We start from the raw sequence: 144,179 nt of genomic DNA on the forward strand, positions 1-144,179 counted from the left end.
CTGACAGGGAGGGAATGGTGAAAGTTTACCCTAGAAGACTGAAGTAGAACCAGAAGCTATCTTACATCTCGGTTTTAAGGAATGTTATGTGCTTTTTCCCTAATGTCTGATGGCTATTCACACTCAGAGTAATGAACACCAAACATAGCATGCTGCCAGGTTTTCAGGGTACAATCCAGCCCATTGTTAAAAATTGTCTTACTAATAATACAGATATAATACAAATATAAATAAATATAAGAAGGTAGGTAAGCAAAATAAGAGCTGTCTAAAGAGTCCCCAGTGCTCCTCAAGAGGGGAGGTTGTAGAGATGCTGTGAGGCTTTCTGGGTTTTCCCTCAGTGCAGGGCTGCTTCAATGCTTTGTGTAAATTCCAGCAATCTGAAGAATTTAGGCCCAAATATTCTCCATTAGAAAGTAGAAGTGGAGTCAGCACTATCAAGTCATGCCACTATGTCTAGTGTTTCCTAACCAGAGGAAGGAGGAGCTGGGTATCTTTAGACAGATGGGTATTGCTGTGAAGGCTGAAATCTTAAGCCAATGGCAAAACACCTACAGAATTCCTTAAGAGTAGGATTTCTCCCATGGGAGAACAGGAATCATCAACTGTCTCTGAGTCTGTATAGGATTTGGACCCATGCCAATAACCCAGCAACAGAACAGTATTACAGCTCCCCCTCACTACCCTTTTCTTTGAGCAGTAAGATACAGCATTAAAAAGTCTTTACAACTTATTCAACATCAGAAGAAAGATTTATATTTCTGTGAACTTCTCTTATTATTGGATATTCTTCTGAAAGCAAGCCACTAGAGCAGTGATTATCAACAAGAGTGAAATGGCAACCTGAGGTGCCATTAAATCCTTTTAAAGGTACCACAGGGTGCTGCTGTTAGTTGTGCAAACACCTGCATGATTCACAAAATAAATCCAGAGATTTCAAATAGAAATTCATAGTGTTGAATAGTGGTCTTTCTGAGTTCTTTGCAACAGAAGACTTGCTCTATCATTTTTCCATAGACAAAAATTAGTAAAAGCAGAGAGCTGGCATTTTCCAAAGGGTACTTGGAGTCTAGCAAGGTTGAGAAACACTGCACTACAGGAAGAAGGACTTCAGTGCAATCTATATGTATCCTGGACTAAATTGCAAAAGCACTTTTCTTTCCTCTCCTCTTTTGTTCATCAAATATTTTCCCATCTTCCCAGAACCACATTTCCAAAGGAACTAAATTTAGAGTAAAAAATAAATCCTTCATCTCCACAAAGGCAGTTAAAGGTAAAGAATGAGTCTTCAGTTCATTGTATTGTTGTACCAGGGAGAAGGAATGAATGGCCTAAGATGATGAATGGAATAGATGTTTGAGCACCACTTCCAGCCCAACTTTTCTATTATTCTAAATCCCAGGTTACAAAAACATCAGAAAAAGAATATTACATTATATTGCATTGTATTGTATCCATCACTATCACACCTCCGTTTAAAAGAAATATGTTCTGTAAATGTTATTAGTGTCACAGGTCTTCCAGAGTCTACCACTTTCAAAATAGTATCCTGAAACTACGCTGATGGCTACATTAAAAGAAAAGGGTTGGATAAAAAATACAGAGAATTATACATAAGTGCATATACATTAGAGATGCTTGGTTTTATTTTTAGAAGCATCTGTTTTATATCCATAACTTCTTCTGATCCTACAGTAGAAAATTTGGTCTGAAAAAAATCACAACTTGAAACATATCCATCTTTCACATATAGTTTCTCATGTGACTGAAATTATTTCATAATTTGAACAAGGAGCAAAATATGGGAATAATACACATTTAGTTTTTACATTTCAATCACAAAACCTGAAAATGCATATGTGGGGAAATAAAGAAAATTATGTAGATAGCTTTTAAACCTTATATTTATGTGTATATTGTGTTTTGGCCTGTGGTGAGTCATTTCTGATGTTATCAAAATGTTATTGAACAACTCCATCAACAATGTTTTGATCACTGAAATTATTAAATGAAAAATGAAGTTTAAATGATGTATTGATGAATGCTAAACACTGGATGGCAGCATTACACTGCATATACAGTCCTTTAGCCCAGTGGTTCTCAACTTTTTTCCTATCGGGAACCATTTGCAAAGATTGATGGCTTGTCCTGACCCCATGGAATGCTGCCAGCCTGCGAAGGGAAACCCACACTTTCGTACATTTTTCTGAGACTTAAGACCCTTTGAAATACTCTTGTGACCCACTTCTGGGTCGTGACATGCAGGTTATGATACGCTGCTCTAGCCTGTTAGTCTATCCTTTCTACCCTTACATGTTACATGTAAGAATTACATATAGGACTTCTTATCCTTAGCTAATTCCCATAATGTCGCCCAATACATTAAACTGATGAAATGTGGATTAGCAAATCCTCGTTCTGATTCTGTTCAGTTTCCCATAGATCTGATTGGATCCAAAATATCTTTTGGGTGCTTAGACTTGCAGCTAAACCCAGAACTTGATGACTTAGATTAAGGAAAGGACAAAATACATTTCAGGAGTGCTTCATTGGAAAAAGAGTATTTTAAAGAAAAAAAATACTTACATCTTCTCTTACAAATAGTGATGTTCAAGACAATAAAAACACATCCCCCTCTCCCACCACTTATAAAAGGCAATTCTGCCTCTCTAGATTAGTATCCAGTACTGGCAATTTAGATAGAAAATGTGAGAAAGCTCTGTAGTAAGTATTAAATTATAATTTCCTTCCTGTAGTTTTCATAGATTTTATCAAAACATAATCATGACCATTTTCAAATTTTATTTGCTCTGTTCCTTACCAAAATGGATCAGCAGCCAAATTGATATATTAGAAGATTAAGATATGTTAGACTCTTCACACTGATTTAAACTTCCTAATGTTAAAGTAGACTCATTCCTTTTGAGCTATTTACGCCTACTCTATCAATAACCAAGGGAGTCTATGTTGGTGTAATTTAATGCCTAGAGCTAGAAGTAGGGAAAATCAAAGCAGTGGCAGGGCTATTTTAATTTATGCTCCCTTTTTAGATCTTTGATGTACAAATACACCAACCTCGCATACATTAGGCAGCAATAGTGGAGGCATAATATGTTCTAAGAAAACCTTTAAATTTTTTAATCAATTAACTCTGACTCAAGGGTAATCTGAATAAGTAGTTTTGGACAATTCTATGCACTATATTGCAACATATATCTTGTTGCTGACAGCATGAACCGCTTCTCTGGCAATTACATTTTTGGGGCCAGATCCTCAACTGGTCTAAATTGGTTGCAGCTCCATCAGAAGTTTCAGTTGGAATTAAATGCAAGCGAATCATCTGAGGAGACTGCTCCCTGGCTGCCTATATGTAATCAACTGTGAGAATGCCATAACAGTTATTGGGGGGGGGCGTTACTGAGTCCCCCTCCCCCCACACTTCTCCACTCTCCTTGGTCATCACTGTCATACATTTTGACATGCATTTTACATTTTTCTATTATATTGATTGTACTAGGAAGTGTTAATAATATGTCAAACTGTGTAATTCATCTAATATGTTTTACCAAAATGTACTAGTCATTTATATCAATGTTCAGTACTGCTAGAGCTTTGGATTTAAATCTATTTTGTTACTATGATATACCTTCCTTTTAAAACTATAAACTAGATTACTCTAGTTTTCATCTAGAGTAATTTCATGGACTTTGTGGAGTTATTTTGATCAATCTGAATACAGGAAATATAAATCTGTCAAGTATTTGTACTTGAATTGTAAATTTAGCATATCAGGTTTTAATCTGGATGCTAATGTTTTTGTTTAAAAAGATATACCTAGGTAATGTTTTATAAACCTCATTCTGGAGTGATCCCCATATTAATAGTGGGGCAGAAATGAGCTACACAATAATTAAGGAGTCAGTACTGCACTTCTGAGAATCCTTATGAAAATTTACTGGTATTGAATTCATTTATGCTTGCAAGAGTAGAACCTAAGATGACATGAATTTACATGGTTTTGCATGTCATTGCCATTTACCTTTTCAAGGTTCTGCATAAAGTTAGGAGTCAAAAGTTTTGAGTCACCAGTTTAAGACATTTAACAGAAATCTGATGCTCAAAAGCCATCAGCATCACTGAGACCCAGGTCCCGTTAAGGGTGTGATCCAAAACACATTTGGGTAACTAAAATTGATATTTCTGAAAATTCAAAAAATATTAAAAATTCAAATTTGATTTGTTTATCTCTATGTATATACCTGACACACAGAGACACACATATGTGTGTACATTTTTAATTGAATGTGTGTGTGTCTGTGTGTGTGTATTATCTTTAATTTTCCCTGAGCCTGAGGAAGGGTGTGTGCACCTGAAAGCTTGCAGAGAAAAATATTTTGGGGTGATTTCTTAGTTGCATCTACTAAAACCTAATAAAAGGTATAATCTCTGAACCAAGCATTCTAGAGTTCTGCATTTCTTTTTGTCTGTACCTATTTCACACTATGTGGATTTGATAGTTTTGCTTGAACTCTCCATTCTATTGCTCATTGTGACCACAATGGGGGAAGAAATGAGATAAGGAAAAGAAGTGGCAGATTTTACTTCAGGTCTATTTTTTCTTTGAAGGCTTGAGTCAGCTCCCTATCTGAGTGATGAATAAACCTAGTTCTGCACTTACATCTTTTCAACACTCCCAGGAAATGCATAGAGCAACATACGGTGCCGACATCTGTAGAAGAGCCTGCCAGAGATGGGTCAAGTCACGGAGCTATTAAGGAGAAATGCGGCTCTTGTCCTACGTCCTTTGTTTCCAAGACAGACAAGATGTTTCATTTATCTGGTTGCAAGCTGGGCACCTCCCATCCAGTTGATAGGTGACAAAGACAGGCCACTCGTCCTCGCTTGTCACACATGGCAGAGTCAGTCTTTGCATGTTTTGCAACTATTTCAGCCGGGCTAATACAAGATCCCGGATTTCCCCCAACAACCTAGCTGCCCGCGTCCTCCGCGGCGACATCTCCTACCCAGTTCAGGGCACTGCTCCCCGCACATGGCCAGCGGCAGCAGCTCTCCGCCCGGGGCTCGAGGCAGCACGGGGGGAGCTGTCAGGCTGGGAATCGTCGGGGAGAGTTGCCTTGCTAGGGTGAGCTATTTGAGAAAGAAAGTAACTCAAGCCGGACGGCAGGCGGGGTCGGGTGATGTAACAGGAAGCGCTGATGTTTCCCTTCTGCCGCCGATCGCTTTCAATCTGCCCCCGCTTCCAAGCGCGCGCAGAGCAGCTCCTCTTCCCAGGCAGCCCAGGTCCTGGGCTTCCCATACCCGGATTATACCCGGCTCGTCTCACCCCCTCCTCCAGGGAGGGCGGTTTCTCTCTGGCTCCCGACCTGCGGAGGGGAAGACCAAGCGGAGACGCGGGAGCCAGGTTTCCCCCGGCGCCGCGGGCGGTGAGTGCAGTTTGGCAGCAGCCTCCTGAGCGCGGCGGGCTCTGAACGCCGCCGTCCCTCGCCACACGGGAGGGAGCGACCGCTTGGGTGTCGCTTTGGTTTCTCGCCACCTCCTCCTGCCTTAGGCAGAGAGAAAGGGAGAGCTGGGGAAAGGAGGGCGCTCGCGCAGTGAATGGGCTCCTCATGCCGCCGGACTCGGCTCTCCAGCGCGGGGATGTGAGCGGCGTGAGCCACTCGCCGCTGCCATCCCGAAACCCAGAGCTTGGCTCCTCGAGCTTCAGCCTCTGCATCTGGAGAGAATTAGAGCTGCTGTTGGGAAAGTCCTTAAGACTTAATTCAGTGCAACTGGGGCTCTGGCGAGAGAGGAAGGATTAAGTGATAAAAGCAGCGCGGCTGGCCTCGCTGGTCTCTCCCTCCCAGACCCCGTGAGGCGAGGCGGGAGAGTTGAGTCCGACCAGCAGGAGCGGCGTGCTTGTTGCTCTGGAGCAGAGCTCAGGGTTTTGCCCCTTCCCTCTTTCTCTCCGTCTACCTGGAAAAGCCAGTTCTGAGATCGCCGCTTGCTGACCAGCTCATCGGAGCAATTGTTTCCTCCTACCGCCGCTCCTGAAACGAGCACGGTGTGGAGAAAATGGGAGTGTGCCTGATTCTGTTGGAAAGAGCCAGGCTGGCCCTGAAATGTTACCTGCTTGCCCTCCCTCAAGGAGAATTGGTCTCTTTAATAAAGATGTCGCGTTGCCTACCTTTACATGTGGCGGCATTGCCAGAAGTTACCTTGTTAGTCAATTTGTGCATAATGTGTGCAAGCAAATGTAATATGAGGGGCTAATGCAGTGGGCTTTTAGAGGCTGAACCTTGTTTCTCAAAATCTTGGTAGTAAATCGCTGAGAAGCAGCATCTCCTCTGATTTAAGTGGAGGGATTGCTCTGCAATAATTCATGTAGTCCTGCAACTATAGTATGGGTTGTGATACTGAAAAATCTTAGGAATGTCTGTGTTGTTTTTATTCTTTGCCTTAATAGACTCATGTTAAATACCTGGGGCTGGATTTGGTTCTTATTACAGCAGAGTAAATGGGGAATACCTTCACTTACATGAACCCTCAATTTTATAACAGTAGGGTATTCAACAATTCAGTGCGTTTAGAATAATGGTGATTTGGAAACTATAGCATTGCTCCAAATCTGGACTAATTCCATTAACATTCAATAAATCATACTAGACCTAGAGTGATAAAAATCTGAGAGAATTTGTGCCTTGTATGATTTTTTTAAAGGAAACCACACTCGGAGGTAGGGTACAGTTGTGATAAGCTGTGGATTTGTTGCTGATGTAAAAATACAGACATGGTTTTAGAAACGATATTTTAGCCAGTTACTGTATTTATGTAAGATCCTCCTTCCACTATAATCCGCGGTCAGCCCCTGTAGAAGCTTGAGCAGTCCTACATCTATTATTGTGCTTTGAATATTTGTGGAACAAAAGCCAGTTAGCACTGATAAAATCAAAACAGGATAAAACATGCAAGTGCTAATGCTCTTTTAATGAACTGCAAGATAGGATGCAGTAAATGCCTCAGTGAAATATTTAATTTTACTGAAGTGAGTAGTATTGGAGACTCCAGTGCAATTACTCAAATGTGCAACATTAAGCATGTGTGCTACGTTTGCAGAATTGGAACTATAATCTACACAAGTATGGATTTTAGGTAGCAAGTAACCAAATAGCAACTAAGCAGTTTGTCCAAATTGCTTTGAAATACAAAAGAAAAACTTGGAAGTCAACATAAACATGTCCATGTGGTGACGTATGTGACCAAATTCTGCTAGGTTTATTGATATTGGGTGGTACCTTATTTCACTCGCACCCTGGCCTTGGGAAAGCAAGAGCCTGCTTGACGTTAGGGGGAAATCTGTTTTGCATTACAAAATATAGGATTTGTTTCATAGGAACATCTTTCTTTCCCGATTTAGTGTAGCAGATTAAACCCTGGCACAGAAAAGTCAATGGAGGTTTTTTCCACTGGCTTCCATGGCACCAGGGTATTGCCTGATGTACTACCAAGTTAGTATGTTATGCTGAAGGAGATCATTTGATCACAGATCATAGTGTGCGTGTGGTTTTATTGATTAATCCTATTTGTTTGCTGATATACTGGCTAATCTTCAGTACTATACAACAATCCCAAATCCTATCTATTCATTTTAAGTTAGAAGGTTCTGAATAAATATGATTTAGTCAAAATGTATTAGAGGAACAAGATCCTTCCATGCATATTTCTGCTGAGTAGTAACTTAAATTTTTGAGCAGTCCCATTGAAAGCTATGGAATTACTCATTGAGTAAAGTAATACTCCAGTAATACTGAAAGTAAAGCTGTCAAATCAGTTTTATAATTACATAATATAAAAAGTAATCCTGAGATTTAAAAGCATTTTGGTGTAGGCCCCATCCTGCAATACTTGATCACAGATTTAGTCCTCATATTGTAAGATTTTTGTGAGATTGGATCCACAGAGTTTAGTAAACCACAAAACTGCAAAATGATTAAAATCCCCTGCAGCTGCTTTTAAGAAATTGCCAATGTCACCATGATCCCAATAATACACTGTATGTCACAGTGTTAAAAATATGTTTTCTGATGCACCGTGTAGTAAATGCTGAAGATGCCTTATTATTTCACAAGGGATTTTGACCTTTCATTGAAAACCATTCAAGTTTCTAAATCTGCAAGGCAAAATTTAAGGTTTTCTTTAAGTTATTGTTTTCTCTGTGATTATTATATACATATAATAAAATAGTCTTTTCTGTTTGCTAGTCGAATTGTTTCTACGTATACCGATGAGTTGCCATTTCTGTAGGGTGTATACACGGAACTGGAATAAACTTGGACTCAAACTCATCTCTGCTGTAAAATCATGTGCAATACATATGTCCTTGGCATCTCATCAATATCAGATGTAAAACTGTCTCAGATACACTTACTTCAGAATGGAACGGTTTCCAAATAAGTAACTGAAGGGCATTTCAAAGACTTTTTGATTTATCAACTTTTTCAGAACTATTATGCCAATGAATGGGCAAACAGTCTAGTTATTATTGAACTAGACTTTATTTTTTGTCAAAAGATACATAAGCAATGAGAGGGCAAATCTGATAAGATTTTGCTGCAGATGTCCATATCATACCAATTTTCAGAATTTCTAAATAAAACAAACATAGAGATAAATTCAGCTCTTTGGTCATGCAGTTTAGATCTAATTATTCTCCATTTTGTCTATTAGATTTCTGCATTGTTTGAAGAACATGGGTATAGTTTTATTTTGATGGCATTGGCTGAAATTCTGTCCAATATTTTATCTTCTATCCAGATAATTTTCAACATAATATAGGTACACTGCAAAGAGAGAATAAGGATCAAGCCATTCCTTATCTAGTTTCTGTGTAGAAAACTAAATGCTCTGGTATTACAACTATAAACTCTTCCATTAAACAAACTTTAATCAAATATTTTTGTTATACTTTGGAATCAGGAGTAAGCTTGGAAGACTTACATTTTCCATTTGCAATCCAAATCTTTTTTCCATGGATATCTTTCATGTGTATCTGTTTTTTGGTCTTTCTGGTTTGTTTATGGTGTTTACATTTTCCCAACACAGTAATTCTTTTTTTGCCCTATCTCAATGCAAACTCTTTCAATCACCGATACAGTATATACCATTCAGGAGGACTACAGTGATTCATTTAGAGTCCATTTCCCAGGATAAGATGAATTTTAAAATTCACTTTATCTAAATGTACACATTAAAAAAACCAAACAAACAACCTTGATTTAAAATCTCAGTTGTAAAATAGAAAGAAAACGTTCCTATCTTAAATACCTGTAATCTCCCTTTATGCTTCGGGAATTGGGATCATGTTTTACAGAGAGAGAAAGACGTTGGGCAAGCTATTACGATTAAACAACTAGATCTATTTTTAAATATTACCATTTGTACACTTCTTTAAAATATATTCTAGCAATGTTTCTTGCAACTCCAAATTCAACTTGAATTTCTGTAGCACAAGTAATTCATTTTCATTTACTATTAAGAGTTTGGTGCACAGCAACCTGTGTTGGACTGTCACTAATATGTGTATTAAGCATGTGCCTATTACGCCTGTCTTCCTGAGCTTGTCTGTCAGTCTGTCTAGCTATTATTTCTATTTGGATTATACAACCTATCGTGCCAACTTTAGCTAGTTACAGATGGCTTCATTGTAAAAATATTCTGAGTAGATGAACATTTTCCACCCATTTGTTAGAATAAGAAAGGCAGCTATATACTTTTGTAAGCAAAAGAGTTATTGCTGGGATAGTTTGATAAGGGATAGTTATAATACGATTGGTATGTTCTGATGTACTATTATTTGGATGTATAGAGCCATATTGTAATGATGGAAGTAGAGTTGTTCTGAATCGGCAAACTATCAGAAAGAACTCCATTTCCTAAATAGCTGCTATATAAATATATCCTGACTATTTCAATTTCTTCTTTATTTAACCGTAAGGGAAAAGTTTACTTTGTGGCTGATCTTCACAGTTCACTTCATAGCTCTTTTTGCTCCCTTGAGTGAACACAGTAAAGATAATATTTTTATAATATGTGAACACTGATACACAATCGGATAAATTATATACTTGTGTGTGTAAGGGACATGTTGAGTAGAATGCCTCATTAGTGCCATTAGCAATCAACCAATCAATCAAACTCTGATATCATGTCCTACCTGTGAGATAAGAGCACACTTGGTATTAATAAATGGAAATGCTGTTGGGTCTCCAAGTTACACTGTTAGTTGAGAGTCCTATGAGCAAATGGTGATACAAGTCAAAGTGTCTATCTGGAAGGAGATCTAGAAGTTATATATAATTCATCTTGCATAGTTACAAAATGTGTAACCTCAGGCCGCATTAAACAATCCTGTTTCCTTTCTCTCACTTCTTTCTCCCCTTTAAGCTCCCATCCTGTTCCGGTTTTATTCTATCCCATTTCCTTCCCTGTCATGACTCTACGTGAGTTTTATTGCCAGGCAAAAAAAGTACAGTTTCACAACATTTCCAAAAGCATATCTATGCTGGTTCATGTATATAAAATTAACCCTTGCATTATCTTTCCTTTCAATAAATTATTAGTGTCTGTCTTAATATGTATCTAGCTTCTAAGAGGTAGGCAAGGGAATTTTTCCAAGAAGGACAGTGAAGGGAAAAATATAGTCATCCAGTTTCCCCTGTAAAGCTATTCTTGAGAAAACCATGCCTATATTTTGTAACTGGACACCAAGATTTTTAATTATTTAATATTACATAGAGAAAAAACACAGTGAAGTGTGTTTGCTAATAGATTCATATTTTGAAATGAATAAGATCAGGAGATCCCAAAATAAAATCGCTTTGGTATTGTTGTTCAGGCACAATCCATACATCTGCTATTCTCAATTCTAGTTTTTGTCTCATAAATGTGGTATTTATTACACCATCCTGTTCTTTGTGACTACAAATTGAGCATTGTGTCTTAACACATAGCTAAACCAAAGGATTGGCATAATTAGTGCTTAACACTAAGCATATGGTCAAATGCTGTACTGAATTTGAGTTTGTGTCTATAATTTACATGCCAAGAATCAAGGTGGCATTTTCATTTTTTATTTGTATTCTATTTTGAAATGGGCAAAGGATCCCACTTCCCATGTTCAATGTTAAAAAAAAATACTACACAAATGTCCAACATAAATTACATTATGTCTGAGACTGACCAAGAAAACAAACAACCCAAGAGCACTTCGGATTCTGGAGTTTTAACCAAATATATGTTCTAATTTGATATGGGGGAGCAGGGCAAGGGGGACGGAATGCCCCAATTTACCCTTGTAGCTACAGAAATTTATACATCAGTTGCTGCTAATGAAGATCTGATAGTCTTATCAGTTACAAACATGTTACCCATAAGTCAAGTTTGATTAATATGGGCATTCATTATATGTCACTACACAAAATAGATGTGCTGAAAAAAATCCTTGATCATCCTAATCTGATTTAGAAAAACGGAGAAACGGCTGTGGTTGGAACGCCAAAGGATTTTGAGAGCAGATTCTCCTCTCGTGTTCTTTTTATTCCTTTAATGGTCCATGTTCCAAGATTCTCTTTGGATTTGGACATTTGTTCTTCCCACTAGAGCAGGTTAATTATCAGCCAAAAGTGGATGGGGCCATATTAAAAGCTCATCAGTTTTATTACTCCACCAGATGCCAGAGAGAGAGGGGAAATAACCCCCCTCCCTGCCCCCTTGCCTAAGGGGGCCATGCCAGCCGGCCTCTGGCTGTGGCCCTGCAGCTGGAGTGGCAAGTGGGGAGCAACCCTGATGGGGCAACTTCCCCTCTTATGGTTTCCCAGGAGCTCAAGCCTCTTTCCAGGAAGGGGCTGCATTGTGGGCAGGAGCAGAGCAGTGGGGGTGGGTACAGCTGCCACAGACTGTGCGGGGCGAATGGCAGCAGTACTAATGGAGACTTGGGGGGCTATGGCCACTTGTCTGAGCCCCATTGCTGCTGCTTGCCCTGCACAATCTGTGGCAACTCTGACCTCCCTGCCCCACTCCTGCCTGCAGCACAGAGCCCTCACTGGGAAGAGGTTTCCAGGACACCATGAGAGGAGCTGCTGCCCCTATCAGAGTCCCTGCCCCCTTGCCACTCCATCTGCAGGGGCAGGGGTGCAGCTAGAACCCCTTTAGGCAAGCAGTAATGGAGAGGAATTATTCCTCCCTCCCTCTGGCATCTGGTGAAGGGGCAGGGAAAGAGCTTATTCTGCCACTTGCCCCACATAAGGAGTGATTGGAGGCAGCGGTCAGGGTGAGCAGACCCTGGCTGTTGACCCCCAGAGGCAGAAGGCGTAGGGGGAGAATAAACCCCCTCTCTGCCCCCCTCTGCCTCTGGGGATTATGCTGGCCAGCATCTGGCTGTGCCCATACCCCTGCCCCTACTGCAGCAAGCGGGGAGTGCCAGGCAGACCCTGGTTTAGGTCCATGCCAGTGGAACAGGGAGGGGGCAAATTAAACCCCACTCCCTGGCCACTTCACTCCAGGCTACTGCTACACCCATACTGGTGGAGTAGCAAGCAGAGAAATGCCTGGCAGGTCCATGCTGGTGGGACAGGGGAGGGATGGGGGGAATAAATCTCTTCCCTGCCTGCTTTTCCTTAGGGGGGCTGGCATCTGGCGGGGATCTGGAACAGAATGTCAATAAATTGATTTAACCTAAGTCAGTTAAGTCTGGTGGTGAAGCCCTTTAGGTTTATCTTAAACTGGATTCAACCATTTTGAAAGCAGTTTATGTCCCTTGAACTTCTGTTGTGTTAGATTTGAACTGGTTTCCAATTACTTATATCGATTTATGTGTAATTTCTGTCCCTAGCCCTAAGATGGGGGAGATCTAGCAATAGGTAAATGCATTCTGGTGTATTATGTGGGGAGTCAATACCCTCAGAGCCCAGATTCAAAACAGATTTTAAGCCATATTTGCCACTGGTGTTCCCAGTCTTCTGGGAAAAAATTGTTGTCATTTCAGAGCACATTAACTAGAAAGATAGGTTAGTGCAAAGGGCAGCTGCTGGAGTGAAAAACTCTGTCATAACTTCCTCAGGACAAGATACAGTATTGCTAAACCATGTGTTAAAATCCTCAGTCTGGTTCTGCCTCTCTTACCCCACGCCAATCAGAAAAATCATGAGCGTTAGGGGTGGCCCCCCCTTCCCCGTGCCCCCTGGATGAGCTATGGCTCCGTCCCGTGCCCTGGCTGGGCAGTGCCTGCCCTGGCCCTTGCCCCAGCCCTACTCACTCCCTCACCATAGGGGCCTTGATTTGTGCCCCCCATGCACTTTCTGCCTCCCTTTCCTTCCACCACAACAGACTTACCTGCTGCATGCAACTCTCCAAGCTGCCGGGCTGTGCTCCTCACCACCTACATGTTGCACTGTGGCTGTGCGCATGCACGGACCATTTATTGGCCACATTATTGGCCACATCAAATCAATTTCCGATACAGTCTATTTTCTTTATATTGGTGCCAATCTGATATCAGAAGGATGTATCAATGCACACTATCTTAATCCAGCAACAAACCAGTTGGGGTGAGATCTAAAGTAGAACATAGATCTAAACTATGGAACACAATAACCTTCTGTCCTCTGTTGGCCCGAAGCGTCTCCCAACAAAGGGAATATAAAGCATTGTGTCAACTTACAACCTGGTATAACAACATTTTGTTCTTGTTATGCTGACTTGTAAATGAATATATATAAAATTAAATATGGTAAGAAGAGCTAATTGGTTTTTTTTACCAAAAGGTATAGAACAGTATAATGTAGGGATGGAAGCTTATCCATTCCAGAACTATGCCAGTGGAGGTCCTTCTTCTATCCATGTGATCAGGCTGTTTTAAATGTGCCAAATAATAAAGCTTCTTTATGTCTGTTAGGTGTATAATGGATTTAATTACTGCGACTTTTCGTCAGATTCAGACAGTTATTTCTTTCTCACTTCCATCCTTTCTAGTCCTATACTGCCTGTTATATGCAAATAACACCTCTCCATCCAGGGTATTTGCACCCTTCAAACTTTTGCAGATTGTTATCATATTTCCCTTTCATCTTCTCAGCCAAGTTTAGCTTATTTATCTTTCCTTGTCACTTCAGACCTTACACCAGTTTAAATGATCTTCTTGGAACTCATTCATCAGTATCTTCTTGGTAAGAACAGTCCTAAAATGAACACACGAGGTGATTGCACTGCAGTCTTATCCAAAGGGATTACTATTGTTTCCCCTGGGAACAATAGAATTTAGCTGTTCACTAAGCCTTGACTGGAAAGGTGATGTGTATGCACTCCAATCTAGGGATAGTCCTGTTCTGGGACAAACACAGCGACAACTTGTCTTTGGACAAAGGCAACATCTGTTTCAGGCTCCCTTTTCTGATGGATATTCATAATATATTGCTGCCAGACGATAGTAGAATAGGGGGAAAACTCCCATTTCAGTATAATCTTATTCTGCAGTTCTGCTGTAAACAACCAGTATATTTGCTGCTTCCTTCAGTTAGCATTACTCTTTTATTAGTGTTCTAGAGCTACTTCACAAATGCCCACTTCCTGTGGCAAGTTTAAACCAAATTATGAAAACCAACAATTTATCCAAGTATTCTAGAGAAAATGGCTCTTCAGTTTTGTTTTACTTATCTTTGCTGGTAATTAGTGCTACTGTTATGAGGGAAAAGGTAAGGAAATACTTTGCTAACAAAATACAAATTCAGTCTTGTGCAATTAACTCCATGAAATGAAATATGGTTATCAGCTGATTAGCTCAGTTGGTTACAGTATGGTACTAATAACACCAAGATCTCAGGTTTGGCCCCTGTGTGCGAGACAAGATTTTTCCTGTCCCAGGCAAGTGAGTTGGACTAAATGACCTCTTGGGCTAGAGAGAAGTTACACATAAACTGGTTTAAGTGATCAAAAACTGGTTTAAACGTGTAACAGAACAAAATGGCTGAAACCGGTTTGAGATAAACCTAGATAAATGTAGTACCAGACTTAACTGATTGAGCTCAAACCAGTTTATTCAACTTCTGTCCCAGACCACTTCCTTGTTTAAGTTAAACAAGAGTCCCCCAGCATCCCAGCATGCTCTCTGGACTGGGATGTGTTCTCTGCTCCAATGGAGCAGGGCTGGCCCCAACCCTCTCCTCCCTAGCCTAGAGCAGGGACAGGCAAGGGCAGAGCCTGGCCAGATGTTGGGCCTGGAAGGGAGCACGGAAGAGGTCTATAGCCCCAACTCCCCGCATCGCACCAGCATTTTTCCACTAGCTGCTTCAGCTGTGGGGGCATGGCCAGCCCTGCAGTAGCCTGGAATGAACTGGCCAGGGAGTGGGTTTAATTTTGCCATCCCTGACCACTGCTGCCAATTGCTCCCTGCATGGGACAAGCAGTGGAATAAGCCCCCTCCTGCCCCATCCTCCAGATGCCAGAGGGAGGGGGGAATAACCCCTCTTTTCCCCCTACCTAAGGGGCCATGCTGGCTGGCTTCTAGGCATGTCCCCACCCTGCTACTAGAGCAGTGAGGGGGTAGGGCCCTTGATGGGGTCAGCTCCCCCTCTCATGGTGTCCAGGCAGCGTGAACCTCTTCCCAGTTGGGGGGGGTGGGCATGAGTGGGGATCAGAGCTGTGGCAGACTGCATGACCGAGGGGTGGCCATAGCCCCCCCAAACCTCCCCCAGTGCTGCCACCACATACTCCACACAGTGCAGCAGCTCTGATCACCCCACAGCACATCCCCCACCTCTGCTGGGTAGAGGCTTATGCTCTAGAACACCATGAGAAGGGCTGCTTCCTCTGTCACCATCATTCCCCCCTGACTGCTCCATTAGTAGGGGTGAGGGCATGGCCAGAGGCTGACCAGCATGGCCCCTTAGGCAAGGGGGCTGGGAGGGGGGTTATTCCCTTCCGCCTCTGGCATCCCTGGCCAGACTCAGGAGTGGTGGTTCATATATTTCATAGACATTCAGGCTGGAAGGGACCCGAAGGATCGTCGAGTCCAGCCCCCTGCCCCAGGGGCAGGAAATCAGCAGGGATCATAGGATCCCAGCAAGATAAACATCCAAATGTGTCTTGAAGGCATTCAAAGTGGATGCTTGAACTGCCTCTGCTGGCAGTCTATTCCAAACCTTGGGGGCTCGGACAGTGAAGAAGTTCTTTCTTATGTCCAGCCTGAATCGGTCGTGGCGAAGTTTGTGACCATTCTATCTTGTCATCCCTTGGGGCACTCTGGTGAATAGACATTCCCCCAGATCCTGATGAACACCCCTGGTAAACTTATAGGTGGCCACCAGATCGTCCCTCAGCCTGTGCTTTTCCAGGCTGAAGAGTCCCATGGCTCTCAGCCTCTCATCATAAACTGTGTTTTCCTGACCTCTGATCATGCACGTGGCTCTCCTCTGCACTCTCTCAAGCTTCTTCACATCCTTTCTGAATTGTGGAGCCCAAAGCTGGATGCAGTACTCCAGTTACGGCCTCACCAAGGCCGAGTACAACAGGAGAATGACGTCCTGAGGTTTGCTTGAGAAGCATCTATGGATGGAAGCCACCATTTTGCTCATTTTGCTAGCCGCAGCATCACATTGAAGGCTTATGTTCATTTTGTGGTCAATCATGACCATCAAGTCCTTTTCATCTGTAGTGCTAACCAGCATAGCACTGCTGAGCCTATAAGCATGCTGCAGGTTTTTCCTCCCAAGAAGGAGTACCTGGCATTTTTCAGTGTTAAACACCATCAGGTTCCCATCTGCCCATTTCATAAGCCTGTCAAGATCTGCCTGGTTGATGGAAGTGAATCATCATGGACACTTACCTTGCTGGGATCCTTTGACCCTAGCTGACTTCCTGCCCTTGGAGGAAGGGGCTGGACTCAATGATCTCCCGAGGTCCCTTCCAGCCCTAATGTGTATGAGAGGGGGGAGGGGGGAATGGACAGGGAGGGGGCTTATCTCACCACTCGCTCTGTGCAGGGAGTGAGCGGTGGTGGTGGTTGGGGTGGGCAGACCTCACTGCAGTCCCCTTGGGACAGATGGGGGAATAACTCCCCTCCATGCTCCCTCTGCCTCAGGGGGCCATGCCAGCTGGTGCATGGCTACACCTGTGCCACTGCAGCAGCAAGAGGGGAGCACCAGGTTGACCCTGGCTCAGTTCCGTGCCAGTGGGACAGGGAGGTGGGACAGGGAATTCAACCCCCTCCCTCCAGTTCAGTTCAGGCTACTGCCGGAACTGGCCACTCCCCTCCCCCTAGCATAGCTTCCCTGCAGCTGAGTGTGTGCTCTAGCACCCCGGCTCCTGGCCTGAGTGGCTGCAAGCATGTGCCTGCATTTCCTCAGTCCAGAGGGAATGCCTCCTTATTTGCAAGTTGGTTCAGTGTAGGCAGGTTAGATTAACCTGCAAAGATTGCATCAAGTCAGTCTCCAGCTTTTTGAATGTCTGTCCCTAGCTTTGAGGTCCCTTCCAGCCCTACTAATCTATGAAAGGTTGGCATAGGCCAAAGGTGTCAAACATAGAGCACACAGACTGGATTTGACCCATGGATCATCATTGTCTTTTCCCCACTTTCCTTGCAGCTGGTGTTGACCCTGGGTCTGAATTGACTCAGACCACCTCAGGTGAATATTCTTGCTTCTCTGGGAACCATACTGCATGTAGAACCTCCATAGCTATTCCAGGACATTTGCTACACATGGTACCTGCTCTAGCCAGTCTGGGTTCTATGGCTCCCAGATCCTGGACTGGCTAGAATAAATGACCAGACGAGTTTTATATCCTCACCATAGGCTATTACTTTTAGGATTCTGAGCACATGTGTGGAATGGATAAAGTTGTAAATTGCTTGTTTCTGTGTTTTAGACATGCACAAATTTTTGGCCATTGTTAGTGTTTTCCGTGTAGACATTATATTTGGCCTTGTAATCCAATTTGCGGCCATTTCCCATGTCCATATGTTTTAGTAAGAATGTGTGCAGTTTTTAGAAGTGTATGTAGAGCTTTGTAAAATTCATAACAGTATATGAAAAGCATCTGAATTTTGTGTTTGTCCTGAAGATTTCATGTTCAGTTATTTTAAAATTTACGATTTGATTTCTTTCCTAAGTTCTTGGAATAAGTATTAATACTTTTTTTTTCTGTTGGTTTAATTACAGTCAATTAAATTTCATGTCCTATCAATGTTCTTCATACGCTTGGTTCAGATTCAAGCTGATGGACATTCCACAACTTTGAAATAAAGACTGGCATAGAAATTAAAGTTTTATAAAAAAGTTCTTGTGTTATTCTCAGCTTTTGTGATTGGAGATTTCCCCTGTGCATTGATCCAGGCTGGGATAGGGACTCAGAGAGAAGGAAAACCATCTTTGGTTCAGTGTTGTCTTGACTATACATCTCTGAAGTGTGTAGGAGTAAGACTGGGATCTAAAGGAGGAAGAGAGAGGTCAAGAATAGCATGTCATAAGAGATAATGGCAATCCAATTGCCAGTACTATAGAACTTGTAGAAACCATATGCCATTCTCCCATCTAATATTTGGAGAGCCTAGTGGAGGAGAATAAAAATGGTTTGGGGGCTGGGGCACATGACTTATGAGGAGACACTGAGAGAACTGCACTTATTTAGTCTGGAGAAGAGGAGACTGAGAGGAGATTTAATAGCTGCCTTCAACTACCTGAAAGGTGGTTCCAGAGAGGATGGAGCTAAACCATTCTCAGTGTTAGCAGACAACAGAACAAGGAGCAACAGTCTCAAGTTGCAGCAAGGGAAGTTTACTTTAGATATTAGGAAAAAAAAAATCTCACTAAGAGTGTAGTAAGGGTACCCAGAGAGGTTGTGGACTCTACATCCTTGGAGTTTTTAAAGACCCAGCTAGACAAGCCTTGCCTGGGATGATATAGATTCATAGATGTTAGGGTCAGAAGGGACCTCAGTAGGTCATCAAGTTGGACCCCCTCCCCTGGGCAGGAAAGAGGCCGGGGGTTAGATGACCCCAGCTAGGTGCTTGTCTGGTCTCCTCTTGAAGACCCCCAAGGTAGGGGAGAGCACCACCTCTCTTGGAAGCCCATTCCAGATTCTGGCAACCCTTATTTTGAAGAAGTTCTTTCTAATGTCCAACCTAAATCTGCTCTCCATCAATTTGTGGTCATTGTTCCTAGTTACTTCAGGGGGTGCCCTAGTAAATAGAACATCTTCTATTCCCTGCTGCCCTTCTCTGATGAATTTAGAGGCAGCCACAAAACCACCTCTCAGACTTCCCTTGCGAAGGCCTAAGAGACCTAGGTTCCTCAGTCTCTCCTCATAGGGCCTTGCCTGCAGGCCTCTGACCATATGAATGGCCCTCCTTTGAACCTTCTCAAGATTCTCCACATCACTCTTGAAGTGCAGTGCCCAAAACTGGACACTGCTTCAGCTGTGATCTGACCAGCACCTCCCTGGACCAGTTCGTCATGCATTTGCTAATGCATAATAAACTGCAGTTAACCTTGTTGATCACTTCGTCACATTGACGACTCATGTTCATCTTGGAGACAACTATGACTCCATGATCCCTTTCCGCTGTTGTCATCCCCCAGCATGTAAATGTGTTGGGCTTGGCCCTGACTTGAGCAAGAGGTTGCAGTAGATGAACTCCTGAGGTCCCTTCCAATTCTAATTTTCTACAATTCTATGAAATGTGGGCTCTGTGCTGTGGATTATTCCCCTGTACTGGACAGAGATCCAAGGACTGTGCTAGCTGGGTCAACGTGACCCTTTTAAGAATTGTTTGACTATGGGCTAATAGGATATGAAAAAGCCAGGAAAAAGTGTGGAGGCAAGAGGACTCTAGCAGTTTTTGGAGTTAGAATTTTCAGGCATTTCCACTGGGAGGAAGTTTCAGAACTTGCCATGTCAGGGAGTATTTGAATCCTGATAACAACTGATGTTTCCCAATGAACAAAAAAAAAAATGATCCGAGGTACAACACGCAGCAGTGACAGCCAGGTAGCAATGATGACTGAGTTGGCAGTCATGGTTGCCACCACCATTTTTGCGCCTCTCAAAATTGTAACCCTGGGTTATGTCTGCAAACGCCCCCACTGCTGCTTATATTGCTGCTTAAGAATAGTCATTTTCATGTATGTCCTGAGAAGAATGAATGTGATGGTCCTGTTCTGGTCCTTGGAGAGTAACAAAAAATTAATTTGGAAGTTGTGGAAATCTATGTGATACATTCAAAGAACTAGAAAGTAAATGGTGTTGCAGCTCAAAACTCATATAAGAAGAATTGTGAATGGAAGCTTGTCCAGTACGTACATATTGTACTGTGCCCCCACTATTAGTATTCTACATATAGAAAAATAAATTGGCCTTACGTAATTTAAACAAGCAAGATTCATTTAGATTCAATTTTTGGCAAATCTCATAGGGCAAAAGAACTAAATTTTAAACAGATGGTAAGTGCCAAGGGAAAAGATTTAAATTAAATCTATATGCTGAAAGCTTATCCAGTTTTTGTAGCTATTGTCAAGCATGGCCTCTTATTGGAAATGGCTGAGATACTCCCTCTGTTCTTTCACATCTTTTACATTGTTGCTCACTTTAGTAAGCACTGCATATGCAGGAGTAAGGGTTAGGAAAATCAGCAATGATTCAGAGGAGCTTGTAGATGTAAAAAAGAGCTAGTGGTGACATGAGGGAGAAAACAAGCCAACTCCAGAGAAAATATGTATATGGAATGCAAAGTCTGTCCACCTGCCAGCAGAGCTAGAACACTTCTCATTTCAAGTGACAAGTCATGTTGTAGCTTCATTTTTATTTACGAAGCATAATGTTATTCAGTAGCTACTTAACAAAGAATATGGACATACTATATGGTATAGGAAAGGAGTGGGAACGTTACTTAATTTAAAAATAAAGCAGCTAATTTATAGTTGTCAGCAACATTTCTGTCACTGTATGAGAGTTATGTGTTCCTTCTAGAATAGCCATGCCAGTCTTAGAATGCATCCAGGCAAGCAATGATTTTCCAAAATTAAAAAGAAAAACTCAAGAAATATGTATGAATGAAAAAACCCAAGATTTTGGTTAGCATGTTTCAGTGAATATCAGAGTATTTAGAGAATAACTGAAAAAATATGATAAACATGGTACATTAAAGAGATGTTGTAGCTGTAATGGTTCAGGAAATATGCGAGAGGGAACTACATGGTTGGGCTAGACTTACCATGGAGTTGATAAAAGATATCACCACCAAAAATTCTTGCCTCTCTCGTATGATTAATATGGACATACGTACAGGTATGTGAAGATTTTTAAGATCAGCTATGTTTCCTTGGAAAGTAACTAGCTGAAGCTGAATTTTGAACTGGGAACAGGATAAAGATAATAAATAGCGGGAAACATGTAAAATAAATAGCAGGAAACATCACAGTAGGCTATGAAGTAACTAGTAACTATGAAGTAACTAGTAACTATGAAGTAACTAGCTGAAGCTGAATTTTGAACTGGGAACAGGATAAAGATAATAAATAGCGGGAAACATGATAATAAATAGTGGGAAACATCATAGTAGGCTATGATGTAGCCTACTGTGCATTCTGTGTACATTGAGTTACATGTCCCAGTTCGGAAAGGTTATTATTTTTATAACTCCCAACCATGGGGCCATGGCCCTCTACAACAAGTAGTAGCAGCCTATGCTCTGGAGTTCCAGATTCAGCCTGCAATGAGTCAACCAAGATGTCAGGCATCGCAATGGGGCAAATCAGTGTGCCGCTATTGTTTTCAGTGAAGTACACAGTTTACATCCACAGAAAATGAAGCCTCAAAAACTCTTAAAGCTGAAATTTCTGGATGCAAGAATATAGAAGAACATTTGCAAGATTGTCTGGAACTTCATTTTTGTAATTCAGTTCTAAATTTTGGAGTTGATTTAAACAAGGAAACAGGCTTGCATATGAAACAATTAATTTAGAATTACATACGCTAGGACAGTGACATCTATTTTTAAGTTATCACTGAATTCCAGCAGCCATGGGGGAGGATACATTCAGCTTGTCACAGGCAGACAGTTGTTTCCTGACTTTGGGCAGTTGGTCAACAACTTCCAGTGTTGAAGATGTCATAGGTCATAGGGATTCTGTGTGTGTTTGCAGCCCTCAGGCTTAAGAGGAAGGTCATAAAGTTATTGCGTAACTGCCATGTGTTGTTTGAAAAGAGTCAACTATCTTCCTGCCTCATTGTTAGATGCTCACAAGTTCAAAACAAAAAAAGTGTGTGTATATGTGGGGGGGGGGCACAGGGGGAATGGGATAAGATGGTATAGCTTAGATGTTTTTGCAAGCACCTAAACCTTTTCTTTATTTTTCAACTCAAAACTGGGTTAGCGTTCTTCCATTCTCTCATCCTTGACGTCCTGCTGAAGTCCTCACTATAATATCCATGGTACAACCTGATATGCATTCATGTATAATCTAGCTCTCTCCAACCACTCTCATAATGAAATTGCTTCTGTGATCAGCTTCAGGAGTAAAACCTTCCTTTACATCCTCAGCTTTTGGAGAAGCAAATGAAAATGGGAGTTTCTTCAAAACAAAACATGTCTCAGTCCACCTTCTTATGATCATCATAGGTAAAAGTTTTCTTTTCCTGTTTTAATGTTGTTTTTATTGTTTACTGCTCATCTTAGTAAGTTAGGGTTTAAACAGATGTTGCCTTCATGCCACCATAAAAATGGTATGGTGGCACCAAGGCCAAGTGAAAAGACAGCCATACCCCTTGTCATACCAAAATTGCCAAACCTTTTGTGGCTGCAACATAAGTAGTATGGATTTTTACTACAGTTGTGCAGCACATGTCTATTTCTTATAAGACAAGAGCACCTACCTGGGAGCCCAAGAGTGTCTACCCAGGTTCCTCAGTTTGGGATTTCCTAGGCAGCTGTCTCTGCAAATGGGGAAACCCTGGTTTTCCCTGCCAGCAGAGAAGAGCCCAGAGAATCCCTAGACATGTGTCCCTTTGAACAAGGAATGTGGGGTATCCCTGCTTGTTGAGAGACAAAGCTCGAAAACTGGGGTTCCCTGACTGTTGCAGAGAGGCATCCTGAGTGTTGTCCCACAGGATCAGGCAACATTTGCTTCACCCAGTGAAGTGGATCAGCTGTGCTGGGACACATCCCAACACAGCTGACCCGCTTCATTTGGCAACATCTGTTTATAGCAGTAAATGTTTTTTTTTTCCTACTGTATATTTTGTCATGATCCAATATGTGGGGGAGCATGTGAAAAGTGGACTGTATTGTTAAAAAAGCTTTTGGTAACCATCCGAATGAAACTATAATGCTCTTGCCAAGTTTTCTTTTAACACAGCAGAAATTAAGAGCTTTAATTTTAAGTTGGGTGTAATGATTAGAATAAAATCAAGACTGGCTCTCACCTGCCAAATGAAACCTACAGAACATTGTAGGTTTCATTTCTCTGCTTTTAAATCTTCTCTTAGGCATTTCGTAGTTGGACTGGAACTGAAGACCAAAGTACAAAAATATCATACAAAAAGGCAGTTCTTGTAGTTTATAACCTGGAAGTATCTGAAAAATCATGAGAGAGCCTGTTCTCATCAGATTCCCATGCAAATTTTCTGACCAGAGAAGGATGGAACAGCTTCAGAAAAACACAGATGCTTATCCAAGCTAGCCAGAAACTACGAACAATGTTGCAGATCATCCTTCAGTACTTTTGGACATATGGCATGTGCATAATTTCCAATCTTCCATGTTCCTTTCCTTTGTTTTTTTATTTTGCAGCAGCACAGCTGTGAGAATGAACTTGCCTCACCTTTACCCCCCCCACCCCGAAATTAATTATTTAGGCTGACTGACCTACCTTCAATCTGGTAGAAATAACAACAAAATCTGTTTGAAAATGTAAGAGGCTCTAAACTCCGTCTACTGAGATCATTACAGCAGTAGTAGTCTTTTGGCTGTAAATTGAATTACATAAGTTGTACACACCCTACGTTAGGATTTTCTTTATTCAAGAAAATATTTCTTCTTAGGTAATTTCAGGACAACCCCTCTGCTCTAGGACAATTACTTCTATCCTAGGACAGTTAATGGAAAATATACCATTTTGCTCTATCAACATCCTGATCAACCTGTTAATTACTAATGACTAGTTCTGAACTGTGAAATTAATAAATACCTACAAATGGAAAATATATTAAAATGTATCCTAGAAATACACAGTTTATAACATATTTTAAAAAGAAGACGACAGGGTGTATTGGTGGCCATTTACAGCAGTGATAAATGTAGTATGAGTAGCAAGACAGCTGGCTACCATGATTAGTAAACCTAAAAATGTGATTTCCAGTATATCATCTTCTTGGGGCCAACTTCAATACCTCGAGTGAAGTGGTCAGAGGGCTTGATCTTACTTAAACAGAGAACCTGTCTGATGGGTAATATGATTGTTGCCTTTAATTTCACAGGGCTTGAATCTCAACGCAGCCTTATAAAATCATTAACTTCATTTGGCTTACTTTCTCATTTACACTTGTGTAAATTGATCAGGCTCTAGCCTTAAATATAATATGTAACAGTCTTTCTTTTACACGTTTGGGCAACTCTAAATGGTTGGTTTTAATGAGTAACTTCATCTCTGTCATTAACCATAAAGTATGATTAGATTATGTCAAAATGCATAAAATAAGCCTTCTGTTTTTAGGGAAATAGGTAACATATATCTATGTATATATTAATAGAGGTAGAGGCAGAAAAAGCTAACGATATTATATGGAATGTTGTATTAGATGAACTTTTATATTTTATCATAATTTGATCACATCATTCTTCCAGGAATTTTTTCCTCTCTAACTCTTAAGTTCTATTTCTGCTAGCAAAGGAGGAAAAAAAACCCTTCTAGTTGTAAGAGTTAGAGTACAGTTTGCAAAATCCTTATTGAAAAACTAAAATTTGGGTATAAATGAATTTATCTTCATAAGTACAGCTGTTGTGTTATATTCTTGCACTCTGTACAATGATAATATGGAGAACATATGCACTGTTGATTATAAAGAACAAATGCGAGTCTACCAAATTTTTATATACTATATAATCCTCCCACATTAGTATAAAAGGGTAAAAAATATACATCAAAGCTACCATTGAGAATATACAATCTGCTTCAAATTCAGTCTGAATTTATTAGTTCTTTATGGATAACATCTTGTAGACATAACAACTTTAGCTAAACGATCTGCAGCTTTTGGTGTAGCTCCATCAACATCTTCTTTTTCTGTAGTATTAGAGTTACTGGTACTAGAAACAGACATGGGACACAAATACAATTGCAAGCTATCGTCTGCAGCTCTAATAGAAACGTAGAAGCCGCATTCAGATGAGTGCAGATGTTTGGTTCCCCAGGAACAAGTAGCAGCAGCACACCTGGCTTCAGTCTTATCTGGGGTTCTGGGGGCCTCTTGGGGCTGCAGCCGCAGCAATTGTGGTAGGCATCACCCGGCTGGCAGCCACAGCTTGGCTCTGGGTGGCCCAGCTCCACTTTTCAGCAACACACACTGCCCATGCATGCACTGCTATGGTTCTTTTTTCCATAGGTTTTTTGGACCCCTGGATATCCATCAGCTGATGGGGCTCCCAGCTGCAATGGTGCACTACACATTACTACAACTGCAAGACTCACACCTGAAGATTGTAGCCACAACAGTCATTTTGCCGTGACTGCAAGTCCTGTTTGTGAGCCCCGCGGCTGTGATCCCAGGCTCCTCCTGTACCAAGAAATAAGGCATGATTGGCTCTTGTGGCATGGCAGGATGTATGATTGTGTGGATTGTGCATCAAATCCTACCCACCTGAATATCTAGAGGGGCGTTTAGTAAATGTTTTAATGTGAGTGTCACTATGGTTATTGAATGATATTATTTCTTATAAATACGCTTTTGTAGATTGAGATTTAAAAAGTCTAGGCAAGAACTCCAGTTATGTCCCATAAATGCCATCTGCGCTGTCTGATTTGTAGTCACAGGGCATTTGTACACATGTGGACAACTCAGTGAACACATGCTGTGGCACATATATTTGTATAAACGGTGAAATGCACATGAGCACTGAGAAAATGGCAGCATCATGCTTTTGAACTAAAACACATTGAAGGTATTTTAGTTCAAAAGCACACCACCACCATTTTCTGCGCACTGACAAGCATTTCACCATTTATGCAGATACACACAACACAGCGCTGGGCACGTCAGGTCATGTGCAAAGCAGAATTGATTAATCAAGTCTGCTCCAATGTGTTGGATCTCCGGTGCATCAGAGCAGACAAATGTATGTATAAATGCCTACACTGACTGCAGTTCCATATAAGCCAATAGAAAATGTCTGATCCTTTTGTATTATAAATGATCTTTAGCTTTATTAGGGCCTAGATTGCTTGCTTGAATGTTTTAATAATACTTATCTGTGATCTACTTGCGGCGAAATTATGATGCGTTTGAAACCGTTTATTTTGATAAATATCAAAAATCAAAAAATATTCATGGAGTTCCAGAATCTGTTTCTGGAACTCCTGTCCATGGGAACAAGAGTCTTAACACTTCCAACATCTGGGCTAAGGTAGATGAAATCGTACTGAATACTTCTGGCCTTTAAATTGAGTTTCTATTGCAATGAAAAACATATGGTACATAAATAATCCAGCATACCCTATGTGAATAAACTACTGTAGGGTAGTAGATGCAGTTAATTTTATCCATATATTACATTTGCTGACATCCTCTATTTGTGGAACAATTCCTTGATCTCACATAGAACTCCTAGTTAGTATTTGGAATACATAGGCCTGAGCTTTGTAGGACTAAACATTGTTGTGCCACACATTAGGTAGCCTTGACACATGCCCAGTTTTTTAACTGTTCATTTTAGAGCATGCTGAGTTGGAAACAGGCTTTTGTGAATACGATTCCATCCATTCATTATAAAAGTAATGTCACTGCATCATTTTTAGTTTTGTCCGGTATCGTGAACATGGGCTTTATCAAGAGCAAGGGTTTAATTTGTACTTTGTGGAATATCCATTCCTACATAGAATTCCACTTTATGGTTGACCATTTCTGATTACGTGTCAGTATCCTCATCTTCCAGTTCCAATGGCAAATGTATAAGCAATTAAGGCAACTCATATGCAAATATATTCACAAACATTCTGTCACTATATTGTTGCCCTCTCTTTGGGTTACAAAGTGATAATAGCTGTTGATTTGTAACCAAAGTAAATTAATTGCCATACAGATACTGCTACAATTGTTATCCCCACAAAATATACTCAGAGTTTCTCTATCAGTTTGACCATAAATTTCTTCTGCAGAGGTAAGAGATTTAGAAGCAAAAACATTGTACAATCTTCCATTCCATATGAAGTTACTAGGCCTATTCCATATGGATAAGTGTCACAAGCTGATTTTAATGGGTCAGGATGCACTGTAGTCTGCTGAGAGACCCCTTTCAGATTATATAAGTCTCTTGACTTCATCAAAAGCCATGTGCATGGGCAGCATTTCCATCCATTGTTTAACAGTTCATTCAATAAGGCTGTCACTATGCTAGTTAACACCCAACATTAATAACAGATCATCGGTAGAAAGGAGTTGAATTTTGTGGTTTGGCACCTTAAGGGCAACATTGTTTTTCTCTTATAATTTATACAATACTTACTGGACAGTTGGGGCTTTTGGTCTTCTGCAGTGCTTGTTGCATTAGTCATTTTTCTGTGCATCACTGTTATTTGCACTATCCAGGAGAATAGGGAAGTTTTTAAAAATACATTGATGGAAAAATGGTCTGGTTGCTAAAGAATAAAAAGAGAAAGTGGCAACATTCTTTGTCATCAAATACATTGGAATTTTATTCTTATTTTATATATATAAAAGTTTTGGAGGGAAAAGCTTTTTACTTTTCAATAATATAATATAATTTATCCTTTTTTTTCCTTTTTAAAATCTGTGTTCTCTGTGGATGTTGTCTAATGCAATTTTAAGATACTCCTAGATACTGCTAGGATATATACAGCTGTGTTAATAAAATAGTCATGTAGCCAAACTGGGAAATGTTCTGAAACTGCCAAGCTCACCAAGCCTCCGAAGAATCAAAAAAAACCTGGGAGTCTGTTTGACGCACATTGAGGTCGAGCCCACTCCCATTCTCACCTTTTCCCCCAATCCTGATGATTTTTATATTATTTACGGGTTTGGCTCCAAAACCAATTTCTACATGAAACCAATTACGGCCATCCAAGGAAACAGATGTTTCTGATTTGGTAGTAGCGACTTGATGTTTTCAGACATCAGAATAACTTGTACTTATTATATGTAATGCAATTCATGCCTTTAAGTATTTAAGGTTTTACCCCGTAGTTACAATTACAACTGAACAGCGCCTTTGCACTCACAAATACAGGATTCACCATCCTGAATCTGATCATAGGTCAGTCAAGTGTAGCATAGTTTCATAGTTTCTAGGGTTGGAAGGAACCTGAGCAGATCATCTAGTCCGACCCCCTGCCATGGCAGGAAAGAATACTGGGGTCAAACGACCCAGCAAGATGTTCATCAAAACCTCCTCTTAAAAACCCCCAGGGTAGGAGCCTGCACCACCTCTCCTGGAAGTTGGTTCCAAACCCTAGCTGCCCTGACTGTGAAGTAGCGCCTCCTGTTATCTAACCTAAACCTACCCTCTGCCAGCTTGTGACTATTATTCCTGGTCACTCCTGGCAGTGCTCGGGGGAGCAGTGACTCCCCCAGTGCCTGCTGATCCCCCCTGACTAGTTTATAACAGGCCACAAGATCCCCCCTCAGCCTTCTCTTTTGGAGGCTGAACAGGTTCAGGTCCCGTAGCCTTTCCTCATAGGGCCTGCCCTGTTTTGTCCTGATCATACGAGTGGCCCTCCTCTGGACCCTCTCCATGCTGTCGACATCCCTCTTGAAGTGCGGCGCCCAGAACTGGACGCAATACTCCAACTGCGGCCTGACCAGTGCCGCATAGAGGGGGAGGATCACCTCTTTGGACTTGCTCGAGATGCATCTGTGGATGCATAACAAGATGCGGTTGGCCTTCCTAACTGCCTCCCCACACTGCCGGCCCATGTTCATCCTGGAGTCAATGATGACCCCAAGATCCTTTTCCGCCTCCGTGCTGACGAGAGGAGTTCCCTAACCTGTAGGTATGGTGCCGGTTGTTCCTCCTGAGGTGCATCACCTTGCACTTGTCTGTGTTGAAACCCATCCTATTCTCGCCCGCCCACCCTTATAATCTGTCTAGGTCTGATTGTAGCCTGTTGCATCCTTCCAATGTGCCCACGTCGCCCCACATCTTAGTGTCATCAGCAAATTTGAACAGGGTGCTTTTTACCCCCTCATCCAAATCGCTGATGGAAAATGTTGAACAGTGCAGGCCTGAGGACCGAGCCCTGCAGAACCCCACTGCCCACGTCCTTCCAGGTTGAGAAGGACCCATCCACTACCACCCTCTGGGTGCGGCCCTCCAGCCAGTTGGCGACCCATTTGACTGTGTGGGTGTCTACGCCACAGCCCCCCAATTTCTTAGTGAGGACAGGGTGAAAGACAGTGTCAAAAGCCTTCCGGAAGTCCAGGAAGACTATATCCAGTGCTACCCCTGCGTCTAATGATCTGGTGATCTGATCGTAAAAGGCCACCAGGTTGGTCTGACAGGACCTGCCACTGATGAATCTGTGTTGGTTGCCCCTAAGCATGCAGTCCCCTGCTGGCCCCTCCTGGATGTGTGCCAGCATAATTTTCTCGAACAGCTTGCCTAGGATCGAGGTAAGACTGACTGGCCTATAGTTTCCCGGGTCCTCCTTCCTGCCTTTTTTGAAGATGGGGACCACGTTGGCCCTCTTCCAGTCCTCCGGTACCTCACCAGAGCACCACAAGTGCTCATAAAGCCGTGCCAGGGGACTTGCAATGACCTCGGCCAGTTCCTTTAGAACTCTAGGGTGGAGATCATCCGGACCGGCTGACTTGAATACGTCCAACCCCTCCAGAAGCACCCTAACTAAATCCTCGCTAACCTGTGGCCCAGGTGTGCCTCCCCTGGGGCCCGAGGGAGGCCCAGCAGGGGGGTGGCTGTTGTGGTCCCTACTTAGGAAGATGGAGGCAAAGAAATCATTAAACATGTTAGCTTTGCCATCTGGTGTGACAACCAAGTTTCCCAATGCGTCCTGCAAGGGCTTCACATTACCCAGGACCTTCTTTTTACCCCCTATGTATTTAAAAAAGGACTTCTCATTGTCCTTAATCTGGGAAGCTAGTCCCAGTTCCAGCATGCTCCTTCTCTCCTTCTCTCTTCTGCTTTGTGTCTTGTGCCTGATGCTTTTCAAAAGGGCGTGTTTTAAAAAGAAATCCCATAAATATACTTATTTGTGCAAAATGTTATATGAGAGAGAAGAATTTTGTACCTGACACTTTTAGGCATTTACTTTATGCCCAGATCCCTGATATTTGAGTACCTTTATCTTAACTTGCCAAACTATGAACATGATTACTGATGATATTATTATGCAGACCTTTAAAAAGCCAGCTACATTATTTAACTGAAAGACCTGTGGTAGTGTATTAAAGAGGCAGACTATATTCTAGGCATGGGGGTTTTAACCAGGGGTATGTGTACCCCTGGGGGTACTTGAGACAGCCCTAGGGGATATGTGTGGGCAGGCGGGGATGAAGCGCTGCCAAACAGCATCCCACACTGCTGGGCAGATGCGGGGGATGGTGGATACTCATACATGGTGGCTGCTGCTGCTCTGCATCCAGCTACTCACCACACTCCCCATCTCCCCCTACTTGGTGTCCAGCAGCACACCACCTCCTCCCAATCAGCATCTAACCACATGCCACTCCCCTTCTTCCCCCCCTCCCCCAGCTCAGTGGCAGGGGTACACTGTTTTACACCCGGCCGCCAGGAGGTACAATGGTGCAAAAAGGTTGAGAACCCCTATAAAAGTAATGCAGTACATTTACAATTATCAGCCATTCATTTGGTTGACTTCTGTCTTGTTCTGGGTTTAGCAGAGAAAGGAAAGCATGCTCATAAATTATATATAAACATTAGCCAAGGCCTTCCAAAAGGGTTATGTTTCCTTTCCTTTCCTTTCCTATAGTTCAGGCATCCTTGTTTTTTGAATCTTTTCACTGTAAGGTAACTAGACTCAGAAACATCTTTCAGGATGATGTGATAAAAACTATATGCAAAAAACTTTCCATGCCTGACACTGATTCTCTACTTGCCATCTATCACTATTGTCAGCCCACTAATTTCAGCTTGCTTTGTACCACACCAGTATAAGTGAGAAGAGAATTGAGGTCATAACACCTTTTTATTGTATTGTACATTTTATCATTTTTAATGCTCCCAATAAGATGCATTATGATTACCCTGACACATGGTGACCAGATTGCAGCTGGCCCTTCCTTGAGTGCACAAAAGCACCAGAGGCATAATCACATTTTCTCTGTTAAGGCAGGAACTCCTTCATTGTAGCATAACTTTGGAATGCAGGGAGAGCATGGAGCCACGGCCACACCTGTTCTCACTGGCCAGGAGTGCTGATTAGTTGCACAAGGCCTTAAGGGGGTAGTATTTTAGTGCGCTGTAAGGTTTTGAGAGATAGTGTGCTTCTGTCTTTGTGCCTGCTGAAAGCTGCCAAAAGGGTCACATTTTGAAGTGGCACTGGTTTTGGTCGACATGTGACCGACTTAACCACTCTGAATTTATTTGCATCATGCTAGCCAGTTCCTCTGTGTATTTAATCCCCCTGCAGTGTCTCATAATCTACCTGTTGTGTTTATTAATGAAAATAACATAGCGTCCTCATCAAACACACTAATTCACTTTTCATTTTCTCCTTCAAATTCCTAATAAACTACAACTGTTAACCTCTGAGGGATCCAACTGTTAAATGCTCTGCACTGTTAGGGAGACATGTGCAAGGAGTCTGAGTTTTACATCTAACTAGCTGATTTGTCAAAAAGCTTTGTCTTTTTGCAAGTGGAATTTATTTTAAATAACTTCCTGCAAACCTGCTAATTTTCATTGTTGATAATCTCACTTCCTTTGAGTCAAATAGAGCTTTCATGCTGTTTTATAAAATTGTAACTGTTATCTTTCCATACTAACATCACATAAACTAGAAGTTCTAAGCCGTAAGTGTTCTTAACGATAAGACTTTCAGACTATTATAGAATGGAACGTAGATAACCATTGACGTAGGAACTACAGAAAAAGCTCAAATGTAATTATTTCTTTGAAAAAATAGAGGCTTTGAAAAAAAAAGATTAAAACAAGGTTTTTAATAGCGCTACTTTAAAATTCAGGCTGTTTCGATCATCCTTTACACAACTACACCTATAATTTTCTGTTTGAAAAATATGAGAATCCCAGCATATTCACCATATAATGAGGTGGACGATGATGATAACATTAAACAGATGCCAAAGCAAAATCCCTAAAGTAAATTAAAGTAGAAGATCTGACTATTTTAGTTTTTAGTCTCACGATATCCACTCAAACTGCAAAGAGAATAATGAAGACCCAGGATTTCACCTGTGTCCTTTTCCTTGACAGGCACCTTTAGTTAAATCATAAGAATACACCATGAAATAATTCCTGAGATTTTCAAAGATGCTATAAAATGGCCTCCATTTATATGCCCTAATTTTTGCAATAGCAATCACTGATATGTAAAATTTTGAGGTGCTAAGATTTGCCTGTGCTAGTGCTAGAATTTATAATGTAAATAATAGGTTTGCTAGTTATTTGCGTTTATTTTGATGGAAGTAGTGATCAGTGCTTATATTTCAAAATAATGTGGTCCATAGCAGGAATCTGAAGAACAGAAGACTGTAATCCATAGCACTGAGAGAAGCCATTCAGCAAGAATTCTGTAACTGGTGTCTTAGGACAGGGGTAGGCAATGTTTTTTGGCCAGAGTGCCGAAAAAACCACAATGTATACCTTGGAAGGTGCTGAAGTGCCAACATGCTGGAGCCTGGAGCAGCTGTTTGCAGCTTCCTGGCTGTAGCTGGCCTATGGAAGCACAGCTTGCAGCCTCCCAGCCGCCTTCTGGGACCAGCCTGAGCTCCGTGGCTGGCAGCAGCTGCTTAGAGCCCGGGCTGGCAGTGGTGTGCTGAGCAACATGGCCTTGCATGCTATGCGTAGTGCACGTGCTGGGGGTCGCTGACCCCTGATTTAGGAACTGGAACTCCATCTTGGAAAATGAGGAATGATAACAAATGTTAAGATGTAGCAGAATCTACATTGTAAAAATATGCTCTTTCTCCAGGGTACTAATACAAAGCCCCAGTCAGCAGCTCCTCTTTTGTCACAGTTTGGAAGAAAAGGAAGAACATGGCTTGTAGTAATACATTCAACCTACTTAAAGTTGAAAAAGAGTGAAGAAACTTGGCTTCATATAGAGAGATAAATCAAAGGTTGTCCTATGTTTTAAAGGTTATATGCACAGAAGGATTATCGGAGAGAACGCTTCATATCATACCTGTCAGATCTGAAATGCGAATGGTTATTCCTGTGAAATGCAACAGAGACCTTTTTGCAATGAAAATCTGTTAAGAGTATATAAGAATTATGCAGTGGATCATCGAAAGCTTCCAAGTATGTTGCAAAATAAAGAGCCATATGAACTCATCCTTTATAATAATCAAGTTGTGAGCCTATTATTTCTAGGTTTTATAATGAAAAGTACCCCAAAATTATGTACCCCTTTTATAATGAAAGTACCCCAAAATTATGTGTAAAGTAACACATTAAATGCAAGTAATGCAGACATTGCTGAAGCAAATTGAGCAGCCATTATGTTACTCTTCAGTAATAGAATTCACACAGTCTTGGCCATTTGAAGCTGTATTGTTCAAATGTTGGCCAGAGTCCTGAGGCTATCCCTTACCTCTTCCAAAAAAAATCTCACAGGAACTCTAGTTTTCAGCTGAACAGGCAGCAGAGGTACACTGAAGAGACTCTGGGACAAATTTGAAGCTAATTGTAAAGTGTAGATTACACTTACATCGTGTCTCTGATTGGCCCTTTGGCTTTATATTCCCGAAGAACACTCCATTTTAAAGATTTCCTTTTTGTACTCAGAAACGTATAAAGCCAAGTCTGGAATTTCAGAGTGACTCTTCTGCTTGTTTCAGCTAAATACAGTGGTGTTTCTTTTGGTCTATTTTTAATAGCAATTTTATGTGCAAGTTTTTAATGTGCAGTTTTATATCTGTGAAGGCATATTTCTTATACGATTCTGTGAAGTATGGCAGAGAGTGTGGGTGGGCTGTTTTTATAAGATTATGCTTTTGGAGCTGCTATTTTTAGGTTTATCTGGCAAAGCTAAGCAGCGTCAGTTGCAATCCTAGAGGCAAGCTTGCAAGCTCAAGAGGTGAGAAGCTTGATGAGGCAACTTTACAAGCTCATTTCACTTTAGTAAAACCAGTATATGTTGCATAAGGGTGTTGCCCTTTTCTCCCTTGCTAGTTAATAACCCTTTGGATAGATTGGCTATATGCATATTACCCAGGTGGTACGTACATACGTACTTACTTATAGCAATAAATACATATTTTTGCAGCTGTTAATAAAAAATAAAATAAAAAATTACATAAGTAGAATGAATTACATGCAGTGTTCAGTATTAGTTTACCCTAACAATTGTTTTAATGCATTACAGTTGCTGGAAAACTACAGGACTTATGTTTCCAATGCTCTCCAGCTGTCTTTTGAGCTCTATCCAGTGATGATGTTTCAGCTCTTTTGCTGGGCTCAAGCCCAGGTTTTTCATAATGTTTTTCTGGCCCTCATTGGTGCTTCCCTCCAAAAATAATGCTGCTTTGCCCCTTCTCTGTTCTTCAATTCCCATTTTTTAAGACTTTATTTGGCACAATCTTTATTTGAACTCCTTTTGATTCCTCTTATTCCACTTTAATTTCCATGCGTAGAGTTCCATGTACGTAAGTGCTGGTAGACTGAGACATCTATCCTCTGCTACTATTTATTTTGTAGATATTTAGGATCAAAATCAAAATTAGACCCAGAATTATTTTTTCAAGTGCTTGCACTCTTGTTAGAACATCTATACGTCATAGTGACAGTTTGTTATTATAGCAAATCCTCTCAATGAAAAACATTAGCATAGACCAGGTAGGTCCATTTTTACTGCACTAACACATTTGATGGATGCATCTGGAGTTTTATTTGTCAGTAAAACTATTAATGGCATTGGCATTTAGAAAGCTATCCTTAGGCTCAGCAGTTAACACCCCTTTCCCTTCTATTGTTTTATTTTTAGCTGTGTAAATTTGACAAATCTTTGGTGCCTTGAGACATTCTAGATATTTTCCTCCAATCAGAAAGTCTAAAGGAACTTTCTCCCCAAAAGGATAGTTTTGTAGAACACTTTAAAATCTGAAGAAGGACCTCAGATCTGCAATTTATGGGTACCTGTAAACATGCAGGATGCATGTAATTACAGCACATTTGAACAGACTTAATCAAGTCTTGTGGATCATGCTAATTAGCATTCTCTAGCAGCCTCAGTGTCTCATATATTCAGCTGAAGGGACACTTTAACTAAAGTTTGTTGAATGAGCTTTAATTAAAGCACCCTGCCACCATTTTGAACTGTGGGATACTAAAGATGAGATGCTGTGGGTGCTTTAATTTAGGGTTACCATATTTCCAGTTTCAAAAAAGAGGACACCTGTTGTGGGGGGTGGGACTGTGAGAGTCTGGAAGGTACTCACCTAGAGTACGTCCCTGGCCAGGGGCATGGACCGCACCTTGTCACAATGTCCATGCTACAATGGGAGCTCCTCATCTGCACCTGCCCGGCTTTACCTCCTCAACAGGTGAAGCGAATTGGTGCTAATCTGCAGCGGGGTCAATATCTGGGGGATGGGAACAGAGCCCAGGGAGGAGAGGAGGAGGACAGTGGGAAAAGAGAAGGAAGGAGCCTGGGAGCTGGAGACGCGGGGCAAAGATGTTAAAAGTTGGGTAAGCTCCTGGTTGGACCCCAAAAAGGTGGTGACACCCTCACTGCGGAAGTGAAGGGGAGGGTGGAAGAAGGAAGGCAGTGGACGGTGAATTAGGGAGAGGCCCTAGAAACGGTGGAGGCAGTGGATCTGCCCAAGCCGTCTGCCGTGGGGGGATTCACTTTTTTTTTCCTTTGATGTTCCATTGCCAGCTCAATAGCTGCCGGATGCCATTGAGCTACAGGCAGTCCCGGCAAGAAGAGAGCCCAGATCGGGGCCAGGCATTCTTCCACAGTGAAAGGGGATCGTGTGCCCTGAGGGGCCCCACGACCGTATCGGAAGCAGAGCAGAAAGCAGATGGACTGTGAAGACCGCGCCTCCTTACCTGCTGAACACACAAGAGGGTGTTCCCCTCCTCATTAAGTGGTGTGCACCACCAATTAAGCCCGTCATGGTCCTAACTAAAAGTATCCAGGAGGAGTCTGGGGCAGAGAGAGTAAGTCACCGACAGGCTCAAGCGACCGGGACCAGGCATCAACAATGTCCAAAAGAATAAAAGGATAAAAGCAATAAGATTTCAGTTAACCCAAAAAAATAAAATGAGAAGGGAGCACAGAAATTGGTTTCAAGTTGGTCCTTTCATCACTTTCATTTTTGGACTTCAGGCACTGGGGCAGCCTGGCAATCGATTCGGGTGTGGTACAGGTAGTCACCACCTCCCTTTCATAAACATCTTATCATCAAAGTCGTGGCAGGTGGGAAGAAAGGGCACCAGACCTCACCCAAATCGATCATAAGGGGTGCAGCCACCCTGAGAAGACCAGTGAATGTCAGCAGGATGCAGGGGTATACGCCTGTACCTGGTGACTAACCAACAGGGGGGTGCTAATATGATTGTGGGGGGACAGTGATATGTCCATGCCCTACCCTTGCCCCTCACTCCCAAGCCATAGCCCCCACAGCTCTGCTTCTGCCCCTCACTCCTAAGTTCAGTACCCTGCTCCCCACCATGCTGATGCCCCTCACTCCCAACTCACAGCCCCCTATCCCTGCTAATAGCCCTTACTCCCAACTTGCAGCCCCCCCAGCCCTGTCAGTGCCCCTCACTCCTGACCCACAGCCTCCTGCCCTCCCCCAGTCCTTCTGCCCACACAGCTTCCTGATGCCTCCAAAGAACCACTCCATCCCCTTCCCCACTGGAGGTGCAGGCACCTCCACCCCTCCCCACCCTGCAACAGCCCCAGCAGGCAGCCTCCCCGCTCACACACCCATCCCATCACACACCCCATACACACACATATCCCCTAACTGTACCCAACCCTGGCCTTCCTACCCTTGCCCACCACCGACTTATCTGCCTGCAGCTGCTGGGACCTTGTGCAGATGCACATGATGCCTCAGTCTCCAATTGCCCTCCCCAACTCCCCCCAGCCCCAAGGAACTACGGCAAGTCAAGAAGTGCCAGGAAAAAGTTTGGTGCTGAGCAGAGGCAGAGCTAAATCCAACCTATTTGTTGATATTTAAAAAAACCTGCTTGGACAGAGATGAGATGACCCAAAAAGATGACATGTCTGGGAAAACCCGGATATATGGTAACTCTATTTAATTAGAGTGGTTCCTGCGATCTACTCCTATTGAAGTGCTCTCAGGCCCACTGCCAGAGCATGTGTAAAAATGCCTTGTGTGGCTTTGTTGGATGGGTAAATTTGAAAAGTTGAGGAGAGAATAACCTCTTGATCTTCCTTGGAGTAACATGGACATTAAGCTGTTAACATGTATTGTAGATGTGTTCATTTAGATTACAACTCCAATTCTGTTTGATATACTACTACCTACCCGAAATATTTTGAACTTTGAAATAAAGGTTGAATCCTTTTCTTAAAGAGGTACTCTGGTTTCAACATGAATTAATTCAAGGAAATCCTATAGCCTATGTTGTATAGGAGGAAAATTAGAGATTGAAAACAGTCATTTCTGGCTTTGCTGATCTGTGAGTTACGAAAAGTGAAGACTAAGAGCCCAAATATTTTGAGATAGCTAAAGGGCAGGAGGGAAGGCAGGAGAGAGAAAGAGGAACGATGCTTTCAAGTTTTTTCTGATTTTCTTGTGATTGAACCTTTAGGGAACATTTATATTTACATTTTTTTCTTCCCAAGCTCAGTTACTCTCCACTCTTTTTTTTAAAGCTAAGATTCCAGCACAATCTTATCCTTGAACAGGTGCTTTTAATAAATCATCAAATATTGTGAGGCTCCTAATAAAATCACATAAATTGGCAACATTGTTTATAGCTGATATTATAGTTAAATCATTTTGACAGACTGTAGAATGTATTATACATCACTTCAAGGAGAATCACAGCACATATGTTTTATCTGCAGTAAAACTAGCCTTGAAAACCAATTGAAAACAGTTTTACAGGCTCTGCTTGTTCTATCTATGACAGTATATTCAGGCAAAAAGGGAAAATTTCTTACTTGCAAATAAAAAGTCCTATTTATTTAGAGGGGCTGATTAACTTGGTTGAAAAAAATTGACTTTAATCTCTTCCAGGTGCAAATCAGAATGCTGCTAATAGCCACTGGGGTTCTGTATAGCATGGTTCCCAGCAACTTAAGGGCATTACATTTAAATCAACCTAACCGTGGCTGGGTGTGAAGGTGTTTACAGGGTTTAAATTACCCTAATAGTGGCATGCCCAATCTAAGTTGGTTTATCTCAGGAGGTGAACTAACTTTACATCAACCTGGCTTAACCAGATTTTAAATGGGTTAACCAGGTGTAGTGAATGCCTTTATTCATTTGCAGAACAACCCCTGGGCTTGGAAAACCCAGCTATTTGGCTCAGCTCTGGGGCTGAGCTGTTTGTAAAGCAAGCCACCTAGATCTAAACTGGGTCCTGGAAATACTCACTCAACAAAAATATCTTTTGCCCAGTGGTAATAGATGAGATCAATTTACTGTATCTGAAAATCTGGGGACTGGTGGCAGGGTACTCCCTTCAGAAGAAGAGCCTTTGGTTTTTTAAGTTCACTTCTCTGATTTGGATGAGTAACTTTTGTAGCAAGGGATCCTGGTTATATAAAGAGAATCCTGGTTAGTCTCAGGAGTTTTCCATTACTGTTTCACCAGTGTCAAAATCATGAAACAAAGGAACATAAAATTAAAGCGCTTAATATCCTGCTGCTGATGGTACGCTGCCAACAAGAGACAGATGTATTCATTGCACATTTCACTAATGCATGCGAATAGTTACTGGGTAGAACAGGCTAACTGTTCAAGTCTTTGGTTTTACTGTCCACCCCCACCCCCCCATGCACTAACAGATAAAGTAAGCAACAGACTTTATCTTCCAAACCTACTTTTATGAGCCTTTACCAGAGGAAATGGCCTAATCCCCTACACCTTTACTTTTTTACCATATTGACTTTTGTTTAAATGTAGGTGGCTTGCTGTAGCTTTGCTGAAAAATCCAGGCTAGCAAACATGTAGAGGCCGATCAGCCTGTCATAAAATTCTGGACTAATGTGAGCTGAGCCCAGAAGATCTTGATTGATATTGCTCTGCAGCTGGATTTAATGGAATCAGGTTATGTTATGAGTATTCTCCTGGCAACTTTTCCTCAAATCAAATCCACTACATTTCAGATTTCCTTTAGGTTTACATGTCATCTGTTGTCTTACTCCTAGCATACCAGTACGTTATTAAAAAAATGAACATGAACTCGTATGTGCTATATAGTATCCTTGAGTACATGCAGGTGTTACATTTTGATCAAGGTCCATCTAAACGCCAAATTGTGCAAATGTTATGGGAGGTTAAATAAGTCAAAAAATGGTGGGCCCTATGTCAGTTAGTTCACCTGAGGAGGTGTAATTACTTCTACTGGGAATGGGTTATTCCAAACCAATGAGTGTCTGCACACATTCAGAGTGTAGCCCTGGCTGTGTTCTTCCTACATCTCTTCCCCCCTCCCCCTGCTTCCCCGCCCACCTGCCTCCAGCCTGGCTATTATTTAGCACCCCCATCTCCTCCAGATGGACAGCCCACTCCTGCAGGCCCACCAGCTCTCCATCCTGACAAATCTCCCCCCACACCCCGAGCCCCACCAAACTGCTCTGTGGATCCATTATCCCCTTGCCCAATTCTCCTTGCCTCTCTCCCCTTTACCACTCCCCAAGTTACTCTAGGTTGCCAGCACAGCTCCTGGCACCAGTGAATATCTGCATACACTGGTCCTGATCTACAATCACATGGCTTAAAGCCATGTGACGTAGACCAGGTATGATACATGGAAGTTTAGGATGGAAGGGACTTCATGGGATAATCTCAAGTCCGGCCCCCCTGCCTAATGTCTATAAGCACCCTTGGTCCTTTGTAATTAAGTACGTCTTTCCCTTTTTGTATGACTAGTCAGAGCCACAGACATAATAGGCATGATGCAGTCATGTCACTTTATACTATTCTATTGATTTACAGAACATTGAAGCCACTCAATGTACTCGTTGTTTATGCTTTGGATTCAGTGACAGACTTTAGGCGCAAACTTTAAAAAATGTTGGCCAGTGTATTCTGAGTGTGTGAAAACATGATGGTAGTATGTTTGTTACATTAGATTTAATTATAGATTATTTTGTTTAATACCTTAAATATGTACTTAAGAATGTTCTGTATTTCCACTATGGCCAATATACAACCTCTTAGAACTTCAACTGCTGATCCATTTTGTTTAAAAATGATAGTGCCCTTTACAGTTACTTCAAAAAGTATAATTTTGGGGAGGGGGAGTAGTTTGTTTATTTTTTAACTAGAGATATAACTGTTATAATTGCTTTACACTGAATGATCCTTACTTCAAAGCATTTATTTCATCCTAATCTTCAAGTCTTCATAGCGAATTTTCATTCTCTTAAAAATTCCTGAAATACACATGACTTAGTAGATAAGGTCATTTCTGAATAGAGACTTCGCATCTGGCCACTCACTACACCCCTCTCTCTGCTGGGTTGAGGATGTGGGGCCCAGGGCAAATCAGTTCATGCGGGGACCTGCCCCCACCCCAATCCTGCGTGCCCTGGATGTAAAGAAGCCACCAGCACCGCCAGTGGTGGGGGACAGTAGCGAGCAGCGGGGGTGCAGAGTCACTGTGGCCACTCTGTCCAGCTCCTTGGGGCCCCCTAAAGTGTGGAGCCCAGTAGGCTTGCCCCAATTTGCTTTCCCTCCAGGGATGGCCCTGGCTGCCCCTGGCCCCAGGCAGCAGCATCCAGCTCCTGTCAGCTGACAGGCAGATTGGGAGCCTGCTGGCACCCCTGGAAGGGCTGTAGGGGCTGTGCTGGAGTCCTAGCAGTGGTGCATGCCCCTGATCTGCCTGCTGGGTGACAGGAGCCAGGTGCTGCTGCCTGGGGCCAGCAGCAGCACCTGTCTTCCCTGAGCTGGGTACAGGCTGTGCAAAGTGCCCGTCTGTTATCTGGCAGGCAGATCAGGGGCCCACACCCCCAGGAGATCTCTGGCACAGCCCCATAGCCTTCCTGGGGGTGCAGGCAAGCCCCTGATTTGCCTGCCAGATGAGAGGAGTGGGTGCTGCCAGCTGGGACTGGTGCTGAAGCCAGTAAGCCTAACTGTAACTCGAAATGTTTTGAAACTTTCTAAGTGTTTCGAGTTCCTTTGTTTCATTTGAAAGCTGTTTTGAAGGCTTTTGTTTCATTTCAACTTTGCTCTTTTGAGCTCGTAAGGCATCAAAACAGCTTCAAAATGAAATACAGGGTGAAATTTCACACAGCCATCCTAGTTACTATCACCTTTCCTAGCCATATTTGGGAATTAAGATAATTAGCTATTGAACAACTGTATCTGCAGGTGTTTCTGGGAGCTACCCTATACTGTCTCACTAGTATCTTGATAGTTTTATATAAAATATACATGCCAGTGTACCTATCTACTCTTCTAGGCTGCAATGCCAGAACTACAGTTGCAGATATGAGATTAGTGCAGAATAGCAATGGCAAGTGATTTAATAGAGAAATATGTATGTAGGGTATTACATTTTCCTTAGTTTTCATTTATGTAATTTTTGCTTCTGAGCAGTACTGTTACCCTCTTTTCTTTTTTGCTTACTTTAGGTAAAATTCTTATATAAATAGGATAGCGTAGGATATTATTCTTGCAATTATGAACTTTGTATTTTAATTTTGGATCTGTCACTGGTTGACTCTATAGGCGCATCAAGACGAGCACGGTCATGTGGTATGTGGTGCTGCAAACACGTCTGCAATGCTACATACCTCACAGTGCAGTGTTGTCCACACTGCAAGGGTGCACTGCCTAAGTGTGTGCTGCACCAGATTTTTTTTTCTGTGGGTTGTTTTGATCCCTGGATATCCAGTGGTAAAAAAAAAAAAACCCACAGAAAAAACAATGGAGCAATGTACATGTGATCAGCACACACTGCTGGAAAGCGGAGCCGGGCCACCCAGAGCCACACTTCACTGCTATCCAGGCTCCACATGGCAGAATTGCCATGACTACAGTCCTGGGAGGCTCCCAGGACCCCAGGTAAGGCTGCTGGGCCCAGCCCAGTGTTGGCCCCAGCCTTCCCTACCCCACCCAGAACAACTTGCCAGGCGGCAAAGAGTGCGTCACAGGCATTCCCTGGGGACAAGTAGCAGCAGTGCAAGGTGTGCCATCACTGCTTGATCTTGGGGAAACAAATGTCCACACATGTCTATGATATTAGGCAAGTCACTTAAATGTTCTATGCCTCAGGTTCCCACCCTACTCTCATCACTCAATGGAGAATGTAATGCTTCCCTCCCCACAAAGGTTTTGGAATTACCAAGTGATGCACATCACTCAGAATCTGTACAGTACTGCACAACTGGTCATTTTTTTGAAGAAAGATTTTAATTTTTTCTTTCTCACCCTTTTATATTTGTTCAGTCCACTAAGGTTTCTTTTTTGTAAAAAGTAAATTCTATATATAACCAGTATCAGCTGAAAGAACATTGCTTTTTCAGAACTCTCTCCCTTTCTTTTCTTTTTAACTTTAAGCCTTTAACTTGAATGTGTCTGTCATTAGATTATAAAGTGCAACTAACTACCACCCTCAGACTCTTTATATGAAATTTCTGTTGATGTGAGAAATGTTTCTGAATAAGTATTTTGCCAAGCTCTTTCTCTGGTGCTCCATCTACGCTCCCTCCTGTGTGCCTCTCTGTGACCTAAAATGAAGAAATATTTTGGAGCGTTTATTTAGGATTGATACCATTTTTGCTAGCTCTTGGGATGCTAATCCATCTGCATACCGTAGTACCTTGTGGTTTCAGTAGCTTATTTGGCTCCTGTATCTGGAACAGATTTAATTTGCCAACAGCTTAGTAGCAGGATTTCAACAGATGTTTCAGGGTCACTCTCTTCCTTGATTTCCGACCCTAACAAATGAGCAGCCAGTTGGAGGCTCTGAGTTCAGATTTGTAGCTAAAGACTACTTTAGCTGTAGTGTAAAGTGTGCTTAAAAATAAACCCCTTTCTTTTTAATGGTCCAAAGCATGACCCAGCTTTACAGAGTTAAAAATCAGGATTCAGGTCTAGGGTGACCATCTATCCAGGTTTGGCCAGGGCAGTCCTCGATTCCATAGGCCAGTCTTGGCACGTTGGTTGAAAGTCTCTGACTAGAGCCTGGCAGGAATGCTGCGCCAGGTAAGTGGTCGGACAGTCACCGCTGCTGCTGTGAGGGAGCAAGGAATGTAGGGACCTGCAATATGACATCTTAGATAGGGTGACCACCTTGATCTCACATAGCAGCAGTGGTACCCCCACACCCTTGCCTGTCTGGTACACCATGCTGCTCTGCCTCCCCACTGGACTCCAGTTTGGGACTTTTGACCAACCGTCCAGGACCAGCCTACAGAATCTGGGACTGTATTGACCAAGCCGGGATGTACAGTCACCCTATCCAGGTCAGAAAATTATGTCTTGGAACAGTTTTGAATACTTATTATGCCTTCACAGTGTGAGGGCCTCTACATATGAGTCTGCAAAATGTTACTTTAGGGTATTGAGGAATACTTTCAACCATTGTTAAAATGCAGCTGCCTACAAGGTAACTCATAGAAAATGCTTAACAGTGTGCAGAAAGCACTATATGGTTGTTTGGGATTGGCTGAAGGAACAGCAGAGGACAGACAAATTTTTATGACCTAGACTAGCTCATGAAAATAAAGATAGGGCTGTTAAATAAATTCATGGTAATTCATTATCACTAAAAAAAATCTTTTAAAATAAATCTGAGTATCATGTAATATTACATTCATCATTGTGATATCTAAATACAGAGCATGTAGCTTATTACTTTTATATAAAAACATCTTGGGAGAAAAATATGTTCCTGTTGAAAAAGAATATCAGTTTGAAGAAGTATCAGAGTTTTGGGGCAGGGGAGAGCTGTTTGTGTGTTTTTCCTAGTTAAAGCTAAAATCTGAAAGCAAACAGTCCAATGAAAAGTTCCTACACTGTTTCTGGGACTGAGACCTGGAGTAACACCCAGTCATTTGCATTTATGTATTAGTCATTTCTTTTGTACAAGAGTTGCCTGAAAAATCATTTGAAATAGAAAAGTTGTTTTTAGGGAAGAAAATAAACAATGGATGATCAAACCAAGTATTTCCTAAAGAGCACTTTACTCAATTAGTGCAAAAAAGGAAATCCTAAGAAAACCCATTTTCCTTGTCCTTTTACAAGATCAGTCCAGGAGATTTAAAAAAAAAGTATGTACACACAATAACGTTGTGTAATGTATTTGCCTTTAAGATTTACTTCTCTGCAAAAGGGGAATTGGATCCAGTGAATTTTGTGTCTGTTACGTACACTACCAATAAGAGTACTTGATAGTTCCAGAGGAAAAACAGAACTGAGTGAACTTTCTCCATAGCTAGTCTTGGCATTTCTGCAGAGGGCAATATTATCCTATCATCTAGAGGATTTATATGTTGTTTAATCCAGAATCATCATATTCAGTACTTGCTGCACTTCAACAAATATCCTCTTCTATCAACAGTATGAGGAAGTCAAAGCAAGACAAATCTGCACTTCACCAAAAGAAGCTTGGCATCAGCTACTCTGATGGAAATAAATAAAGAAGATTTTTTGAATGGTTTGTTCACAATGAATAAAAGTTGGGTGATATTGTTTCCGGTGGCTCTTGTAATGTCAAGGCCACTGATGATGAAAGAGCTGTAATGTTTCCCCCATTGCTTGGAAAAATGTCTTATTTTTCAAAAAAAATAGCTTTTAAAAAATATTAGCAGCTGTGAACAAATTTGCCAGCAAAAGGAATCTGAAGTTTCACACGCTCCATGAGATAACAGGATACACAAATACAGCTATTAGCTGAGTAACTGTGGAGGGGCACAGATCCAGACCCTCAGAACAATATACAGCCATATATAATAACTGTTATCCTGGTAAGTTTTTGCAAACAGCCAAGTAAGCTCTAATGTGTAGAGGGGAAATGGGAACAAAATGGGCCAAGTTCTTTTTAAAGTGCCTGATCTTTTGCTGCTGCATTTGAGACATCTTCAAGTGGTAGTTCAAAGTATGGATATTCAGCATTTTCTGAAATTCAGAAAGTACTGTATCTTAAGTTAGGCACCCAAAAGTTGAGATACCCAAACTCATATCTGGGAAACCTTGGCCATTGTTCTCTTCTTTCAAAATTGACTTCAGTACATACGTTTTCTCCATAGGAAAGTTTTTGAGCATCTAGATTCTTGTATGGGTTTTTTTGACATTTTAAAAGACCATCTCCCAAAAGAATAAAAAATACATAAACCCTCATTTAGTACTCTATTTTACAGTCTTCAGGAAATTGACTTCTGTATCTGGGTACATGAACCAGTGAAATAATTAGTTTTGCTAATACTGCATCATGCTCTTTATTTGACCTCTGGGCTAGGGACAGAAATTACACATAAGTGATTGGAAACCAGTTCAAATCTGTAACACTATATAAATTCAGTGCACATAAACCCCTTTCAAAGGCTAGGTACAGACATTCAAAAAACGTGAGGCTGAATCAATTCAGTCTTTGCAGGTTAGTCTAAGGTGCACAGATTAGATTGAAACAGAAGTGAACAGCCATTTACCTTTGATTCAGGAAGTGTAGCCACATGCCTGCAGTGGCATGAATAAGGGGGTGGAGGTGCTAGTGCATGGCTCTCTGGTTGTATGTTTAATTCCTCTTCCTTCTAGGTCTCTTGGATTTGCAGTGCAGAATTACAGTAGCAGGACTCTGCGGGGTTGCTCGTCACTTCCTCTTCCTGCTTCCAGTTGCCTCTGAGATTTGTAGTCTACAGTTGCAGCCAGCAGTAAGTTTGAGCAGAGCAAGCAGTGTTTAATTCTCTCCCTGGCCCCAGACCCCAGCTAGAGTTTGCGTGGGGGGGGAGCAGTCCCCCCCACCCCAGAGTGGGCTGCATCCTGAGCCAGGCTTGCCGCCGCCTCCAGCCCTTTGTCAGCCAGCCATTACTACTCCAGCTAGAGAGCAGAGGAGCGGGGCCAGCCCTGCTCTCTGGACCAGACAGCACAGCTCAGCCCAGGACTGGAAAGTATTGTGGGATGCTGGGGGACTGTGATTTAACTTGAACCAGGAAGGGGTCTGGGACAGAAGTTTCATAAACCAGTTTGACCCAAATCAGTTAAGTCTGATACACCATTCAACCAGGTTTGTCTTAAACCAGTTTTAACTATCTTGAAACTGGTTTATATGCATTGAGCTTCTGTTCTGTTACAGGTTTAAACCAGTTTCTGATCATTTAAAACAGTTTATATGTAACTTCTGTCCCTATCCAAAATGGCCAAAACCAGTTTAAGATAAACCTGGATGAGTGTAGTAATAGACTTAACTGATTTAGGTTAAATCAGTTTATTGAACTTCTCCCCTCCAGATTTAAGTTAACTCACAGTCCCCCAGCATCCCTGAATGCTTTGCACCTCCCCCACAAACCCTGCCCTCACAGGGTGGGTGGGCTAAACTTGTCCCAAGCTGCCTGGTCCAACCAAGCAAGGAGGTGTGCTCTAGTGTCACCTGGCGTCTGGCCTGGGCCACTGCAGACATGTGGCTGTGTTTCTGGAAAACAAAATGAATGGCTGTTCACTTGCTTATCAGTTTAAGCTATGATGCTTAGACTAACCTGCGAAGATTGAATTGATTCAGCCTTGGGGTTTCTGACTGTCTGTACTTAGCCATTATGGGTAGACATTGTTTCAGAATTTACCATGGCTTTCCAGTAAGTTTAGACATGTTAAAGGCAGTCAAACAAAGGAATATATCAAGAAAATCTTGTAGAATAACCAGCAAAAGGAGAAACACAGGACATGTTCCCGTGTGTTGTGTGTATGTGTATTTATACACATATGTATTAAAATTATATCATGTTTATTATATAATGTTTTCCATTAATGTTTTCAATGGCTTGTAACTTACTGAACTTTAACCATTCTGTGTGGAAAGTTTCCTTGCCTTGCCTCTGCTTCTGTTTCTTTGTTTTTTTAAGTTTTAGGAGGAAATTATATATGAAAATGGAAGTATAAGCTGTATTTATCCATAATATTCTGGACGTGTATCTGGATCCTGAAATCTACCATTGATCTGCACTGTGGTTCCTATAATGGCCTTCATGTCTTCATATTATCCTTTTAGCTTTGTTTCATATTTCCATTTACAGTATCTCTTATCCAAGTGACAGCATGCATTTTCAAGGCTTTAGAGTTCTCATATTTGTGTCTGAAGCATTAATGAAGTGGGTGTGTTAATATTTGTAGTTTGTTTTACATTCAGGTGAAATAGGGTGGACTTGTGCAGAAGGATATGGAAAAGTCTGCTTGTAGTTAAAGGAGTGCTAATTGGGCTTTAGGGAACATGTGTTAAATACACTAGTCTTTCCCACGGCCACACCCTAAGCATATGATCTTTAATTGAATTCATGGAAACTTTCAGACTGTTTCATACAGATTACAGCTGGCATAGTCTATAAAATATGTGCTTTTTGGAGAGAATTATTTTTGTGACAGTGTGCCATGAAATGCTTCCTAAGTGTTACTATAAAATGAAGTGGGCAAAATGCAATGGAAAACTGAAACATGCAATGTTGCAAGTCATGCAAAAAAGTGTTGTAATTCAATTATGATCATGACCTTGTAGTATTAACCCTTCATGCTCTTGAAACAATTCAGTCCTGTAGCTCCAAATGTGCTGTACCTGAGACAGCCTGCAAAATGTTATAGATATCCACCTAGTATTTTTGCTGTCTCAGGAGTGCAGTCTCTGGAAATGGCATTTATCAGAATGACAGGGCAGGTCCATTCTTTTAACATTGTCTGGAATAGTAGTAACATAATCCTAAGTACAACACATGAATGTAAAATATAAGGTCATAGGTATTTCCATATCACACGTCAAGATTAGAGCCCATCTATTTCTGTTTCTATACAGAAACCGTATGTGGTTTTTCAAAGGAAGGTGCAAGAAATCATGCAGGAGACAATTATGGACTAATTTACCCCATAGTAACTCTTCCCACCTAACCTCCAAATCAATGTAAGCGTTGCTTTATGCTCAGAAACATTTTTTAAGGAAATCTTACGTCAATGTTATGTCCAAAAAGATGTAAAATGTGATTCCAATTAATTGATAAAATAACTACTATAAAATACTGTACATTTTTTACTTCCTGTTTGTTTTGTACCCTATGTTCAAAAGATCTCAGTAACATTTAATGAAGATAATATTAACGGTGTTTCTTGTCTTGTACCCTTTCTAAGGAACACATAAAAACCTTCTTATATATTTAAATGATGTTTAATTTTATAATGTGAACATACCGTGATTGGATTAACAAAATAAAGACAAATGGAAATTTATATTAATACCTGTCTTTTGCATTGCAACTGTCAACATTTTCCAGTGCAGTTCTCACAGTTGCCTAGGAAATTATAGCTATACCTATAGCATTCAGGAGACAATGCTTTGGTACAATATACATATCATATAGGAATCTCTGTGCTGATCAAAAGTTAAAAGCCAAGAACTGTTAAAATTGGTCTCAGTGACCCAGAAAAAATATCTCTAAATTAATTTAATTTATACATATAAAGCATGTAATAGATGCATATAAATTATATAAATCATTATATATGCAAATTATTGTTAAATATAATTTAATTTATGCCTTTCTGAATCCATAGCTTTGTATAATGGTCCTTGCTATAGGTGAGAGAATAAAAGGATAAAAAGGAAAAGTTTATTAAGGAGGCCATCCTTGATGGACTGGCCCAGGCTAACATTCTAAGGGATAGCCAGCATGGGTTTGTTGCGTGTAGGTCTTGTTTGACCAATCTCATTTCCTTCTACGACCAGGTGACCTATCACCTGGACAAGGGAGAAGAAATTGATGTCATATATCTTGACTTCAAATATACCATATATTTACAAAGTGAAATATAGTTAGACTCTAACAACTTTATGAGCATCATCAAAAGTAACTGCTTAGATTTTCACAGATACACTACCTTTATGCTTCCATATTTATTGAACTTGGCAGACTTCTGAACTTATGGCCAATATGTTTTAGACTTATCTGACTGCTTCTTATGGTTACCTAGTAGCTGGTATTGCTGTGGGTTAGAGATGCCCTGGCTAACTCAATTTGTCTCTTAGAGTAGACATACTTCTTGTACCAAGAGGAATGATGGGTGAGCAAAGTAGAAGCCATATTATTATCATATGAAGGTGGTGTGAATCCAGTAGCTATGCTACTAAACAGAGTACCAGGAATGATTTTTTGTTATCTTGATTGTCCAGGCTTTTCCCCATTTATTTGATTTATGTGCCTGTATTCGGGTGTTCCTCCAGTGACAACCAGACACCTCCTGGTAGGGATGTGGTACCTGGCTATCTACCCTGGTCCTCAAGTCTGGCTCCCTTTTTCTTTCTCTCTCTTTCTTTCCTGCCATGTGTTGGTGTTAACTGAGATATTTTTTGGGAGGCTGTCTGTAAAGACCCTTAGCTTAGGCAGTAAGTGCCTTGTCTCCCTATCCTGTCTCCAGCTTAGGGTTGGGGTTGTGGAGGGCTTGTCTCCCTCTCTTTCTCCTGCCCCTCTTTCTGCCAGTGGGTGGATGCCCAGCCCTGCTGAGCTTCTGTCTTAGTCTCTGTCCAGGCTCTGACCACTCTGAGATCGGGGCCTCCTTCCAGGTCTCACCCCCAAAAACCATCAAGCTAAGCCTGGGAAAAAAGACACAAAAAAATAAAATCTCAGTGTACTGGGCCCAGCCTCCTTGCCTCCCCTCACAGCCACTCTGGTCCACCGGGAGTTATTACTGTCATGAGCAAGAAAAAAGAAAAAAAAAACCAAGCAGGCTTGCATTGGGCTCTCACAACAGTCAATGGTCCTTGGGGTACCCCACTTCTCCAGGCCCCTCTGTTGTCACTACAATCAGTTCTTAGTCTGTTTGGGCATACTCAGCTACCAGGGGAGCCTCCCTGAAAGAGCACCAAAGCGGGGGGAGGGGGAGAGACCTTTGGTGCTCCAGAGATGAAACCACCATCCAAGTTTAGTATTTCCTTCCCAGGGCATTTCAAGGTGCACATGTGCACACGCGTGTGTACATGCACGCACACACACACGCACGCACGCGCACACACACACACACACACACAAAAGGGGAAAAAAAGGAAAAGAAAAATAAAGTATACTCAGTAATTTCCACACACTTGATCCTTCATTCCCGGTCAATGGAAGCTCCTCTTTCAGGCATCAGCCCTCCTGACCAGAGGGGTTTCCTCCCTTGCCTCCCTGCAAAGCTCTGTTTCCCTCTGCTGCTGCTCTGGCCTCAGGAGAGTTAATGTCTCATTCAGCCATGCCCACCTGGTCAGCTGACCAGGTTTCCTGTTCCCTGAGTGCAGGTGTGCTCAGTCTTTTGGTCTCCTCTCCCTGCTGGGTCCTGCAGCCAACTGACTGCAAGCTGAACTTTGCAAGTGTGAGCCCCTGACCCAAGGCTTGGCCCCCTCCTTTCTCTGGATGCTTGCTCTCCCTCTCTACTGACAGCTTGCTTGCTGCTCCCTTCTGTCCAGCTGGGGCCTCCTTGACAGTTTGGGTCTTCTCCGCACCTGTCCCCCCTATGCTGGCTGGGTCCCATGTTACAGCAAGTAATAATCCACTTTTCTGGGCTACAAAGGTTGTGGCCTTAAAGGGGCCCTACCCTCTCCTCCATAACAGGGCCACTGAGCAAAAAAATGTTGATTTGTATTCAAGTCTCACTACACAGAAAATTTAGACATAAGATATCATAAAACCCCCTACAATATTTTGTTTTGCTACAGTAAATCTTGCAAATCCATCATATCGCCAACTTCACTTTGCATCCACAGAATCTGAGAACTATCTATTTCTTCCTGTGGAGTGACTGTTTTAGAGAGGTCAGGCATTGAATGGTCTGTATTCAGCATATTTTTGGTCCTATTATGTAAGTTTCAGTTACATCAGATATGGTACTGTAGGAAAGGAAATGTAGATTAAGATTTCAGAGCTGTTTTATCATCAATCTAAACTACATCATTTGAATTTGTATGGTAAGGCTTGTATCAGGAAAAAAGATATTAGAATATGTATGATAAGAGAGGAAGAATTTGCATGGCAAAGGAAGAATTTACAACCCTGGAGCTAGAGAGGTGTCTATGATCATTATATGATCATTTTAAGAGTGATTTAGTGATGTAGGTACCACAAACTCACTGAAAATGTGTATTTTAATAATAAAATCATCAACTCCTTCAATTTCATTGTGTAGGCAGTAGAGGAAAAAATACAAAACAAACTGCCAAGCATTATGAAGGGAAGTGTATTGGGAGCTCCTGTTTATAACATAAGTCTGCTGCTCTGGAGATATTTTAAGGGCTTGTTATACGGTAATTTTGGGCAGCTCCTGGAGCTCTTAATACCCGGATTATCCATGCATTAACACCTGAAACTAGTTTTAAACATTTATTATGTAGTTCTGCCCTCCCCCCACCCTCCAAAGCACCCTAGATGCCTGCTTACATCTCACCCCTATCCCCTGCTTACTCATGAATGCCCATGCTGCCTGTCCTCAGGGAGCAGGCAAGGAAGGGTTAACTTGCCTGCCTAGCTGCCACTGCCTCTGCTGTATCTGAGCTGGGCTCAGCCCAGAGAAAAGCAGCATCCTGGAAGCAGTGGCCCCAGATAGTGGGCAGGCAAGTAAGTTAACCCTTCCCTGCTTGTTCCCCTGGGATAGACAGTGCTGGCAGCCATAAGTGAATAGGAAGGGAATCTGAGGGTCAGGGGGGAAGTGGGAGAGCCCGGGGGAGTGGGGCATGGGGGAAGCCCTACTAGTCTGAAGTGTGGCTGCTTCAGACACAAGCTAGTACTAAAACCAATCAACATTTGTGAGGCTCACAGTGTCAGGTATAACAAGACCCTTAGGTTATATCTGGATTTTATGTAACATTTTATGGAACCAGTAGGGGCAGCTAAAAACCTGGCTGTAGCCATGCAAGAGGCAAGGATTTTGGGGGTGGTAATATCTTTTATTCAACCAACTTCATGGTTGGGATAAAATTAGACAAGCTATGAAATAATGCCTTTCAAAAGTTGTTCTAAATTTATCCCAACCATGTGGTTGGTCAAATAAAAGGTGATACCCCTGCAAAATTCCTTGAATCTTGCGTATTTCTTGGATTATCATGGCTACAGCATCACTATAACATTACTGCAGCTTTTCCATAAAATTTAGGCCTCAGGTTGTAGTATATTTCCAGTGCAAAAAAAGGCTGTTTGTGTTTATACTATTCATATTAAGTATGGGTAGATGTATTGCCTGCAAAACAAACTTCAGGACATCATAAGATTTTTTTTTCTTTGCACTTCCAGTCATACCAATGGGGAAGCTTCACAGTAGAGGTCATTTCAGCTCAAGTTAATTACTGGTATCCCATGATCACCTCGTGGCCAAACTGGCCAGTTGTGGCCTTGGCTCCACCACGATCCGCTGGCTGGGAAACTGTCTCTGTGGTCGGACCCAGAGGGTTGTAATTGATGGCAGTCACTCATCGTGGTGCCCTGTGACCAGTGGGGTCCCTCAAGGCTCTGTCCTGGGACCCAGCCTATTCAACATCTTCATTAATGATGTGGACATTGGAATCAGGAGTGGACTGGCCAAGTTCGCTGATGACACCAAACTTTGGGGCAAAGCATCCATGCCAGAAGATAGGTGGGTGATCCAGGCTGACCTGGACAAGCTCAGCAAATGGGCGGATGAGAACCTGATGGTGTTTAACACCAAAAAATGCAAGGTTCTCCACCTTGGGAAGAAAAACCTGCAGCATCCTTATAGGCTCGGCAGTGCTACGTTGGATAGCACTACAGAAGAAAGACACTTGGGGGTCATCATTGACCACAAGATGAACATGAGCCTCCAATGCGATGCTGCGGCTAGTGAAGCGACCAAAATGCTGGCTTGCATCCATAGATGCTTCTCGAGCAAATCCCGGGACGTCATTCTCCCCTTGTACTCGGCCTTGGTGAGGCCGCAGCTGGAGTACTGCATCCAGTTTTGGGCTCCACAATTCAAAAAGGATGTGGAGAAGCTTGAGAGGGTCCAGAGGAGAGCCACGCGCATGATCAGAGGTCAGGAAAACAGATCTTATGATGATAGGCTGAGAGCCATGGGACTCTTTAGCCTGGAAAAGCATAGGCTCAGGGGTGATCTGATGGCCACCTATAAGTTTATCAGGGGTGACCGCCAGGATCTGGGGGAACGTTTGTTCACCAGAGCACCCCAAGGGATGACGAGGTCGAACGGTCACAAACTCCTGCAAGACCGTTTCAGGCTGGACATAAGGAAGAATTTCCTTACTGTCCGAGCCCCCAAGGTCTGGAACAGTCTGCCAGCGGAGGTGGTTCAAGCACCTACATTGAACACCTTCAGGAGTAAATTGGATGCTTATCTTGCTGGGATCCTATGACCCCAGCTGACTTCCTGCCCTTTGGGCAGGGGGCTGGACTCGATGATCTCCCGAGGTCCCTTCCAGCCCTAATGTCTATGAAATCTATGAAATCTATGAGTGTGGCAAACTTAAAATGAAAGCAAGGGGACTTCTAACCCAGCATCTTATTGTATGTTACATAGTTTCTGTGCAGTTTTCATGCATTTTTTAAAAATGTTACTAGGAAAGTAAATAAGAGATCTCACCATTCTGCCACGTTTAAGTTATGACGTTCAAAAGTCCAGGGATTCCAAACTGCTGATTTTTGTCTGTTAAAAAACACAATTTAGTTAAAAATTCATATGTAAGGAACATCTACTGGATCTTGCCTTTTCAGGTTACTAGATAACGTTCATGAGATGTGACATTTTAAAATTATTAAGGAAATATTTAGAATTATGGCTTCTTAGGCTAAACTGGGAAAGCCTTTGAAGTAGTTGGAGGTTCATTTTAGTTCAAGTAAGCTACAGAATTGCTCCTATTTAAAGCTTCTCTGAACTCATTTGAACTTCTTTGAAATAGTAAGTCAGTCAGAAATCTCTTGTGAGAACAGACGTCATTGCCAAAATTTCTGGAAGTTCATTTCCAGCCAGTCCAGAACTTCTCTGTGGGTATTTTGGTTCTTACACTTCTTATATGAATGCAGGAAGTTCAGGAGCCTGTGTAAATTTAGAAAAGAAGCAAAAGAAAAAGTATGATGCTGTGGGTATTTGCACATGTACTTACCTTTGCTTGTTTGCTTGTTGCTTTGAAGCCAAAGGACAAAAATTGAACAAGACTAAGGTCTTGATTCAAATGTATACAAAGGTGCATTATAGCAATCTGAGAATGGCTGGTGTTTATATAATTTATAACAAATATTAAGGTTCTTTTCCCAAAGTGGTGCAACGTAGCCTTCCTGTAAATAAGAATGAAATCCTAAGATTGTAGGGGATTGGGACCTTAGCTTATTGCAGAGGTATAATATACTTCTGGTCAGTGACTGGGGAAGTGGCACCTGTATGGCCACTCTGTCTGTGCCCAGTCAAAGTTAGCTCCCAAGGCTGGTTTCCCAGTTACCCAACCTAGCTACACTAGGTTCATTGTTTGCTGAGGTTTTAATTTTTGTTAAACATCTAAATGTTTCTGAAACACAGTGGTGATTTAGGGGGAACTCTGATCCAAATCCTTTGGGTTTCCTAGTAAAAGATTTCTAGCCAAATGGGAAGAAAACCCATCTCATTAAGAGTCTTGGAGAAAGGCAGACAAACCTAAAACAACAAAGGGGCTAATGCATTTTGGTTAACAAAGACTTCCATTTCCAGTGCCTTGCTTTTGACCTTGAGAAAAAACCTTGCACTATGGTAATATTGTTCATGTAACGTTAGCATGTGTGAATGGAGCAGAAACAAAACTTTTTAAACGAGGCCAGTTGAGAAAATGACTTCCTGCTGTAAACATCTTCTCAAAAAACCTTTGGATCTTTTTTCAGTCATCATTTAGTAAACAGCATTGAATAGAGTCATTCAAATAAAGAACACCAACTGAGAAGGTACAGAAAGAGAGCACAATTTTCTCCCTGCAGCCCTGGGAGCACAATGTACTCCCTGGGCTTGAAGCCTCTGGAAGAAATCAAACAGTTGACCAAAGGTATCTTTGAGAGTGTTGTTTAATTTTGTTTATGAACATGTTGGTGTATACCAATTGTTTTAATTCAGAACAATAAAGATTGAAAGGGAAAGCACTCTTCATTTATTTTCTATGTTTAAATGTGCTAGTATATAACAGGATATTTTTCCTGTTTTGTGGTTTAAGCCATAAAGTTCAAGTCTTTGGGTGAGTTTCTGTGCCTTTCTTGAAAACCATGTTTTCCAGAACTTGCAAGTGAAGGAATAGGGTTTAAAGTAGCCTTAAGCCACGTTTGCATCCTCTTAGTTCTGTGGTCTTCCATGGCCCATAAGCTAATGCTTATGTGCATTATAGCACCAATCATGGGAAGACAGTACCACCCACTGCAGATTGTCAGTGCACAAGACAAATTATTTTTAAAATAGAAATTTTATAAGATATTGAGAGACTGGAAACATTTCAGAAACAGATTCTAACATCCTTCAGATGTTCACTGTCCTGAATATGCAGCTGAGATGAAGCATTCACAGCTAGATACTGGCAAGAGGATTCAGTAACTCCAGTAACTTGCTCACATCTGCAGTTGTTTCTGCTTCAGTATGAAATTGGTCTAGACTGAGGTCACATTAGTAATACATCCCTCTGAAGTCTAGTGTTTGGCAGCATCTCAGTAGCACTAAGATTTTCTATGGATGTTTATGTACTGTTGTGCTCTAATTTCAATTGTAATCTTATTTTTTTTGAACACGTGGTGGACTAACAAGGATGGAAGAGGCAATGATGCATTAACTATTCCTAATGGGGAAACAGTAAGGAAACTCATTTTTTTCATGGCTTGGATTACATGTCATTGATTTTTATAGATAATCCCTTCAATTCAAAACAATGCGAACCCATTCCCATCCCAAAACATCCATGTGGCAACTACAGCAGCTGCTTCCAAGAAACAGCCAAATTAGGTTATTCATCATTTCAGTGTTCTCAGGGGGCACATCTACACATTCATTAATGAGCTTCTCCTAATGGGCATTAAATTTAGTACCTCCAATATGAGGTACTAAATAAATGCACATTAGGCTATCCTAATTCACAGTAGTGAAAGTACATACTTTTTAAAATGATGCTTAATGTGCAATAGCCTGTTTTTACTGTGCATAGCATATTAGCCTGGGCTTTACTCAACGCTTCAGTGCACAGTAACATAGCCTACTTGCTTTAAAGTGCATGTGGAGATGTGCCTAGTGTTATTTAAAAGCTAAGAACAAGGAGGCAAACCAACCACTGTGATCAGGGTCCACTGACAAAGCATAAAAAATCTGTACTGTAAAAGGATAGGCTCCCACTGTTAAAGTTTTAAATAATGAATTGTTTTAATTCATTCCATAGCTTAGGTTAAACAGCTGCCTGGTAGAAAAAGCTGCTGAAGCACTGTGATAGTCTGCAGATAGCACCTGTTCATTTTAAAAAAAAAAAATTAACAGAATGGTTTAGTAAGGATAGTGAACTGTATTGCTGTATTGTAAGGATTAGGATTTTAGCTTTCTAGGCATGGTAAATGCTGGCTTGGATACAGTGATGGAGCAGTGAAATAAACCTCTGGGACCAATTCTAGGGATATGTTGATAGTGCATACCACTGGCTGTTATGCATAGTGTTTTCAAGAAAGTGACTTCCCCTTCTGCAAAACAAGAATATTACTATTAGCCTATCATATTTTGAAGTGGCTTTCATTAATACCTTGAAAGATCTTTCAGATCTCAGATACAGCATTTTGTAGAAATGCAAGGTATAATTTACAATTAATTTTAAATGTGTTATTAAAATATAAATAATAATTATTCTCACTTGTTGAAAACAATAAAATCTTTTCTTTTTACTGATGCCTCAGTTAAGTAACTTGGTTCATTTTTAAGAGAGCACTTCAAGTGTGTTCTTGTTTGGAACAAATATCTTTCATTGACAGACCTTTTTAATATGATGGCCTAATATCAAAATGGTGACCATTTGGAAAGCTGCCACTTGTGTTATTCAGGATATTCTGACTGCTAAAGCTGACTCATTTTCATTGGGGAGGAAGTGGGTGCAAGATTACTTGGAAATTTTACTTTAATGCTACTTAAAACAGTAAGTGTAACAGTGCATTTCTTTTTTTAACAAATTTTTGTTTTAGGTGGTGTGCAGAACCAGAAATAAAGCTCTTGGCACAAAGGTTTCACAGGAAAGAAAGTTATTTTCAATGTCTATTGAGAACATGTTTTTAAAACAGGAAAAAACATACATTCGGGTTGATAATAGATCCCTGCAAAGGTTAGCACCATTAAATGGCTTTGCCATCTTTTAAAGAGAGAACTTCATGTCCTGCAGTAGCAGTCCTCTCTAAATCACCTTTCAAAACAGTCAGGAACATCTTCCCATGCAATTTCTTTGCAATGGATAATGTATTTTTAATGCCTAATGTAACATTTATTAGTGTCAATAAATAATTAATAATGAGTTTTGCTTCATAAAGTACAGTATGAAAATACCTTTTAAGTAGAGAGTAGTTGGTTGAAAAAGTTACAAGCAAAATGATAAACAAAGAGTGCTCAATTAGAAATGCAAAAACATAATTTAAAATCTATTGTTTTTACACTAGGATTCCCAGAAATAAAGAAATCTAGCCACACACATTTTTAGACCTAGGTCAAGTGATTAAGTTGGACCCTGTCTTTATCTGATGTACACATACTTCTTAACAGCTATTGAATTCAGGATCATGGCTGTTTTTAGTTATGCTTTTTTTTAAACCAGAGTAAATAGTAATAGAGTTATGTCATAACTGTAACATAGAACAAAAAATAGTGTGTTTTATATAAAAGCCATTTGTGACTCATTAAAATGACCCATCCAGGCCACCCAGAGATGTTGTTTTAAAATGTAATTAGTGCTTAGAGTCCTAACAGCATTTTCTTGCATTTTGTCACAGTCCACAAGGATTTGGTACCAGCTCTCCCCATAAAGATTATTTTATAAATTCTACCAGTTTGTGCCATGGCATTTAAGATAGAAATGAGTGTGCACTGGTATAAAGCCATGCTGTTGTGACTGCTTCTCTCAAGGAGGAAAAATAGCTAGAGCTCTGAATAGGAAACACATTACAATTGACAATATGTTGTGAAGTGGTTCTGGAAGAGTGTAACTTTTCAGTTTGTTCTGAGTAACTTTGTTTCTAAAATAAAGAACTAAACATTATTCCCAGCTATTTTTTCTTGTACCAGTAGCTGTTCTACCAACAATACAATTGGATGGTCCCCATGCCTAAGTACAGACAGTCAAAAAGCCCAAGGCTGAATTGATTCAGTCTTGGCAGGTTAGATTAAGCTGCAAAAATTGAACCAATAAGCAAATGAACAGCTAGTCACTTTTGATTCAGGAAGTGCATCCACATGCCTGCAGTGGCTTAAGTCAGAAGTTAGGGGACACAAGAGCATGGCTCTGTAGCATGTAACCAGCCATGGGCTGTGTATCCACTTCCTCTTCCTGCTGTCCTTGAGCTCTCAGGGATTTGCAGTCCACAATCCACAGCAGGTCTCTGCAGAGTTTCTCATCACTTCTTCTTCCTGCTTCCAGGTGCCTCTGAGATTTGTAGTTCACAGTTGCAGCCAGCACTAAGCGAGCAGGGCAGGGCAGCTCCATACTCAGGAGAAGAGAAGTTTAACCACCCTCCCTGGCCTCAGACTCCAGAAGGGTTTACCTGGGGGGGCAGTGAGCCAGTGGTGTCTGCTCCAGCTAGGGAGCTGAGGGGCAGGACCAGCTCTACTCTCTGGAGCCAACAGCCCAGCCCAGGGCTGCAAAATGCTGGGATGCTGGAGGGACTCTGATTTAACTTGAACCAGGAAGGGGTCTGGGACAGAAGTTTCATAAACTGGTTTGACCTACACCAGTTAAGTCTGATGCTACATTCACCCAGCTTTATCTTAAACCAGTTTCAGCCATTTTGCAACTGGTTTATGTATACTAAACTTCTGTTCTGCTACAGGCTTATACCAGTTTCTGATCACTTAAACTGGTTTATGTGTAACTTCTGTTCCTAGCCTATGTGTAGGTGATCCTGAGTATCCTGTCCCCTTCTATCTGTAACCCCTGGTTCTCTCAAATTAAATGGAAAACTTAACACATATGTGGGGCTCATTCTAATGAAAGGCACTGGATAGACAGAGAGGCACGGAGAGGATGGAGCAGAAGCGAAAACACATTATCCTTTTATCACAAGTTCCTTTCCATCCTTAGTACCACCACCAGTCATGCCTCAGACATCTACTCTTCTTCTTTACTTTTGGCTCCAACATATGCACTAGATGTCTGGCCTCTATGGAAGCCCTGTCAGTGTAGTGTCATTAGAGACAGATATGTTTTAGTGGACTAGAGCCATGAGGACATGTTACCCCTGACCTCCCACTGATGTTGAAGGATCCACAGATTTGTGGGTAAGCATTATAGTCTAGTGTGCATGAAGGCAACAATACTGTCCCTATTACTTCCATGTCTGAAGTTGCCTTGTATGTTTTTAGACTGGAGGAGGCAGTCAGGCCTGTGGCTTCTCCTCAGAATGACTTGCAGAGCTTTTGAGATGAATACAAAGGATACATTTGTAGAGAGAGAAAGTGACTGTATACAACCCAGAAAAAAAGTAGTACTATCAACTATCCTGTGATAGCTCTTCAGGATTTTTAGGTTAAAGACAGATGGCTGAAAAGCCCAAGGGTGAATTGATTCAATCTTTGCAGGTTAGTCCAAGCTACATAGGTTGGACCAATAAGCAAGTAAACAGAAATTCACTTTTGATTTCAGAAATGCAGCCACATGCCTACAGTGGCCCAAGCCAGAAGCTCTGGGGTACTAAAATACACCTCCCTGCTTGGCTGAAGTAGACAGGTTGGGCCAAAGCTAGCCCACCCACACAGCAAGGTGGGACTTGTGGGGGGAGGTGCAAAGCATCCTGGGATGTTAATTAACTTGAGTCTGTAGAGGATCTCAGAGAGAAGTTCCATAAACCCATTAAACCTAAATCAGTTAAGTCTGATACTACATCCATCCAAGTTTATCTTACAGTGGTTTCAGCCATTTTGAAAGTGGTTTATGTGCTGAACTTCTGTTGTGTTACAGTTTTGAGCTGGTTTCTGATCACTCATATTTATGTATAATGTCCCCTAGCCTCAATCTTATTGTGAACAGCAAAAGGCATTATTGATTACCTCTTGCATTATCTGTTGGGTATGGGAAACTAAATTTAACTGGGTGGTAGCCAAAAGTTTTTAACAGGGAAAAGTGCATGGGAGTAATTCAGTGTATTACAATATTATCCATCAGCTATCTTGTAATCAATACAAGTCTTCTGGAAAACCATTTTATTTTTAAATGGTAAAAAATGTTTCAGTGCAGAGAGTATAAATCAGTGGTTCTCAACATTTTCAGTCTGGGCACCATTCCACAACTTTTTTTGAATGTGGTGGCATCCTTAGTTGAGAAACACACTGTGCTTAATTTATCTTAGAGCTTCTCAATAGGTGATGCTGCATCCAGATAAAAGTGCTCCACATGCTTGCTGCATAGCAAGACCAGGAAAGACAACAGCATATGCACAGGCAGGAGACCAGGCTTGTGCTCCAGCCCTTTCCAGTCTCACTCTGTACAGCATCTTCCAGAAACAGAGGTGCACATGACAGGTAGAACTGTCCCACCTGCCTCTATTTCTAGAAGGAAAGGAGAGGGGGCTGGACCAGAAACAGCTACAGCCAAGTGTTGCTCTCCAGCCTGCTTTTGACTGCAGAGCAGCAGCATTGCCAAGTCCACTTATAAGGTGGAATTGGGCTTGTTTTTTTTAAAATTGCTTTAATTTTTTGAGAGTTGTAGGTTGAAAAGCACCCCTACACCATTCTCTTGAAATGATTTGGGCATGTTTTGGACTTGTTTTTAAAGGTAGTCCCACTATTTTTTTCTTGCAAGATTTGGTAACGCTGCTTACCAGAGAGCCCTAATGCAGGAGGAGTACTTGGGGCAGTTTTACCTGACCTCCACCACAGCCATGTCTTGCGTTGCATCACCCCTGAGAGGGTCTCATTGCACCCTTGTTGTGAACCACTAACTGAGTTCTTTGAACTATACCACTTTAGTTCTCTTGAATATGTCTTCAACCACCTCTTTCCTTTCAAGATCACTCAGAAAAACTGGCAGAAGGTACCATTTCATGCTGGGCTAAAAGTCCAGTTGGTGTATTAAAAAGTTGTTGTAAATTTTAGCAACAATAAATGTGAGTTACCGTGATGTCATATTTCTCCCCATTTTCTCTCTAATACCTCTGATTAGCCTTCAGGCTGCAGCTGTTCCATGAATACTTAGAACACCTGGGGAAAGTTGTAGGGGTTCAGTGGGTGAAACAGCAACAGAAATGCAGGTAGCTTTGAATATTTCCTATACTTGTTCTGCAGCCATTGAATAGATGTTGCATGCATTTCCCCAGCACTGTCACTGTTTTATCAAATTGAACTTGATCTAATAGGAAAAATCCTTACTTGTAATCCAGGGTCCAGGATTTGATTCTGTCCCCTTTGTAATCCATAACACATTCTGCACAGTTGTCTCCTTTGTAATATGTTGGGAGTTGCTTTTTGATCACACTTGCCACCAATAACATTTGTTCTAATAGCAGGAGCTGCCTTAATTATACCTAATGACTTCCTAAACACTAATATTTCACAAAGATGCTCTATGTGGTTTAATTAGTCCTTTTTCTACTACGCATAAATTTAAGAGATTATATTTATTGTGTGTTAAAAAAGGCAACTACAGTGAGTGAGCCAAATACTCCTTACATGAAACAGTGCTGTCAGAGTCATCATTGACACACCAGTGACAATTTGGCCTAGTATGGGAAGTTAAGCTATGTCTACTAGTTGTTTTACCTGAATTATCTAAAACAATATATGGCTCTAATTAATTCAAGCAAAACATTAATTCAACACATAGAAATATTCAACATGCCACATAAAATAATTAACCCACCTTTATCCAATGGAAAGCATCCTGGAAAACAGCCTTTGCTATAACATGGTTGATGAGGAGTTAGCACTGTTTCTTTCATAGCTCAAGTGCTGGAAAAATATTTTGTAGTTTGCAAATATGTCTGTACAATGCTGCTGGTAAAACATTTCTAAATGTCTCCCTCACCTGTGTGGGGATTCTTAAAGTGCTCTTGACTGTGATTTATTCAATGGCATTGCTGCAAAGTGAATTCTGGTGGTCTGAAATTATGCTTCTCATATCTAACACGTTAATTATTAACTAGCTCCAACTGGTTGTAAGAGGTCTGACTGTGAGAGGTCTGAATAAAAGCTAACGGTTGGGTAATCCCATTTAGTTGAACAGTTAGTTCTATTAAAATTGGTTGAAATCCTACGAGACCATTCCTCACAAACCGAAAAGAAATGTATCAGATTATGAGCATTTTCAAATTATACTACATGGGCCTTCAGCAGAGTTGGATACTTTGCAATCTACTTTCAGTTTTGCAAATTAATCTCTAAAATATGCAGTACCATATTAATCAAGCTGGTTAATTAAGAGTTAAAATGGATCTGCTCCTGTAAGATGCAGAGTTCTCCTTCAAAAGTCAATGGGGCTTGCAGGTGGTCAGCGTGGCACAGGAAGAGGCTCTCTTTGCTGTTCCATTTGTACCATTATTTCAGTCTGAGAGTTCCTCTTACTTTGCCAACATGCTTGCAGGGGATTCAAGTTAATGAGAAGTCTGGATAACTTCCAGCTTGTCCGCATGTTGGGCTGAACCAAACAAAATCTTTCCCTGGTGTTTTAAAAGTTTTGAGTCCTATACTCCTAACTCTTTGGAAGACTGCAACTTTGTCTCTCTAATTTGCTATGAGTAAGTCTGTCTCCAAAAATAAAAAGTAAACATTATTGTGATTTATTTTTGATTTTCCCCAGTATAGTCTGTAGATAATACAGCTAGACAGTGCATCTAGGATCCCCACATGTAGATTACCCTGAGCATTCTGGTTCAAAAGTAACACGAAATATAAATGTCTTGTAAAAACAGTAATTTGGGGGGTTATTTCAACTGATTTAAAATCAAGAAAGATAATTGAGAGAGACTGTATTGACATAAAATAGTTACTCCAATTTTTCAACCAGTGAGGTTTAGGTAGATATTTGTTCCTAAAACTGTAAGTCCACTATTGCACATTTTTAAATGACTTGGAAAGCAAATTGAAGCTTGTAATTTTTTTCTGGAAAATCTCTTGTACAATCTAATCAAATATTGCTACATGGTATATACCCACTGCAGGAATTCTGTGACTGTGTTAAGTATGCCTACACAAATAAGGCTTTGCCCCAAAATATACAATGGGCACGTCTACACATGCATTAATGCACCAGACTTATGGCATATTAAGTTTAGTACCTATTATAACAGCTACTAAACTTAATGTGCCATAATCACTGCTACTGCACAGTAGCTCTGGCATGCCTTTTATGTGACGCTAATACATAGTAGACTAATTCTACTGAGCATTAGTGCGTTAGTATGGCTTTTGCTGTGACATGCTAATATGCAGTAGAATTAGCCTGCTGTGCGCCTCCATTGTTACATACATAAAGGCTTAAGCCTTAAATAATATCTTATAGAGAAAAGCTTATATATATATATTTTGTACCAAGTAGGGCAAAAGGATAGATGTTCAAGTCCAGAGGGGTTTTTTTTAAAATATAAAGTAAGTTTTATCTTTTTTGGCATTAAAATGATTAGTTTCTAGAGTTCAACCAGGATTAAATTTATTCTCTGGAGGAAGGGAAAAAAGTAAAAGCAGAAGCAGCTCATGGTGAAGGCAAGATGTCTGTACAGAGAAAACTAGGGAGAGAGAAATGGAAGCATCTGTTAAAGCTATATGAACATGTTTTTTTGGCCACATTTAGCCTACAGTTGCCACACAACTTCCTGCAATAGATGCCTCTGCTATCAATGAGGCACACAGTAAAGAGAAAAACAGGCAGTTCATGTGATTTGTAAGGTATCTGATATTCAGTAAAAATAAGATACAAGTGTATCTTATTAACTGATTAAGTGTACCAGATTAACTGATCTACTGTTGAAATTTCATTACATCATTGCATGGGGGCAGTAATGGGGCAGGCAATGGAGGGGTGGTGGGGAACAGGCAAGGTGGAGGCAGTGGGGCAGGCAGTGAGAGAGGCTGTCAGCTTGCCACTTGCCCCCACACACACTTGTCCCCCATTGCACCTCCCCCTACCCCTGCAGCCTCATTTTGCCTTGATTCCCCCTTTGCCTGTTCCCCCATCAAGTCCTCTCCATGCTGCTTCTGTCTTTTGCAGCCTCAGGTCCCTGCCTCACCTTCCCCCTGCCTGCCCCCCCCCTTACCTTTGCTCTGTATCACCTGGCTCCATCCCTACTGTAGCCTGGGGCATGGAGCACAGCTCCAGGCTGGCCCCATAGCAGCAGCATGGAGCTGGTACCCAACACTGCTGCTATGAGGCTGGGCTAGAGCACATGATCCAGGGTGCAGTGAGGACACAGCTTGCTGGCACGGAGCAAAGGTAAGAAGTGCAGCAGAGCGGGAGAAATGGAGAAGGGCAGGGGGAGGTGTGTGTATAGAGGCAGAGGGAGCAAGGGGGGACAGGAAGCAGCTGTGGTTGTGGCTGCAGCTCCAGCTCCACCTCTAGCTCCAACCCCAGGTTTGGGCCAGAGCCACCGCAGCTGCTTGCCCTCCTGCTCTCCCCCCCCACATTTCCTCATGTTTGATTGTAAGACAAGGGTCTTTTTTCCCATGTTAAATGAGCAGAAAAAACTTTGTAATAACCAAGTGAATACAATATTCCATCTCTAATGTGTAAGTCAATAATCAGTGGCTAACTTACTGAATCTCCCTCCAGCATGGGATAGCCTGAAAGGGCTCATAGTGCGAGCATATACTATCTTCTATAAAGCTGCATTTTTACTGGGCTTATTTTTAATATACTGAAGTTAATTTCAACTCCCAAATGATACCTGGTCTCTCTCATTATACAATTGTCAGTTACAGCCAACACACAGCTTGATAGCATCAGTATAAGTATGTTTTCTCCATATTATTTTTTTGGGTTGCTAACCAGAATTGGTGATAAATGGAGTTTATTTTAATAGTAAAAATGTTTTTTGACAAACATCAAAATCAGTGTTTTTGTCAGAAACAGTATTTTAGTCAAAAAGGAAGTTCTTAAATTCTGAAATACCTCTGCAGTACTTCCTAGGAATTGCTCTTTGGGTTCCTCATGCTCCCATTATTTTCTATATAGCCTTCCTGGTTGGAATTCACTTTCTGCAATACATCTAGTCTTCACTCTTGGGGAAAAGTAGTACGTCAAGACAGTCACAAGTTTACAATAGATCTCCAGCTGGAAGGGCCTGGCCGTTAGGATAAAAGCAGGTATGAGTATGGGACAGCCAATTCTGACTCCCATGCACCAATATTGCAGCATTTCAGTTTCAAAATACTGGTTTCTGGGCAACATGTATACATGCACAACATGCATTTTTTTGTTTCTAAACATTCACTTTTAATTTTTACTGAAAATCAACATTTTTGACAACATGATACTTTTGAGAGAAAGTATTTGTTTGAAAACTCATATATTGTTGAAAAAATATATATTTGATGGGAAATCAAAAAGTATTTGATTTGTCAGCTTTCCAGCCTTACAATCTATGAATCTTACATTATCTTCAGGGCCTCATTGGCTAGGGGCAGACCTTACACACAAACCAGTTTAAGTCATCAGAAACTGGTTTAAGCCTGTAACAGAATATAAATTCACTGCACATGTACCAGTTTAAAAAGGGCTGAGACTAGTTTAAGATAAATCTGGTTGAATATAGTATCAGACTTAACTGATTTGGGTCAAACTGGTTTATGAAACTTCTGTCCCAGACCACTTCCTCGTTTAAGTTAAATCAGAGTCCTCCAGCATCCCAGAATGCTCTATAGGCCTGGGCTGGGTTGGGCTGTCTGTTCCAGCCAAGCAGGGTTGACCCCACCCCTCTCTTCCCTAGCCAGAGCACTAACACTGCTCTGGCTGGCTGAGAAGAAGCTGGGGATGGAAAACCCTTCTCTGGAGTGCTGCTGGATCTGCCCGGCAAGGGGGCAGCAGCCCTTGCCAGGTGTTCCTGTCCCATAACCCCCTCACTGCTCCAGTGGCAGAAGCAGTGGCAAGGGCAGACTCCAGTAGCCTGAGGAGAAGTGGAGGTTTAAGCCTGGCATTGCGGGCAGGGCAGCACAGGCACCGATAGGCACTGATAGGGTCCATTGCCTCACTGTCCACACTCCTGGCCTGTGGAAGTTTGTCCCACAGCCCAGGAGTGCAGCTCAGTCCAGCCTGGCCCTGAGTCTCAGGAGAGCAGGCAGTGACTGGGCCATGGCAGCACACCCTTTCCTTTCCTGGTAATGGAGGGGACCATCGCAGCAGGCAGAGGTGAGGCATCTGTCACCCACTGCCTGCTTATGGTACTCGAGGTGGGCTGCCACAAGCCAGTCACTGCCTAAGCCCCTGGGCTACGGAGCCAGGCCAAACCAACCTGCACTCCTGGCCCACAGGGTCAGCCTGGACTGGGGTGTGACAGTCCATTGGCTCTCCCAGCCACTGCCCAAGACCCTGGCCCACAGCAACCTACCCTGAGTGCCTGGTGCCACCACGAGCAGGTGGCAGGTGACAGATGATTCACCTGTGCTCGCTGCAATAGTTTAGGGAGGGGATGGGGAGTCACTGCAACCCGCTTGTAAACCATGGCGCCCATGAACCCCTCCCCCTGGGGCTGCCCCAGCCTAGGAGGCACCAGTGAGTGGGCTCCCCCCCTCCCTGCAACCAGGTCACATCCCTCCTCCCCACAGCCAGCTGGCCACTCCTTGAAGGGACTCAGCCTAGGACACTGTGCTGGTGCCCCCTCATCACTGCTACCTGCAGTGGGGGGATTAAACCCCACCCCTTCCTGCAGGCTACTAGCATCTGGCTGCTGCAGGCCCAGGTGCATGAGTTAAGCCTGTCAATGCTCACACCGCCCACCTCCCTGCAATGACGGGATTAAACCCCCCCTTTCCCTCAGGCTACTGGGGTCTGGCCCCACCCCTGCTCCCAGCCAGGGAGTGAGCAAGGATGGGAGCGGGGCTGTGGATCCCTGACAGAGGCTGTTTCCTGCTGCCCCTCCAGGCAGACCCCATTTGGGGTCTCTGTAGGCCAGGGTAGGGGGTTTAAACACCTCCCCAGTCACACGTAGGCTTGTCCAAGTGTGGCCATGTCCCCCCCAGCTTAGTTTCCCTCCAGCCAAGGGCTCACTCTACCATCCCCCAGCTTCTGACCTGAGCCACTGCAGGCATGTGGCTACATATCCAGAGTCAAAAGTGAATGCCTGTTCACTTCCTTATTGGTTCAGTCTATGCAGGTTAGACTAACACTAAAAAAAATTGATATCGTTCATGTTTTGGGGGTATAGGTTGTAACCATGTTGGTAAGAACATAAGCAGACAAGGGCGTTTTTGGGTAAATCCAATATCTTTTATTAGACTAACTAAAGTTACTTATATTTCATTATGCCAGAGGTATCAACATATGTAATTAATGCAACTGAATACACTCCAGCACAATGTCAGTCTGAGTAAATTAATTCCAATGTTACTATCTATGTGTGCATTTAAGTTTAGGAAATTACTGTGCTTCCGGATACCACTTGTATCTGATAGGACTATCCAGCGGTGCAGTAAATTAGTCTATTGCACCTAATTGCTACACGCATGTAGACAGTGATACTTTACTGTGCAGCAAATTAGTCTACTGCATAGTAAGGCATTTTGTGTAGACAGAGAATCATAGAATCATAGAATCAATGAGTCGGAAGGGACCTAGACAGATCATCTAGCCCGATCCCCTGCCTAGGGCAGGAAGGAGCACTGGGGGTGGCAGGGGTCATAAGATTCCAGCCAGGTGCCTATCCAGTCTCCTCCTGAAGATGCCCAGCAAGAACTCAAGTTCCTTAGGCTTCTTTCAACAATAAGGTTGAAATAGCCTCTGCTATTAACTGCTGCTTTCTATTATAGTCTTCAAATGTCTCAACCTTCATATTTTCCAAGTTAAATATTTATTTTGCATTATTTGCTCTTGCAACACTTCCTCAGTGTCATCTGTGGCTTCCATTTATATTTTTCAGATCATTAATAGGACCTCATTCTATCAACAGTTCCCCCAATCCAGTACATCAAGCTATTTTTCAGTCTTCCTAACAATGTTAAGAATTCATTTTGAGTGAGCAAATCCCAGGACATGCTGTAAGAAATATTTACTGAAGTCCAACAGACTAATGAATGGCCCTTACTCCAGGCCACGTTGGAGTAGAGGACTCTGAGTTTTCTGGCTATACAGCTTAAAGTTTTGGAGATATTGCTGAGGGAAGCATTCAGAGCATTATGGACTTGATCTTACCTCTTATCTACAAAGAATAATTGGAAACATAGCATTAGACATTGGAAGACTTGATATGAGAAGCCTACAAACCACTAGCTGCAAAAAATATTTGGGTTATTTAAGGTTCTGGGCTAGTGGGCAATCAATATCTTTTCCTATGTTGATTCTTTCTTATGAAATGTCTAACGCTGTTTACATACACTGTTATGTAAATGGTCTTAGACCCTGAATCAAAACAGCCAAACTCTGCTTTCTTTGTACCATACAAGAATTTAAAGGTAAATGGAAGAACACAATTTGAACTCAGGGCATTATTTGATTTTCATGCTAACTCTGTCATCTAGCCTATGTTTTAGGGAAAGGATTTAGGGATTCTTGTAAGGAAAATGTTTCAAACTCTTAGCTCAGTTTGGTTACATAGACCAGCAAAATCCTTATTGCATTCTCCATGCCATGCCCCTTGTGGCCATTTCACCATCCTTATGCACACAATGGAGCAGTCCTAGCCACCCTGCTGCATTTTTTGGGTAGAAGACCACAGACATCTGTTATCCCTTTTTACCAGGGGCAATGATTACGGGGTGCATGTGGGCATGGAGGTGCACCCCTTGCAATAAGGCACTGCCGACACTGCTGCTTGCCAACCCCTGGTTGGCACTCGCCACCCGCCTGCTGCCAACAGTGCCAGTGGCATCTGCAGGAGCTCCCCCGCTTACTGCCGCCGAGCTCCCACCACCGCACTCCCACTGCCGCCAGTGCAGCTGTGCCCCCCCAGCAGCTGGGGACACGTGCTTTTTACCCAAGTAGTTCACTACTACTTTCTCTGGCTTCTGTAAAAGTTGAGCAGGTTTTTGATCTGTCTGAATGGAACAGTCTATACTGTCAAAAATCTGTTAGCAGTTAGAATCATATGCATTTTAGATGTTACATTTACAAACACAGTAGCTAATAACAGATGCAACAGTGCTCCTTCCTTGTCTCTCTCTCAGAGGATGATCACTTCAAGGACCTACTTTCAACAGTCCTTTTCACATACTGCTTCATTCCAAAGAATTCTTGTGATTCACCTCAGAAGGATTGCCTGCATATTAGTCAACCCATTTTAAGTCTTCAAAACAACACAGTGGAAGTCATGTTTTAGCAGGCAGCGCTAAAGTACTACATATATTGGTAGTAAAAAGGAGACAGAGAAAATGTTGGGCCAAATTTATCTTTTGTATAAACAGACGCAGTCGTAAGTGACTTTAAACCCACAATAGGGCTGAGCTAAGGTTTGTCTTAAAACTGATAATTATGTTGGACAGACTGTGCAACCTACAAAATAAGTGGCTCTGACTGTTTACTTGTACTACAGTAAAGATGAGAGGCCAGGGCCCCATTGTACAAATATACATAAGACAGGCAGAGCACTTGTTTAACACAACTGTTATGTCTAAAAGAATCTTTTCTGTGTGACAGGCTTTTTGTGAAATAATCCCGGTGGCCATCTTATGATTGGTTATGAATGTCAATGAATCACTTTCTTGTAGGATATGACTACTGGGTAAGACAACATCTCAAAGACAAGAGTGAGTATGAACAAAGGGAAAATGTTGTTTGAGTCTGAAGACTGCTTTACATGTAAGTAACCAGCTCCGTATTACATTCTTTCTTCAATATATAATAAATTATTTATGTGGTTTAAATAGTACTCTATTAGTATTAGTGGTATTATCCACACCACTGAGCTCAGTTTATTATCGTTCTCTACTACAACACTGTTTGCTACTACTACTATTGATGGAACTTGATGGTAATAAGGTAAAATATGATAGCTGATCTACATTTAAAAAGCCCCTTTCTATATGAATCATACATTTATGTTAGAAAATGTAGAACATAAACATGTGGAAGGTAAAATATGATTGCCGCTCTACATTTAAAAAGCCCCTTTCTATATGAATCATACATTTACGTTAGAAAATGTAGAAGACCTTATGAAACCAACTTCTCAGTACTCACATGAGGATGCTTCATAAGTCCGAGGATTGCTTGTATTTATGCAAATCCAAGGTGACCCTGAATTTAAGACAATCATCCAGCAATTAGATTCTTTACATGGAAATCTAGAAATTAGTTATTTTCCAAGTGCAGAACCTAATTATTGGAGACTCGTCTTAAATTTGTCCCCACCACCACTGCAGCAGGGAGAGAAATAGGGGGCAGGTGGTGAGGAAGGCAGTAGGGACAGGTTATGGGGGAAATAAGGGGCAGGCACTCATAGTGAGGAACAAGTCGTTGCAAATCCCTCTCTTCAGCTTTCTTTGATGGATTTCTCAAAGATGGATCAATTGAGAGATTTTGTGCTATTGGGGAGGGGAGTAGATTTTCCTTCAGAGTACAAGAACTTGTTCGTGCAGTATTTGGCATTGCAAGACATGGTGCAGGCTCTTAAATTGGCTGAATGTCCTTTAAAATTATTTAAAATGTATTCACAGTGGGTCTGTTGTGTCCAGAGTAGTCCATTCTGTTTTCATGCCACTTACACCTGCAGCCAGTCTACTATAATGGGAGACATTTTAAAGGCTCCCCCATCCCCACCACCTCTTGTTGGATAATTAGACTTTGTTATTATATTTATGGGAAATATATCCCAAGAGTTCCACAGAGATCTAATGCTTCTGTAGTTGGGAGTATTCCACGCTCAGTAGATACAAGAGACTATTTCACAGTTCACTACTTGTCTCTGTGTTGAGCCCATCATTTTTGTAAAGTTGTAATTTTAACCTAAGGTTACAATATGTTGAATCCATTCTTCTAGAAATGAAATAGAGTCAAATTTCATGATTAAACAATTTCTAATGTATGATTTCCACTCTAATGTAAATCAAACTACGTTTTGTTTTAACACATTGATTCATATGTAGTGAAATGCTGGAATTTAGCCAGAATTTACCAAATGTTTAATGATCTACTTCATAATGGGATAAATTCTCTCCTGCACCACAGCTGGTTGGCTGAAGGCAGGGGGTGGCATCAGATAACAAGCTCTAACTCCCTCATTTTGTAGTCCTTGTACCATCAGATATATCCATAAGTTTGGCCACTGATGTATGGTTCTTTAAAGGACACTATACCAGTGAGAGGTTGGTATAGCACAGCTCTACCAAGTCCCTCCATGCCCCAGTGCAGTCCTAGCAGGAAGCAGAGGCAAAGCTGGAGGATTCAGCAGTGCTACGGATATGTGATCATGGCCACACAGCTGGAATTTTCTGCTAGTGATTTGTTGTAGACTATATCCCACCTATAATTGATAGGAGTTGCACCCATGTTAAGTGATTAAAATTTGGACTATTGATTGTTCTGATTTGTTTTTAAATCAGGCTGTTCTGTAATTCTGAATGATATGAAAGCATTTCTTCTTATGACTCTTCTTATGACAGCTTGATCTTATTGTTGAACGATAGCATTTAAATACATTGCATCAGATCTAGTGATGGAGACAAACTGGACCATATGTTTGCTACTCCTCTTATCTGTTACTATGGTGAGTTATAATGCTTTTCTTGGTATGCTTAATACACAGAAACAATACTTCTTGTCTAGCTCTTGTACAAATTTCTGAAAAGGACACTCCCCTTTAAAATGATTTCCATCTTTTAAAGCCTGTGTGTATTGGGATGGGATTGTAAAACCCTTTGCTTGTATTGATGACAGGTGTCCCTTTTGCTAGTAATGGGTTTTTTAGTGGTAAAAGTTTTTGACCTTGTACACATGTATGTCCAGGTAGTATCTCATTTGTAGCAATCTGAGTAGCGCTTTCATATTTTTAAATAAATAGACTTACTAATAGTAAAATCTTTAAAATGAAAGTTTGATTTATGGGGAGTAGTATATTCAGTAAAGCCATTTGTATTTTACATTTAAAAATGACTATTTTTGTGATTGTATAAACTCAGAATGGTATTTCCTCTATAGCCTCAATTTCTCACAAATATGCCTAGATTTTCCACCTCCCTGTTTTGGTGTTTTACGGTGGTTTGATTTGTATATAGAAACCGTTAGTGTCTAAATAAAAAACAATCCAAAAGTCTTAGTGATTTTAAATGGGAAATCTCCTTAATGCAATATTCTTTTCAGCCTGATTCAAAGCCCTTTGAGGTGGATATTAAAATATCCGTTTACTTCAGTAAGCTTTGCCAAAGACTCATTTTTCTCCCTACATATTATTCTTTTCCACAGTAAGTTATAATCTTTTGTAATTAGACACTTTCACTGTCCTCAGGGACTGTTTACTCAGATTCAACACTAAAAAATATCACCATTAAGGGGGGAAAAATCAGGTTATTTGTAATGGATCATACTATTCTTTTTTCTAGTAAAGTTATGTAATTGTTTTTGCAAAATGATTGTCTGTCTGTATGCTTACATGAATAACCAAAGACTTAGATTAGCAGTTAAACAAAAAGTACTATGAAAAGAACAATAACTTTTAAAAACAAACAAGCAAATAAAACCCTCCTTTTTCTTTTTAGTTTTTTGCCACTGCTATACCAGCTGAGGCACATCAGAATAATACAGAAGACATTGGTCAGCTGAGTGTTACCCGGAATAAGATTATGACAGCACAGTATGAATGCTATCAGAAAATCATGCAAGATCCCATTCATAGAAAAGAAGGTAAAGGATATTTCTTTGAAGTAGAACATTTTGAACTGCATTCATTAGAGGACTAAAAGTCATCTTTCTTTCTTGGTAGCAAAATTTTGAATTTGCAACATGTTTTTTTTAATTCTGTTGATGCTGCTTTTAAACAGATTACCATTGTCTTGCCAATAAGGAAGAATAAATAAGCGCTGTGGAAAGACACTATAGTACCTCAACTACCCAAAATATTGCTGCCCTACAGACTCCAATGCTGTAATTACACATAGGTAGAATTATACATCTAGATTCAACTCCAGTTCAGTTGACAATGAAGAAAGTTTCTTCATTAGGGTAGTAGCTCTTTTGGGTTCTTCTACCCTTCTAGGCACTTGTCTTTGAAAAAATGAAAGCACTTGCTTTGAAATGTTCACATATTGAAACACACAGGTTATCTTCTAACTTTTAGTTTCAAGAAGGAAACTATTCTTTATCTTTCAAGTATTCAAACCATTTCTGTCCAGACAGAAGCCAGTGAATATATTTAGAACAGAATGCCCTATGGTTTCTACTGATCCCACTTTGGAGGAACTTCAAATGCAAGCGGCATCTAAGACTATAGATGATATCGGTTTTTCTTTTTGCCATTTATAGAATCATGCATGGTCTTTTAAGCCATAATTTGTTTGCTGCTTTGCAAAAGGTACCTGGCAGAAGAAACTGGAACCCAGGATGGCTCCCTCCCAGGAAAGTGCCCTCATCATGGAGCTACAAGATCTAGAAATAACTCTGTCGTTAGAGAGGAAAACCCACGACTCTTTTCTCCAGGAAGGAGCCAAAATAACTAACTTACAAAGCCATAGTCCTCCTTGATTGTTCTGCTTCTGATCTTATGGTTCTGTTATTCTTGGTTCTAAGCCAATCCAGTCCATAGCTTAGTGATTAGGATGCTTTCCTAGGAAATGGCAAATGGGGGGGGTTGAATTCCCTCAGGGGAAGGAGGGGCTATAGCCCTGATCATCTACTTCCTGAGCAAATGATCTTATCACTAATCTATTAGGGTGTTGGATACTATCACCCCCATTCATATGTTTGAGTGGTCCTGTGCTTTATATTGATCCACTGACATTATCAAGTATTTTGGAAGGTATTGCCTTCTGAGTGGTCCCTAGATTGTGACATGGTGGATGTACTGTCTTCATAGCCATAAGTTTGATGTATAGATATTGAGAAGGAGAGGGAATCTGGGCATTCCTCTGTCTTGCCTTTTCTATTACTGAATCATATGCCAGTACTGCTGAGCAACAAGCCAACTGGGAGGTGCATTCAGTGCCTTGAAAGTATTCAAATACGCTGAATGTGCAATGGTAGGCACATCCAGTATATAGGAAGTACCTAACCCCTTCAGTTTTGGTTCACCTTTCTGAGGCACCTATATTATGGGTGTTGGGATGCTGAAATGGAGATGTCTACAAGGTTAATTTAAATTTGTTCCTAATTGCCCTCAACTCCCCCTGAATTTATAGTTTTCCATATGCCTATTGGGATTAAGATCACACAATCTGTAGTGGGGACTGTGGAGCCTGATTAATGTTTGTCTATTACTTTTAATGATATTTGGTAGGACTTTAGAAATTAGAGAGGGGCTGAGATTTGCATTTTTCACTCAAATTTGCAAATAGATTAAATTAAACAGCTTCAAATTTTGGTTCATTTGAAATTCAGATCCAGTACTGATTTGAATGGGGTAGGTTTAATAGTCTGAATTGCTATCTAAGAAATGGCAAATCTCAGCTTTGTGGACTGAAATGCATGTCTTAATCTTGGGTAGTGGGTACTGCTATGGCATATATACTTGCATTAACATGCCCAGATTTTTGGAGTCAATAATTAACCTGGTCATTGTGTCACATTGATACACTTATATACTTGCCGGTATGGTACCCAGGTTAGCTTGGGTCATTTTACATGGTATTTCATTTTGCTGTGTATACTTCCTGTGTGTTCTTGGCTGTTCTTAACACATCCATGATAGATGTGTGCCCATATGAGTATTTCCTAACAAATGCATGATCCCAGAGTAAATATATTTTTGTTAAAATGTTTTATTTATATCTTTTTGAGTCTTTTCAGGCAATGTACTGTGCTTAGTTTAATGTAGATTTAAGAACCACCATTTTAAAAAAGAAATAAATCCTATCCATAGTAGAAGGTTAAATTATACTTTTTCCCTCTTTAAATCTTTTTTTTAAAACTTCTAGAATCCTAAAAATTAGATAGGACCAATCCCAATTTTCTGTACTCTTCTCCTAATGAAATGCTTATGCTGAAGGCAATATTTGCAATTTAGGCATAACCATTAGTGTCCAGTTTTGAGCACTGTACTTTGAAAAAAGGGTAGATAAAAGAGAACAATGTTAACAGGCTCAAAAAAGCACAGCCTTTGAAGACAGATAGAAAGAATTGGGTTTGTTGATGACTTCAGGGAAACCTGGTGGAAGTCTTTAAGTATATGAAAGATTCCTATGAACAGGACAGTGATAGCTTATAGTTTATGTCTACCAGGGGTAGAATAGGAAGTAAATTTACTTCATCTTCAGCAAGAGAGATTTAATATAGATATAAGACTAACTTTTTGAGCACTGGAGATGGCCACTTAGGGAGGTTGAGAGTGCTTTTAAAACAATTTAGACCAGTGATTCTCAATCAGAGTGCTGCAGAACCTGAGGTCCTGTGAGATCCTTTTAAGTGTTTCATGCAATATTAGCCCTGTTAGGCAGGTAAATACCTACGTGTGACTCACAATATAAACCCAGAGATTTCACGTTAGGATCCATTCCATCAGAAACATACTGTTGTGGTCTTTCTGAATTCTTTGAACAGAAGAATTGCTCTATTATTTTTTCATAGCAATAAAAAAGTGAAAGCTATAAGCTGGCATTTTTTGAGGAGGGCCTTCAGTCTAAAAATGTTGAGAACCACTGATTTAGATAAATCAAGTCTTTTACAGATTTTTTGATTGAAGTGTTTCTGTGTTTTGTGCTGAAAGTATGCAAACTATAATACTAAGAGACCTGAGTAACTTAAAGAAATGATTTGGTTTGTATAGACTCTATTACAGATTCCAGCCCTTGTTATGGAAAGATCTGTATGAATTGTATTTGATTTACCTTCATGTTTATAGGTACTTACTGTAACAGAACATGGGATGGTTGGTTGTGCTGGAATGATGTTGTTGCGGGTACCACATCAGTACAACGCTGCCCTGACTATTTTCAGGACTTCAACCCATCAGGTAAAAGTAGAGGAACCTCTGCACTGAGGTTGCTTGAAAAAATTGCTTGTGGCTGATTGAATACTCCTGTCAACCTAGTGGCCAAGCTCAAGTCACTGGTTCAGCTAGGATCCAGTTAAATGCAGGTTTACTTGATAGGTACACATTATCTACCACATTCACTGGCCACATAAACAAGCATGCAGCACCATCACTACCACACCACCACACCACTAATTGCACCTCTGGGATTCAATAAACTAAAAAAAAAAGTCAAGGACAGGTCAGATTTAGCTAACAAATGTTATCTGACCCCAGCATCCACCCCAAACTTTCCCCTAGTGTATACAGTAACATAGTTTAACATCTTTTTAGCTCAGTTTAGCTGATTAAGGTCAACAGTAGTCTTCCACTAACGTGAACCCGATCTCTTCCCATAGTCTAATTGTTTTTACTCTGTGGCTAAGCTGAGGCTATTCTAGGCTTCTGTTCCTGTGGTGATCCTGACTTGGAGGTTTCCGAACGCCCTTTCACATCTAAGAGCTTTTGGTCTGTCACTGTTTGCTATACCGTAGCTATAAAACAGTCACTGAAAATGCAATTTCTAAAGTGACTCTTGACATTCCAAGCAATTTCACTCATGACATTTTTCTCTCTTCTCTGATCCTAGTTTACAAAAATAAAATCTCACATTTTAATTGAAATCCCTGGCTGCCATATGACATTTACATTTTCCTGTCACTTCTTCTAGTAGTGTTCTAACAGTGAATGTAAAATATTCTTCTGAGTAACTGTATTGGAGAAGATGGACTTTTTTTTCCCCTTAGGAATACATCATTTTCCCTTGCCAAGCAAAAACAATGGCCTCCAGTTTCTCAGAATTCTAGTTTAATAAATCTGTCATTCGTTTGCCAAATTTTATGGACTATTAAATACTAGACATCAGAAACAGATCTTTGCTATTAACTTTTGTGGTTTCTGTTTTGTTTTCTGTTTTTATTTTCACTGGCCAAAGAAAAAGTTACGAAGATCTGTGATCCAAGTGGACACTGGTTTAGACACCCTGAAAGCAACAGAACCTGGACAAATTATACCCAGTGTAATAGCTATACACATGAAAAAGTGAAGGTAGGAAATAAATGCATGTTGCCAGTGATGTAGGACTTTTAATATTCATATTATGTGTGTCAAAACCTAAATTCTGATGCAGCATTAAAATAGCCATTTCATTGCTATTAAAACTGTATGTGGCAGTATTTCAACATAGAGGGAAGGCAGTCTGTACAGAGAAAAGGGGAAAGTGTGTTAAGAGCCTGATTTTCATTTAAGCAGTTTTTATTGGATTGAAGAAAATGAAATTGTATTTATTTACTAGACTTATGTCTTCCCCACATAAGGCTTAGGGTGTCTTACAAAATAACTTGAAAAAAGAGTAAAATATTAAAATAATGTAGTATAACAAAGCAAATTGCCTCCCCAGCCCGCAAATTCAAAACAATCCATCCCAACCTACCTATTCCTATTCCCCTGCTTCTCACCTAAGAAAAGCAACCTACCCTCTTCCCTACCCCATGCGCAACACAACATCATTTTGTTATTTCCATTCATTTGCTCTATGAAAGATAGTTTCCTTCCATACTCCCTCCCATCTTATTCACTGTCTGCCTCTCACAAGGGAACTTTGCAAGGGGTGGAGGAGAAAATCTTTGTGAAGAGGTCCCTTTTTAATCTGAAAGTTTTTGTTTGCTTTATCCTCCCATAGAGAGCCATGTTACAAACACTGTAGAGTTCCAAGATGCACACAGATGTCTCTGCTCAGTACAGTCCCCTACCAGAAATGCAAAAATGAAGTTTCATTCTGGAGTAACTGTATCTCCAGCAAGGGGAGTGCCTTAGTAGAGCTAATTAAAAATAGGTTAATTTTTCATATTGATTTTAGAAAAAGAAAAATCCTGTTTTTATTGAAAAATTTGGACCAGCTGTACTCCACAGTGGATTCCACACAGGAACCTTGGGGTTTGGTTGGCATGTATTTCCCTTTTATATATGTCCTGGGTTCCAGAGAGTCATCTACCAAGTTAAGATATAAACAACTGTGCCATCTAAGTGAACAAAACAATTTTCATTTCCACAGATCAGGCAGAGATAGATTTGTGCATAGAAAATTGTGTGTGCCATGTCCCATGCAATACAATATGCATAATAAGGACAGGATTACAATAGGCTTCAATGCAATTTGAAAATATGAGTCAGAAATCTGACAAGAGTTAGAAAGAGCTGCTAAAACCCAACATCCCACCTGTCTTTGATTGTATCATCTGTCTATGGCAGGGGTGGGCAACTTTTTCGGGCAGAGGGTCGCTTACTGAGTTTTGGCAAGCCATCAAGGGCCGCATAACAGGCAGCCAGGGGCAGGTAACTATTAATTTTCTAAATTTTTTAGGGGCCCTGCAGGCCAGATAGAATGGCCTGGCGGGCTGCATTTTGCCCACCCCTGGTCTATGGTATCTAGTGGTATTGCAGTTAAAATGAAATGTATTTCTAGCTGAACAAATATGAATATTGTTTTTAAATAAACAGTCAAAATTAAGGCACATAGCAAATGGAATAATGTAAAACATATACGTGAAAAGAAACTGAACTTTTAAATCTGTGGAGGACCAGTTTGTGAATGAATGTAAGCTCATGAAAGAGAATAAGGATCAATAATCCTGGCATCAATAAGAATATTTAAAGGAAGAAATGGTAATAACCACCTATGTCAATTCTATCAGTCAAATTTAACTTGGTACTGGATAATCATCCATGTTAGAACAGCTACAAGCTATAATAGGAGTATATTTCTAAAGACTTGCCTTAAATGATGGGAGAGACCAAGCATCTCTAAGTACAATTTAGTTTAGTAAACGGGACAAATGTCATTACTCTTTTATTCTAATATTTAGCTGCAAATAGAGGGAAGATTAGCCAGACTGGCAAAAGCAGAGCCATCTAGCACCCTTAGTGCAAGTAATCTATTGTGCTCTGACTTATTGTACTATTCCATACAAAAACCAACCTGACAAGAATATGCAACTGCTTATTTAGTTATATATGTGGCTTGCTGAAAGATCATATCCTATGCCTTCATGCATCTTTCAGTAGGTCAGTTAAATGGGGCACAATGGATGATTTTTTTTTAATGTTGCTGGCTAATATTATTGGCCAGTATGTAGCTTCTGCACAGCACATTGTACCCTGTTCAACCCAGAAAGGAATCTTCTGCCTCTTCTCAGCTAAATGAGTCAGTACTCTCAGAGAGAGAAATAAGACATACAACCATATGTGGAAATGCTTCATAAGGTAGTTAGAGGTCAGAGTTAAAAGTACATGATCAATCTTTGCTTGGGAACTTCAGATTTTTTTAGTACTTCACTTGGCAACATTAACATTCTTTTAATGTCATTTGTACAGAGTTTCTTTGCACTATGCATCTTTTCTTTATAGAATGGAATATTTAATCAGAGGAACTACTTAGATTAAATCATTTTATATGGGTCCTACACAATTGGCACAGTGGATTTTCAGTGGTTAATTCAAGCTTCAACTGAGTTCATCTAAGCAAAGGAATGTCTACTACAGCTTTGTGTCCTAGTCCTGGTGGCACAAATTTGTTCTTTCAGTTCCACGTGGAGAACCATCTTTTGTTTTTAGGCATATGGAATGAAGATTTGTTTTTCCTTACATGCAAAATGAGGATAATAGGTCTTACTTCATCACAGACAGATCTGTAGAGCTAAATTTAATTATTTAGCAATTTAACATTTGTAAAGTGAATAGTTGTTCTTAAATAGGAAACACTAGGTAAGGTGATCTTAAAGAATTATTATTGAAGCTTAATGTACTTTTAATCCAGTTTAATCCAGATCTGCCTAGTCTGCCTATTTGGCTAAAGTTATTTTTGTTCCTCTTGCTTACGATTGATATGAAAAATGAACTATTTCTGACATTTCATTAATTTTGCTTGCCATAATTATCTCTAATCACTTTGTTAAGTACTTAATTGTAATTGATATGGTAATTAGTTTAGTTAATTTCCTTTACCACCTTCAGGAATGCTAATTGAAAGTTGGCATTCCAGTATGATAGTTGCACCCTGTTTTGAAGGAAATGTCTTTCAAAAGCTCCAACTAGAGAAAAAGAAATGATTACATAAATGGATTTTTGAAACTATAATTTCAATAGTAGGTTAATCAAATCTATGACAAGGATGTGCCCAGCAAATGGCAGAAATAACTAGAATTTTGTAAATACAAAGGCAAGATATAGGAGCCTCTGTTTAAGAAAAAAAGTCTTGAATGCTATTGCAGTGAGTTCTAAACACTGCTTCATCTTTTTTCATTTGTTTAATCCTGTAGTTCTACATGTAATAGACTGATCCAATTGTTTCAAATATGATAGTTCTATATTCTCCATAACTTATTCTTTATTTGGTTCCTTTATTACAGACAGCCTTGAATTTGTACTATTTGGCCATCATTGGACATGGTCTTTCAATTGCATCACTCTTGATTTCCCTTGGCATCTTCTTTTATTTTAAGTAAGTGTATTTAAAATTTTGCACCATGCCTTTTTGGTTATAATATTCCTGGGTAATCAGGTAACTTGAATCACCTTAAACATGAAGTCTGGTGTATGATCAAACTTGAATCATGTATTTACTTTACATTTGGTGCTACAGCATGATAGTAAAGAGAAACTCTCCTTTCCCCTGAAACCTAAGAAAAGGTACAAACAGGAATAGGTGGTACAAGCAGGGAGAATAAATAAAAGATTATGTTGATTTATATATGGAAGCTAGTGGCTAATGAAGGAGAGTGAAACTACCACAAATTAATAATGAAATTCTTTTGAATAACCCAGAATGACAGCTCAAGGTAAAGTTACTGATGGTATCTTATTGGCCTGGTCCATTTTCTTCAGCAGTGGGTAGGGTAATAAACCTCTAGTCCTGATGAGTTAACACTTTAATATATTGAGCTAGTAGACACCACCCAACAGCTGTTTCACTAGGGGTTACTCCATCATCAAGCAGTAAGAGAGACCAGCATTTCAAAGGGATGAGAGGATGTTGTTTCCTTCCAAGCTTTGCAGTAGGTAATGAGCAGGAAGATACTCAAAATAATGAAGACACATTGGGCTAAATCCTATCACATCAAGCTCAGATAGTCAGGTTTCTGTCTCCTCTCTCTCTGCACCAAACCAACGAAGCAACTGAGCTGTCTCATAGCATCTATTGATGTTGGGTTCTTCAGCACACTACTATAGTGGGTAATTTGGACGGATGGACTCTATCCACCCCTCAGCCTTTTCTCTTGTAGTCTAGCCTTCAAACTCAGATGCATAGGGCCTGCAAAGAGTATCTTCAGAGCTAAGGTTTCTGGCCCTATGTGTATGGATCCTCCATGGAACTTCTTCAGCTTGGCTGCATGGAGAAATTAGAACAATAGTATCATAGGGTTGGAAAGAACTTCAGGAGGTCAAGAGACTTCAGGATCTGGGTTTGTTCAGCCTGAGCAAAAGAAGGCTATGGGGCAACTTGATAGCTACCTACAAATATGTCAAGGGAGAACACCAGGATCTAGGAGAGGAACTTTTCAGAAAAGCACCCCTGGGAGGGCATGGTCCAATGGACACAAACTAGTCCAGGAAAAGTTTCAGCTGGACATAAGGAAAAATTTATTTTCCATATGGGTAACTAGAATTTGGAACACACTTCCAGCAGAGGTGGTGAAGTCACCATCCCTGGAGGTTTTTAAAAGAAGGCCGGACAAACACCTCGTTGAACTCATTTGAGCCCAATTACCTCCTGCCCATGGCAGGGGACTGGATGTGATGATCTTACAGGTCCCTTCCAGTCTGTCTTTCTATGATTCTATGAAGCAGGATCATCCCCAACTAGATCATCCCAGCCACAGCTTTGTCTAGCTGGGTCTTAAAAAACCTCCAAGGATGGAGATGCCGGAACCTCTCTGGGTAACTGTTCCAGTGCCTTACTACCCTTCTAGTGAGAAAACTTTTCCTAATACCTAACCTAAACTTCCTTTGCTTCAACTGGAGACCACTTCTTCTTGTTCTATTATCTGCTACCATTGAGAACAGTCTAGCTCCATCCTCTTTGGAACCACCTTTCAGGTCGTTGCGGGCTACTAGGCTTCTTTTCCACAGACAAAATTATTCCAGTTCTCTCAACCTCTCCTCATAGGTTATGTTCCCCAGCCCTCTAACCATTTTTGTTGCTTTCTGCTGGACTCTCTCCAATTTATCCATATCCTTTCTATAGTGGGGGCTCAAAACTAGATTTCAGTCTCCAGATGCAGCCTTACCAGTGCTGAATAGAGGGGAATAATCATTTCCTTTGATCTGCTGGCAACACTCCTACTAATGTAGGCCAGTATGCTGTTAGCCACTTTCACAACATGAGCATACTTTTGGCTCATATTCACCTTATTATCCACTATAACACCGAAGTCTTTTTCTTTAGAGCTTCTTCTTAGCCAATCAGTCCCCAGCCTGTACTGGTGCATGGGATTGTTCCATCCTAAGTGCAGGACTTTGCACTTATCATTATTGAACCATATGAGATTTCTTTTGGTGCAGTCCTCCAATTTGTCTAGGTCTCTCTGAATCCTAGCTCTACCCTCCAGCATATCTACTACTTCCTCCAGCTTAGTGTTATCTGCAAACTTTCTGAGGGTACACTCCATCCCATTTTCTAGATCATTGATGAAGACATTGAACAAAACCAGCCTCTGGGGCACTTCACTCGATACCAGCTGCCAACCAGACATTCGTTGAGCCTTTGATGACTACTATTTGAGCATGATGATCCAGCCATTTTTCTATCCAACTTGCAGTCCATTCTTTGAACATGTACTTCTTTAGCGTACCAATTCATCTGAACTTTAGGTCTTTGGTTGCAGAAGAGGGAAGATAGGTTTGCTTCATAGGTATTGAAGCCAATGGCAAAGTATCTGCTGCCTTAAAAGAACATTTAATCCTGCTGCAAATTGAACTGTTTGGTCTTTCTGGATGCTTCATAATGTGGCTTATAGTGAGGTGATTGGTTCTTGTTTGTTATAGACTAAGGACACAGATAGACACATGTTCACTAGCTTAATTTACATTGATTTTTATGATGTTGTAACTGGCATAAAGAAAAAACATATGTGCAGTTATCCCAGGGAAGTTCACACAATAGACAGCTACTACAGCTCTTTCTCGCTAGGCAGGGGGGGAGCAGATAACAGACTGTTTGCTTTTAGCAAATTGACATCCCTGGATGGATATGGATTGACCAAACACAAACTTCTGTAAGTTATCTAAGTACAGTTTACCCCTAGTTCTTTCAGGGGTAACGCTGTACCAGGTTAGGTAATTCTACCCCAGTTCAGGTGAGGGTGCATAGTTTATTCAACACTTTTTTATACAGGTGTTGTGCTAATTCAGTTCTGAATTCAGGCCTCCAAACAGTGCTACAGTATTACTTACTATGTTAAAGACTAGTGAGACTACTAACGATAGGGAACTCTCCCCCTAGTAATTTTGATTTTAATATTAAGTATCTGCTTTCAGCAATCTTATAAAAACAATAATCCCTCTATCCTCCTTTCAATTTCTGATGTACCTACTCTTATCTGAGGCAGGCTAAAATATTCAGAGTTTTCTCTTAGTTTCAGTTAGTATCAAGGAAAAATATCTTTAGGCATCAAGTATTTAATCCATCAATTTAGAGACACATTTTTCCGCAAGATTTTCAAAAATCACTTTAATTCTGTAACATTCAATGTTTTGAGTGTCTTTTTTGAGACACTAAAGAGGTCTGGTGTTTAGAATACAGTTATTTAGCATTTTCTAATAACCCTTTTAAGAATAATTTGGATTGTTCCCTAAAAAATGAATGCTTTTGGAAATCTTAGAATTAACCTGTAGTGTGCAAGTTTTCTGCCTCCCTGTTGGACATTTTTTTAAGAATGGCATATGTTTTTTCAGTAAAATATATTTATTTTGGAACCTCTTTATTCATTTTTGCACCATTAAATAAGATAAACTCATGAAAGAGCTGTGCATTTCTATCAACTGTTTGATTTGGCATAATCGGGATGTACTGCTGCGTTAAACCTCATAAAAAGTTTAACAGATTAAAAATCATGTGCCACAGAAGAATGCTTTAGGATTACATTTTTAAACAATTTGGATGTTATTTAAAAGTTCAGTTATATTAAAGCTGTAATTTCAATACTTATAATATGAAACCCAAGCCAGTTTCATCTTAGATTGTGGTATTTACTGCAAAAGCAGGTGGTCTGCTTCGCTGTTATTGAACTAAATTGTAAGAATTATTATGTTTGTCTAATTCTCTAAGGAATTTTGTCTCTGGTAGAAGGATTTTGTATCCTTAGAGAACCACATGGAAAGAATTCAGAACCACAAACCACAATTTCTAGACTGTGGTTATTCTGGGAAATAAACGGAAATTACAAAATTTAAAGGGAGCTGAGGAAAACCTCTACAACATGTTCCCATGGGATACATGTACAGTTCCTGTGAAGTATTTTTAGTACTGCAAAAGTCAGTGAGGAATAAGACTAATTCCAGGATGTGTTGTGTGTTGACTGAAGTTTGTTATGATAATTCGTGATTTTAACAGGTGGCTTTTTTGTTGTGTGGGGGTATGCTTGGAATTTTGAATTTGCATCATATTTATTCTTTTAATGATTCATTGTTTCCACGTGATGTCTGTTGGACTGTAGTTCATAACAACATGGTTCAGAAGAATTTTCAAGAAGCTCCACAGTAGAGAGATGTGGGATTAATTGCCTCACAAGAAGGTCTTATACTGTTTACTGATGGAGATTGGTTAAAATCCTGAAGTATGAAGTTTTGTATCTCTTCCAATTTTTTAAGCACTAACTATTAGAACTCTGAATATTTTTGTTAGTCATATAATGCCAAATCCCTTCTAATCTTGCCAAGTGTTTGGCATCACAACAACCTGAGGTGGTGAAAGCCAGGGTCTATTTTTGTGTTGGCAAAAAAGGATTTCCTTTTTCAGTTTTGAATTTGCTGCCTTTTGGTTCCATTGAATGTCCCCTTATTCTTTTTTTTGAGATCTAAAGACTGTTTTTGGAGAGAAGGCTGTCAGGCTCTGCTCCATATAAGATATACTATATTGGGTAAAATTTTCAACACCAGTTAAGAAATTTTGAAAATGGGACTTAAGGGCCAGTTCCTATTTCATTTACTGGGCATCTAAATGAAGAAGAGGAGGACCTCTCTTCCTTTTTGTATTAATAGTTTCTTCAGAGACTTAAGCAAGGTGTTTCTTCGATCACATTTAGGCATCCAGAGGTCTAATAGGTCAAATAAAATCTGGCCATAAGCACCTAATCCCAATTGAAAATCAGTTGCAGTTAAGGGAATCACGTTGATCCCAATAGATGCCTGTCTGCATTATTAGATGTCCAAATGCCTTTAAAAACCTGACCATAAGTCCCTTAGGTCCTCTTGAAACTTTTATTCTTTCCCTCTTATGCATAGACATCACAGGCATCTATTTTATGAACTATTATAAGTAAAATCCTACAGATCTTACGATGACAGGCTGAGAGCCATGGGACTCTTTAGCCTGGAAAAGCGCAGGCTCAGGGGTGATCTGATGGCCACCTATAAGTTTATCAGGGGTGACCACCAGGATCTGGGGGAACATCTGTTAACCAGAGCGCCCCAAGGGATGATGAGGTCGAATGGTCACAAACTCCTGCAAGACCGTTTCAGGCTGGACATAAGGAAGAATTTCTTTACTGTCCGAGCCCCCAAGGTCTGGAACAGTCTGCCAGTGGAGGTGGTTCAAGCACCTACATTGAACACCTTCAAGAGTAAATTGGATGCTTATCTTGCTGGGATCCTATGACCCCAGCTGACTTCCTGCCCTTTGGGCAGGGGGCTGGACTCGATGATCTCCCGAGGTCCCTTCCAGCCCTAATGTCTATGAAATCTATGAAATCTATGAATAAAATGAAGTATCATAAGGACCGGAAATGCAGAATTACACAGAGGGATTTCTAACTTCTTTTTAATGCATGGAATTTAAGTATAGCAAGAGAAACTAAAATGAACTTAGATCATAATTATGAATAGGTATGAGTAAAAGCTATTATGTCATTAACAAAACACAGCATGGAAAAGAGATGTGTGTAGGGGGAAAGGTAGAGGTGGAGACTTAGGAAGGGATCCTATTTATTGCTGAAAGCAATCTTTCCTTATTAAATGTCATAAGTATTTCTTTCTTATTTCTTGTCCTGTGATGCTTTCACAGGGTGGGGGTGGGTGTGCTGAATATTCAACAGGAACAGCTGTTCAGTGACCCTGAGAGATGGCCTCATAAATTGTACATTCCTTTCCTTGCCTGTGCAATGATGTCTTGATAATAAGACAGAATCCCAGATTTGTTCATGACTCATTTGTGCATTTAAGAATTAGCTCTAGGCTGGAGTTGTTTTTATATATAAAATACACAGAAAAAAAAAATCTAACCAAGTATCTTTTATCACTTAATTCTTTTTCTTTATGTTTTCTATCCATTTCCGTCGGGCACATGGGGGTTTCATGTAGGGCCACATTTGAACACCCTTACTCATTCCTTATATAGTCAAGTTTTACTTCACTGAGACTAAATATCCTTACTACTCAGTGGATGAATCTACATATGTAATTCATGCAAAGCAATAAACTCTGGAGCTTATTGCTCTAGAGTTTCTTGCTGCTAGGTGCACCATTTGAACATATGCCCAGGACTGCAGCAAGTTGAGCCAGGCTGGAGCAGCCCTGGGTGGCAGGGAGCCCCAGGGATTATCCTGCCAGCTCAGGGCTGCCCCCCCTGCCTCCCATCCCCCCCAAGATCAACATGCTTCAGGGGGCTGGCTGCGGCATGAGGGTGATCCAGTGGAGGGCTATTCAGCAGACAGGCCACACAGTAAAGCACCCTCATACCCCAGACAGCCAAGGCAGCATCTACACATGCACTTCTGTAGAGTAGAAGGAGTTTATTAGTTTACTTCAACCTAATGTGGGTACACATGTAGACGCAATGTTTACTGTGGAGCTAATTAGTAAACTTCACAATAAACATCTCATGTCAATGGACCCAGTGTAAGTAAGGACTCCACAGTTTGGCCTCATTGACTTATTGGCAGTTTTGGATACATGTGGAACACTTCATACTTTTTCTTTTAGAAAAATGTGATAAACATGTGATCCTTATTTTATAGCAGCCTTATTCTAAGATTTAAATGGGTGTAATTTACTTCCTATCTAATCTTAATTGTCTGCACCTGCTCTGGTGAACTTCTTCCTTCCTTCCTGTGTTTCACATGTCCTCAAGAGACTGCAAAGCCTGGGCTGCTTTCCCTCCCCAAATCTTTTGAAGAGAGTTGTACTGAAAGTAGAGGATTCTTATACTCATCTAGTGAAAGGACTGCCATTGCATTCAAATCCAGTGTGGAAGGTTCAAGTAGGAGAGATTCTCCTAGTGTCCTCTGTCTCATACATACAGCGAACAGCTGTATATGTTCTGAAATTTTCATGAATTGCATTTTTGGAATATTACTTATACACCCTTAATAGTTCATTAACTTAAATGTTTTGTGTTGAGTCCATTTTGTTTACCTAGCTTTGTTTTTTTTCTTTCTGTCTGTAAGGTTGATCTTCACAAAAAAATTTCTAATGAGCAACATTCACGTATCATGCTGTATAAGCAACACTAGGTTAGGCCTCTGTAACTTTTTCTGGAGTGAGGGATAAATCAAATTGTGCAGCAGATTTCTACAGCCTTTGCATTACTATAATGGAACCGCCATTCATGTTCCTGCTTACAGGAAGAAATGCACCTCTAAAAGAATTTGCTGTGTGTTCTCCTTAAATAAGTCTTTTAGATTATTTTAATCCTTCATCTTCCTCTAAGGTTTTTTTATATATACTTAAAACCTTAAATATCATTTATACATAGCATTTTATAGCTGTATTTCGTATTGTGCACTTAGTTATTTAAACTTTGAGTTCTTTGATCACTGAAAATATAAAAGACTATACTTGTTTGCTTGGACTTTCCTTTGACTGTAGCCAACTGGCTTCTCTAATCCAGAAAACTGGAGGCAATGAAACTCTCTTCCTCTTGCCATGTGCTTGCTGCCAGCCACAGACATAAGAAGAGGGTCCTGTTTTGGCTCTCTTCCCTCTTCCTAATCTGGTATTATTCCTTTCTATATGATAAAACTTCCTCTCAGAGGCAAGGAGCATTGTATAACTGAAAAGCCATAGGAGGTAAGCATCCAAAAAAGACAGTGCCACCTCCCTTTCCACATCCCTTAAAAACGAGACTAATAATGAGAAAAAGCTCAAAGTAAATGATGAATTTTAAAGCCAATGGCTGGTGAATTTATGGTTGAAAGAGCTTACTGAGACAAATAATATAATTATATATTCATTTTAAAACTTGTAGAATTATTTATAGATTGTTAAGATTTTACATAGATATGGAAGGTCAGCAAACAAAGGTATCAATTATATGCTTAAGGCCATACTGTTGTCATGTATGGTAAGGTAAGAATTTTATATTTGGTATTCAGGGTATCAAACATACAACCCGCACAGACTCTCAGCCTGCCTAAGCAGCAGGCACTAGAAGCCGAGGAGTCTGGCCTGCTGCACAATCCATGGCCCCACAAGGCCTGACCATCATTGGAGAGCTTGGCTCACTGACACTGCTAGACTGTTCTCCCAGACCCTTCGCTACCACCTCTATCACCATGGTGGCCACTGTGACAGCCCATGTGGCTTGGGAGCAAGGTGCTCTATGGTCCAAATCTGGCCCAGGTGACTTTGACACCCTTGCTCTATATAACACTGCATAAACATCAGTTATTTTGAGACATATTGTCAGAAGTTGATGGAGGTATGGAATACAATATCCCCTTACATTAGCATAAAAACATCTTTTTCCAGAGGTTTTTTTGAGTAAATTCCTACAAAACAAGTCCTTTCATTATTGGCATAATGGTATCTGTTGGATTTGCTTTGCATTATATTCAATCAAAAACAAGGCATCCTGTATCTTTAAAATAATCATTAATTATGTAAAACTGAACATGGAAGGAAAAGTTATTATCTGGCTTTCTTCCTATAAAATAAAAAATTCCAAAACTTTAGAATATCAGATTAGTCCTCAAGTATCTATTATATATTAATTTGTCTCATCTCTCTTTCCTAGGAGCTTGAGTTGCCAAAGGATCACCCTCCATAAAAATCTGTTTTTCTCTTTTGTTTGCAATTCCATTGTTACAATAATTTGGCTGACTGCAGTTGCCAACAACCAGCAGTTAGTTGCGACTAATCCAGTAAGTGAAAGCGTGAAAGCGTATTTGGCTGCCTTGTTGATTTGTGTGGGAAGAGATTTAGCAATGAAAATGACATAAATGAGGGATGAATAGCTGATGAAAAGATGTATATAAAAACTAAAATGTTTCAATTACTGGACCAATGAATTCATTTTTAATATAACAGCAGATGTCTAGAAGCAGCTTAGCCAGTTCGGGTATGAGGTTTCAAAATCACAGGGGGATTAATTAAATAGACAGCCTCAGATATTTCAGATTTTGATCTGGTATCGTGTATCATGTGGAGCTTCATTTTACCCAGTGCTAAACAACTACAGGATAGACACAGAACCAGAAAGGATGACTGCTGTGAACTTATGCCAGGGGTCTACATTTGCCTAAAGGGTGGCAGTCAGAAAGGCTGGAGTTTAATCCAAGGGTCTAAAAACTGCTTTCATTGTGGCTTCAGCTTTCCTTTCTTTAAAGTGTGATAATAATAATTTGCTACTTCACTCAAGGGCAGTTCTGGAGCTAAAATGGATTAATTAGTTAGGGCTAGATTGTGGGGCCTGTGTTCATGTTGGTGACTGTTTACATTGAGAGTCTTGGTAATTCTGGATGTTTTGAAATATTTTAATTAATATTTAGTGAAATACATTGTTGTTATATAATGTTGCAGTCCTTATAGTAATGAGTCTAATGGCTAGTACACAGATGTTCTTTTCTCATGGGTGGTTTAATATGTTTACTATATTGGATATAATACATTTCTGGGATTTACTCGAAATTAAAATGGTCTTGCCATATGCTTTTGTATGTTTATTTTTAAGGGAAAGATTATCTTAGCAATCCAATGAAACCAAGCCTAAATCCATATATAGTTCTGGTGTAATAAATAACTTTCATTTTACTGGTTTAAAAAAAAAAAAGGTATCCCAAAACATTCAGTTTTGTCCTATTTCAACAGAACTCAGATTTGTGCTCCAAAACCAAGTAACAGTAATTTTTTTTTTAGGCTGAGATTGATTTTTTTCTTCTTCTATTCCTATGGTGATATAATTGAAGATTATAATTGGAGTGCCAAATTTAAAGAGGGAGAGATGTGTGGGCCTGATTTTTATGTCCTTTACTTGGGGATAAATTGGTAGAGAAAAACCAGAGGAAAATCAAAACCTATAGACAATTTCTGCTTAGTATAGTTGGCACCAGGGCTAACCATTCAGGAGATTATTCTCCTTTTCCTGGAGAAAGTACATGCACTGACTCTACTGGAGCAACTAATGTAACTGAGAGGGTGATAAAGTAGCATAAGTAAGATTGGGGCAAACAGGGAAGTGCCAGCTTGTGGTGGGAAGAGGGATGGGGGGAGTGGAAAAAACCACTGCTGCTGCAACTATACAGTCATGCTAGTGGCACAGCAGCAGCCAGAAGTCACTGCTGCCCCTGTATGTTTTAACTGCTCAAGGTGCTTTGCTGCATTGTTATATGCCTCTGGGATAAGAGACCTAAGTGAAAGATCTTCGTAGAGAAGTTGGCCTCAGATAATTGCACAAAGGAATTTTTATTTGGCAAAATGAGTACATTTACGTCCAAGTAGGCAAGGAACCTGTGAGAGGAGAACATAACGTTGAGGTTTTTCTTGACGCACACCGTGTTGCTGGAGGCTGCTAATGTACCCAGAATCAAATCAGTGAAACTGTTACCTTCTGTGTGGGGCCTCTGAATGTAATCATGAGAGTGATGTTAGGAATAAAAACATATCAAAGCAACATTTATAATAAAGCAGGGTAATCCAGTGCTTTCCACTTTGCCATTGATTCTCACTAGTACTATTGCAGCCAAATTATTTACATTTTATCTTTCTTTTTTCCCCTACAGGTTAGTTGCAAAGTGTCTCAGTTCATTTACCTGTATCTAATGGGTTGCAATTACTTCTGGATGCTCTGTGAAGGCATTTATCTGCATACTCTCATTGTGGTGGCTGTCTTTGCAGAGAAACAGCATTTAATGTGGTATTATCTTCTTGGCTGGGGTATGCAATACATATGTTCTTTCTTTTTCTTTTTTTTTTTTTTGTGGGGGGGGAAGAGGGGGAGGAGAGGAGACCAAAAACCACCACTATGACACTTGGGGTACAATGTGCAAAGCCTTTATTATTTTCAGTTTCAAATGGTATCATTTACTTTTTCTGAGCAATTCTGAGTGCACCAGACAATATTGTTTCTCTGAAATAAGAAGCAATATTGCACAAGAATGAAATACAGTTCTTTCTTTAATATTTTAACGATGTTACAATTCTTAACTTAACAAATCCTTTTGCACGTACCTCTATCTTTGCATTTGTAGAGTCAGGAAGTGACTCCTCCTTTGTATAGAGAAAATAGTCTCCTATTATGAAAAGACATTAAGAAGTAATTATTCATTGTTTCTCATTTTTAAGATATTTATACAGGAATGAATGTTTATTTTCAAAGAAGTCTCGCCATGCCTAGGTGGAGGGTCAGAAACTGACTTGGAGAAGGCCAACCATTTATTTTTCCAGCAGTTCCATTTGACCTATATTGTTCAAAAAGTAGAGAGAGAACTACTGTGTCTAGAGATCTCAATTATAAAATAGCATCATAAAAAGCAGCCAGCCATATCTGACAGATTTCAGTAGAATAAAGAGCACATTTTCAAAAGTCAGATTTCAGTCTTCTGATTATATTTGCACAATGTTTCAGCCCTAAATTGTATAAATTATCAATAGTTTTGGATACTTCTGTTTTTGACTGCCCAGACTCAAAAACTAGCTTAATTTTAGAGCCTGGAGGTGCTTGTAAATGCAACAAGGGTTTAGTTCAGTTTAGTTTTCTCTAAATTGGAATAGTTGATTTTTTTTTTTTTAAAAACCCACCATTTCTACTGTTTCAATTTAGGCAGAGCTAAACTGAACTAGCCCTTCATTGCATATACCCAAGGGTTAGGGGGCCCAATCCTTACAGCCTACCTGCCAATCCCATGGTGGGGGGGAGGCATTGAGCTGCTGGCTAGACAAATGGTCCCTGAGCTGCAGGGGACACTAGTGCTTCCCTCCATGGTAGCAGTGCCCCCTGGGCAGCACCCACCTGCTGGCACCTGGCCTGGGTGGTCCCAGAGGGCACCGCCACCATGGAAGGAAGCACCAGGCCTCACACAGCTCAGGGCCTGTGCAACCCAGTGACAGCTCATGCAGACAGGCTTGACTGAAGGGACAAAAAAAGCAACAAAGCAGCAAGGAGCTTGTTCCCCCTCCCTTCCCCCCCCCCCCCCCCCCCCCCGAACCTGTCTGCCTGCCTGAGCTGCACAGGGCCCAGTGCTTCCCTTTGCAACTGCAGCGCACCCTGGGCATCTCCTGCCCACTAGCAGCCCACCCAGGAGCTGCCTGGGGGGGTGCTCAGCCGTGGAGGGAAGTACCAGGCCCTGCACAGCTCAGGCAGGCAGGCAGGTTCCAGGACAAAAAAAAGACAAATAAAGATTAGGCTCCTTGCTGCTTGATTTTGTTTTTTTGTTTTCTTCAGTCAAGCCTGCCCGCATGAGTTGCTGCCGGGTCGCACAGCTCCTGAGTTGCACAAGGCCTGGTGCTTCCCTCTATGGTGGCAGCACCCTCCAAGACTGCCCAGGCCAGGTGCCAGCAGGCAGGTGCCGCCATGGAGGGAAGCACTGGGGTCCCCCACAGCTCAGGGACCACTTGGCCCACCGGCAGCTCACCCCTCTCCCCAACCATGCTCCAGCAGGTAAGCGCCAGCATCCCGTGCACCATCCCCGCCACCTTCCTACTGCCTTGGACCACCGGGGAACAGCTGGCTTGCCCCTGGGGCAGAATGGCAAGGTGGCAGGAGGGTGGCTGAGTGTCCTACTGATGGGAGAAGGTGGTGGGAATGATGCACAGGAGCTGGAAGCCTGCCAAGCCCAAGCTTCCCCAACCATGTGCCTTGCATTGCACTTTGTTATGTAGCAAACACCACAGATGGGTTTTACCTTGCTACATAACAAAGTCATTTAAAGGGGAATACACCATCGAACGTGCAAATAGCAATGCCATTAAAGTGGTGCAAAAGGGCAATTAAGCCACTTTAAAGGCCAATTTTGCTGTGTGTACAAAGGCCCTGGATGACCAGCTTTTTCTCAAAATCAGATCTAAGGTTGAGCACCCATAATCAGTTGTTACTCGAAAATGTAGCTTCAGTGGTTCAATATTATTTCAGTATAACTTCTCTAAATCCCTTTTTAGATAAGTATGTGACTTGCCTGTGCTGTAGAACACAAGCTAATTGAATACTAGACAAGCTATTGTTTATGTCAAGACTGTGAAGTTTCCTTTTAAGTATTAAAAACAGCTTGAAGTCCAGAAAATGCCAGCGTTCTTAAGAGCAATATTCAGAATATCTTTTTGCTTATGATTTGAACTAACACTTCTTTGTATATCTTGGTATGAATTTCTTGCTAAAACAATATATTAGGCTACGCTTCCTATGCCAGGAGTGGCATGGAGATAAATCAAGTGATGGTTTAGTGTATGGTGCAATAGAGCAGGTCTGTCTAACTGCTGACCGAAGGGGTTAATTTGCAGCTCCTGGGCTCCAGCCCAGCCACCACTCCCAGTAGACGGGTTCCTGCTTACACAGTGCGCTGTGGGGGGATACCTGAAGAGTATACAGCTGCCAGCCACTTAGAAGTTGGAGAGCCCTGCTATAGAAGTTTGTATCCATGTAGCATGTGTGCTAAAAAGTATAAGATTCCACACCTGATACAGATCATTTTCTTCTACACTCTACAACTCAACAAGAAACAAGGGGACCTAGTAAAATGGATATAGGTAAAATATATCTAATACAATTATATGGTTATTTTTATTGCTACATATCAAGAGAAGGGTGAATTGAAGCTATTTATAGTCAGGGCTGCTAGCAATCAGCATACACAGAAATGTATCTATGGCTGACTCTTCATTTTCTAAGGCTAGGTGCAGACATTGCACTTTTTCTGGTTTAGATGGTTGAAAACCAGCCTATACCTATAACAAAATGAAAGTTTGAGGCACATAAACCAGTTTTAAAATGGAAGATTCTAGTCTAAGACCTGGATCCATGTAGTATTAAACTTACTCCAGTTAGGTTGGACCAATCTATTGAACATCAGAGCCAGGTCCAATTGTGAATCATGGTAGGTTGCAGTCTGCTAGTCCCAGGGGACTTTGCAGGGCCTCCTAACTCCCCTCACAGGAAGTGTGGTTTGACTGCTCCAGCCAAGCATCTAACCAGCCCTGCCCCAAGCTCTCTAGCTGTCAGCCAAGCAAGTCAGAGGCAGGGGGAAGGGAGCCAGTCTTGCAACCTGCTGGGGAAAGGCAGCACCAGTGGTTCATTCTTCATTCCTGGATGGGTAGAGGGACACAAAGTGCCCCTGCCTGTCCTGAGCCCTGCGACCTACACTGCAGTGGCTCCATGAAGGGCTTGCAAGATCCCCTCCTCCACAACCCTGAGCCAGTGCCGAGTCCTGTGCAGCCATGGGGCTCTGAGTCCATGGGAAGGGAGGAGGAGCCATACTCTGGAATCACCTCCCGCCAGTGCTGCATCTGTAAGGGCATGGCTACCCACCCCACCCCCCCGGTTGTGGGCAATTCTAGTGTGGGAATGGGGGTGGAAGAGGGGTGGCTGCCAGCTCAGCCCTAGGGACCTGCCCACCCCCCATCTCATCACTAGAATCATCCCTCACCTTGTGCTGCATCCACAAGGGCATTGCTGCCCCTTCTCCCTTCACTAGTTGGGGGTGCCACAGCACCTGGTGGGGGCAATTCTAGTGCCAAGATGAGAAGGGACAGTGGGTCCCTGTGCTGGGCTGAGCTGGCAGCCATCCGCCCTTGTCCCCACACTGGAATCACCTCCAGCTAGATGCTGCAGCCACAAGGGCATAGCTGCCTACCTCCCTAGACTCCCCCATGAATTGGACCCTGTGGCTGCACAGAATAAAATAACTTCACCCTAAACTTCTCTGGCTTGATGGGAGGTGATTCCAGGGACCACAGCCCAAGGAGCTGAGCAAGCCCCCTCCCAACCCCACCTGCTGCTCAAGCAGTGACTGCTGCCTGCTGGGCTAGCTTGGTTTAGGTGGGTTCATTTTCCGGGAGAGAAGGGGCAGCTGCCAGCTCAGCCTGGTACAAGGACCCACTGCCTTCTCCCCCCCACCAATCTTGGCACTAGAATAGCCGATACCAGGTACTGCAGCTGCCCCCCCACAAAAAAAAGGCTCTGAGTCAGTCACAGGAGAGAGCAACAAGGGTGATATCATGGTGGGGGGCTGCTATAGACCACTAGAGCAGGAGGAAGTGGTGAATGAGGATTTCTTCAGACAGCTAACAGAAGTTTCCCAATCACAGCCCTGGTTATCATGGGGGATTTCAGTCACCCTGGGCATTTGTACACATGTATGCACGTAAGCCCTGAGCACTTCTAAGCACCCAGTGCTGCAGCGCATGCTTCATAGTTTCATAGGTTCTAGAGTCAGAAGGGACCTGAGGGACCACCTCTCTTGGAAGTAGGTTCCAGATCCTAGCCGCCCTGACCGTGAAGTAGCGCCTCCTGATATCTAGCCTAAATCTACCCTCTGCTAGCTTGTGACCGTTATTCCTGGTCACTCCTGGCAATGCTTGGGGGAACAGGGACTTCCCCAATGCCTGCTGGTCCCCTCTGACTAGTTTGTAACAGGCCACTAGATCCCCCCTCAGCCTTCTCTTGTGGAGGCTGAACAGGTTCAGGTCCCATAGCCTCTCCTTGTAGGGTCTGCCCTGCTGCCTCTTGATCATGCAAGTGGCCCTCCTCTGGACCCTCTCCATGCTGTCCACATCCCTCTTGAAGTGCGGCGCCCAGAACTGGATGCAGTACTCCAGCTGCGGCCTGACTGCATTTGTATAAACAATGAAACACCCATCAGTATTGAGAAAATAGCAACAGCATGCTTTTGAACTAAAATGCATCAAAGGTGTTTTAGTTCAGAAGTCCACCACCACCATTTTCTGCACACCGACACTCATTTTGCTATTTATACAAATGCATGCAATGCAGTGCTGGGTGCATCAGTTTGCGTAGTATTCACACTCAATTAATTGAGTCTGCTCTGGCGCCTTCAATTATCAGTGCGTCAAACCAGACAAAGGTACGTGTATAAATGCAGCTGGACATCTGCTGGGAGAGCAATACAGAAAGAAGTGTGCAGGCAATCCAGGAAGTTTTTGTAGACTACTGGAGACAGCTTCTTGGTGCAAGTGCTGGAGCGACCAACTCGTGCTCTTCTTGACCTGCAGCTTGCAAACAGAGAAGAATTGGTGGGGATTGTAGTAGTAGATGGCAACTTGAGCGGCATCAACCACGAGATGATTGATTTCAGGATCCTGAGGAAAGAAAGGATGGAGAGCAGCAAAATAGGACTCTGGATTTCAGAAAAGCAGACTTCAGCTCGCTCAGGGAACTCATAGGCAAGATGCCCTGGGAGGCCAGTCTGAGGGGGAGAAAAGTCCAGGAGGGATGGCTGTACTTTAAAGAAGCCTTCCTGAGAGTGCAGGAACAAACCATCCTGATGCATAGGAAGACCAGCAAGTATGGCAGGAGACCAGCTTGGCTTAGCAGGGAACTCTTCAGTAAACGAAATCACAAAAAGGAAATTTATAAGATGCGGAAACTTGGACAAATAACTAGGGAGAATATAAGAGCATTGCTTGGAAAGGAAAGCCAAAGTACAATTGGAGTTGCGGCTACCAAGGAATGTGCAGGGTAACAAGAAGGGTTTGTACAAGTATGTCAGTAATGACAGCCAGTAAAGGATGGCGCAGCCACTCAGCTGTGCTCAGGTGTCCTTGGTAATGTCTGGCATAGTCAGAGGAATGTGGGAGAACCACCTGTCTTCTGGCCTCAGCTAGTGCAGGCATCTGACTGCCTGCTCCAGCTGAAAAGTGAACATGAGTTCGGGTCACTGACAATCCAATCTACACCGCTTAGAGAAACCTGCATAGATTGGATCAATTCCACCTCAGGCTTTTTGACTGTCTGTACTTAGCCTCAATGAGAAAATGGGAATGTAGAACCGAAACTGGTTGTTACATTAACTTCCCTTGTCTGAACTGAAATCTTTTATTTACATCTTTCTACTTGTAGCCTGATCCAGTAAATCTCAAAACATGTAGTTTAGCTCAAAAGTGCTTTCATCGAAGTTAGTGGAACTACTTGCATGCTTAAATGCTTTGCTGGAACAGGGCCTTACTGGCTGCACTATTTACCCACAGTTTCTTTTCTTTTTTTGGTAATACCACAGAATTTTGATGCATCAGGCCTTCTTCTGGAAAAATTCTGTTTTAAATAAAAATGTTACTGAAAGCAATGGTATTATGTGACTGATTAAGGCCTGCAGGATGTAATACGGTTTATTAAATATGTTCATTATGCTTCAGTATTATTCAGTGACATTTTACCTTACCTTATAATGAAGTAAGAATTCAGCTTTGGTTAGAGTTATAAATAATCACATTACTTGCTGTTTTCAGGATTCCCATTGATCCCTGCCTGCATTCATGCGGTAGCTAGAAGTTTATATTACAATGACAAGTAAGTAAAATTTCATCTTCCAATTTATAAAGAAATAACATTGTCTTTAAAAGAGAAAAGGGTAACAATGAAATGCTAAATGCTTGTTTTTTCACTGCAGCTGCTGGATCAGTTCTGAAACACATCTGCTGTACATAATCCACGGTCCTATTTGTGCTGCTCTATTGGTAGGCGTGTTTTATAAGACAATTTGTTTTTTCATTTCTTAATTTCTTTGGTTTTTCTATGAAACTGGTAAAGTCACTGTGTCCCACCACAAAAAAACTTGTGGATCTCAGATGACCAGTCAAGGGCAAATTCTTCACTGATTTACATGTAACCCACTAATTAGTTACAAGTCTTCATCTGTGTCCAACCCACAGAGTATGTTACAGCTTCAGCCATAGAGATTTGGCTCGCTTTCTCTCAAGCCTTAACAGCTCATGCTTCTAGCTCTGGACATTCTAGATTCAGTCCCCTGTATTTCAGCTAAGATAGCAAGCATTGTATGTGGGACTGAAGCCCCAAAGTAGTTGTATTCCTATTAGTGCTGAAGTTGGAAAGTTTTGTTAAAAATGTCCTTTGTTCATTCTTCTTCTCTCCCCTCTTTCTCCATCCCCTCACCCAGTGCTAATGGTAAGAGATACAGCTAAATATTCCAGCTAAAGGTACTGCAGTATGATAAAATTGCCTCTCTATCAGATGTAATGAGAGCCTTCAAGCTACTGAATTTCTTATCTAATTACTTTGCTGCCACACTTAGTTTGATCAATAAAAATAAAAATAGACTGTGGTGATATCCTGGTCGATTACCCAGGAGTGCTAGTCAAATGGTAATACAAATAATAATTGAGGATGAAGATATCAACAGTAACAAAACATGCTGGGTTCTATGAATTTCACCCTAGGAGCCTGAATCTGTCTGTATTATACTGGAGCTCAGGTACCTAATATGGGATTTTGATTTCCATTAGGCAGTAGGGTACTTAAAAGTTAGGAACTATAACATACACAGCAAATAAATATTTTTAGAATATGGCTGCTAAATCACATACATGTTTTTGCAAATTTACTCCAGAATGTCAGGTCTTCAACAAAGTATGTCTCTGAAAGCAAAATCTTGCAGACAGGTAAAGCACCCCCTAAAGACGTGAGTGTTAAAGGACAGACTGCCCAGCATTTCTGTGAATACCCACATCTTCATTCCCTAATAGATGTAATAGTGGATAGCCTGACTAAAGAGATTTGCATGTGGTTCATGTGCTTCATTAGTAACGAAGTGGCTATGTTGGTGGTCCAGAAACCACCAGGGAATATGATTATATACCGTTGTCCACATTTCATACTTACTTCCCCGCACAAGGCCCAATAGCTTAGAGCACAACCATATGTCTGTTAAATCATAAACAGAGCAAGTTAAGCAACTGGAAGTCACAGTGAAATAAATTTGATGTTATACTCCATTTACATGGGGTCTGAATTTAGCCTATGGAATGTTGGCATCTTAGTATCCCTGTATGAAACATAGCTTCTTGCAAAAAAAAAACCCCAACTAACCTTCAGATATATACAAGAGAAATAATTTTGGTAATTTCCTTCTTCAATGTTTGCTGAGCATGTCAGCGACTTCAAATATTAAAGTAATTTTCAGTAGCATAAGGTATCAGAAAATATTTTGATCGGCTGGACTTAGCAGAATCATTATGTATAATTTACCACTATATGTTTTCATATCATATTCCATTTTGAGTAAGGGGATTTTGTTAAAAGAAATGGAATGTTTTGGGAAAAGAAACAGTTCATATTTGCCCCTGTGGGTGATACTGCTTCTACTGCATGTCATCTTTATAAAGAACACAGAATCCCTTATGTTTACAAGCTGTTGGCTCTCTCCAGCCAAGTAGCAAAAAAGTTGCAGCATCTGGGCATAAATGGTTCTCATGATTGGCTTTGTCATTGTGATGTTAGCATGATTAACAAGAAGCTTTGCTTGTCTTTTGTTCAAATGTTATAATGTAGAGACTGCGACAGGAGAAATTTCAAACATTTTACAGATTTAAATGCACCAGGATAGATTTTCAGAACTGTTTGACACTAGCCTATCCCTCCTTCTCTTGAAGCATCTGAGGAAGGTTCTAGTCCATCACATTTTCTTCTTCTTTTAAAGATTATTTCAAGACCATTCTGGCTGATTTACAGCCACTCTGCTCATTTAACTGCCTTTGGCATCAGTTAAAGCTCTGCATAAATATTACATCATTACATCTGAGTAAAACCCATTATCCAGGGTAATTGCTGGGGGTGGGCAAAATGGGCCCTATTCAATTCGGATACAGAATCGGGGACAGTGATTCAATTAGCTGATTTAATTAGTTGATTAGTTGATTCAATTCAGGCAAATCCAAATCTGAAGATTCGATGCTGATTCAGAGAATCAGAGATTCTGGCATAGACACAGCTTCAAATGTTTTTTCTACATACCTTGAGGTACCAAGTAGCTCATGAATGTTGCAAGGCTGGGATGGATGGAGCGTCCCACAGAAGCATGAGAGAAAGGCCCGCATGCTCGGCAGCAAACCCAGAAGTGGACTGGAAGATCCATTTCCGGGTCTGCCAGGGAGCGCACTCACATCTCCCCCAGATCAGCAATCAGCCATGGGGGGACCCTAGGTGCCCCCCCAGACCCAGTTGCTGAGCTAGAGAGGGGCGGGGGGCCCCCCGCACGCTGTCCAGCAGACCCGGAAGTGGCCTGGAAGTGCTTCTTGTCCGCTTCCAGGTCTGCGGCCATGCACGCTGGGGAGCCCCTCGTGCTTTTGTGGGACACTCCATGTTCCCCAGTATCGCAGCATTCATGAGTGGTCTGGTACCTAGAGGCATGTGGAAAAAACATTTAAAGCTGTGTCTGTGTCAGAATTGCCAAATCTTTCTGAATCTCTCCAAATCAATTTGGAAGGTTCCAATTCGATTCGGAGAGATTAAAGGGTCTCTTGATTTGGGCTGAATCAGGGGCCGAAGCTGTGCACAGCCCTAGTAATTGCCCCAGTTCTACAAAGTACTAAGTATCCTCAACTTTCATTTCTTCACATATAAATACTATACAGGCAAAGATATACTTTTTTCTTTTTTCCTGAGAGTCTTTTTGACTCAAACTTTCCAGAAAGCATTTGTTCTCCAATTAAGAACAAAAACCTATAAAATTTTAGCCAAAAAGGGAGACAGATAACATACTATAAACAATTGAAAACAACCCATTTAAAATGGAAATGATGGTTCAATTTTAAGAGTGGGTCTAATCCAACAAATAACCTGATTTTCAACATCCACTTCAGTTAATGGGACCACTAACTAACATGGTCACTGGATCAAGCCCTATGTATATTATCATGTGCCCTGGCAACCATTCAACCGGTTTTGGTTTTTTTTCCAAAAAACAAGAATACAGGTTTCCTTTTCTGTCTTTTTTTAAATGTAACGGCCAAATCTTGAGCCTAGTGCATAGCCTATTGTGCCAATAATTATCAAGTGCTTGCTGGAGATGTCTATGATCTGTAGTGTGCAGATGCCATCAGAGATACACCATATCTTCTATCCTGTAGATCATGTCAGTCAGGCCTCCCGCACTTATTGATGTAACTTTTAAGAAGTCCTTTGGTATTAGTAGTAGTAGTTACTCAAATTTGACAGCCTAGAATCAGTCCGAAATCCAACTGGTAAAGAAAGAATGAAATCCTGGCTCCCTTGAAGTTCATGGTAGTGTTGGCCATATTTCAAAGATATTGTGTGTTACCCTGTGTCAGTGGTCTCCAACTTTTTTATGGTGAAGGTCACTTTTTGGCATTCCAGCCCCTCCACCCTGTCCCGCTCCCAGCACCATCCCTGGCCCCCAGCCCACTCTACCACCTCCCCAACCCCGTCCACTCCCCACCTGTTGGACAAGCTGCCTGGGCTCTGACCCCACTCACCCCACCCAGCCCAGTACGTCCTGCCACTCCTGATCATGAAGCCTCTGACAGACTGTAATCGGCTGTCGGAGACTCCACGATTGATCAGTCAATCAGGAGTTCATGACCACTGCCCTATGTTATATTTCCTAACTCCAAAACTGCTTACTTACTTACAGAAACATGACCTATATAACAGTATAGTCTGTGATTAAACTGAGAAGTGCATTGCATCTACAGTAAAAGCTCTGTTATCCGGCATCCCCTGGGAATAGGGGATGCCAGCTAATCAAATATTCTGGTTAATCAAATGTGCACCATTTGGTGTACTGCCCTGTGTCAGGGTGCTGGAGGACAGGGAGGGAGGCCCTGCGCAGGCTGCTTTGTCCCACACAGGCTGCTTTGCCCCATGCAGGCTGCTTTACTCTGGGCTATGGGCCGAAGAAGTGGCAAGAACTCTGCTCATGGTGATGGCAAATCCCAGAAGTGTTTCTTCCGGTTTCACTTTTGCCGTGTCCCTCAGATGCCAGTTAATAGTTTTCCGGATAATAAAGTGCCGGTTAACACAGCTTTTGCTGTATTTCAGTTTGTTTAAAATTGCTCTGGAAACATATAACATCTTACAGGATCTGGCCTCACTTTCAAAATTTTATATCTTTTCCTTTAAGAAAAGAAAAATAATATACTACAATAATTTTGAAGATACATAGATATAAAGGGTTTGTTCCAAAGTGCATTGATAACTAAACATGGCTCTAAATCTTGCCTATCATGGAAGTGATATAAGAAATATCTCCTGAAAAGTTTACTGTACTTTCCCAATCAGACAGCAGCTAAATACTGTAAGTGGATTTGGAAAAGACAAATCAGAAAAAAAGACTTAAGGGTACATACATGCACTTTGGCTGTGAGAACAGAACCCCCATGCTCCAGCTTATGTCTTTTACTAGACTTAAACTATGATGTTTTCCTCAAGGTCACCTAACAGGTTAGTGTAATGTTTCTCAATTTTTTTAGACTCAGGGCACCATTTATTAGACTCATAGCTCCCCTTGAAAGATTCCAGCTCTTATTTTTCACCTGTTTTTTTTTACTATAAAAAATAATAGAGCAATTCTTATAGAATGATAGAAAAGCTAGGGTTGGAAGGGACCTCTGGAGGTCATCTAATCCAATCCCCTGCTCAAAGCAGGAACATCCCTAGCCAAGTCATCCCACTCAAAGCTTTGTCTAGCCCAGTTTTAAAAACCTCCAAGGACAGAGACTGCACAACCTCTCTGGGTAACCTGTTCCAGTGTTTTACTACCCTCCTAGTGAGAAAATTCTTCCTAATATCAAACCTAAACTTCCCTTGCTGCAACTTGAGACCATTGCTCCTTGTTCTGTCATCTGTCACCACTAAGAACAATCTAGCTTCATCCTCTTTTGAACCCGACTTCAGGTCGTTGAAGGCTGCTATTAAGACCCCTCTGTCTTCTGTTTTTTAGACCAAATAATCCCAGTTCCCTCAGTCATTCCTCATAAGTCATGTCCTCCAGCCCCCTCACCATATGTGTTGCCTTCTGCTGGACTCTCTCCAGTTTGTCCACATCCTTTCTGTAGTTGGAGGCCCAAAACTGAACATAATTCCAGATGTGGCCTCACGAGTGCTGAATAGAGGAAAGTAATCACTTACCTTGACCTAATGGCAACACAGCTACCAATGCAGCCCAGTATGCCATTAGCCTTCTTGGCTTGTTTTTCACTGTAACCCCCAGGTCATTTTCTCCAGAGCTGCTGTCCAGCCAGTCAGCCCCCAACCTGTACTAAGGCATGGGATTGCTCCTTTCTAAGTGCAGGAATTTTCATTTGTCCTTGTTGAACCTCTTTTAGCCCAATCCCCCAATTTGTCCAGCTCACACTGAATCCTAGCCCTACCCTCCAGCATATCTACTACTCCCTCTAGCTTAGTGTCATCTGCAAACTTGCTGAGGGTGCACTCTATGCCATCTTCCAGGTTGTTGATGGAAACATTAAACAAAACCGGCCCTAGGACCGGCCCATAGGGCATTCCACTTGATATCAGCTGCCAACTAGATATTGAGCCATTGATTACTACTCCCTAAGCCTGATGTTCCAGCCAGTTTTCTAGCCACCTTACAGTCCATTCATTCAGCCCATACTCCTTGTCTGCAAGAATGTTGTAGGGCACTGTATCAAAAACCTTGCTAAAATCCAGGTACACAACATCCACTGGTCTCTCCACATCCAAAGAGCCAATCATCTCATCATAGAAGGCAATCAGGTTGGTCAGGCATGATTTGCCTCTGGTAAACCAATGCCAACTGTTCCTAGTCACATTTTTCTCCTTCAAGTGCTTAGAAATTTCTGAGGATCTGCTCCATGATATTTCCAGGAACTGAGGTGAGGCTGACTGGCCTGTAGCTCCCTGGATCCTCTGTTCTCCCATTCTTAAATATGGGCCCTATGTTTGCCCTTTTCTAATCATCCAGGACCTCTCCTGATCATCATAAGTTTTCAAAGATGGTAGCCAGTGGTGCTACAATCGCATCATCCAACTCTCTCAGCACACTCAGGCACAACCCATCCGGCCTCATGGACTTGTACACATCCAGCTTTTTTAAGTAGTCCCTTACATGTTCTTGGATCACTGAGGGCTTCTCACCACCTCTCCAAACTGTCCTGCCTGGGGCAGTAGTCTAGGAGCTGACCTTGCCTGTGAAGACTGAGGCAAAAGAGGCATTGAACACTTGAGCCTTTTTTGACAAGGTTGCCAGTTTGCAGCTGGCCAGATGTTTGAAGAAAGCCTCATCTACCACTTCCTCCTCATCTGGTGGTCTATAGCAGACCCCCAACATGATATCATCCTTGTTGCTTTCCCCTCTGACCCTAACCCAGAGACTCTCAACAGGCCTATCTCCAGCTTCATATAGATATGTTTGACTTGCATCTTGCATGGCCTCCTGAGGAAGGTCACTTGATGCCTCAAAGCTTATTCAACAGTACTCCCATCTTTCCAGCAGTTGATCCAATAAAAGAGATAATAGAAGACTCCTTGCCTTTCTTGAATCTTCTTGTCACTTGTTATGGCTATGAATACTCACTGTGTTTAAGTAGATTTAAGCCCAGATCCACAAAGGTATTTAGGCACCTAACTTCTAGTGGGGGTGTCTACACAAGACATTTACTTTGCAGTAAAATCTCAGCATCTACACATGTGGTCCTATTAGTCCATAGTAAACTAATTATCTCTGCCAACACAAGCACTATCCTACAATGGCATTATTTAGTGCACCGCAACACATGTAGATGCTGATAGGGCTGGCTGGGGCATGAGGGTGCTTCAGTGTCGGGGGCTTCCTGCTGACTAGCCCTGCTCTGGAGCACCCTTTTGCCTCAGCCATCCCCTCCACTGTATGATGACCCAGGTCGAAGCAGCCCCAGGCTGGCAGGCTGACCTCCAGGGCTCCCTGCCAGCTGGGGCTGTTCCACTCTGGCTCAACATGCTGCACTCCTGGGCACACATGTAAATGTCCAGGGGCAATAAATACCAGCATAAACTGTTCTGGAGTATATTCAATCACATTAATAGGATATGTAGTCATGCCCAGTGGAACTCAAATCTGGTTCAAACTCAGTAAGCAATAAAAGTCTGCTAACCACTGTAAAAACTCAGCATGACAATTTTAAAATATTATATTTCAAATATTTATATGCTCTAAAAATAATCATAATATCATGACCTTCCTTTTATCACTTTTTCCATAAGTGAATAGGGCAACAATACATACATGCCTAGTGAAGTTTTTCATTTTCCATAGATTATTAAAAGGCACTTTTGTCCTTAATGCAGGCACAGCAAAAATTATTAAAAATCTTGCCCCTTCAGCAGCTATCTACACTAGAGGTCATTAACCAAGCTGGTAATCCCAATAAGGTCACTCAGTGGGGCTTTAACTTCAGTGAAGCAAGTGGTATAAGGCCTGATTTGGAAATGACTTGGCACCTTTCTATAGAGTCATGCTTAACTGGAAAACACAGAAGAAACATACTAACTCAAACTGATCTTTTAGCTTGGGCATTTCTCTGTGCAAGCAACCCCCACTTAGCACTCTTAATTGGTTCCAGAAAAACCAAGCACTAAGCAAAACCGCGCTAAGCGAACCCCATTTTCTCATAGGGATGAATGTAAATATACATAATTGATTACTGCAGCTTTGCCACCATTACTGCATACTTGCCACCATTTCTCACCGCCGCCGCTGCCTCTCCCCATTAGCCTCCTGGTCGCTCCAGTCCCACATACCAGCCCGGGCCTGCATTCGTGCTGCCTTACCCTGGGCCTCTACCAGCCCTGGCCCCAGACACCACCACAGACCCTGCGCAAATGCCTGTTCCCCCCACTCACCGCTTCTCACCGCCGCCACCTCTATCCGCCGGCCCACTGGCACTCCTGCTGCCCTGCTCTGGGCATGGGCCTCTGCTGGCCCTGGCCCCAGGCCCCACACTCCTGCTGCCCCACCCTGGATGCAGGCCCCAGTTGGCCCCGGCACAGGCCCTGCACTTCTCACCACTGCTGCTGCTTCAGCTGGTGAACTCAAGTGGTGGAGCATCCCACAGGAGCAGGGTGAATGCTTGCAGCTGGCCAGGAGCAGGGCAGTTTGCAGCGTCCCTGCTACTTTGCCCAGCCAAGTGTAAACCCCACCCCATTCCCAGATGGCTGCAAAACCACCAGCCCCTCCACCGCCCCAGCAGTCTGTATTCAGCAGCCGTGCCGGGCTTCTCCCCATCCTCATGCTCACGCCTGCCCCGCATTCGCTGCCACTCACCGCACTTGCTGCTGCCACCGCCACTACTGCTTCTCCCTGCCTTCCCACCAAAGCTCACTGATTCCATTGAGTGCTATAGCAAAACTCACTGAGCACTCAGAGGAACCAGGTATCAATTTTAAATGAGCACTATAGCGAAATAGCGCTAACTGAAACCATGTTAATGGGTGCTGCCTGTATTAGGATGTTTGGACTTCCTGGATAATTGGGCATTAATTCACTTAAATCATGGTGCAGTACATTAGCTTCTATGGGATCTGGACCCGTGCCTTGGGTCCCCTGTTAGTAAGTGTTTACAGTAGTTTTTTGCTGCCAGAGAATATAGTAAGAATGTACTCATTAATGTCTCCACAGTGTCTTGAGTGCTTTGGATGGAATGTGCTGTAAAAGTGCAAAATACTGTTACTATTGTTTTAAATAGCATAATAATAGCATCTTCTAATCTCATCATTGTCTAGGCAATCCTGTCCCCTTTATAGCAAAATCTCTATTGATTTTGCTCATTAGACTTTGATTTTCTCCTACAGCTTCCATGGACTTGAATTTGGCATGTTCAAATTAATGTGCAACCTGATTCTGAATTCCTTGGGTGCCAAAAACTTAACTGATGTTACTGGGAATTTTGAATATGCAAGGAATGCAGGATCAGGCTGACAACTTGTAAGCCCCATGGGGGTTGGTATTTGTGTTGCTATACATGCACAATCTTGAAAGACCTACATGATTATCTCTATAAAAGCATAAAAGGAAAAGAAGTATCAAAAATGTATCTCCTTCAAATGCCAAAGAATGGCTCCCAGCCAGATGAAGGATATTTCAGTATATTTTACAGTAAATACATATGTAATGACATACATGTAGTATGATTTGTCTTAAGAATTTTGTAAATGTTTCCCTTGTTTTTCAACATTATAAAATAAATTTGGCCCATTTTATCAGACTTTAAGAAAAAGTACATTTTCTTTTCTTTTAGGTAAACTTTTTTTTCCTGTTGAATATTGTGCGAGTTCTTATAACAAAGCTAAAAGTTACACACCAGGCAGAATCTAATCTGTATATGAAAGCTGTGAGAGCTACCCTGATTTTAGTGCCACTTCTTGGCATTGAATTTGTGCTGTTTCCATGGCGACCAGAAGGACGTATTGCTGAAGAAGTATATGACTATGTGATGCATATCCTTATGCATTATCAGGTAGGAAGCTTTTAGTAATACTTGTCACTTATCCTAAAGAGTAGTCAAGATGTGAATGGAAGCTTTAAATATAACCACAATTTTATTATTTCAATGTATTTAACAACTGTGTAAATTATTTTTTGTTACATTTCATTTAAACTAGTCCTTTAAAACCGGGGTGTCAAATTCACTTTGCTCCCAGGCAAGATCATGATAGTAGGGCTCTTTGAGCCAGATTTGGACCTGGTGGTGGTCGGGTAAGCAGAGCAGGCAGCATGGTTGTGTCAGCACAACCCTCTCACCCTCCTGTTACCCACAGCCATAGCCATTCCCAATGGAGCTGTGTAGCTCGATTCTGTGGCAGGCCCAACCCCCTGCTAGCCTCAGCCCTGAATTGCCTGGCTTACCAGAGCTCTGCAGTCCAGAGGTAACTTTGGGCTAGATCCGACCCGTGAGTCATATGCTTGAAGGCCCTATTTAGAAGAAATAAAATGTCACATTAAATGCCTGGCCAAATGACTACTAATTGAATTTTCATTTGCAATCCATTTTCTCCTTTGCTAGTTGCATATTAAGTAGGAATTTTAAATATTTTTATAGCTCAAAATATCTGTAAGGGCCAAAACTTTCTGTTTGTTTGTTTTGCAGGGTCTGTTGGTGGCTACAATTTTCTGCTTTTTCAATGGAGAGGTATTGTAGCTGATTTAAATTTATTTCTTGTTCATTTCATTTTTCAAGTTTCAATTTCAGTTTTTTTAAAAAGCTATTTACGATCCCAATGACAAATGTAAAGTTTTAAATGAGACTTAAAAGAAATATGTAAATGACAAGTAAGAGAATGGTATTTGAGCTTCCCTTTTCTGACAAGTGATTAATTAAGGTAAGGAATTTCCTCTAATATGGTTCATGGCATTACAAGTACTGAAGGGCCCATTCCTGTTAGAAGCTGAGTAGGTGCCAAGTAGCTTCAGCATTTATTTCAGAATTAATGCAAGACACAAAGCATTCTGCAGATTTTTTGTATGAAAAGTTCATATGAAAATATCATATTCAAACCTGGCAGAAATGATTCTAGAAAATAAGCACTTAAGTGTCCTCACTGTGGCAGCTTCAGTCCCAGTAAGACGGAATTGATTCTTCCAGGTTAAGGGCAAGGCACAGTGAAGGAACACCTTTAACTTCCTCTACTATAATATATCATCTCCAGCTTCTGGGTCTTTTAATCTGGTAACTCCATGAATACTGACTCCTGCTATAAAATGAGGAGGTGAGGGGGAATCACGTGTTTTAGTTTGGATTTTTAGAATCTTTTTGGCAAAAAGAAAAAGATAAGCTTATGCTTTAGAATTGTTTTTTAAAATTATAAAGGCAAAATGACTATTTTAGGGCAAGGCCTTTATACATTTACATTACTAAACAGTTATCTTCATCATTGTTCTTAGAATCCTGCCTAGCAGAATCAGTGAACGAGTGGTCTGAATCCTACAAATACCAATACATATAAAAACAGCAAATATTGTTCACATTCACTCACTGATATTGGTGCCACTTGGGGGAGGAGCAGAAGCAGCAAAATTCTGTTAATATAAGAATTGAGTAAAGTTTATTTCCAAATTGGAACAAAACTAAATGGGCCTGAAATTTTCTCAATAAACTGTCTGTTATTTTTCAGAACTGTTGGAATGCTTGAGAGATATTGGGGAGAGAACTCCCGGACCACCTTCATCACTGTGTTTCTGAGTTTTGTAGGAAGCGAGTGGCCAGAGCATGCTAGTGCATGTAGGAAGCTAGTAGCCAGAGCATACTGAGCCTGTAGGAAGTTAGTGGCCAGGAGTTCAGGCATAAGACATAAGATTCATGTGTAGAACATAAGAGGTCTCAGTTTAATTGGCAGCCCTTGTAGCTTTGGGCAAGTCATTCTGGTACACTGTATCTCAGGCCTCTGCTACACAGTTGCATATACTATACAGTTAACTGGTTAATAGCACAATAAATTTAAACCAACCACATGTGCAAAGTAAGACCGGCCACAAATGCAAAGTAAAGTATCGCACAATTAACAGGTTAATCACGCAATAAACTTAGACCAGCCACATGTACAAAGTATATTAACACACCGTAAAAATGAGCTATTGATCTATAAAAAGAGCCAACAAAGTTAATGCTTGAAAGTGTGTAACAACTCTATAGCTGGTTTCTATCCCACTTTAATTTGAACATGCAGCAAGACCCCTGAGGTACCTATACACGAGCATGGAGGCTGCTGAAACCCACTGTAATTACAGCACACTGGAACAGACTTGATTAATCATATCTGCTAGAGCATGATATTTACTGTGCTCCAGCCAGCTTCCATGTCTAATGTGTCAGGATCCCCGCACTCCAAAATGGTGGAGAGGACGCTTTATCTAAAGCTCGTCAAACAAAGTGCCCCCGCCACCATTTTAAAGCATGGGGATGCTGATAGACAAGATGCTGTGGACACTTTGACTTGAGCAGCTCTCAGAACCACCCCACCTCCAGATCACATGTATAGACACCCCAAATGTCCTGTTTTTAAAAAAACCCAAGCTGTCTGTCACATCTATTTAAATTTTAAATTACCAGTTCTTCAGTGTGTTACTATGTGCATGTACTATGGATATTCATGGCAAATAAAATAATTAGTAATGATAATAAGAATGTTAACATTCATTTAGGACTGCACGTATCTTTTAATCAATTGAGAATAGAGGCTTTCATATTGAGAGTTTAGGTCACAGCATCAGAATAATAGGAAAGGAGTGGAATTTTAGCAACTTCTGAAGTTCCTTTCTCAGAAAGACAGATATTTTATAACATTCCTGTGACTCACAGCTTCATTTAATTGAAATGGGTTCTTTACAGTGTGAAAAATTAAGCTTGCATACTAACCTTACTCAATATGTGGCAGAACTTCCTTTGATGTAAATTGGAATAGTACATACAGCTCCAGAAAGAGATACTGAATTTTTTTACATAAAGAGAGCTAGAACTCAGATCCACAAAAGTATTTAGACAGCTAATATTTGTTCAATGCTTTGATGATCTGCACTTATGAAGTGCAGACTAAAAGGCTTGCAGTGGATTCAGACAGATGGTAATCCAGATGGGGAAAAATATACTGGCTTCCTACTTTAACTGGTTTCTTTTGATAATTGTCTATAAGTTTATTATTGTCTCTTTTTTGAGAAATATTAAGCCCTTTTTTTAACTAAGGCTTTGATATCAGACTTCAGGAAGTCCAAAGTTTATGTCTGTGCTGTTCTATTTTTATTTTTCTTTCAAAATTAAAGCCACAGTGACCTTAGGCAAAATAAGGCATTGTGCTAGAAAATGTAAACCAAACAAAAACAAGACATAATGAAAGTACTGACCCACAACAGTTGGTCACCATTAGTCCTGCAAGTCGTGGCTTATCGTGTAATTCTGTGTTCATCAATAAATCTGACATAACTGGGTGATTTGGGATATTTAATTTGTGAAGACAATTTCACCATAGCACTCTCTGAAATCAGACCCCCCTCCCCCCACAAGTTAGCTGCCCATCATTTTCAATCTTTTTTGAAAGTCTAACAAGGAAATAAATATTATAGCTCAGGGGTGTGCAATTATTTCAGGTGGAGGGCCACTTAACAAGTTTTGGTGAGCTGCTGAGGGCCACATGGGTAGTCCCATCCCTTAACAGTTGCCCCACCAACTTGTTGTCATCTTGGGAATGGAAGACCCACTCATAACCCCTGACCTTTGCCACCAGAAGTCCCTCCCTTTGCCCCCCTGGAAATACTCCTTTTGGGAGGTTGCCATCTTAGAACCAGAAAAACACCAAATCATACACTAAAAGTCAAACACCTACTATAACATATTCAAATTTTATTATGAAAAATATTTTGTCATGATTTTTTTCTTTTGTGTATATAGAGTAATTACATAACTCAAAAATAAATTCTTAGTCTTGTATATTGCGGGGGGGTGTATGGTGGGGTGTGGTTGTAGGTGTATGTGTATGGGGGTATATGTATGGTGGTGTGGGGTGTGGGTGTGGAGTGTGGGGGTGGTGGTTGGGTATCTGGTGTGTGTATGTGTGGTATGCATGTGGTGGGTGGGGTGTGTGTGTGTAGTGGATGTGTATGGTGGGGTGTAAGGGGTGTGGTTTTGTGTGTGGTTGGATGTGGGGGGGTGAGGAGTTTTGAGTGGGTATGACTATGTGAGGGGGCATAGGATATGTTGGGGGATTATGTATATGTTGGGGGTTGTGGGGGCAGGGTGTGGGTTTGTGGGGTGTAAGGAAGGGTGGTGGGGAACTCCCCACCCCTCATGTCCTGCCATGGTGCAGCAGCAGCAGGTGGGTCACTCAGGGCACAGGCACCCAGTGGGACACAGCTCCGGCCAGCACTGGACATTGCAGTGAAGGGTGCAGCCTCCCCTGGGCCATCTGTATCCAGGTGCTTCCTGTCACTCGTGCACAGCCCCCACACTCACCAGGCATGCATGCTGGGGCTGGCTGCTTTCTCCACCAGGGCTGTCTTGCAGGGGAGGGAAGCCCCAGATGCCTTCCCCTGGGGAGCAGAGAAGGCAGCCAGCTCCAGTGCCTGAGGCTTCTCTCTGGTGCTGTGCGGCCCTGGCCGGAAAGGCAGCTGGCTCCAGCACACGGGGCTTCCCTCCCATGCTGTGAGTGCAGGGCCTGTGCATGAGTGGCAGGGAGTGCTGGCAATACAAATGACCTGACAAAGGCTGCACCCCTCGCTGCAGTGTACAGTGCTGGCTGGAGCCATGCCCCATCAGGCACCTGCACCCTGAGCACCCCACCTGCTGCTGCTGCTGCTGCTGGTGCTACCACCTACCAGGGCTGCATGCAATAGGGAGAGTGGGGAGGGAGTCCCCACACCTTCCACCCTCCCTCACACCCACACACTGGTTAGCCATTCTCCATGCTGCTGCCATCCCCTTGGGCACGGGCTCCGTGCTGCCGCCAACCTCATCCCCACACTCTGCACTCCTGTCCAGCTGCAGCCTCGCCCCCACTGCTTCCCTACCTGCTGCCCAGAGCCAGAAGGAGAGCAGGGAAGTGGAGCAGGCCCCTGGGGGCTGCAGCAGCAGTAGCAGCCCCACACAGAAGCTGTGTGCTGGTGGGTCTGAGCCCTTCTACCCACAGGGGTGGGAACAAGGCAATAGGGTGTGTTTGGGGCTGTGTGTACGCATAGGCACCTTGTTCCCTCCTCATGGGCGGAAGGGCTGGGTGGGGCACAATTTGCTGGTGGGCCCTTGGGCCAGATAAAAGTGCTTGGCGGGCCATATCCAGCCAGGCCATATCCAGCCCATGGGCTGTATTATGCCCTTCCCATTATAGTTGAACTATTGCTGTTATATTAAATACTCATCACATTAGGGCAGGTTTTTAAAACCTCTTATCCATTTTTCACCTACAGTTTGCAGCTGTAAATAACAGTAGCAGAACAGCTCTGATAACTGCCAGCACCAATAAAATTGTTTGTACAAAGAGAAAGCTAGATTGTAGCTGAGATGAAATTAAGGTACCATACAGCTAAAACTTGATTCCTAATGTAACTTCAGTTTGAATGGCAAGATTAGTGCATGACCTTTTGCCTCTTGAGCACAAGGAAAAAAGGCACAAGGAAAAACATAAATGAAGACTTTAACTTGAGTCTTTCTAAAAGCAGCTGTTTCAGAATTCTGGTCATTTTTCACTTGACCCCTTCCCTGTGAATGTCATTAATGTGGCTCGTTTGGTAAATCCAGCCTTTGTGCAGCACAGGTGTTTTGCCATATTGTATTAGAGAAAGCCAACTGAAAAACAAAATATCCTTACAATGAAGCATATAAACAAACTGGGGACATTGAGGCCTTCAGTTATTTTATCAAATTTATTTTTCACCAGGGTAAGAAAATATGATGAACTCAATTCAGGAAATTGTATTTTCTATCAGTTTGATGAGGGCTTAATCAGAAAAAGAGATGTTGCAAGTAAGATATTGGTGCTAATATATGAATTTACATCTCCCAAGGAACTGACCTCTTGAATATAGTTGCTAATAGAGGTGGCTGTTCATCCTTAAAAGTGGTCTTTCCACTTCAGGTCAAGTACATTAGTGAAGGAGAGCAGAAACTTGAACTCCAGCTAGTCTCCAGAGCTATTAATCCAGCACCTTTTGTAAGCATTAAATTACTAAAAGTGTAAAATATAATTATACCATTCAAGATGTACCAGTGCACCTAACTACTTTTATATTTCCTTCATAACATCCCAGGTAATTGAATATATTGCCGTGTACTCACAGTTTAACTACAGAATGTAAAGTATCTTCCAAAAAAGTATATATAATGTTTTTCCTTTCTTCCTGTTCACTTAATGCAACAGGTCCAAGCTGTTTTGAGAAGACACTGGAATCAGTACAGAATCCAATTTGAACACAGCTTCAGTCACTCAGATGCTATTCGCACAGCTTCCTACACAGTATCATCAATCAGCGATGTTCAAGGTTACAGCTACAATCATGATTCCACCACTGAACATTTAAATGGGAAAGGATACCATGACATGGAGACTGTTGTTTTAAAAACTGAAAAGTTATATGGCTGACTGCTAGAGACTGTTTAGATCTTCAGTACTCTAATCTTCAGAGTTCATGAACTTGACCTGTTGATTTAGTGACTTCATGGCCAGATTTTTGCCAAACCTGGGACGTTTTTTTCCTGAATGATGCAACCTAAGACAACGTATTCCTCACACGTATATTCACTTATACATATGTGTGTGTGTGTGTGTGCGCGCGCACATGCATGAATGTGTGTCAATGCAGTATGGACACATAAATATATATGTATGCACAAATATATAAGTACATTTATAAAAATACAGACTTTGCCTCTTCAGTTTCTACCGTGTAGACAAAGTTGGCAATTTTTTTTATGAAGAGAATCAATGAAAGATTTCTTATTTTCCTGAAAGCTTGTATGAAGACTAGGTTATATTGTAAGCCACTTCATTTGCAAGAACTCAGCTTGTAAATACTTTATTTATCATATTGTAATGTTGTACTTCAACTGATGCAACCTAAACAAGTGGTTACGGCAGGTGCCAGAACTACAATAAGATGTCCAGGTTAATATCATATACAATATATAACTATTTAGAAAGACAGACTATTTAGGGCAGGATTGCAGCAACCTATGGCTTTTTGGCTGAATTTGGCCTTCCCAGTGATTTAATTCAGCCTGCAAAGCCAGGACATTGGTGGCAATTTGGTAGTGAGACATCTACCTTTTGAATTAACTCCATTACTTCATCCTGCCACTCCTAAAAGGTTGCCAAGCCCTGGTTTAAGATAATGGACTTTGATATATATTGGCAGTGAGCTGGCTCATTTTTGCTTCTGTTTTAAACCAAGCATAAAGGGATACAGATGCTACTGCCAAAAATCTGCAGTATGAAACCACCCAACTGCATCTATCCTGCAATGTAATACTGTACAACAAAGTTTGAACTCTGTGTGTCTGTGTTTGTGGGTGTGTCTCTTCAGTGGCAGTTTCCTGTTGGCTTTAATGAAAGCAGTACTAGTTAGGTGCACTAGTTAGAAAAGTCCATTATGACTACACGTGTAACTTTTAATTCCTTTTTCAACAAAGCTTGATCACAAATGAGTTTGATGGAACTTAAAGGCATGCTTAATCATGCTGCAGCTCTTTGGCAAGTCTACTTGCATTGAAAGATAATTATTCTTTAACACATACCTTGTTCCTTAGCTTATAAGGCAAAATTTGCATTGATGCTCTGCGAGTCTTTCCTGAAATGACATGCAAACTTGGATGCTATTTAAATAATAAAGTCAAGATCTTAGATGTAGGTGATTTTAGAATCATCGAGTTGGAAAGGACCCCAAGGGTCATGAACCCCAACCTCCTGCATGGATGCAGCATGCACTGTTCCTAACGCATCCAAGACAGATACTTATTCAGCCACTTCTTGTATGTTGGAATTTTTCAGTGTTCAGAAAGCTTGTTACAATATAAGCTTTGTCTTATAAAAAACCTTTGGATACTTTTTAAAGTGTATTGTTTAGAAAATTCAACATTATATTGTGATTGTTGATTGTATAAGGTTTGAATCTGCCTCAGTTTACTCAAAGTTGAGCCATACTATATTCCATGAGTTCATTGTTTCTATTCCTCATGAATAAGGATATCGGAATAGAATTTATGGTAAACAAACAATTATTGTGAAGGCTGTTGAAAAGGTCTTAAGAAAATGTCTTTAAATATAGCATTTTATGTATGCTTTAAAAGTGTTATTTTTTTACATAGTGTATTTTTTATAGAAATGGAAGGAAAAAAATCAAGACTAGGGAAGCATAGTAGAAGATGACTGTCGCTCTCAGAAGATCCTGTTTAAAAGCAAATCTAGTGGCAGGGTTGATAGAATTTTATCATACAAAAATATTTCTGATTTATGAAAGCCAGCCTGAGAGGTAATAAAAAGCTTTTCTAAAAACAGTTTGCTTTTAAAAGCTTATGATTAAACATTATGAATTCAGGTTTATTCCTAATGTCATTTTGCCACTAGTTTTTTAATGAAATTAAATAGGCTGCTAATGAGCTATCCCAGTGCTTATTGGCATATGCTTTCCTAAGGCTTTGGATAAAGTTTGTCTTCATCATTGCAGTTTCAAAAGATAACAATGATAGGAAAATGCAATGCATTCATAACACTTGCAGTTTACCATATATTTCAGATCTTCTACTGGTTGGTGTTTAACTTGGAAGGGATTCTGCTAAAACTTTATGAAAATATAGAAACTCAGATGTTGCAGGCATCAAGATTTTTGTTCAGATAACAAGCTGTCTGACTGAGTGCATATGAACTTCATGAAAGTCATATGGAAGCTGTGCTTTCAGTGCCAGGTTCTAGAAATCAAGTGTCATAATATTTACTATTGTGAGGGATACAACCTGCTTACCAGTTTGCTTTCTGACCAAATTGCTGGAACAGTGTTTTTTTATTATTATTTGGTTTGAGTGAAATTCCTAGAAAACTTAAGTAGTGTAGACATCCTGCTCAGATGTGAACTTCACGCATGGGATTAGATTCTCGTCTGCTGTAAATCAGCATAGTTCTCTGCAAGTCAGTGGAAATATGTAGAATTACACGAACTGAAGATCTTGCTCTTTAAGTTCATGGTCCAGATCCTCCAAGGCCTATCTCCCACTTAAATCAATCATCAAAATAAATGTGAGTTAGTTAGGCACTTGATTATCTTGGAAGACATATGCCCATGTGTAATCTAAACAGCAAGTTCTACGTTTTCAAGCTTTTAACTTCTTTAGGGTTTCTTTACATAAGATTTCCTGATGCTTGATTCAAAAGTGCCTGACTATAGACTATCGTGATTAAATAATAAATGATAGCTGAAATGCTGTTGTAATCTCAGAGTTAAATTAGAAGAGCTCAGTTTTATTTTAGTTAGTGCAACTTCACATCCTTTACTGAAGAAAGGACTGGGTGCCAACAGTACCCAGTCATTTCACTAGAGAGCTTTGTATTTGTATGGCACAAGAAAGAGATGATGGCTACAGCTACAGTGCTTTAGGTAAAAGGTTATTCTAACAGTTTGAATGGAGAAACACAATGTACTATCAGGTGCCCTCTTCTCTTTAGGAAAGAGTGTACATTCATGTGGCCCTTGCAAGGTTGCATGAAACACAACCCTAGCTGGGCATTGTGCCCCAAATACTATATAGCTCTATTCCCCACTTAGTTTGAAGTAGAACATCTTCCACCTGGCACTTTCATTGTAGAATAGGTTTCCTACTTCTTTTTCTTTCCATATCCCTCTTACATCCTCAGCTGCTGAGAGCAGGATTTCTTTCTACTGTGATGTTTAATCAAAACATCAGATCCTTATGCTGATTTTCCTTGTGGCTTTTTGTTTCATACCTTATAGAGCACGAGACAAATCATTGTGCAGTTTTTACTTATATTCTGAAGGAAAAGAGGCAACCGTTTATTTTTAATAGTTCTTTTTAACAGGACAGCATTTCTCACTGCAGTTCCACATTTGTATGTATGATGAATATTTTCAATCTCTCTTGTTTAGAATCTTGTGTAATATTTGATATCTGTAATATTAAGATGTTAGTTTTATATGTCTGGATTTTCAAATAATAGAATGTGTCTATTTTTATCCTACTGCCTTCGTTTAACAAATTGCCACAAACAACACTTAGTTCAAGGTCTGTACTGGGATCTCATCTTATTCCATTTTTTGTAAATGTTAACTTACCACTTTTTGGCATTCTGTATTTTTTCATAGTGAGTACTGGGCTGTAGAAATGCTACAACACATACTTTTGTGTTATCATTACATGCCATGAAACATTTATGCTTGGAATTAGGCAAAATTCAAGTATTGTACAATGTAAATAAGATTAATGAAGCTATGGCATTGTATTTATTGCTTATAGAGTAAGACTGAAACAAAAAATGTGAACTTATTTTGTTTTTGCTTCATTTTCACTCTTAATATGGAACATTAGTCATTTAATTGTTGAAAAATCAATATTAATTTTCTGATCAATAAAATCTTACACTTACCAGTTCTTGGATGCTTTCCGTATGAAAGATATGAGTTTTATTACTTACAATAATGATAAAGATGACCAGAACTATAGTTTACATAGTCATTCTGTAACTGAATGTGAAAAAAATTTAAAGTAGACAGAGAGGCATTACCTAAAGTTACTAATAATTTTCTTTTAGAGGGGCTTTTTATGGCTAATAGGTATAATGGCTGCAGCCTCCCATTATACAAATCACCTGGACAGAAAGATTCCTGGTACTTGAACAGACTACTACGGAAGTCCCACACTGCAATATTTACAAATTTCCAAGCATCCTATCAATATCTTTCTTCATGTTACCCTTACTTACTGCTTACATTGCCCTACACTGGACAGATGGTGCAATCCCTACATGGAATAATGAATAGACACTGATTTGACATTGATTCCAAAAAGACAGAAAAGTCTGTGGCAGTACATTTTAACCAGCCTGGATATTCCATCACTAACCTCAGAGTAGCTGTTCCTAAAGACTAAAAATAAAAAACTGAAAAAAAACCTTTTAAAATCAACTCGAATGTGGAATCATGCACAAACCAGATTGTAGGAAGGATAGGTGCATTTTCTATCTTAACTGAATCAGAGATGTAGAAGTTTTCATGCATCCATGATTTAGTTGTTAAACAGGTGCATCTCTACCCTGCCTTCTACCTAATTTCAGACTAACATGGCTGCCTACATTCCTCTGCAATGTGAATTGTGTTAAAGTATGGTCTCAACAGAGAGTATGGATTCTTATCCCATTACCTGGATTATTTTTAACCTTTATGCCCACAGGTTAACTGCTTTGTTTATCCTCTTTGATTTCTTCAACTCACTTTTCACCTTTTCAGCAATAGAACCTGCTCCTATCACTTCCTCCCTTTTCCCTATCTTTTGTATTTAAATTACTTTATTCCTTTATTGCATGGTAGACATGGGAGTAGAGCTGCAGTCCTGAGAGACAGGAGCTGCAGATTGGTACTGACAGTCAGCTCTGCTCCCCATGCCCTGTGGGGAGAGAGGGAAGGAAGAAGCAAAGCCATGGATCCCCACAGCCCCATATAGCAGCCTCTGGCTAGAGAGCAGCAATTTTGAAAAATGCTCCCAGCTAGGAAGCACTTCATGGGTTTGATAGATTATAAAGCTGCTTTTAAAATATTTCTAGGCTGTAACTGTTTCTAACATGTAAAGGACTATCTTTGCCTTTAGCACCCAATCCCCGGTTGGGTTCCACTACAGTGGGCTGGGCCAGCATAAGGCATCTTAGTGTGACTCAGAGATGCACACATATTGTTTGGACTCACAGGGACCCAACTCTGACCCTGTGATGTGACTGTGCTCCAGGCTTGTAGCTAGTTCAATGTCCATGCTATGAAGTCAACTGACAGGTTAGTTATGGATTAGCCAGGAAGCTTGCCTTCACTGCCACCCAAACTTCAGCATCCCCAGGAGCTTCAGGCCAGAAATAATATTATAGCACAAAACTTGGAGGAGCTATTCCACACCACCTCAGTAAAGCAAGAGGGTCAGTGACCTACTTTCCATCCCAAAACTACATAGCAAAACCCCAGGCACTGGAACAAAGTATGGCTCCAGTAGAAAATGAAGGGAAAGCAGGAAAATTTGGATTGGGAGGCATTTGCCTGGCAGCCCACCTATGCCTGGCAATCTCCATGGTCACCCTGGCAAAGCACTGAAGTGCCAACACATTGAAGCTATACTTCAGTATTCAAAGAAGGTATAACATAACTAACAGGCATAAGCTTTCCGCATTGCATATGTTCATGGAAACAAAGGTAAGGTAACAGTGTATATCGCACATGGCAGTGCAGAAGAGGACCGATCTTGGGTAGAAATAATCGCCCATTAGAAATAATGCAGTTTCTCTTCGAGGTTAATAGAGACATCTATACCACGTAACTACAGCTGGAGTTGTGGTCACATGTGTTTAACAAATATACACAACTGTTAACATCATTCACTACTTTGTGGCACAGTGGATGCTAAATCTAGGCCATTACATGAATATTGATTTTCATTCTGAACAGGATACTACATACTTTTAACATTAAAATTCAATAGATATGATAGGAACCATTAGTAAGCATAATGGGTCAAAAATTTGTATGAACATAGGGTGGGGAAAAATGCCTCCATTCTTTTAATGAAAAACTGTTTCATTATTCTGTTTTACTGATGAGTCAATTTTTTCCAGCTATTATCACAAAGTTAGAGTGAATGGTTCTAAATACAAGAGAAACATAGTCATACATTTGCAAACATATGCAGTATACACCATGCATGCGCGCACACACACACACACACACAATATATATATAGATAGATAGATAGATAGATATGGTGATTTACTAACCTCACAAATACCAAATAATAAATAATCTATTGCAGGGGTGGGCAATTATTTGGGCCTGCAGGCCACATAAGGAGTTTTGGCTAGAGCTGTCACAGACTGAGTCAGTCCCCCTCTGCCCCCCAACTCCCCAAACCTCCCTATGCAGGACGGGGCTACGGGGCCTGAAATTAGCTCTCACCCATTTTGTATTACAAGTATAAAAAAGAAGAGAAGGCAATGCCGTAGGATTTTGTCTTCTACCAGCTCACAAATGTAACTGAATGCCATTAAATGAACAAAATTATACAACTAGTATCCATAATACCATTTGCCAATAGAAGACTGAGTTTTAATAGTTTGCGGGCATAAAAGGAAGCCTAACATTTAGAAGCAGATCCAAAAAGGAAAAAAAACCCGTATGGTATAAAATTCAGTTTCATTCAGCTCTAAAGGTGAAAGAAAAAGATACAGTAATTACATTTGTACAGTACATTATAAGAGAAAATGCAATAACAGTACAATTTCTTTTCAATGAATGGTAAGATTTCTTAAATAATGAATTTAATCACATTGTATAGATAAGTACTGTGTAAAAAAGATAAAACCCAAAGAAATTACTTCATCTCATGTGTTTCCACAGAACACCATTATATTGCAGTAGCCTTTCCACCTTCTGCAGGAATTTTGTTTAGTTCACAGTACTGGCATGCTGAAGTTTTCCTCTGAAAATATTCCAGGTGCCCTATTAGCAAGCCTTATACTGCTTTGTCACGGCAGTCACCATTAAAGTAAAAGTTTTGATCAACAACTTTTGCCTTTTTATGTATATCCAGCTCTAAAAATATATGCAAAGAAAACAAAGGATTATTTTTGACCTAGCAGGTGAACTAATATAGTGAATCAAACTTTAAAGCTTAAATACATGAAAACTCCACAAGGAGTTTTGATGCTGAATATGTATACATTTGTGTTTTTAATCAAAGAATATAATTAAAAAATGAAATGGTAAGTGTAAAAATAGGGAATGAGACTTTCATGAACGCCAGTGGATTTTGGATTAAGCTTTAAAGCCTCATCTCAAAAGGATTACACATGGAATTTTAACTGTAAGCATTTAAAATTGACCCATTGTAACATATTGTGCATGTATTTGCAACGGCAGGAGCTAAGTCAGTCAAATCATTAGGCAAATTGTGATCAAATTACGCTAAATAAAGTGAATTGATTTTTATTCACTTGCTGACCTACAGTATGTTCTTTATTCAGACAAGACCAATGATATTCTTCACTTTGAGTGGGGACAGGCTGAAGCCAGACTGCAAACTGTATGTCATATTTCCTTTAAACTGAAGCCGAATTTCAGGTTTCTTCTCACTTTGAAAGCTGAGTAGATCAAGTAAAATTTAGAGTATAACCGGGTCCACAATCTACATCCATCTACCTGTGAAAAGGAAAGAAGCAAATAAAGATCTCTCAGGATATGTCAGTTGGGTGATAGCTCAGAAAGTGAGGCAGAAATATATCTGGGAAAAAGCGAAGAACTAAAACAATTCTTTCTCCTTAAGTCTTATCTATTCTTTGTGCAAGGCCCTTTAATTAAGGCTCTGTCTTTGTAAATAGAAACCAGTTCAAGCAAGAGTATCAGTCTCCATGGCTCAGGGTGATATCATTCTTTTTCCAATCATTCTTCCCCAACCCCCTCACTAGCCACATAGTCAAGAGAGATCTTCAGAACAGATACTACAAGCACCAGTGTGACTACCCTTACCCCCACAGCAGTAATTTTTAATATAAAATCAAGCAAATTAAGAAGTGAAATTCACCCAAGGTCAGTCAGTACTGGTTTCACAAAGCTAATATGTACTGTTTATAGGGGGGGAAGTTAAATTCAATTACTATTGAAGTATTTGAAAATATTTGAATTTTTGAACATGCTACCAGGAGCAATGTGGTCAAAATAGATGCAAATAAGATTTTTAATTACTGTTACAAAGTTTTTCATTCACTGAAATTATATGCTTTTTAAATGGAAATTTGTATGGGAGGAATGAAAGTTCTGATTAGTTTAGCATGAGATTTAGCAGGAGAAGGGGCAATCAGTGGAGGATTCCCTGATCCCTACAAAAGTATCATGTTATATCATATCTCTTAGTGGTGTCACCCAATTCCTCACTATCATGAACAGGTGAGAACATGGTCCGGGGTTGGAAGGAAGGAATCATGGACTTCATATTTGGCACCACAGGCCCACCCAGACACTGAAGGCCAAATCCACAGACGACTGAGATGTTACAGTACTAATGCTGTGATGATTACATTTTTAGAGAGACTTGTCACCTAATGGACTCTCCAGCTTAGTTATGTACCAAACCTTTCTCTACAATGCACAGGGAAAGTTAATTGCTTATGTATGGTACTTCCAGAAAACAGCTTATTGCATGGGACTGGTTAGGCTGGCCAGTAGGAAGTTGTGAATTCCTAATCTTCTCCCTCCACATTATAATAGCAGCTGTGACACCTTTCCTAGAATTAGGCTGCTAAATCCAGTCAGCCTTTTACCACAAAAAAAAAAAAGAAGAAAAGGTGCTCCGAGCCAAGAGTCCAGTGCTTAGCACACTTCCATGGAATGTAGGAGACAGATTCAAACCCCACCTCCTCTCCCTGGTTTGGAGCACGAGTTTGAAGACAGGGCTCCCCCGTCTTGAGCAAGTGCTCTAGCCACCTTGCTATCAAATGCTCTGGGGTTAATCAAAGCATCATTATATGCCATCATGGCTTAAGCTGTATTCCCAACAGCAGAACTTTACCAGTGGAAATGACAGGTCGTATAAGGAGACACAGTCATGCCTCCAGACTGCTAGGAAACACCAGAAAAAAAGAAGAGCATGCCTCCTTCACATGTACTAACTCCTCAAATGAATGTAGTATAATCACGTTAGAGAGGCATCTGAGCATGTGCCACTGAGCATTCTTCTACTAGGTATGCTCATCAATACATAACCTGATCAACTTTAAGGCAGCTAAATTACATCCAAATGGGGTTTATTGGGCATAGAGTGAACGTGTATGGAAGAGGTATAGATATGCCTTCCACTGCTAAGGGATTTTAAATACTTCCAAAGTCAGGCACCAGGTGAATGTGAGTTTTGAGGATCTTAATGATGCTTGACTTGGACTTAGATATTGAAAGAGGCAATAAAAAGCTTCAAATCCCTTTTGTGAAGTGTCAGAATGTTCATTTTCAGAATGTGTGTCTCTCTCTCATTCTTCCTTTCAGGATTTAATTACTGCCTCACAGGCATGACATTTACTTCAAGGGTTTTACATTAAAGTCATAATGCACTGGAGAGATCTACAGCAGCTATGTGTGTGTGTGTGTGTGTGTGTGTGTGTGTACATACACATATACATACACATACAGATAAAATAAAAATGCCTTAGGAAACAAGCAGTACAGATATGCATTTATATGTACTGAGTCATTACCTTGACACTTGTGGTTTAAACTTGGCAAATTTGGGCCAATTGCAGTGAATGTGCTTGTGAATGTCCACCGAAGTCCCTCTTCCAAGCATGCATATATTGGATATGGATCCCTGTTAAACTGGTATTTGCTTTGACGTAGGACAATACAGTCGATGGTCATGAGATCCATTCTTTCCACAGAAGGTTATCCACAGACTATTGCTCCATCCTCCAGCAATTCCATTGTGCATGCAGTTGCTTTGGGTATAGATATATAAAAATACACACACACACATGTACACACACATATAAATAAATATATAAGTTGAGTTAATAATGGTTAACGTTTTTATGTATATTTAAAGCAAACAGCACTGCGATTCATTAAAATAAATATTTGACAAAATATTATAAATTAATATTCATGAGAACAATACCACTGGTGGGTAAATCTACAGGGCAACATTAAGAACCCACTTCTGGTATCTATTTAAGTCTATTTGCATTGACATTGCTTTGAAACAGTTTAAGACTGTACCTCTTTGTGAGTGAGATCATGCAACTTTTTGGCCATTCATGACAACAGGCTGGAGCTGTTTGTGAGAATGTGTAGATACATGGAATAATTTTTAAAAGTCTTTGATGATTACATATGCCTTGATTTTGGGGTGCTCAGTGTGAAACAGTCAACTGCTGTGCAACCATGAAAATCAAGTATGAGATCCCACATGTGTGACATCACACAACGATAGTACCCAAAATAGGTAAGTGAACAGTTTTGAAAAAGTGTCTATTGCAGATGGTTATTATTTTAATAGAAAGAAGCCTGAAGTAGAATATTAGCTCTCCCTGCCCCCCTGCATCCCTACTCCCAAGTCCTTTTCTCTCTCCCACCAAACTTCAAAAAAGTTTGAGTCTGAGGCACAATTATATTTCCATTTTGTTTGTCTAACCAGGCACTATCTAGCCACATAAATGGCCAAACAGTGCACTTACAATACTTATGCCAGTCTCATCTTCGGTTTTCCTTTAGAGTTGGGCCCCTAGCAGTCAAGACAAGGATATATGTGGAGTCAGGAGGATGAAGCTGAAGGTGTGTGACTCATGAGATGGCTCCTGGCCTGAAAAGGACCAAACCCTGAGTTCAAGCAGGAGCCTTGGTCCCAGTGAGTCAGAAACTTCCCCACTTCACCACTCTCCACGCATTGTATCCAATGACTAATAAACACACGAGTGTCTCAGCTTCAAAAGCATTATAACTTATCTAGTCTGTGGTATGATGGTTAGGATATTGCAGTAGCAAGTCAGAGACATGTAGCTTCAAACAACTTCAAGGCAAAGCTTGAGCCTGAGTTTCTGGTTTCCAAAGACAATGCCCTAACTCAGGTTATTTGAGATAAAACACAGGAGAGCTGTTCTCTTCCCCTCTACTTTTTTCCTGAACTTAGATATGCCAAGCATGTATCTAGGCTTGTACATGGCCATACATACTCCAGCTGTACATGTTCTGTCCATGTGTGTACACTGAACATGTCCACAGTGAAGAGGCAGGACCAAAAACAGGCAAGCAAGCAGCTAGAAAAATGCCATTTAGAGGACAAAAAGGAGCAGAACTGTGCTTCTGGGGCCTACATTTCAATTGGCTGGTTTTGAGCACAAATCTTCAGTGATACTTAAGCCCCCTTTTCCCACTGATTTCTTTGGCCTTTATGGGTCTAGGTCATATGGCTTTTGTTAAGACCCCTACCTGGAGCTTTTCAAGGGAATAGCTCTGCACATTGAACTGACATACAGTTTGGTAGATGAAGTTCCAGTGAAGAAACTACTGTATGAAGACAGTTCAAAACTGTTAGTAGCACTGTAGGGAAATATTTGGGAGATATATATTTTATACCCTCTTCAAATGGGCTGTAGATTTAGATTAGCAACAGAGACTTTATCCCCTAAAACCCATTAGACATTAAACATGAAATAATGAATGCTGAAAGGCTATACATATAAATAGTTCATTATATTCTATTTAGTTGACTTTGAATATAAGCCAAATACATACATTTAACAGAGATCTCAAAGGAGCATTTGGCTTTGTTTCCTGAAAGATCTGTTGCTATATATTCCACAGAATATTGGCCGTATGCCAGTTGGTCTCCATTATTCACACTGGAACCTCCTTTTGTGATTTTTAATGGACCCCTGGAATTGTCTTCAAATGCTGGCTCCTTCTATGACAATTCAGGCAAGTCATTCCAGTAGGGATTTCCTTGTTTGGTTTCTATTTCTATGTTCTGTGGACAGGAGCTCACTACAGGTGGTTCAGCATCTGAGACAAGAATGACATCCATAACAACAGGCCTCAGGCTTGGTTATTCCAAATGATAACAAGCATAAGAAGGTAATACTGATACTCCACTTTACGCAGCAACCTGTAATCATAGAATCATAGAAAGAAGGACAGGAAGGGACCTGTAAGATCATCAAGTCCAGTCCCCTGCCATGGGCAGGAGGTAATGGGGCTCACTGAAATGAGCTCAGCAAGGTATTTGTCCAGCCTCCTCTATAAGACAGCTCTGCTGCTTGGGTCTAAAAGATGACATCTATTGGCACGTTTCTCAATTCAATTGAATTGTGAAGTACATCACTTGTACATTTGATTAATTTAGTAACTAAAATATTTGGATCAAATCCAGATTCTAGTGAGGTTAATTTGATTAATTGTTATTTAGCAACTAAAATATTTTAATCAAATGTGAATTCTAGTGAGGTCAATAAATATTTTACCACTGCTAGCAGCAATATTGAATTTGGCCACAGAAGGGTCAAGACTGTTTAGGCCCAGTGAGGACTCGGGACACTGACTGGAGAGAACCTGGGAGGCCAGTAGGCAGCAATTGCCAGGGTCACTCACTCTAAATGCTGACTGGACTGGATAAGTGTAGCTCTATGGTGAGCAAGATCAGCTCTGATAGTGTCACTCTGGCAACTGAGGGCTACCTCCAAATTTGTAATTACCAACAAAGGTGTAGCAGGAAAGAGCAAGAGAGGCAACCAATTAAAAAGCCAAAATGCTTACCAGATCTCCATGGGCTGCTACAGGGCACAAAACAGCATTGGGAAGCTGAGCCCTGTTACAGCGTGTTAAACATGTGGTCAAAATTGTTTCACCTGGCCATGGGACTGTTAGAGAGACTGGGATTTTGGCAGCAGAGTCAGTGAACTCTCTGTCTCGCTCTCTCTTTTTTGGGGTAATGTCTCTCGCCCGGCTGCCAGAATCCTGGGTACAGATTCCCACTGAGGACTTGTTTTGGTGGTGCTGTCAGCCACTCTGCTGCCCAAATCCTCTATGTGGGCTCCATTTGGGTGGAAGTGGGTTGAGTAGCCATGGTGTTAACCCAGGGGCGGGCAAAATCTGGCTTGTAGGCCAGATTGGGCCCATGGCAGACTATTTCCCAGGAGTCCTTGCCCATGTCACTACCTGCTGTGGCAGGTTTCCATGGAGTGGCAGGGCTGTAACAGCATGGGGCAGGGCTTCCATCCAGACCAACCCGAGGAGTACTGGCAAAGTGTGTGGCAGGGTGGGGAGCTGCTCTGGGGCCAGGGATGGGATTTTTCAGCAGTGACAGTGTGAGCTGGAGACAGGGCAGAGCTGTAATTCACTGCCCACATACCCCACTGCAGCAATGTGGGCAGGGGCTGCTGGGAAATGGAGTCCAGCCACCAGTGGGTCTGCCATTTTGCCCATCTCTGTGTTAACCCCTCTGCAGCTGTCTGAGTCAACCCAATGGTTCAGGCAGCCATGAGGGTTAACACCACCACTGCTTGCTCCACTGCTAGAGCTCAGTCTGAATCTGGCCTGTGAGAAGCCCAGGATCTGGATCCGGCCAATGGAGTCAAATTATTTTGACATTTCTAATTTATCAGGTTCCACCCTGCTCTATCTTCCACCTGACATTTCAGCTGATATACTTTGAAATCAGGTGATATCTGACTTTACAATAACTTCCCCATAGATTCTATTTTAAATTGTTACATACTTCCTTAAAATCATGATAATCTCAAAGAACCTTTGGAAAGCCAGCTAACATTGTTTATATATAATAGACTGTAATAAATCTGTTAAAGTTTAAAATATATGACTTTTGTGAATAAAGAAGACTTACTTCAAATCAGTCATATCATATCTCATTTCCATCTTGGATAATGGAAGTTAACGGTGCACATTGCTAGGTTATGTATCTATCTATATATCTTAAAGTTATGGTTTATTTCATGTTGCATATAATTACAAATGAATTGCCACAGAGGAAAAGAAACTGCAAGTATATTAAAAACATACTGGGGGAGGGAAGGGCAATAGGGGAATGTCCAGTCCTATTAGAGTGAAATTAACAGTATTCCAGAGAGACAAGTACTACCTTTTTGGTTGTTTCCAGGCTCACAATGAACAGAAAGATCTGATGTTCTGTAACTGCTACAGGTATTTGGCTGTAAGGTACACTAAGGAAAAACAGAAGGGTCTTCAACTACAATTTGGTCCACAGTCTCTAAGATGTGTCTTTTCACAGCATGATCATTGCAATCTCCTTCACTGCAGTGAATCTCCTCTTCTGGAACCATTTTGATGCCTGACTGGTAAAATATAGATAATACAGAGTTAGTTAAAGACAAAAAAGGATATGATGCACAACAGGAATGCCACATTTTCATTTAACTGAAATTAATGTCATGTTAGGCAAAAAAAAAAGCACTTGCATTAATAACTTTAACTTAAAAGAGAGCAGTGTAAAAGAGCTATCAAAAGACACCTAAAACATAGCTCAATACTTGAAATGAAGAATAGCAGAATAATTGTAGTTGTTATGTTTCAGATCGGCAATACTTCACAGTCAAGGATGATTGCCTTCCATGACTGCTTTATCTGTGAGTTTGAAGATGGCTGATGAGGCTAATCTGAGATTGACAGACTCTGTTGCAATTCAGGCTCATGTTTCCATGTGTGGTAGGTGGCTATGGAGTCTTGTTTTGGTCCATGACACACTGTTTCTGCCATGCTCACTTCCCTACCTCCTGTTGTCATTGTACGTTTTTGAAGTTTTGAAGTCCAGAGACCCTTGCAGCAGATTCTGCCTTTGTTTGGGGCAATTCTGGGTGTTAGACTCCTATGAGTTGATGTCAATGTTACATTTTTTCAAGTTGGACTTAAGGGCATCCTTGAAGCACTTTCTCTGCATTACTTTTGAGTGTATGCCTTGGCTGAGCTGGGAGAATAAAACTTTTTTCAGGAACCCAGAGTCGAACATCTGGATGATGTGGCTGGCCCAGCAAAGTTGATATTGGATGATCATCACCTCAATGCCTATGGTGTTTGCTTGTGAGAGGACACTAATATTATGATGTCTGGATTGTAAGGGTCTTCTGCAGGCAGTGTTGATAGTACTTCTCCAGCAATTTGAGGTGTTTCCTGTAAGTTGTCTATGCCTCAGTTTCGTATAGTAAGGTGGTGATCATGATTGCTTGATAAACCATGAACTTGGTTTTGGATCTTATGTCATGATATTTGAGCACTTGTTTCCTCAGGCCTTGCTTAACTCCTGTCTTAGCCTCAGAGGGATCTGTGATACCACTGATACTGAGAACCACTGCTTGCATACCATCATGGAGCAGGCAAAGAATGGTGATGAATTTCAGTGGGCAGCTATACTTCATAAGGATCTCTACTTCAGTGCTTTTCAGTCTAGAGTCAAAGGCTTTTGTGAAGTCAAAGAAGGCCATGTAGAGGGATTTATTTTCCTCTCAGCATTTTTCATCAGCTGACAAGCAATAAAGATCATATCAGTTGTGCCTCTCGATACCCTAAACTTACACGGAGATTCCAGAAGGAGCTCTTCAGTAAGTGGAAAGTGATCTTTCCTGTGGTGGACAGAAAGGCGATCCCTCTGTAATTTCCACAGTCAGACCTGTCTTCCTTCTTGAAGATTGTCATCATGATCATGACATCCCTAAGGTCATCTGGTCATCCCTCATCATTTTAGATCCTTAAGAAGAGGGCATGGAGCTGAGATGTGAGCTCTTTCCCCCCTACTTGAAGATTCCATCAGCTCAAGATGTTTGTTGTTCTTCATCTTCTTGATGGCTTTCCTCACCTTATCAAGGGTGGAGGGATTCTGAAATTGTCTCTAATAACAGCAGGATGGAATTGAGAGTGCTATTGTCAACAACAGAGTCTTAATTGAGAAGGTCTTCAAAATGCTTCTTCCGATGAGCATTGATGGCTCTCTTTTCTTTGATCAGGTCTTCATCCTTAGGTCTCAAGGGGGTTGGTACCTAAGCGTCCATAGATGGCTTTGATGGCACTGAAAGAACTGTGCATATTTTGGATGTAGAATCTACTTCACCTTGCCTTCCCACTATTTGTTCTTCATATGGTGAGTCCTCCTTTGGACCTCTGCCTTGGCTTGTTGGTACTTCAAATTTTTTTGATTTGAATTGATGTCATTTTGCAAAGCACAAAAGGCCTTGTGCTTGTAGTTGATCAACTCTTGGATCTCCCAGTCATTTTCATCAAACTAATCTGGCTGTTTCCTGGTAGATAATCCAAGTGTCTCTTCACAGACACTGATGATGCTGGACTTGAAGGCACCACAAGCACTACTGACATTCTCCCATTGTTATTGATTGGAAGCCAATTTTTCATAGAGGCACTGGTGAAAGATGTCTCACTTGATTAGATCCTTGAGTCCTTTGACATTGATCTCTTGTTGGCATTTCTTCTACTGCAGCCATCATTTGAGAGCCAGCTTGAGTGATATAACTAGGTGGATGAGTCAGTGATCAGTCCAGCAATCATCAGCTCCTAGCATAAGTCTGGTGATGCAGACATGTTTACAATCCTAGGCACGAACAATGGCAGTCAATCAAGTGCTAGTGCTTAGATCATGGCTAGTGTTCTGAGTTTTTAGTTTTTACTGATTTTCAAAGATAAATTCCCTGATTTTTTAAGTTATTTGGTTTTTACTAATTTACACTCATTTTTACTGATTTATACCCATTTTTCAGTTCACTCAATTTTACTGGGTACAGTAAGATCCCTGTTAACCAGCACAAGTGGGGAATGGCTGGGGGGGTACCAGTAAGTTAAAAGTGCCAGTTACCTGAGGCACAGATTTCTGGCAGGACATGTGGGGGGTGGATGTGGCAGTGGCCGCATGCAGAGAGGAAGACAGTGGCCACATGGGGGCCGGATGAGGGTGGCTGGAGCCACTGCCTGTAAGCAAGTAGCTCCCGGCTCTGACCCCAGGTGGGGAGGGGAGGGCTGTGGGAATCACTCCCAGGGTGGGCATGTCCCAACTGCACCCCAGCAGCTCCAGCTGCAGCTCTGTCCTGGATGCTAGGAGCTGCGAGCCCTACAGAGGGGGTAGGCGAGAGCACCTGGAACCACTCCCTGTGGTAGGCATTACACCTAGCCATTTGGCACAGGCCCACAGGGCTACAGCCACTGCCCCAGGGTGCAGGGCTCCTGGCTCTGACCCCAGATGGGGCAGAAGATGTTGGTGCCGGGGTCAGGATCAGGTTCCCCCTGCCACATCCCACCATGCGCCACTCCCCCCGGCCCCTGAGCTGTGCCATGCCGTGGTGCAGGCAGGTGGTGTCAGCTGCTCCCAGGGCTGCTGCAGCAGGGGTTGGGGTTAGTGGGACAAGTGAAACTCTGGAGGAATTCAAGGTGCAACACTGCCCAGCAGCTGCAGGCAGCTGGCATCAGTCACTCCTGGGGCCACTGCAGCAGGGGCTGGGGTGAGCAGGGACAAGCTGCACCATGCCCCGTGCCCCCTAGGACTCTGCTTATTCTCACTCACTCCAGCCCCTCCTGCAACAGCCCTGGGAATGGCTGTCACCAGCTGCAGAGGGAATGGTAAGTCAGTGGGTATGGGGCATGGGGCAAAGAGTCATGGTTCTTGCTCCTACATGCACTCTGGGAGGACTGGGGGAACTGCACTAGGCTATTCCAGGGGGGCACATGCCCTTGAATCTGTGCGCCAGACAAGAGCACTAGGTAGAGCACTAGGCAGAGCCCAGTACCACTACCAGCCTGACCCTGCAGCAGCAGCCTGCTCCCATCCTGCACACAGATCAAGGGACACGCACCCCCTGGGAATAGCCCAGCACAGTCCCCCAGCCTTCCCGGGATGAACATAGCAGCAAGAGCTGCACTCTGCCCCCCCCACCCCCAACCCCCGCACCCACTGACAGTTCCCTCCGCTTTGCTTTCTGCTGCAGCCCTGGGACCAGCCAATGGGCTGCTCCACACCCATCCCCCCCACACCCCTTCTCTAGTCCCAAAATTACTCCCTCCCTCCGTCCCCACCATGGGAACATATTATTCTTTTCTCCGATTTAAACTGATTTTTTTTTTTCCCTTTTCTTCCTTTTTTCCCGATTTCAACCTGGTTTTTATGTTTGGAAAATAAACCCTGAAAAATTCAGATTTTTTTTTAATAAAAACTGAAAGCGCAGAACACTAATCATGTCTTAATGTTGTCTTGTGCCTGTTTTTCTGGCAAAACAGGGTGTTAGTCCATGTTCTGTGCATTTGATCAAGAGGAGGATGCCATTAGAGATCAACTTTTCTACTTCTTTATTGATGGTTTCATTCCAAAGGTTCAATCACCTTCTGACTCTGGCACTGAAATCACGAAAAATAAATCTGTCTCCTTCTGGAACATCAGAGATGACTTGGTCAAGGTTAGCATAGAATTCCTCCTTGGTTTCAGCAGCAGTATTAAGAAGTGGGGCATATGTACTAATGACAGTGGCATATTGACTCCCTGCAAATTTAAGACAGAGTCATGAGGCTCCCATTAATTCTGATAGGGAATTTATTGAGTTGGTTTATGAGTTCATTCTTAATGACATAGCCAACTCCATGAAGTCTGTATTCTCCTTCCTGTTTACCCTACCAGAGGAGGACACAGCCACCTCCTTGTTTTCTGAGCTGCCTATCTCCTGACCACTGGGTCTTACTCAGTGCAGCAATGTCAATATTATGTCACCTGAGCTCACAAGCAACAGCTGTGGTGTGATGTTCTGGGCATTCACTATTAGAATGATCCATGAGAGTCCTTATGTTCCAGGTCCCAAAACTGATTGTATGTCTTTGTTTCTTTCAACCACAGTAAAGATGATCCTACTGAACACAAGTATCCAGTCAGGAAAAAGGTAGGCAAACAATGTTTAGTAGGCAAGTTTTCTAGCTCCTTCCCCATGTGAGATGAGCAGAGTGGATCCTGAAGACGGTTGCTCAGTTGCAGTTATCATTGCTGAATCGCATTCCTGCCTTATCCAAGTGCTTCTTGTAACTGCCCCCTTCATGCCACTTCATGAATAGGAGCTTCTAGATAATGACATTCCTGCTACCATCATCACTAACTGATCACCAAAGAGCCTGGAAAATGTGTAGGAAAAGCCATTTTCATGGAAGATGTCCGTGCCTGAATTTTTTTAACACGGAGAAGCTGCTGCACATCAACTTCCACACATTTCTTGACAGAATAAGACCTTGATCCAAGGGTTAGGAAGCTAAGACAATTGGAAATCTCATTCCGCTGCAGCCTTCTTCAGCCTTCACAACCATTGAGATTCTAATATATTCTTCTTCTTGCTCTGCCATTGAGGACTTGTAGACCCATGGCTGGGGTTAGATAGATTTATTATAATGGCAACCTGTACTTGCCATGTCACTGCCTCACCAAAGAATATATGTGGCTTTTCAGGAGGGAAGCATTGCCGTCTGCTGTCCCCACCACCTCATGATGGTGCTGCCACTGCTCGATCCTCAGCAGTCCTCTGACTGGTGGTAAAGCTGTACTGCTACCCAGTGTGTTCACAGGTCACAGATAGTGGAATGAGCTTCAGGGAAGGTTAGCTGTGAAATAAGCCAGCATAACCCTGATTATCTCATATATTCTCACAGTCGTGGTGGACTTGTTGACACAGCCGGGCTTGAACGGGCTCAGAAAATCTCTTCGATTGGTAGAGCCCATCCACCAATCAGGCAAGGGCTGGGTGGGGCCAACCCCACCCGTCACATGGAGGGGGTGCAAAGAGCCTCCTGGATCTGATGGAAGCCTGCATTCTGCAGGTCTGGCAAGCCTTCCAAGGCAGAACCTCTGGAGTGAATAAAGGAGCTGCATGCCCAATATGCAGCAAATGTGTTGAGGAACAAAGAAGCAGGCAGGGCTAAGAGGAGATAGGGAGAGCTGCCTATAGATAGATGGAAGCAGTAGCCCAGAAGAGCCCTGGAAGATCCCACCTTGTCAGGAAAAGAGCAGCAGGTAGCTTTGGCTATAGCCCCAGTGGTGCACAGTACAGTGCCTGGGAGCTGCAGGAGGAAGTTCAGGTTCCTGGACACCTGGTGCACATGGTGGTGCATGGAGCCCCCAGACCTTAGGAGCCACATGTGGTGGTTCAGGTCTGCTACCCTTGGCGTGCGGCTGAGGACTCAGTGCATGCAGTAGTGCACAGTGTCCCAAACCCTGGGAGCGGCTCCAGGCCGCTCAGGTTTCCAACCCCTCTCCAGCATGAGGCCAGGCACCCAGGAGGCACCAGTGGGGTGTGCCAGAAGCCTGGCAGTCCAGGTTTCAGGGCCTGCACAAGGCGACCCAAGCCCCAACAGAATGCAGAAGGCAAAGCCTAGTTGTCAGGACCCAAATGAGGTGGCCCAAGCCCCAACGGAAGGCAGAAGGCAAGGTCTGGGTGTCAGGACCTGCACAAGGTGGCCCTAGCCCCAATAAATAACAGAAGGCCCCACCAAGGCACCTGCAGCTCCAGGAGCCTTCCCAGCTCCCCAGATCCGTGAGTACCCAGAGAACGGGTCCCCACAGAGGAGGAAGCCCTGAAAGGTGGGTCCTGAGGGATCAGGGACCAGGTGGGCTCATCTGGGGCTGATGAGGTACTAAGACCCCCCTCCCCCTAGGCGGGTGCCAGAGTTTGGCACCCTAGGAGAATGCCCAATAGTCTTGGTCACATGGGTGGGTGGGAAGACTTATGTCTCCCATTTTGTAAATAGTTATATGTATATAGAGAGAAAGAGAGATGCATATATGTTATCCTCCAGTGTGACTTGGGTTATGTCAGCAAGTTGAGGTTTATTTGAATCTAATTGTTGTTATTGTTCTTCCCTGATACCTGTGTTTATCTGCCTAGCTATATTTACCTGTTGTAGTTGCACATACTTACCACTACTTTCTTATAAATCTGTAAATATCTGTATCAGTTGTATATTAACAGCTATCTTTTTAAGGTTCCCTGTAAACATGAATACATTTGTATATAGTTAAGCTATTCCTGGTCCTGGCCTGACTCAACAGGGCATAAAAGGAACTGGCCAGTATTTTACAGATCCCTCTCACAGCACCTCTGCCTAGCCAGCTATCTCTTCTATTTGGAGTGGGGAGCACATAGTCAGGTGTGCCCGGGTTACGCAGACAACTGTAGAGCCTAAGTAGCATGCTGCCACTCCTGGTAACAAATCATAGGCTTAGTGATGACAGAGGGGTCTATTCAACAGAATGGATCTTGCTTGTCTTGAGCTTTTGAAAGGAAATTAGCCAAACTTTCTTAATCTGCAAGTATTTACAACAGACTTGCGATAGGGTATAACATTGTCCTACCCAACCAACAACTATGTATTACATAGTAAAGTTTAATTTTGACAGCCAAAATTAATCTATCTGCAGATCAGATTAATTAATTGCCTCTTATATCTCCAGGCCCTAACAAGATACTTTAGACCCATTCTCCCCCTCCCTCTACACACAAACACAAATCCATAAGCTGGACCCACCAGTCCAGCAAGCGCTCCAAAATAGGCTTCAGGCAGTCTCTAGGCTCTAAACGACACAGGTGATAAAGTTTGGATTTGCTTTTTCCAAAAATCTTACACTACTTCCCTTATTCTGTAGCCCTGGCACCTTCTGTACTCAGTACAGTGCTTCATAAGGGAGCACCGGCAAAAGAACTGATCAATGACATTTCTGCCTCCATTGTGCATTTGCGCTAAGTCAAACACTTTTTCTTTTTCTTGCCCCCTTGGAATCCTCCATAACTCTATTTAGTGAACCATATTCTCTCTCAGCATGTAAAATATTTCTCAAATCAGTTCCCAAAGTTTTCAATACAAACTGGCCTGAATACCATTCATCCACAAATGCTCATATACATATGGAAACTTATCAAAACAGCTGTTCCAGCATGGCCTTCCCCCACATACAGGGAGATAATTAGCCATGGTAATCTGAAGTCAGGCAGGAGCCAGGGTAGAAATGTACCTTGCAGACTAAATCAGGGATGCATGAGATTTTATGAGTCTGAGATCATAAAAACCAACGAAAGTGTGGTAGGTAGTGCTGGGGGAGGCAAACAAGTATTAAAGCTATAGAGATAAAGGGTTTACAAAAGCTAAGCCAGGTAATGCAACCAGGCTCCACAGTCCTTGTTTATACTATATTTAAGAGAATCCTGTCTGTGGATGAGTTTTTGTTCTGCAATTCTGCATTCAAGTTCATTTGTAAAAGTGTTTCAGTCTAAAAATAGTTAAGGAATAAAATGACAGAATATCTAGTAAAAGTTAAAGTTTTTTGCCACAGGTTTGTGTGTCTTTCTGTATCAGATCAGTATTCATTCATTCTTACAGGTAGGGTTCTGCCCAACATAGATTGCAGATGGGCACTATAAGCAGATGATGTTGGTAGAGATACAGGTGAATGTTTCAATCCTTGGATGTTTAATCCATGTTATTTGGTCCAGGGATGGCACAACCTGTATTGATAAGGAAGCACAGCTGGCATCTTGATCTGCGGCAAGGCCTGATATAGTTATTATATTTATCTGTATCCAATATGAGACTGAATTTAAAATTACCCCCAATAATTGGATTCTATACAGAGAAAATCTATACATTTCTTATAATTTTCCATGTCTGGAATCTAAGTTTTGAAAGTCGCTCCCCACCACCCACTACTAGGGCAGGGCAAGCAGCAGCAGGGAGGCAGGCAGTGGGGAGGGAGGGGAAGGCAGGAGGGGAGTCAAGCAGCCTGACCCCTGCTCCCTGCATTACCCCATACCTGCCCTCCCCCTTGATGCCTACACACCCTGGTACCTGCTGCAAGTGCCATCCTGCCCCCAATGCATGCACCCCCTGACACCTGTCTCCCCCCAACCCCTGCTTGGTCCCCTCTCCCACCTTTGCCCCCTGATTCCTGAACACTCCAGCACCTGTCTCATTCCCTCACTATCCCCACAGTGCCGATCCCCTTTACCTGTGCCCTTTTCCCTCCATCGTGCCTCCTACATTGCTGCTGCCTGCTTCTCATAGTGGTTCCAGCTCCAGCTCCAGGCCTGGGACATAGAGCACAGAGAGAAAAGCACATGCCCTCTGCAGCCTCCAGTTGGCCATGCAGAACGGCCAGGCATAGGCCAGAGGCAGCATGGACTTCATGCTTTAGACCAGAGCAGGGCTTCAGCCAGAACCCCAGCCAGAGCCACAATGAGAAGGTAAGCAGAAGTGGGGGAACAGCATGGGCTGGGAATGTTGAATGGGGAACCTCTTCTTCGATTCAAGTAAATACAGTTGCCTAATAGTGCTTGTTAGACAGTGGGGGGGCTGTCTGTAAGCCAGGACAGGTTTGTCCCCCCAGCTGTTACCCTGAGACAGTCATTGTTTTTCTAGGATGGGTTTGAAGCATGAATGGTATGTTCAAGCTGGAGGCTGTAGGTGACAACCAGAGCTATTTTATTGTTTGGTCTGAGGGCTGGTATTGTAGCAGGTCAGAACAGGATCTGAAGCTTTGTTGAGTTGAGTGGCTACAGATCTGGGATTTTATAAATCCCTGCTCCAGATCCCTAAGGTTCAAGGGAACCAGGCAAATGGGTATGTTTGAGTCTTCAAGAATCCTGTCAATAAAAATACACATAAACCAATGACTTGGAATAATTTCTCAGGCCAGATATTCAGGAATTGCAGGAGTGTAGCTTTATTGACTTAGATGTAATTGAGTATAAATGACATCAGAATTTGGACCTGAAAGACGACATACTCCAGCTGAAGGTAAAAAATCAAAACAATCTTTTTTCAGCTCAGATGATAATTAGAAATTGTATCTTCCTACTGTCTGTGTGATTCAAGTATAAGTCTAACAACTGACAATATATGAAAATTTTGCAGAATGAAAACTTATTAACAGAAAGCTAATCTGGTGAATTTTTCAAGCTTGCTTACCTGTGCAAGACTTAGGTATGTGAGCCTTTGACATTTGCCAGGCCTCATCCAGATGAAACCACCTACTGCCTGATTGAGAAGGCTGGCAGAAAAACACCAATGCCACTCTGAGATGGAAACTCCTGCCCTTCGTACACAAAATTGCCATTTGTTCATTCCACTCTTAGGGTAAGATAACGTTCCACATGCTAAATCTCCATCTGAGGGAGTTTCGGAAGTGCAGGCCAAAGTCAGGCTCTAAATGAAACAGGAAGAAAATCATATTAAAACATAACTTCCACTATTATTATTAGGTACTATAGTACAAATATAGAAGTATAGTAAATAAGATAAACAGAAAAATGCCCACTTTTAACACCGTTATTTGTTTACCAAATGAGATAATGTCCAAATCCCTAGAAAATGCTGCATAGTAAGAATAAGCTATATGTAGAACTAGTCATATTCTTCTATTCAAAACATTTTCTATAAACAGGCCATAAATTTAAACATTTTATAAAAAGCTTTTAAAGTGGTTTTTAGTGAAACTTAAGATTTTTAAATTTCATTTTTAGTTTTCTCTCTATCAGCCTTTTTTTCTCTTTTCTTTTCCCCAGTGTAACTATAATGATTTAAGCTTCAGGTCTATTTGGAGTTTCCTAATATATTCATTTTCCTTTTTAGTTTGTTATTTTGTTCTCTTTAAGAGATAATGCCTTCTCCGTAAACATTTGTGACAAGCTACTGTCCTGTAATTTTCTTGGTTAGAGTGTGGGTTGATGGAAAGGAACTATGTCCTGTGAGCTAACCAGAGCTTATTAAAAAAAGAAAAAAAAGAAAAGAAACAATCTGTCGGTGGTTCATACTTTTAAAAGTTCCTTGAAAATTCTCAAAAATTTGGCAAAGTTATTTCAAATGATAAAAAATTCATTATCTGTAGTGTTACTCCATCACTCTCACTCACTATACTAAGTTATAGTTTCATAGTTAGTAGGGTCAGAAGGGACCTGAGCAGATCATCGAGTCTGACCCCCTGCCATGGCAGGAAAGAGTACTGGGGTCAAACAACCCCAGCAAGGTGATTGTCTAGCCTTGTCTTAAAGATCCCCAGGGTGGGAGCCAGCACCACTTTGCTTGGAAGTTGGTTTCAGATCCTAGCCACCCTGACCGTGAAGTAGCGCCTCCTGATGTCTAATCTGAATTTACCCTCTGCCAGCTTGTGACCGTTATTTCTAGTCACTCCTGGTAGTGCTCGGGGGACAGGGACTCCCCCAATGCCTGCTGGTCCCCTCTGACTAGTTTGTACCAGGCCACTAGGTCCCCCCTCAGCCTTTTCTTGTGAAGGCTGAACAGGTTCAGGTCCCGTAGCCTCTCCTTGTAGGGCCTGCCCTGCTGCCCCCTGATCATGCGAGTGGCCTCCTCTGGACCCTCTCCATGTTGTCCACATCCCTCTTGAAGTGCGGTGCCCAGAACTGCATGCAGTACTCCAGCTGTGGCCTGACCAGTGTCGCAAAGAGGGGGAGGATCACCTCCTTGGACCTGCTCGAGATGCAGCTGTGGATGCATGACAAGATGCGGTTGGCCTTCCTGACTGCATCCCCACACGGCCGGCCCATGTTCATCTTGGCATCAGTGATGACTCCAGGATCCTTTTCTGCCTCTGCGCTGATGAGAACGGAGTTCACCAGCCTGTAGGTATGGTGCTGGTTCTTCCTCCCCAGGTGCATCACCTTGCACTTGTCGGTGTTGAATCCCATCCTGTTCTTCTCCCCCCACCCCTGTAACCTGTCTAGGTCCGATTGTAGCCTATTCCTTCCTTCTAGTGTGCCCACATCCCCCCACATCTTAGTGTCGTCACCAAATTTGAACAGGGTGGTTTTTACCCCTTTGTCCAAGTCACTGATGAAGATGTTGAACAGTGCGGGCCCGAGGACTGAGCCCTGCGGAACCCCACTGCCCACATCCCTCCAGGTTGAAAATGACCCATCCACCACCACTCTCTGAGTATGGCCCTCCAGCCAGTTGGCGACCTATTTGACTGTTTAGGTGTCAGCACCACAGCCCCCCAGTTTCTTAATGAGAACGGGGTGAGAGACAGTGTCAAAGGCCTTCCAAATGTCCAGGAAGACTACATCCACTGCTACCCCTGCATTTAAGGATTTGGTGACCTGGTCATAGAAGGCCACCAGGTTGGTCTGACAGGACCTGCCTCTAATGAACCCGTGATGGTTGCCCCTAAGCATAACCTCCCCTGCTGGCCCCTCATAGACATGTGCCAGAATAATTCTCTCAAAAATCTTACCCAGGATTGAAGTAAGACTAACTGGCCTATAGTTTCCCAGGTCCTCCTTCCTCCCTTTTTTGAAGGTAGGAACCACATTGGCCCTCTTCCAGTCCTCTGGCACCACACTAGAGCACCACAAGTGCTCGTAAAGCTGTGCCAGGGGTCCCGCAATGACCTCAGCTAATTCCCTCAGCACTCTGGGGTAGAGATCGTCTGGACCAGCTGATTTAAATACATCTAGTCCCTCTAGAAGTTCTCTGACTAGATCCTCCCTGACCCTTGGCCTAGGTGCGCCTCCCCAATCTTCTGCTACAACAGACTAATGGCAACATTTTATTCTCTTCTGTTTCTGCTCTGCATACTCCATGTTTTCAACCTCTTGCAAAATGATATAATCTAATCTACCTGCATCTCTATCTATTTTCTGGATATAGTTTGTCTGTCGGTAGTCACAGCCTACACTGTGTATTGTTTTGGTTGGAATTTACTTTGGGCTTTGTTTTTTTTCTTCCTCTAAGTGTGCTGCTTGCTCTTCCATGCCTACAGCATTGGAGCGATGTCCACTAGGGCTGTGCGAAACACCATCATTTCATTTTGATGTCCATTTCACCATTTTGAAGGGACAGTTTTTTGTTTCATGATTTAATTTCATTCTGACGCACTATCCTGTTTTGTTTCATCAAAATTGTTTCACTGTTTCGACTCATTTTGACATTTTGACATAAACTATAATGGGGAATCATGAAAATACCTAAAAAGTTGTCATTTATTACCCGATTCAGATGAAAAATGCAGGAAAGGTAGCCCCTTCTGAGGGCATGAAGACTGCTAAGTATCAAGGAGATAGCTGCAGTGGTTTCTGAGAAATTGCACCTCAAAGTTTTGAAAGCAAAATTTGTTGGCAGTGGCAGTCTCCTGTCACCCAGCACGCAGATCCAGGGGCTCACACCCCCAGGAAGGCTGCGAGACTGTGCCAGACTCCTCCCGGGGGTGCAGGCCCCCAGATCTGTGCTGGATGACAGGAGGCTGCTGCTGCCACCTGGGACCGTCACTGGGCATAGCCTGTACCCAGTGCTGGGGAAAACAGATGCTGAAACTGGCCCCAGGCAGCAGCAGCAGCTTCCTGTCATCTGGGCACAGATGCAGGGGCCCACACACCCAGGAGTGCTGCGGGGCTGTGGCACCCTCCTGGGGGTGCAGACCCCTGGATCTGCACCAGATGACAGGAGGCTGCCACTGCCGCTTGGGACAGGCGCTGAGTGCAGCCCATGCGCAGTGCCAGGCTCCATGAAGCTCAGCTTGATGGTAGGAGGTAGGCAGAGCCGGGGCTGTGCTCTGCCTCCCACCACCGGGCTGAGCTCTGAGTGACTCTGCAGCCCCATGGAGCCCAGCCCGGTGGTGGGAGGCAGAGCACAGCACTGGCTTTACCCACTTCCCACTGCCAGGCTGTGCTCCAAGTGGCTCTGCAGCTCCATGGAGCTCAGCCCAGTATTGGGAGGTGGAGTGCAGTCCTGGCTTTGCCCACCTTCCACCAGGCTAAGCTCTATAGGGTAGCAAAGCCAATCAGAGTGCAGCTGGGTGGTGGGAGATGGACAGAGCTGGGGCTGTGCTCCACCTCCTGATGCTGGGCTGAGCTCCATGAGGCTGGAGGAGCCAATCAGTCCACAGCCGGGCAGTGGGAGGTGGGCAGAGCTGGTGCTGCACTCCAAACAACTCTGCCAGCCCCATGGAGCACAGCCCAACAGTGGGAGACAGGAAGAGCCAGGGCCGCACTCCCCACCAGGCTGAGTTACATGGGGTGCAGAGCCACTCAGAGCTCAGCCTTGGCTCTCCCCTGCCTCCCACCACCAGGCTGCTTTCTCAAAACGTTTCAAGTGCCCTCATTTTGTTTCAAGGCTGTTTTGATGCTTTTTGTTTCATTTTGATTTCACTGTTTCAAGCTCAAAATGCATTGAAACAGCTTCAAAATGAAACACTCAGCGAAATTTCTCATGGCCCTAATGTCCACCTTCCAAAAAGTTTCATGTCAGACTATCTGACTTCCTTTGTTTGACCAATTCTAATTGCTTTCTCAAGAGCTTATTCTACATCTGGCAT

General features: G+C 41.7%; 1 protein-coding gene and 1 long non-coding RNA gene across 2 annotated transcripts; one reads left to right on the forward strand and one right to left on the reverse strand.

Moving 5' to 3' along the window:
• Positions 1 to 5,260: 5,260 nt before the first annotated feature.
• On the forward strand, positions 5,261 to 119,729 carry CALCRL (calcitonin receptor like receptor). Its single transcript, XM_090045271.1, has 14 exons — positions 5,261 to 5,444; positions 70,783 to 70,873; positions 72,676 to 72,779; positions 73,768 to 73,912; positions 77,061 to 77,171; positions 78,166 to 78,278; positions 81,638 to 81,729; positions 90,457 to 90,583; positions 92,441 to 92,594; positions 99,114 to 99,174; positions 99,275 to 99,341; positions 108,897 to 109,115; positions 109,746 to 109,787; positions 115,495 to 119,729. Exons 3-14 carry the CDS (start codon positions 72,729 to 72,731, stop codon positions 115,714 to 115,716), a joined length of 1,404 nt encoding a protein of 467 aa, XP_089901397.1. The 5' UTR covers positions 5,261 to 5,444; positions 70,783 to 70,873; positions 72,676 to 72,728; the 3' UTR covers positions 115,717 to 119,729.
• Positions 25,648 to 62,936, reverse strand: LOC149867379 (uncharacterized). The gene is made up of 3 exons (XR_016442023.1): positions 62,798 to 62,936; positions 54,355 to 54,417; positions 25,648 to 27,893 (listed from the first exon to the last, which is right to left on the reverse strand). It is a non-coding gene; the product is annotated as an uncharacterized LOC149867379 (long non-coding RNA).
• Positions 119,730 to 144,179: the final 24,450 nt, after the last annotated feature.

The sequence above is a fragment of the Crocodylus siamensis genome, chromosome 4, assembly GCF_052110815.1.
Source record: "Crocodylus siamensis isolate JL-2025a chromosome 4, ASM5211081v1, whole genome shotgun sequence".
Taxonomy (NCBI): domain Eukaryota; kingdom Metazoa; phylum Chordata; order Crocodylia; family Crocodylidae; genus Crocodylus; species Crocodylus siamensis.

Coding starts and splice junctions, on each gene's coding strand:
- CALCRL (XM_090045271.1), top strand. CDS start 72,729: ATGGAGACAAACTGGACCATATGTTTGCTACTCCTCTTATCTGTTACT. Junction 73,913..77,060: donor TCCCATTCATAGAAAAGAAG/GTAAAGGATATT, acceptor TCATGTTTATAG/GTACTTACTGTAACAGAACA. Junction 109,116..109,745: donor ATATCCTTATGCATTATCAG/GTAGGAAGCTTT, acceptor TTTGTTTTGCAG/GGTCTGTTGGTGGCTACAAT.